General features: G+C 38.8%; 1 protein-coding gene and 1 pseudogene across 5 annotated transcripts; one reads left to right on the forward strand and one right to left on the reverse strand.

Annotated features, from left to right (window-relative positions):
- The first annotated feature begins 42,614 nt into the window (after nt 1–42,614).
- On the forward strand, nt 42,615–110,961 carry Wac (WW domain containing adaptor with coiled-coil). Of its 5 annotated transcripts, none has more exons than XM_075970769.1 (14): nt 42,615–42,757; nt 43,676–43,712; nt 45,187–45,382; nt 82,605–82,711; nt 87,202–87,317; nt 88,033–88,145; nt 92,784–93,092; nt 98,574–98,819; nt 100,046–100,168; nt 101,326–101,474; nt 103,251–103,369; nt 105,006–105,192; nt 105,697–105,824; nt 107,994–110,961. In XM_075970769.1, exons 3-14 carry the CDS (start codon nt 45,244–45,246, stop codon nt 108,061–108,063), a joined length of 1,806 nt encoding a protein of 601 aa, XP_075826884.1. In that variant the 5' UTR covers nt 42,615–42,757; nt 43,676–43,712; nt 45,187–45,243; the 3' UTR covers nt 108,064–110,961. The 5 variants fall into 5 exon arrangements, with proteins under 5 accessions (XP_075826884.1, XP_075826883.1, XP_075826885.1 ...); XM_075970768.1 differs by lacking the exon at nt 42,615–42,757 and adding an exon at nt 42,937–43,327; XM_075970770.1 differs by lacking the exons at nt 42,615–42,757; nt 92,784–93,092 and adding exons at nt 42,937–43,327; nt 61,967–62,007 and having other exon boundaries at nt 43,676–43,711; nt 45,168–45,382; nt 88,035–88,145.
- LOC142848570 (protein FAM13C pseudogene) lies at nt 66,178–70,502 on the reverse strand (annotated as a pseudogene).
- Nucleotides 110,962–144,179: the final 33,218 nt, after the last annotated feature.

Here is a 144,179-nt window from a genome sequence, read left to right on the forward strand (position 1 = left end):
AACTTAAAGATTAAGACAATAAACAACTGTGAAACAAATGAGGACAATGACCTCCAAATATAAACAATGTACAAATATACATTGCAGTAGGTAAATATATATCAATACACAAACATTATATAAGTATCTTAATCAGAGGTAGAAATGTACACAGCAATATGGTAAATATATACAATACAATATATGTCAATACATAAAAATGTTTTAAACAAGGTAGAAACATGCATGCATACAATAGTCAATATAATTTAACTTTGTATCAATATACAAGAATCTATACCAATATATTTGTCTAAAAACAGTAACTCACAATTACAAATCTATTATCCCATCATCCCTCTTTTTTTTTTTTTTTTCAAAATGATCCCTGAGCTTATAAAATTCCTCCCCCAACCCTCAATCGTATACTAATTATAATCAACCCCTAAATGATGTCCCTAAACCCAAGGGCAAACTTTACTGGGAGAGGGGACGTCGTCCTCTAGAATTACTTCCAGCTGTCATGGGGGCGACGTTCTTTCTGGGGGATCCTGTGAAAGTAAAATGATGGTTAAATTTCAAGATCAATGTCTTTTAAAATTGCCAATAGTCTCTGAGTATTTTGTGCAGGTCTGGCCAAAATGTTGTATAAGATGTGCACCATTTCAGCTAACCAAGTTGGAACTGTCTTGTGCAGCTGGTACCCAAAGCAGGTCTTGTTGTAGCGCTATCAGTATCATGACGTCATATCAACCAGGTGGAGTTGTTGTTATGGGGCCCCATCTTCTTCCTGGAAACTTCAAATGTCACTTCAGGAAAAACTCATTGTTCATTATGAGAAACTTAAGCATTAATCATATAGACATATATATATATATTCAATGAAAGACATGATAGATATATTCAATGAAAAGTATGATAGATATGAAGAAAAGCAAAGATGTTTTCTAAACTCATATTTCTTTCTGTCCCACATCATGGCTCTTGACATGAGACAGAAACTCCAGAAACTCTGGGTTTTTCTCTTACTAACAGGCTTGGAATTGGAGAGGGACTGAGCCAGAGTCCAACTTCAAAACCAGCTTTATAAATTTAGAAATATGGTTTAATATTACTTACACAGCCCATTCAGTTTTCTTGATATTTCCTATCGGGCAGGTATTTTTCCATCTGTCAGTATCCAAACATCCAGGGTCCCTTGAATTTCTCAAAGATGAGTGTTTTCCTGTGGAGATAAGAACAGAACCCTGCCCCCATTCTATATGTTTTTCTTACCACCTGTATGAATATCATCATTATGGATGAGTTGTCATTTCTCCTTTCCAAGAGGTTTCTCTTCTTCAAATCGAAACTTTATTAATTTTGATGGTATCCACAATTTTTCTTCTCCTGTGGAAACAAGAGCAAAACCCCTTCCCCAACGTAGCACATCTCCTGGCTTCCACTGAGAGGTCAGCACATCTTTGAAATAAATCGGTTGATTTAGTTCAGCAGACTTTTCCATTATCCAATGTCTCTCTGCTGCTGTCGTTCCTTTCTCATTAGCGTTAAGAAAATTCAAGGTTAATAAAGCATTATGTAATCTATTTCTGGGGGTATTTTCGGTCCCTTTCTGTTTGTTCAGCATATCCTTTATAGTACGATTTGATCTTTCTATAACTGCCTGACCTGTAGGATTATTTGGTATACCTGTAATGTGTTTTATATTATAATAATCAAAAAAGCGTTTCATTTTCTTAGATACATATGCTGGACCATTATCTGTCTTTATTTGCGCAGGTATACCCATGATGGCCATAACTTCCAATAAATGTGTGATTACTGAATCAGCCTTTTCTGAGCTCAGGGCAGTAGCCCATTGAAAACCTGAATACGTGTCTATGGTGTGGTGTACATATTTTAATTTACCAAATTCCATAAAGTGGAACACATCCATCTGCCAGATTTCATTTCTCTTAGTGCCCTTTGGGTTACTCCCTGCAGGCAACGGTGTTTGATTATAGAAAGAACAAGTAGGACATCTCTTTATAATGTCCTTAGCTTGTTGCCAAGTAATGGAAAATTCTTTCTTTAGGCCTTTACTATTGACATGATGCTTCTTATGAAATTCTGAGGCCTGCAACACACTTCCAATCAATAATTGATCAATCTCAGCGTTGCCTTGGGCTAGAGGACCAGGCAGACCTGTATGGGACCGGATGTGTGTTATGTACATCGGACAAAGCCTGTTCCTGATTATGTCTTGTACCTGGATAAACAATGAAGTCAACTCTGTGTCATCTGGTATAAATTCAGCGGTTTCAATATGCAAGATAACTCTTTCTGCATATTGTGAATCTGTAACTATATTAAGAGGTTCTTTAAAATCCCTTAGCACCATAAGAATGGCATATAATTCTGCCTTCTGGACAGAATTATAAGGGCTTTGTTCCACCTTACTCAATTCATCTGACTTGTAACCTGCTTTCCCTGATTTATTTGCATCAGTATAGAACGTACGGGCTCCAGTTATTGGAGCATCACGTACAATTCTAGGAAGAATCCAAGAAGTTCTTTTTATGAGGTTAAGTCTACCACTTTTGGGATAGTTGCTATTAATTTCTCCCAAAAAATTAGCACAAGCTCTTTGCCACGGTTCATTGTCTTCCCATAACTTTTTTATTTCTTCAGTAGTAAAAGGCACTATAATTTCTGCTGGGTCTATACCTGCTAGTTGACGAAGTCTCAGCTTACCTTTTATAATTAATTCAGAGACTTTTTCCACATAAGTTTTTAATTTTTTACTTGGTTTATTAGGTATAAATATCCACTCTAAAATAATATCTTCCCTCTGCATTAGAATCCCTGTAGGAGAAATTCTGGAAGGCAATATGACTAGGATGCAGCTAAGATTTGGGTTCACCCTATCCACATGTGCCTCCTGTAATTTTTCCTCAATCATTGTCAGTTCCTTTTCTGCTTCAGCTGTCAGTTTTCTTGGAGTATTCAAATCTTTATCACCATCTAAGGTTTTGTTTAAATGAACTATTAGATCAGGTGTTATCCCAACAGCTGGTCGTAGACTGGAAATGTCTCCTAACAATCTTTGGAAGTCATTAAGAGTCTTTAACCGGTCTCTCCTAATTTGTGCCTTTTGCGTTTTAATTTTCTCTAACCCTATTCTGTAACCTAGGTAATTAATAGAATTTCCTCTTTGAATCTTTTCAGGGGCAATTTGTAATCCCCACCTAGGCAAGACTTTCTTTACTTCTTCAAACATCCTTTCTAAAGTATCTTTATTTGAATCAGATAACAAGATGTCATCCATGTAATGATAAATAATGGACTTGGGGAATTGTTTACGAATTATTTCCAATGGCTTACTTACAAAATATTGGCACAGTGTAGGACTATTGAGCATACCCTGTGGGAGGACAGTCCATTGATATCTCCTATTGGGCTGAGAATTATTATAAGTAGGCACTGTGAAGGCAAATTTTTCTCTATCCTTTTCTTGTAACGGTATAGTGAAAAAACAATCTTTCAAATCAATAACTATAAGAGGCCATCCTTTTGGTAACAGAGAAGGCAAAGGAATTCCAGATTGTAGTGAGCCCATAGGTTGAATTTCTTTGTTGACAGCTCTTAGATCTGTCACCATTCTCCATTTACCAGATTTCTTTTTTACAACAAACACAGGAGAATTCCAAGGGCTGGTTGATTCTTCAATGTGGTGAGCATCTAGTTGCTCCTGCACCAGCTGTTCCAATGCCTGTAGTTTATCTTCAGCTAGAGGCCACTGTTTGATCCATATTGGCTTCTCAATTAGCCATTTTAAAGGTAGGGCTGTTGGTACCTCTAAAGGTTTGGTATTTGCTGTATGTTCTTGTACAGCCTGAATGGCTGGTGACCTTTTTCCATAATACCTCATCATATACTTCCCAGAATTATGAGTTCCTGGAACTACAGGAATGTTAATCTGGGTATTCCATTGCTGTAGCAGGTCACGGCCCCATAAATTTATGGCAATATTGGCTATATATGGCCTTAGTCTTCCTATTTGCCCTTCGGGCCCTATGCATTCAACCCATCTTGTGCTTTGTTTTACACGAGATAGGGTTCCAATTCCCAGGAACTGAACATCAACCTCTTGAAGAGGCCAATTCGGATGCCAAGATTCTGGGGTAATGATACTTACATCCGCACCTGTGTCTAATAAGCCTTCAATAAAAGTGCCATTTATACAGACTCTTAGCTTTGGTCTTTGATCATTAATAGAAGTCTGCCAAAATATACGTTTACTCTGTCCAACTGGGTTTTTTGACTCATCCTCCACATGGATTTCATCATTTAGACCAGTATTACTTTTTACAGCAGAAATTGGAGCTTTTAATTTTCTTGGTGAGGCACGTTCTCCACTGTGACTGGGAATGACTGGGCCACTGTTGGCTTGGGGGCCTGCGAGAGGCCCCTCAAGGAGTTTCCCGACGGTATCGGGTTGCCTTGTTTGTCTGTTGTTGACCTGCATTCATTGGACCAATGTCGGCCTTTACCGCATCTCCTACATATACCTGAAGGCCTAGGTCTCCTATCTTTGTCATTCCCAGAGGAGATAATATTCCTAGAAATTCTGTGCCTGCAATCCCTTTTCAGATGTCCTAATTTACCACAATTAAAACACCTGGCAGTTTGATGTCTCCTCATTGCTGTAGAAATCGCTTCTCCTACCCAAGATTCATCGTTATAGCTAAACGTCTCAACATTCATCGTATGCTGAATCCATTCATCCATAGGTGCTGATCTAGACTTTAAAGGCCCAATTATCTTTTTGCATTCTATGTTTGCATTCTCAAAAGCTAGAGATTCAAGAAGTATTCGTCTAGCTTCTGGGTCTGTTACCCCTATGTCCAGAGCCTTAATTAATCTTTGCAAAAAGTCAATAAAGGGTTCTCTCTGTCCCTGCCTAATTCTGGTATATGATTCAACCCTTTTTGCTGGATCTTGTATCCTATTCCAAGCATTTAAAGCTGCTTGGTGACATAGACACAGTACTTCATCATCATAAAGAGCTTGGACCTGTGGATCAGCATATTCTCCTGCACCAAGAATTTGGTCTTGGGAAACCTCAATACCTTTTGCTCTTCCTTGCTGTTCCATATGTTTGGATTCTTCTCTAAAATAAATTCCAAACATCAAGGAAGGTCCATTATCTAAAACTGCAGACACTAACTGATGGAAATCATGGGGGGTAGCTCTAGCATTAGAAGCCCAAGTCCTTATCATTTCCTTTACGTATGCAGAGTGCAAGCCAAAATTAACAATAGCTTGCTTAATTTCTTTTAGATCATTCATTGCTATTGGCGTCCATCTAGCTTCTCTGACTCCCTTTGAGCCTTTAGAAGTTGACGCTTTGTCAGAATTAAGTATAGGGTATGCTGCTAAAACCTTTGGTAAGCCAGTTCTAATAGCTGGTGTTGGCATTGTATCCTGTCCTTGTGCCTTATTACTCTGTTCACCAGCTCCAATCATTTCTTCTATCATTTCAAGTCTTTTTATTATTGTCTCTTTTGAATCCTTAATCTCCTGACCTGCATGAGTTTCTAGTAAAGATTGTATGGTTCTTAGGAGTGCCATGATCTTCCTAAATGATAGAATATGCAAAAGAATACTAAAACCTAGTAACCAGTAAATTAAGTTATCCCCATAGTCATATAAACCTTGCATGATATAACCCATTGTATTGGTAACCAGAACAGTAAAATTCGCGTTGGAAAGGGGAACTGCCATATTACCTATTATCCAGCAGGTGGCGCTGTTGCCAAGTCTCGACGAAAACACAGTCCTGTTTCAGAGTCCGCCTAGTATTTGTTAAAAACTGGAAAATGTAAGTTGCTCAACAAAGTAAATGTAATTAAATCAATTCCAGAGATGGAACCAGAAACCAGAATCCAGGGGTAGAGAAGAGCAACCTGGAAGCCGCTTATGCCTCCACGTGACAGAGTCACCCTGAGGGGTTGCAGCTTTCAGCAACCGCGTGCTCTGGTTCGCGCCACTTAAGAGCTGTGCTTGCAAGGGGGATTTAAAAACGACTCAGAAAAGAGCAAACCAGGCGGGCAGAGACTACGTGGGCCTGTGGAGTTTAAATCCACAGGCAGCGGCTGAGGAAGCAAGGGCTCCCGCCAAGCTGAACAAGCGCCCACCAAGCCGAACTTGCGGCCGCCAAGCCGAACTTCCGGCCGCCAAGCCGAACTCGCGGCTGCGAGCCGGGAGAGGTTCTAAAACCAAACGTTGGGCGCCAAATGAAGGCGTAAGTCACAAACAATGCCACACCAGTTTGGAATTATGATTAATAGGGTGGTATTTATTTAAAGGGGAAAAAACTTACAGATCACTGTCAGCCCTCTGCGTAACCAGGAAGGAAGTCAAGTCACCGGCGGAGCAGGAAGTGAAGAAGAGAGAGGAGAGGGAAGTGGCCGCTTTTTTAAAGGGAGAGAGACCACGCCCCAAGGGGCTGGTATCTCAGCGGCAATAGGCTGGAGGAGTGGGAGGACCTCCCGTAACAGTAGGAGTTCTTTGCTGGAGTTTTTGGAGTCGCTTATGTATACTATCATATCATCTGCAAATAGTGAGAGCTTAACTTCTTCTTTTCCGATATGAATCCCCTTGATCCCCTTATGTTGCCTTATTGCTATTGCTAGAACTTCAAGCACTATATTGAAGAGGTATGGAGAGAGTGGACAACCTTGTCGTGTTCCTGATTTTAGTGGGATGGCTTTGAGTTTCTCTCCATTTAATTTGATGTTAGCTGTTGGCTTGCTATAAATGGCTTTTATTATAGTTAGGTATGACCCTTGTATCCCTACTCTCTCTAAGACCTTTATCATAAAGGGATGTTGAATTTTGTCAAATGCTTTTTCAGCAATTAATGAAATGATCATATGGTTTTTTTCTTTCAGTTTATTTATATGATTGATTATATTGATAGATTTGCATATGTTGAATCAGCCCTGCATCCCTGGGATGAAGCCTACTAGATCATAATGGATAATTTTTCTAATGTGTTCTTGGATTCGGTTTGCCAGTATTTTATTGAGGATTTTTGCATCGATGTTCATGAGTGAGATTGGCCTGTAATTCTCCTTGGTTGAGTCTTTGTGTGGATTTGGTATCAGGGTAACTGTAGCTTCATAAAAGTAATTTGGCAATGACTCTTCTGTTTCTATATTGTGAAATACATTAAGGAGTATAGGTATTAGGTCTTCTTGGAAGTTCTGGTAGAATTCTGCATTGAAACCATCTGGACCTGGGCTTTTTTTTGGTAGGGAGGTTTTTTATAACAACTTCTAATTCTATGTGACTAACAGGTCTATTTAGATTGTTCACCTGGTCCTGGTTTAACTTTTGTGTATGGTACTTATCTAAAACGGTGTCCATTTCTTTAACATTTTCCAATTTTGTGGCATATAGGCTTTTGTAGTAAGATCTAATGATTCTCCGAATTTCCTCTGTGTCTGTGGTTATGTCTCCCTTTTCATTTCTGATCTTGTTAATTTGTGTATTCTCTCTCCGCCGTTTGATTAGTTTGGATAGGGGTTTATCAATCTTGTTGATTTTCTCCAAGAACCAGCTTTTAGTTTCATTGATTCTTTGGATTGTTTTCTGTGTTTCTATTTTGTTGATTTCAGCCCTCAGTTTGATTATTTCCAGTCTTCTACTCCTCCTTGGTGAGTCTGCTTCTTTTTTTTCTAGAGCTTTCAGGTGGGCTGTTAAGTCTCCAATATGTGCTTTCTCTGTTTTCTTTAAGTGGGCACTTAGTGCTATGAACTTTCCTCTTAGGACTGCTTTCCTAGTGTCCCATAGGTTTGAGTATGTTGAGTCTTTATTTTCATTGAATTCAAGAAACATTAATTTCTTTTTTTATTTCTTCCTTGATCCAGGTGTGGTTCAGTAGTTGACTGTCCAGTTTCCATGAGTTCGTAGGCTTTCTAGGGGTAGCATTGTTGTTGAATTCTAACTTTAATCCATGGTGATCCGATAAGACACACGTGGTTACTAATATTTTTTTGTATCTGTGGATGTTTCCTTTGTTACTGATTATGTGGTCAATTTTCAAGAAGGTTCCATGAGCTGCAGAGAAGAAGGTATATTCTTTCCTATTTGGGTAGATAATAATATAGATGTCTGTTAAGTCCATTTGATTCATTACCTCCATTACTTCTCTTATTTCTCTGTTAGGTTTCTGTCTGATTGACCTGTCCATTGGAGAGAGAGGAGTGTTGAAATCTCCTATTATTAGTGTGTGTGGTTTGATGACTGCCTTGAGTTTTAGTAATGTTTCTTTTACATAAGTGGGTGCTTTTATATTAGGGGCATAGATATTCAGGATTGAGACTTTGTCCTCATGAACTGTTCCTGTTATGAGTAAAAAAAATGTCCCTCTCTATCTCTTCTGATTAATTTTAGTTTGAAGTCAACTTTGTTAGAAATTAGTATGGCCACACCTGCTTGTTTCTTAGGACCATTTTGCTTAATAACCCTTTTCCCATCGCTTTACTTTGAGTAGATGTCTGTCTATGTGGTTGAGGTGTGTTTCTTGTAAACAGCAGAATGTTGGATCCTGTTTTCGTATCCAATCTTTTAGCCTGTGCCTCTTTATAGATTAGTTGAGTCCATTGATATTAAGTGATATTAATGACCAGTGGTTGTTAACTCCAGTCATGTTTTCTTTTTTTGGTAATAGAGTTTGTGTGTTTCCCTTCTTCGAGTAGTGCTGGTGAAGGGTCATTAGATATGTGAGTTATTGTGCAGATTGTTAAACTCCTTGGGTTGTGATTTTTTTCTATTACTTTCTGTAAGGCTGGATTTGTGGCTACATATTGTTTACATTTGTTTTTATCCTGGAAAATGTTGTTTTCTCCATTTATAGTGAACGAAAGCTTTGCTGGGTATAGTAGTCTGGGCCTGCATCCATGGTCTCTTAGTTTCTGAAGTACATCTATCCAGGACCTTCTGGCTTTCATGGTTTCCATAGAGAAGTCAGGTGTAAGTCTGATAGGTTTACCTTTATAAGTAACTTGGCCTTTTTCCTTTGCTGCTCTTAATATTCTTTCTTTTTTCTGTATGTTTTGTGTTTTGATTATTATATGGCGAGAAGTTTTTTTTTTTTGATCCAGTCTATTCGGTGTTCTGTATGCTTCTTGAACTTTCAAAGGAATATGTTTCTTTAGGTTGGGAAAGTTCTCTTCTATAATTTTATTAAATATATTTTCTGGACCATTTTGCTGTACTTCTTCTCCTTCTTCTACCCCTATAATCCTTAGGTTTGGTCTTTTTATTGTGTCCCAGATTTCCTGAATGTTTTGTGATGAGAATTTGTTGGCTTTGCTGTTTTCTTTGATCAGTGTGTTTATTTTCTCTATGGTATCTTCAGTGTCTGACATTCTTTCTTCTATCTCTTGTAATCTGTTGGTAGTACTTGTCTCTGTAGTTCCTCTTTGTTTACCCAGATTTTCCATCTCCATTCTTCCCTCGGTTTGTGTTTTCTTCATTTCTTCCATTTCATTTTTCAAGTCTTGAACAGTTTCCCTTACCTGTTTGATTGCTTTTTCTTGTTTCTCTTGGCTTTCTTGGGTTCTTTGAGCGATTTATTCATTTCCTCTACCTTTTTGTTTGTAATCTCTAATTGTTTATGGCAGTTTTTCACTTCCTGTTTAAGGTTCTCTATTAATTTCATATAATTCACTTTTGAGTCGATTTCTTCTAATTCTTCTGGAGTAGGGTGTACAATTCTTCTTGTTTCGGGATCCCTGGATTCTGGTGATGTCATGTCACCTTTTAGGTTGTTGGAGGAATTCTTGCATTTCCACCTTCCCATCTCTTCCTTCCAATGGAGCCAGAAGAGGCCTGGTGACTTTGCTGTGACTGACTCTCTGGGTGTATCTCATCAATGTAGAAGCAGGAACCGTTCCAGTCCAGATGAAACTCATCAGCACCGAAACATGGACACCTGGTATTCCAATAACCCGTGGACAAATGGGCTAACTTGGAGGGCAGGGTGGGGTCAAGTAGAAGACAGGAGATGCTGCCGGGCAAGCTAAAGGTGCCCGCGCAACCTTTGGGGGTCCTTGAGGCCTGCCCAGTAGGCAGGCACTCACCTCTCTTTGTGATTAGCTTTAGTCTGGCGTTCCAGCTTTTAAAGGGTCTCCCATGCACGTGGGTCAATTGCCAAGTTCTCCTGCAGAGCCTTTACATGGAACACTAGGTGCTCCTGGGAAATGTAGTTCCCCAGTCGAGCGATGCTCAGGGGCCTTCTGGGGAATAACATTTCCGCCCTTTTTGATTTATTAAAAATCTGGGGAGTTGAGCGCCTTACTGGGTAAGGAATAGGGGCATAGCCCAGTCTCTCATAACTGCTTCCTGCTGACTTTGTGGGCATCAAGGGGTCTGGGGTGTCTGGTGTGTCCTGGTGATCATGTCCTGTTTGCTGGCATCCTGGGATGACTGATTGAAACCGCATCCGCCTGTGTCTTGAAGAGCTGGGTCATCGCATCCGCCTGGGTCTTGAGGGACTTGGGTTATCGCAAGGTGCTGGAAAACAAAAGTCACATTAGGAGAGGGAAAACATTAAAGGGGAGATTTGAAGGGGGGCTTCAGGGTTTGAGGTGAGGAGGCTTTGGGGTTTTCGAGGCCAAGAATGATAAAAAAATTAAATGATACTTATTCCACTTGAGTACTTATTCCTTTCAAGTCCAGTCCGGTCAGGTGGGTCAATTTGAGTACTTATTCCTTTCGAGTCCGGTCTGCTCAGGTGGGTCAAGCTGGCTCCCTGGAGCTTAAAGAAAATGTCTTAAAAGAAATAAATTCTTAACCATGTATGATGTTTTGGGCATTACCTTAACATCCAGGAGACACTGCTGTAATCAGTGGCAAACCTGTTGTGTCAAGGAACTTTGTTAAGAATTTGCTTACCACCTGAACCTTTGGCTCCATATCTGATGATGATTTCTGTAACGACAGCTGAGTGATTATTCAGAAGTTTGGAAAAAGAGGAGAAAGGAAAATATGTTGGCACAAGAGAGTTGAGTGAAGGACAGGACCTCTATTTTCCTTGGGCTGGAGTCCTCTGGAACTTAAGAGAGCAAGGTCCTGTCTGAGTTACCATGTATGAGGGAATGTCTTGAGCTGGAGGAGTAAATGATTTAAGATGTGACAGGTGAATCCAGTGAGGAATTTCCTTGAGCTTAGCAGCTGTGGGAGTCAAGAGAATTACTCTGAGGGGACCCTGCCATTTAGGGGGAAAGGGTGAGGGATGTTGACCTGGGGGGGGGGGATAATACCTGATCTCCTATTTTAATTGGTGGTGGACATGGATTAGCACATGGTTGAGGTCAGTAAAATCCCACAGTAGTGAGCATAGATGGGTTAGTAGTGGCGTGAGCAGGTGATCAGGAAGGGGGGAGGTTTTAGGTGGGAGGCCGGGGGTTAGAATGGGCGGCCCATACATAAGTTCGAAAGGTGAGATAAAAAGGGGACTTTTGGGGAGGGCTCTAAGCCTGAGGAGGGCCAGAGGTAGGAGTCTTACCCAGTCGAGGTGAAGTTCCTTGGACATTTTTACAAGGGCATCTTTTAAAGAACGGTTAGTCCATTCTACCTTACCTGAAGACTGAGGGTAGTATGGGATATGGAAATGCCAGGAAATGTTAAGAGCCTTGGACAGGTTTTGAGAGATCTGGGAAGTGAACTCAGGGCCATTATCTGACTGAAGAGAGGTTGAAATTCCAAACCGGGGAATGATTTCTCAGAGAAAAACATTGGAGACTGTCTGGGCTCTCTTGTTGGTGGTGGGGAAGGCTTCAAACCACCCAGACATTGTATCCACCAAAACCAGGAGATATTTAATTCTTTTGACTATAGGCATATGAGTAAAATCCAGCTGCCAGTCAGTTCCCGGAAGGGAGCCCCTGGCCTGGTGAGTAGGAAAAGGGAAGCTACGATAATTGGTCTTGGGATCTGACTTCTGGCAGATCTGACAGGAGCAGTGGTAGCCTTTAGGAACCTGATATCCTCAGGGGTGGGTTGGAGGTGAGCCCTAACAAAATGAAGTAGAGCTTTGTTATTAGGATGAAAGAGCTGATGTAGGTAGGACAGGATCTGTTGGGTGTCAGGTGTCTGTGAGAGTGTGGGCTGTACTGTAAGAACTCCCCGAGGTGACTGAGATAGATCTGGGCTCTGGAGTGCTGCTGTCTTAGCTGCTCTGTCAGCCTGATTATTTCCCTTGGAAACAATGGAACTGTCAGACTGGTGAGACCGACAATGAATAATTCCTATAGCTTTAGGGAGATGGGAGGCTTTTAACAGGTTCATAATATAATCTGAGTTACTTATGGCTCCTCCTTTTGTTGTAAGAAGCCCGTGCTCCTTCCAGATAGCTGCGAGGGACAGGAGGATATGTAACACATACTTAGAGTCTGTGTAAACATTTAAAGATTGTCCCTCGGCTAGCTGAAAGGCACGGGTGAGAGCTATCAGCTCAGCCTGCTGGTTAGTAGTATGGGCAGGGAGTGCCCCTGCCTTGACTATTTCTGTATCTAATACTATGGCATAGCCTGCTCTATGGGTCCTAGCACATAAAAAGGAGCTGTCATCCGTGTACCAAGTATAAGTGGCCTGGGACAGTTTGCCCTCCTGTATATGTGAGAGGTGGGGCAGTAGATCATCTAAGATCTCTATGCAGGAGAGGGATGGGGAATCATTAACATTAGGTTGAGGTAGAAGATTTGAGATATTAAGGGATGGGCAGCATTGAATGGTGAGACTGGCATCTTCTACCAGTGCCACCTGGAGGGAAAGGACTCGGGAAGGGGGTAAGGTTTGTAAGCATTTGTAAGTTAAAAGGTTGGACAGATTATGGCGAGAGAAGACTATGGTGGGTGCCCCAGAGGTTAGTTTCTTTGACTCACGAATAAGAAGCTCAGCAGCCGCCAAAGCACATATGCAGGGTGCCCAGCCCCGAGTGGTGAGGTCCATCTTCTTTGACAGGTATGCTACAGGTGCAAGAGAAGGTCCCAATTGATGTCCTAAGACCCCAAGGGCATATCCCTCATTTTCTGCTACATAAAGAAAAAAAGGACGAGTTAAATCTGGAAGATAAAGAGCTGGAGCCTGGATAAGGGCCAGTTGGAGTCTCTGGAAGGGTTTGGTAATAGGATGGAGAAGGGGCTCATGCAGGGAGCCAAGAGCTGCTTCGTATAGTGGACAGGCAAAGAGAGAAAAAGAGGGGATCCAGGAACGCAGGAAACTGGCCACTCCCAGGAACAATAAGACCTCTTCTTTGGTGGAAGGAACTGCAAGAGATTGAATTAGTTTTTTTCTGTCCAGAGTGATAGCCTTTTGGGTTGGGGTTATGGCTAATCCCAAACATGTTACCTGAGTGGTGGAAAATTGAGCCTTAGAAGGTGAGACTCTATAGCCCCTTTTGGATAGGAAATTTAATAAGGCTGTGGTGTCTGTCTTGCTGATCTCCGAAGATGGGCTGCATAGGAGAATGTTGTCTACATATTGAATTAGTTTTGATTTATGGAGAGACAGTGAAAGCAGATCAGAGGCCAAAGCATGGCCAAAAAGGTGTGGGCTGTCCCGGAATCCCCAGGGAAGGATGGTCCAGGTGAGCTGTGTGGAAAAATTAGTGTCAGGATCAGTCCAGGTGAAGGCAAAGATGTTTTGAGATTGAGGGCTGAGGGGAATGGAGAAAAAAAGCGCCCTTGAGGTCTAGAACTGAGAAGTGGGAGGTTCCTGGAGGAATGTTAGACAGAAGAGTGAGGGAATTAGGGACAACTGGGTGAAGAGGAACAACAGCAGAGTTAATGAGCCAGAGGTCCTGAACCAGACGATAAGTCCTGTTAGATTTTTTAACAGCCAGTATAGGGGTGTTAAAGGGGGAGGAGGTGGTGCGGAGCAGCCTTTTCCTCAAAAGGTCAGAGATAATAGGTTTAAGTTCTCTAAGACTCTGTGAAGAGAGGGGGTACTGAGCTTGAGCAATATACTTGGTGGGGTTTTGTAACTGAATAACAATGGGGAAATGATGTTTAGTGATGGTGGGATTTTGGGTGTCCCACACAAGAGGATCCACTTGGGAGGCTGGAAGAAAAAAAGATGTGTTAGTGTCAGAAGGTTTGGGGGGCCAGGAGAAGAAGAAGCTGCATCACTGACAAATCTGGAATAAAGCAAATGGGGGTAGTGAAAGAAATGGAGGCTCCAACCTTAGTTAAAAGGTCCCTCTCGATAAGGGGTACTGGACAAGTTGGCATAACTAAGAATGAATGAGTGAGAAAAATACCTCTAAACACACAATTGAGTGGTAGAGTCTGTTGAGGTAAATAAGGCTGTCCCCCTACCCCGGCAATAGGGGAACTTGAAGGAGAGGTTGGGCCCCAGAATTCCCTCAGAACCGAATACGTTGCTCCGGTTTCCAAGAGGAATGAGATGAGCCGTCCTGACACAGTGAGAAATACTCATGGCTCCTGATTGCAGATGACAGTAGCAGTCGGGTCATTAAGGGAGGAGCCCGGGGAACCTTCAGTCATCCAGGGCCAAGCCCAATAGGTCAACTTGGGAATTTTTAGGGTCTAATGCCTCCATGCCACCAAGCACAAGAGGACAATCTACAGACCAGTAACCTTCCCTGGGACACCTTGGACAATGTCCCCTAGGACTTCGATGGGGATTAGGGCATCCTCAGGCCCAGTGACCCATCTTACCACACTTGAAGCACGGACCCAATGGTTCACGCACCCTGGGAGGCAGGGGAGCAGCACGAACGGGACAGAATGAGTAGCCTGTCACCTCAGTCGGTTGAGCAGCCATGGCTATCACGTGGCAGTGATTGTGAGCTTTGTTGTTTCGTGCATGGTACACTTTGAAGGCTGTCTCCAGGACTTCTGCCTGTGGGGTTAAAGGGCCCTTCTCCAAATGCCTGAGCTTGGCCTTGATGTCTGAATAACATTGATTTAAAAAGTAAGTCATCAGTAACTGGGATTCTGGGTCCAAGTTTGTGAACTGCAACAGGGCTTTTGTAAGGCATTCCAAAAATGCAGAAGGATTTTCCTTCATATCCTGGATAATCTCTGAAAGTTCAGAATAATTTACTGGCTTAAGGGCAGGCTTACGGAGGCCTGTCAGGAGACAAGTTAAAAATTGGTCCCTGGCCAAGATCCCACCTGGACTGTTATAGTCCCAGTGTGGTTCTTGGTCTGGGACCACCTCTGCCCCCGGAGGGTGGGAGGCTAGAGTTTGGTGAACTTCGTCCGCGTGTTGTCTGGCCTGCTCCCAGACCCACCTGTGCTCCTCAGGAAGTAAGTTATTAGACAGGATCACAAAAATGTCGTGGAAAGTAAGGTTGTAGGATTGGGTAATATATTGAAATTCTTTTATAAAAGTGGTAGGATTAGATGTATAGGACCCAAGTAATTTGGCTATATGGGAAATTTCCGACAAGGAAAACGGAACATGAACCCTAACCAATCCGTCTGCACCAGCCCCCTCCCGCAGCAGCAGGATGGCAGCAGGCTTGGTTAGGATTAGGCTCCTTGGCGACTCGTGAATGCGTGAGCGGAGGAGTGAAGGAAGGTGCTAGCACTAGACGGCCAGCGCGAGAGGAAGGGAAACTTCTTCTTGGAGATGAAAGGAGGATACAAGACACAACAAAGCCCACGTGGCATGAGGTTTATTGCAGCGTGTGTAACAGTAAAGGAAGAAAAGGGAAAAGGCGTTCCAGCTTTTAAAGGGTCCCCCACGCACATGCGTCAAATACCACGTTCTCCTGCGCAGCCTTTGGATGGAACACTAGGTGCTCCTGGGAAATGTAGTTCCCCAGGTGAGCAATGCTCAGGGGCCTTCTGGGGAATAACAGAGGCAGTTTCTCAATAAAGGGTTCCCAGATGACCCTACCTTGTGTCAAGTGACAAAGGACTAACCACCAGCAACAAATTTATCTTCCAAATAGCAAAAGAATAGCAACCTCAACCTTTACATGTAAGCCTGTTCTTTCATTTCTCTTTAAATCTTGTAAATTTATATTTTAAGTTTGCGTGCAAAAAAGGCATCTTGGAAATTTCATAAGCATGTAAAAAGGCATGTTTTCACAATGTAATCAATCTTTTGTTAGCTATCTCTCTTGTAAGCGTGTAGTCATTTTTTTCTTTCACACTTTTTTCTAGAATTAACATTTGAAAATGCCAGATCCAAACCATTCTATCAAGAAACTGAGATGATACCTGAAGACTTTATTTTGGACTAGAAGATGACACCTCATCCCTGACTACAGTGAAGTTCAAATGTGAATAAAACAAAGTAATGTCTATCATCCTTTAGACGTAACCAAGCCATCTGCAAGTGCAGGTCCTAGCCCTGCCTGCTCGGTCACTACAAGTTTTGTCTACCTCTTGGACACTCATGCTGATGGCAGCTGTGCAGAGACTGTAGATAAATTAGCTCACAGACCAAGAACCAGTAATTCAACCCCAGTTTTTCAGCACATTGCCTTTATTTTTGAGATCCTATCAGGATTACCAGCACTGAGCCTCAATATTAACTCAAGTTCTTTGCTCAGATTATTAGATTTGTTTAAATGTAAATTTTATTTACTGTAAAATGGCCAAAACTTGAAAAGAGCATCTCTATAACCCTTCCAGAATACTCCAGGTGGCAGAAGAAAGTAAAATAGTTATATTATTAGGAAAAATTATGTAAATCTATAGTTATCAGTTTATATTAAATAGGATAATCTGATGTGGAAGGGTCTTCTGTTTTGTGTTGATTTCATTGGTTAATAAAGAAACTGCCTTGGTCATTTGCTAGGCCAACCCTTAGGTGGGTGGAGTAGACGGAACAGAATTCTGGGAGGAAGAGGGAAGTGAGGCAATCTCCATGCCTCTCCTCTCTGGGTGAGATGCCATGGAGCCAGCCACCAGGTCAGACATGCTGAATCTTTCCCAGTAAGCCACTACCTTGTGGTGCTACACAGATTATTAGAAATCAAGATGTGAGAATTAGCCAATAAGAGGCGAAACTAATAGGCCAGGCAATGTTTAAAAGAATACAGTTTCCGTGTAATTATTTTGGGTAAAGCTAGCCGGTGCCCAGGAGCTGGGCAGCAGGAAGTGGCCCGCAGCTCCTACTACAATAATCAAAGTTCAGCTTAATGTACCAGAGGCTTCAAAAAACAACTTACTGGTAGATTATTGCCTAGTGTAAGATACATATTGTGGGAACAAATTCAAGAACACTCAACTGAAAACAGACTACTAAAAGCTGTGGCTTTTGATGAAAACTTTATTCTGTATCAAGACACCTGGAAAATGAAGTTGCATCTGGGGTACATTATAGATGAGAAATGATCCATATATGGTGAACACAAAACTCAATTATAGATTCCTCTCAGCACCAGATACTCCAGTACCAGATACCAATGCCTAAGTGAAAGTGAAGCATGATTTGCCGCTCTGAAAGGCTAGCTATGAGACCTGGCAGAATCGAAACCAGCAGATATTAATGCAGCACCTGAAACCAAATATTGAGGAAGAGTTCTGACCTTAAACACATCTCCTCTGAAATTCAAGCAGGGGAACAGGTCATTTTCTAAGCAGTTTAAATCCATTGTATGAAAAATATGAATGCTATATGAATTCAGTTGTAAAGGGCAGCAGTTATTGGTTAAGACTACAAAATAAACTGGTTTTATTAAAAAAAATTGTGGGGGGGTTAGGGTGAGATTGGTGAGATGGCTCGGTGGTTAAGAAGAACACTTGTTCTTTCAGAAGACTTGGGTTCAGTTTCCAAATCCTACCTAATGGCTCACAACCATTTCTAACTCCAGTTCCAAGGAGTCTGACACCCACTTCTGAAGTCCAAGGGAACCAATCACACAAGTGGTACATATATATATATATATATATATATATATATATATATATATATATATATATATATATACATGCAGGCAAAACACTCATACTCAAAAACACTCTGAACATAAAAATAAATATATCTTTAAACTGTCAGGGGACACATCCTTATTTTCTGGAATTTCTAAAAGTAGAAAATCTTTTTTGTTTGTTTGTTTTTCAAGACAGGATTTCTCTGTAGCTTTGGAGCCTTTCCTGCTCTTGTAGAACAGGGTGGCCTTGAACTCATAGAGATCTGCCTGCCTCTGCCTCCTGAGAGCCGGGATTAAATGTGTGAGCCACCATTGACCAGCAGGTAGTGAGTCTTTTACAGGTTCTTTGCACTTTTTGGGTCATCCTCCACCAACAGCTTCACATGAACCAGTCACTAAAGCTATTGTTCTTTCCCTCTGCTGCTTGCCATGTGTTAAACTACAGTTGAGAATGGGTCTCAATATTAGTTACTGTTCTCATTTCTGTTAAAACAAATACTTGGCAGGCCAAGTGGCAGTGGCACCACCTTGAATCCCAGCACTGGGGAGGCAGAAGCAGACGGATTTCTGTAAGTGCGAGGCTAACCTGGTCTACAAGAGCTAGTTCCAGGACAGCTAGAGCAATTACACAGAGAAACCTTGTCTTGAAAAACAAAAACAATCAAACAAACAAACACCCGACAGAAGCAACTTAAGGAAGGGTTTATTTTGGCTCACAATTGAGAGTTCAGTCTATCATGGTGGGGAAGCCACAGCAGCTGGACCTGGTCACAGTGCTCCTGGAGGTAGGAAGCAGAGAGAGAAATGCTGATGCTTAGCTGCTTTCTCAGTTATCAGCCTGGGACTGCAGCTCATAGAATGGTATGCCCCATGTCCAGGGTAGAGCTTCCTTTTCTGAAAACACCATCTCAGATATACCCAAAGATGTGTTTCCACAGTGATTCTAACTACCACCAAATAGAAAAGATAAATTATCATAGTTCAGTCTTGAACTTTGTTTTGAGATAGAGTCTCACTATGTAGCCCAGGCTGGCCTCAGACTCAGAGATCTGACTGCCTCTGCCTCTTAGTGTTGGGATTAAAGGCGTGCACTTCCAATGAGCTTCACTCTTTATCTTTTTATCTCAGGTTGATAGCCCGATGCAAATAGTCAACTTAAATGTGCCATGTATGAAAACAGATGTGTGCTTTTCATGTAACCTGCTATAATACAATTTTTTAACCTAAATTACTAAGAATCCATCTTACTTCTAAGGGCAATATTGGCTTTGTAATTTTTGTGGGGTGGGGGCAGGTTGTCATGTAATGTAGGCTGGCTTCCAACTTGCTATCTAGCCAAGGATTACCTTAACCTTCAACTCCTGATCTTCCTAGCCTCCACCTCCCTAGCACTGGGGGTTACAATGGTGTGCCGCCACACCCAGTTCTCTTTCATTTTTTTAAGAAAATGTAAAAGAATTACAAAACTTCCTTTTGCTACTTTTTAAAAAATAAAATCACTTTCCACTAAACAAATATTTTCAGATATGCAACAGGTAGCTTTTCTCAGTGTAAAATAATAATAATATACATTTTATAACAAATGTTCTAAGAATACATAAATTTCAAGCTGGGTGGTGGTAGCTCGTGCCTTTAATCCAGCACTCAGGGAGACAGAGGCAGAGGGTCTCTCTGAGTTCAAGGCCAGCCTGGTCTACAGAGTGAGTTCCAGGAAAGTCAGAGATGCACAGAGAAATCTGTTGTGGGAGGTCCTTCCGCTCCTCCAGCCAATAGCCGCTGAGATACCAGCCCATTGGGGCACGGTCTCTCTCACTTTAAAATAGCAGCCACTTCCCTTCTCGCTCTCTCTCACTTCCTGCTCCTCTTCCGGTGACTAGACTCCCTTCCTGATTGCGCAGAGGGCTGTTGTCTGGTACGGTGATCTGTAAGTTTTTCCCCCTTTAAATAAATAACCATTCTATTAATCATAATTCTAAACTGGTGTGGGATTGTTTTTGACTTATGTTTTTGCCTTCATCTGGCACCCAACGTTTGGTTTTAGGACCCATCCTTCCCCCGCTTGGCTGCCTGCCACCAGTTCGGCTTGGTGTGAGCCCTCCCTCCCTCAGCCGCAACCTGTGCCTTGCGGCCTGTGCCTTGTGTGTGGAGCCAGCAGTTTAATATAAATTATCATGCAGTGGCTTTTCTTTCTGCAGTTCTTTATATTTTCCATTTAAATACCTCAGATTGACTTTAAGTCCCTACATACCCTATCGTTTGCCTCCACATGTGGATTTAAACTCCACAGGCCCTCGTAGTCTCTGCCCGTGTGGTTTGCTCTTTTCTGAGTCGTTTTCAAATCTCCCTTGCAAGCGCAGCTCTTAAGCGGCGCGAACCAGAGTACACGGTTGCTGGTTGCCGAAAGCTGCAACCCCTTGGGGCGATTCTGTCATGTGGAGGCATACACGGCTTCCCAGTTACTCTTCTCTACCCCTGGACTCTGGGTTTTTGGTTCCATGTACAGAATTGATTCAATTACATTTACTTTGTTGAGCAACTTGCATTTCCCAGTTTTTAAAAAATACTAGGTGGACACTGAAACAGGACTCTGTTTTCGTCGTGACTTGGCAACAGCGCCACCTGCTGGATAATAGGTAATATGGTGGTTTTCGTTTCCAACACAAATTTCACTGTTTTGTTTACTAATACAATGGGTCAAATCATGTAAGGTTTGTATGACTATAGGGATAACTTAATTTACTGGTTACTATGTTTCAGTATTCTTTTGAATATTCTATCATTTAGGAAGATCATGGCACTCCTAAGAACCATACAATCTTTACTAGAAACTCATGCAGGTCAGGAGATTCAGGATTCAAAAGAGACAATAATAACAAGACTTGAAATGATTGAAGAAATGATTGGAGCTGGTGAACAGAGTAAGAAGGAAGAAGGACAGGATACAATGCCAACACCAGCTATTAGAACTGGCTTACCCAAGGTTTTAGCAATATACCCCGTAATTTATTCTGACAAAGCGTCAACTTCTAAAGGCTCAAAGGAAGTCAGAGAAGCTACATGGATGCCAATAGCAATGAATGATCTAAAAGAAATTAAGCAAGCCATTGTTAATTTTGGCTTGCACTCTGCATATGTTAAGGAAATGATAAGGACTTGGGCTTCTAATGCTAGAGCTACCCCCCATGATTTCCATCAGTTAGTGTCTGCAGTTTTAGATAATGGACCTTCCTTGATGTTTGGAATCTATTTCAGAGAAGAACCCAAGCATATGGAACAGCAAGGAAGAGCAAAAGGTATTGAGGTTTCCCAAGATCAAATTCTTGGTGCAGGAGAATATGCTGATCCACAGGTCCAAGCTCTTTATGACGATGATGTACTGTGTCTATGTCACCAAGTAGCTTTAAATGCTTGGAATAGGATACAAGATCCAGCAAAAAGGGATGAATCATATACCAGAATTAGGCAGGGACAGAGAGAACCCTTTATTGACTTTTTGCAAAGATTAATTAAGGCTCTGGACATAGGGGTAACCGACCCAGAAGCTAGACGAATACTTCTTGAATCTCTAGCTTTTGAGAATGCAAACATAGAATGCAAAAAGATAATTGGGCCTTTAAAGTCTAGATCAGGACCTATGGACGAATGGATTCAGTATATGATGGATGTTGAGACGTTTAGCTATGACGATGAATCTTGGGTAGGAGAAGCGATTTCCAAAGCAATGAGGAGACATCAAACTGCCAGGTGTTTTAATTGTGGTAAATTAGGACATTTGCAGAGGGATTACAGGCAAAGAATTTCTAGGAATAATATCTCCTCTGGAAATGACAAAAATAGGAGACCTCGGCCTTCAGGTATATGTAGGAGATGCAGTAAAAGCCAACATTGGTCCAACGAATGCAGGTCAACAACAGACAGACAATGCCTTGGGATACCATCGGGAAACTCCTTGAGGGGCATCTCGCAGGCCCTTAAGCCAACAGTGGCCCAGTCATTCCCAGTCACAGTGGAGAACGTGCTTTACCAAGAAAATTAAAAGCTCAAATTTCTGCTATAAATGTAATACTGGTCTAAATGATGAATTACGCGTGGAGGATGAGTCAAAAAACCCAGTTGGACAGAGTAAATGTATATTTTGGCAGACTTCTATTAACGATCAAAGACAAAAGCTAAGAGTCTGTGTAAATGGCACTTTTATTGAAGGCTTATTAGACACAGGTGCGGATGTAAGTATCATTACCCCAGAATCTTGGCATCCGAATTGGCCTCTTCAAGAGGTAGATGTTCAGTTCCTGGGAATATGAACCCTATCTCGTGTAAAACAAAGCACAAGATGGGTTGAATGCATAGGGCCCAAAGGGCAAATAGGAAGACTAAGGCCATATATAGCCAATATTGCCATAAATTTATGGGGCCGTGACCTGCTACAGCAATGGAATACCCAGATTAACATTCCTGTAGTTCCAGGAACTCATACTTCTGGGAAAGATATGATGAGGTATTATGGAAAAAGGTCACCAGCAATTCAGGCTGTATAAGAACATATAGTAAATACCAAACCTTTAGAGGTACCTTTAAAATGGCTAACTGTGTTGCAGGCCTCAGAATTTCATAAGAAGCATCATGTCAATAGTAAAGGCCTAAAGAAAGAATTTTCCATTACTTGGCAACAAGCTAAGGATATTATAAAGAGATGTCCTACTTGTTCTTTCTATAATCAAACACCGTTGCCTGCAGGGAGTAATCCAAAGGGTACTAAGAGAAATAAAACCTGGCAGATGGATGTGTTCCACTTTATGGAATTTGGTAAATTAAAATATGTACACACACCATAGACACGTATTCAGGTTTTCAATTGGCTACTGCCCTGAGCTCAGAAAAGGTTGATTCAGTAATCACACATTTATTGGAAGGTATGGCCATCATGGGTATACCTGCACAAATAAAGACAGATAATGGTCCAGCATATGTATCTAAGAAAATGAAACACTTTTTGATTATTATAATATAAAACACATTACAGGTATACCAAATAATCCTACAGGTCAGACAGTTATAGACAGATCAAATCGTATTATAAAGGATATGCTGAACAAACAGAAAGGGACTGAAAATACTCCCAGAAATAGATTGCATAATGCTTTATTAACCTTGAATTTTCTTAACGCTAATGAGAAAGGAACGACAGCAGCAGAAAGACATTGGATAATGGACAAGTCTGCTGAACTAAATCAACCGATTTATTTCAAAGAAGTGCTGACTTCTCAATGGAAGCCAGGAGATATGCTACATTGGGGAAGGGGTTTTGCTCTTGTTTCCACAGGAGAAGAAAAATTGTGGATACCATCAAAATTAATAAAGTTTCGATTTGAAGAGGAGAAACCTCTTGGAAAGGAGAAATGACAACTCATCCACAATGATGATATTCATACAGGTGGTAAGAAAAACATATAGAATGGGTGCAGGGTTCTGTTCTTATCTCCACAGGAAAACACTCATCTTTGAAAAAATTCAGGGACCCTGGATGTTTGGATACTGACCGATGGAAAAATACTTGCCCAATAGGAAATATCAAAAAAACTGAATAGGTTGTGTAAGTAAAATATATTAAACCACATTTCTAAATTTATAGAGCTGGTTTTGAAGTTGGACTCTGGCTCAGTCCCTCTCCAATTCCAAGCCTGTTAGTAAGAGAAAAAAAAAACAGAGTTTCTGTCTCATGTCAAGGGCCATGATATGGGACAGAAAGTAATATGAGTTTAAAAAACATTTTTGTTTTTCTTCATATCTATCATACTTTTCATTGAATATATCAGTCATGCCTTTCATTGAATATATATATATATATATATATATATATATATATATATATATGTCTATATGATTAATGTTTAAATTTTTCACAATAAACAATGAGTTTTTCCTGAAGTGACATTTGAAGTTTCCAGGAAGAAGATGGGGCCCCATAACAACAACTCCACCTGGTTGATATGACATCATGATACTGATAGCGCTACTACAAGACCTGCTTTGGGTACCAGCTGCACAAGACAGTTCCAACTTGGTTAGCTGAAATGGTGCATATTTTATACATTTTGGCCAGAACTTCACAAAATACTCAGAGAGTATTTGCAATTTTAAAAGACATTGATCTTGAAATTTAACCATCATTTTACTTTCACTGGATCCCCCAGAAAGAACGTCGCCCCCATGACAGCTGGAAGTAATTCTAGAGGATGACATCCCCTCTCCCAGTAAAGTTTGCCCCTGGGTTTAGGGACATCATTTAGGGGTTGATTATAATTAGTATACAGTTGAGGGTTGGGGGAGGAATTTTATAAGCTCAGGGATCATTTTGGAAAAAAAAAAGAGGGATGATGGGATAATAGATTTGTAATTGTGAGTTACTGTTTTTAGACAAATATATTGGTATCGATTCTTGTATATTTATACAAAGTTAAATTATAATTACTATTGTATGCATGCATGTTTCTACCTCTGTTAAAACATTTTTTATGTATTGACATATATTGTATTGATATATATTGTATATATTTACTATATTGCAGTGTACATTTCTACCTCTGATTAAGATACTTATATATTGTTTGTGTATTGATATATATTTACCTACTGCAATGTATATTTGTACATTGTTTATATTTGGAGGTCCTTGTCCTCATTTGTTTCACAGTCATTTATTGTCTTAGTCTTTAAGTTAGATAGGTATTGAGAATTATATAGATCAATAGTATTCTAAGTTTGTCATTTATAATCAGACTAATCAGGTTCTTTAGATACATAGAGATTATATTCAGTATAGATACAAAATCTTCAACCTCTTCAAAGAGCTGTAGAAAATGGTCCTTAATCTAACTCGGAGTTTTGTGGTAGTGAGACACAATTGCTCCTGGCAACACTGCTCTATTCCCGAGAGAATGTTGAGCACCAAAGATACTCCACCTGGACCCTTTCTTTTTGGCAGAACTGGCCTTGGGGCAAAGAAATGCCCATACCTCAACCACTGACAAAGATACAGAGCGTGCATCAATGGATAAAACAGGACTGTCATATCCTGCCAAGACAGGGTAAGATAGTTTTGAAAAGTTGCTTGCCTTTGAAAATGGTATGCCAGTTATGTTAGGCCTTAGCCAAAGTTGGTTGCTTCAACGCTGCAAACGTGACTTTGGGTGATTGCCCAGGTAGCTAGTTGTCTCTGTGATTTGTTGCATGTTTCGGAAATTGTTTGATTGCACTTCCTAATTACTCAGGTAACATTATTTCCCTTCTCAGATCTTCGATAAGGTTGAAGACTATATAAATGTAGTTACTTTCCACTCATTACTTGGCCAAGCTATTTATTATACAAGACCTAAGCTAGTTAGAATAGGATATTTGTACTTATTGTATATAATTTCATAGTAGGTTTAGAACTCTCTTACTTAAACAAAAGGGGGAGGTGTTGCAGGAGGTCCTTCTGCTCCTCTGCCAATAGCCGCTGAGATACCAGCCCATTTTGGCGTGGTCTCTTTCCCTTTAAAAAAGCGGCCACTTCCCTTCTTGCTCTCTCTTACTTCCTGCTCCACTTCAGGCGACTAGACTCCCTTCCTAATTGCCCTGAGGGCTGTTGTCTGGGATGGTGATCTGTAAGTTTTTTTTCCCTTTAAATAAATAACCATTCTATTAATCATAATTCTAAACTGGTGTGGGATTGTTTTTGACTTACGCCTTCGCCTTCAGAAATCCTGTCTTGAAAAACCAAAAAAAAAAAAAAAAGGTAAGTTTCTGTTGTAGGAATTGGATCCCAGGGCACTACAGGTTTTAGGGGCAAAGAAGTATAATGATGTAATGATTTTCTCAGAAAATACCTTGCTGACAAGGTGAAATTAAGCAGAGACCACAAAGAGGGCTAATAAGAGCCTGAAGGTAGGTCCCCAGTGCTCCCAAGGCAGAGATGTACTTTTTATTCTGAAGAAGTAGAGGCAACAGTGTGAAGGAAGATTTATCAGCTAGTAAAGAAACCAAATCATCAGATGACTGCCAGAGGCACCATAGATGAGACAGTTTACATAGTATTTGTGTTAGTCCTCCAGCGCTAGCACTGCACATGCTGTGCCATGCAGTCAATTTGGGGCCCAGGGGCCCTCAGATTTTTCTTTCTCCTTTATTTTTTCTTTTCTTTTCTTTTCTTTTCTTTTCTTTTCTTTTCTTTTCTTTTGGTTAGGGTACACATCCCCTTCTCCCTCTCAGAACTCTCACAAAAACTGGGTTCTTATACATCTAATTCTACCTCTTTCATAAAGTAATTCCAATACATGACTCAGTCATATAATCTCACCTTTCATGATATTTATATGATCCTATCTAATAACCTACTTCCTGAGGAGCACAGGCATGTTTGGGAGCAGGCCAGACTACATGAAGATGTGGTTTACCAAACTAATGCAGAGGTGGTCCCTGGGCAGGAACCACACTGGGGTTATAACACCCCAGGTGGAACTTTAGCAAGGCACCAGTTTTTGACTTACCTTCCAGCAGGTCTCCATACGGCTGCCCTCAAGCCAGTAAACTATAATAAGATCTCAGAGGTTGTTTAGGATATGAAGAAAAGTCCTTCTGCATTTTTGGAACACCTCACTAAAGCTCTGTTACAATATACTAACTTATATCCAGAAAGCACAGAAGGCAGACAGTTACTCATGACTCATTTTTTCCCCAGTGCTATCCCGACATTAAGGCTAAACTTAGATGTTTGTAGAAAGGCCCCACAGGCAGAAGTCTTAGAGTTGGCTTTTAAGGTGTGCAAGGAATGATAAAGCCATGATCATCACTGTCACATACTAGCCACTGCCCCCTGACTGGCTGAGATGACAGACCGCCTGATCCCTGCTGTCTGTGCTGCTCTCTTGCCCCCTGGGGCTCAAGAACTGCCAGGCCTGTATTTCAAATGTGGTCAAACTGGTCACTGGGCCTGAGCATGCCCTAATCCTCATCTTGGTCCAGTGAAACCTTGCTCAAGATGTCATAGGGAAGGACGTTGGGCAGTCAATTATCCTTGTGTACATCGTGGCATGGAGACATCAAATCCAGAAAATTCCCAAGTTTATGTTCTAAGTCTGGCCATGGACAAGTGAGGATGTCTGGGTTCCTTTGACCCAACCACAACCATCATCTGCAATAGGGAGCCATGGGTAAACATCATGGTTTCAGGGCAGCCCATTTCCTTTCTCTTGGACACCGGAGCCACATACTTGGCACTGAGGGAATTCTGGGGTCCCACCTCTCTAATTTCCCTATTGTCAGGGTAGGGGGAATCTACCTTTGCAGACCCCACCACTTAACTGTGTTTTTAGGGTTATTTATCTCACTCATTCATTTTTAGTCATGCCAACCTGCCCAGTACCTATTATGGGTAGAGACTTTTTCTTTTTAGCAAAAGTAGGAGCTTCCATCTTATTTGCTCCTTCCATTCACTTTACCTCAGATTTGCCAAGAGTTCCTCTCCTCCTCCTTCCAGCTCCCAGCTCCATTATGTCTTTTCCTCTACCAGCCTCTCAAGTGGGCTCCCAAGTCTGGGACACCCAAAACCTCTTTGTTGCTAAACACCATTCCCCCGTTGTTATTCGATTGCAAGATCCTACTAAGCTCGGTACCCACTATCTGTCCAGAGCCTTAGGGGACCTAAGACTATCATCTCTGACTTTCTAAGAAAAAAGTTACTTCACCCTCCCTTTTAACACCCCTATACTTGCTGTTAAAAAACCTAATGGAACCTATTGCCTGGTTCAAGAGCTCCAGCTCATTAAATCTGCAGTGGTCTTTCTTCATCCTGTAGTGCATAATCCTTACACACTTATTTTCACTATCCCTCCGGGAACCTCCCACTTCTCAGTTCTAGATCTCAAGGAAGCTTTTTCTCTATTCCTCTTAGCTCTCAAGCTCAAAATATCTTTGCCTTCACCTGGACTGACCCTGACACTCACCTGTCCACACAGCTCTCCTGGACCATCCTTCCCCAGAGATTCTGGGACAGCCCACACCTGTTTGGTCAGCTTTAGCTTCTGATCTACTCTGACTGTCTCTCCCTAAGTCTAAACTCATACAGTATGTAGATGATATTTTAATTAGCAGTCCATCCTTGGAGATTAGCAAAACTGATACCTCTACGTTTTTAAATTTCTGTCCAAAAGAGGCTATAGAATCTCAACTTCTAAGGCCCAACTATCTACCTCTTACGTCATTTACTTGGGATTAACTATTATCCCAACCCAAAAAGCAATTATCCTAGACAGAAAAATACTAATTCAGTCTCTTCTACAAAAGAAAAGGTTTTATTATTCCTAGGAATAGCTGGCTTCCTGTGTTCCTGGATTCTCTCTTTTTCACTTCCCCTGCCCCTTATATGAGGCAGCTCTTGGCTTTCTGCATGAGCCCCTTTTCCATCCCATCACTAAACTCTTCCAGAGACTCCTAACAAGTTATTATCCAGGCCCTAGCTCTTCATCTCCCGAAATTAATTTGTCCTTTCTCCCTCTAAGTAACAGAGAAGGAGGGATATGTATGTGAGGTCCTAGGGCATCAAATGGGCCCTTCCTTTGCACCTGTAGCATACCTGTCAAAGAAGCTGAACCTCAGTACCCAGGGTTGGGCACCCTGCATATGCACTTTAGCGGCCACTAAGCTTTTTATTCATGAGTCAGAGAAACTAACTTTTGGGTCACCATCCACTGTCTTCTCCCACCACAATCGGTCCCATCTCTTAACTTATAAAGGTTTACAAACTGTACCCCCTTCCTGAGTTCTTTCCCTCCAGGTGGAACTAGTAGAAGATGCCACATGCACTTTCCAATCCTGCCCACCCCTGGATATCTCAAATCTCCTACCTCAACCTAACATTAATTATTTCCCCATATTATTCCTGCATAGAATACTACTGTTTCACAACTCACATATATGGGAGGGCAAACTGTCCCAGGCTACTTATACCTGGTACATCGATGGCAGCTCCTTTCTATGTCATAGAGCAGGCTATGGCATAGTGTCAGACACTGGGGTGGTAGAAGTACTCCCTTTTCATACCAATAATTAGCAGTTAATTGCCTTTGCCTGTGCCTTCCAGTTAGCAAAGGGGCAATTTTTAAGTTTTTACATCTATTCAAAATATGCCTTTTGTATCCTCTTTTCCCACACAGCTTTCTGGAATGGGCATGGGCTTTTTACAACAAAAGTAGGATCTATAACTAACTCAGGTTACATTATGGACTTGTTAAAAGCATCCCATCTCCCCAAAGCTATAAGAATTATTCACTGTTGGTCTCATTAGAGACTGACATTATTTTCCAAGGGAAATAACTGGGCTGACCAAGAAGCTAGAATAGCAGCATCCCAGAGCCCAAAATTACCTCAGTCACCTGAGGGGGTTTAGATAGTACAGCCCACATTCTTGCAGACACTCCCTGATACCTGGCAAATTTTGTCCTACCTACATCAGCTCATCAGTTCTTTCATCCTAACAGCAAAGCTCTGTTTCATTTTGTTGATGCTCACCTCCAATCCACCCCCAAGGACTTAGAGTTTTTAAAAGCTATAACTACCTCTTGTAAAATCTGTCAAAAGTCAGATCCCAAGACCAAATATTATAGCTTACCGTTTCCCACTCACCAGGCCAGGGGCTCCTTTCCAGGAGTGACCAGCAGCTTGATTTTACTCATATGCCCACAGTCAGCTGAGTTAAATATCTCCTGGTTTTGGTGGAAACCATGTCTGGGTGGATTGAAGCGTTCCCCACCACTAACAAGAGGGCCCAGACAGTTTCCAATGTTCTTCTCTAAGAAATTACCTCTTAGGTTTGGAATCCCAACCTCTCTAAAGTCAGATAATAGCCAAGTTTACCTCCGAGATCTCTCAAACTTTATCTAAGGTTCTTAAAATTCCCTGGCATTTTCATATTCCATACCATTTTCAGTCTTCGAGGAAGGTAGAACAAACTAAACATTCCTTAGAAAATGTTCTTGTGGTGAGTAAACCTGGGACCTCCAAGGGAATAGGAAGAAACCAGAGATCTTAGTGAGGCAAGGCCTGAGTCTGGATCCTCAGAGGGAGTAGGCATGAGCCAGGACCTCTGTGGGAGTAAGTAGGTCTGGGACATCAAAGGGAATAGGCAGGAACCTGGAACCACTGCAAGTCCGAATGTGAGTCTGGGACCTCTGAGGGAGTAAGTAGGTCCTCTGCAGGTCCAGGCGCACCTCATCCTGAAACCTCTGAGGCAGTAGACCAGAGCCAGAAACATTTCCAGGTCGAACAACTCCAACCCAGGGACTTTTTCAGGAGGGGTTCCAGACCAGGATTTACAGAAACAGGGCAAAGCCGGAATCCTAGGCCAAAGTAGGCCTGAGACAGCAAACTTCAAGGAAGCAGAGCAAATCATAGGAACACTGAACTATCTAGAGGAACACAGAGTAACCAATGGGGTAACTAGAACTGTGGCACTGACTGTACCATGAGAAACAGCCATCTGAGCTTTGGATTCACTGGCACCTAGAAGATTATTCAACAGAATCTCAGACAGCCCCAATCACACCTGTTAGAGGAAAAGATGAGTGAAAAGGTAAGAACGCATGCAACACCGCAAAGAGCAACACAACACCAGTAAAACTTAATGACCCTACAACAGCAAGACCTTAAAACCAAATACGGATGTAGCAGAAGAAAACGACCTAAAAAAATAACTTCAAGAGAATGTTTGAAACTCTAAAAGAGGAAATGAGAAATTTTCTTAAAGAAATGGAGGAAAAGACAAACAAATAATTGGAAGATATCAGCAAATCACTTAAAGAAAACCAAGAAATAGAACTCAAACATATAAAGAAACTATTCAGGACTTGAAAATTAAAATAGAGGCAATAAAGAAAACACAAACTGAGGGAATTGTAGAAACAGAAATCATGAAAAAACAATAAGGAACCACAAACACAAGCATGAACAGCAGAATACAAGAGATGGAAGAAAGAACCTCAACTACTGAAGATACAATACAGGAAATAGACTCATCAGTTAAAAAAAACATTGAATCTAACAAGAGCTTAACCCAAAATATCCAGGAAATATGGGACACCATGATAAGGCCAAATCTAAGAATAATAGGAATAGAAGAAGGATAAGATGTTCAACTCTAAAGCACAGAAAATATATTTAACAAAATCATAGAAGAAAACTTTCCCAATCTAAGGAAAAATATACCTATGAAGACACAAGAAGCTTACAGAACACCAAATAGACTAAATCCAAATAAAATGTCCTTTCACTACATAATAATCAAAATACTAAACATACAAAGTAAAGAAAGAATATTAAGAGCTGCAAAGGAAAAAGCTAAGTAACATATAAAAGTAGACCTATCAGAATTACACCTGACTTCTCATTGGAGACAATGAAAGCCAGGGGGTCATGGTCATGTGTTATGAAGACATTAAGAGACCATGGATGCCAGCCTAGACTACTACACCCAGCAAAAATGTCAATCACCATCAAAGGACAAAACAAGATATTCCATGACAAATATAGATTTCACCAATACCCAGCTCTACCCAAAATACTAGAAGGAAAACTCCAACTCAAGGAAGTTGACTACACCAAAATCAAAACAAAACAAAGCAAAACAAAAAACCACAGACAACTGATGGTCTCATAGCAGCAAATCCCAAAGAAGGGAAAACCACACAAATTAACATCACCAATGATGAAAACTAAATTAACAGGTGATAGCAATCACTGGTTATTAATATCCCTTAATGTAAATGGACTCAAAACACCTATGAAAAGGCACAGGCTAACAGACTGGAAACAAAAAAAGAATCCATACTTCTTCTGAATACAGAAAACACATCTCAACCTCAATGACAGACATTGTCGCAGAGAGTAAAGGGTTGGGAAAAAATACCAATCAAATTGACCTAAGAAACAAGCAGATGTAGCTATGCTAATATCTAAAAAAATAGACTTCAAGCTAAAATCAGTCAAAAGAGAGAAGGTCATTTCATATTAGTCACAGGAAAAATCTATCAAGAGGAAATTTCCCCAAATACAAGGGCACCATCATATATCAAAGAAACACTTCTAAAGCTTAAATCATACATTAAACCCCACACACTAATAGTGGAATACTTCAACACTCCCCTCTCACCACTGGACAGGACAATCAGTAAGAAAATGAACAGAGAAATAAGAGAACTAACAGATGTTATGACTCAAATGGACTTAACAGACATCTATAGAAATTTTCATCCAAACAGAAAAGAATATACCTTCTTCTTAGCACCTCATGGAAACTTCTCAAAAATTGACCACATACTGGGTAACAAAACAAACCTCAACAAATACAAAAAACATTTGGAATAACCCAATGTGCCTTATCAGATCACCATGGTCTAAAACTAGAAGTCAACAGCAATACTAATTCTAGAAAACCCACACACACATGGAAATTGAATCATCAATGAGTCAAGGAAGAAATAAAAGGAGAAATTAAAGACTTCCTAAAATTCAATGAAAATGACCACACAACATACCCAAGTTTATGGAACACAATAAAAACAATGTTAAGAGAAAAGTTCATAGCACTAAATGCCTACATAATGAAGCAGGAAAAATCTCACACTAGTGAATTAACAGAACATTTGAAAACTTTAGAACAAAAAGAAACCACCTAAGGGAACTAGACGGCAGGAAATAATCAAATTGAGAGCTAAAATCAACAAAATAGGAAACAAGAAAATGATACAAAAAAATCAATGAGACAAAGAGTTGGTTTTTTGAGAAAATCAACAAAATAGACAAATCTTTATCCAAACTAACCAAAAGGCAGAGAGAGAATATCCAAATTAACAAAATCAAAAATGAAAAGGGGGACATAACAAAAGACATGGAGGAAATATAGAGAATCATCAGGTCATATTTCAAAAACCTGTACTTCACAAAATTGGAAAACTTAAAGGAAATGGACAACTTTCTGGATAAATATCACTTGCCAAAATTAAATCAAGATCAGATAAGCAAATTTAACAGACTTGTCATTGCTGAAGAAATAGAAACATATATCAAAAGCTTCCCAACCAAAAAAAGTAGAGGACCAGGTGGTTTCAGTTCAGAATTATACAAGACTTTCAAAGAAGAACTAATACCAATACTCCTCAAATTATTCCACACAATAGAAACAGAGGGAACATTGCCAAACTCTTTTTATGAGGCTACAATTACCCTGATACCCAAACCACAGAAAGACATTACTAAGAAAGAGAATTACAGACCAATCTCACACATGAACATTTATGCAAAAATATCAAATAAAATACTAGCAAATCAAATCCAAGAACATATCAGAACCATCATCTACCATGATCAAGTCGGCTTCATCCCAGAGATGCAGGGATGGTTCAACATATAAAAATCTGTCAATGTAATCCACCATATAAGCAAGCTGAAAAATAAAACCACATGATCATATCATTAGATGCTTAAAAAAAACTTTTGACAAAATACAACATCTCTTCATGATTAAGGCCTTGGAGAGAGCAGGAATACAATGAACATACCTAAACATAATAAAGGCAATATACAGCAAGCCAACAGCCAAAATCAAATTAAATGGAGAGAAATTCCCAGCGATCCCAATGAAATCAGGAACAAAAAAAGGTTGTCCATTCGCTCCATATCTCTTCAATATAGTTCTTGAGGTCCTAGCTAGAGCAGTAAGATACCAAAAGGAGATCAAGGGGATACAAATTGGAAAAGAAGAAGTCAAACTCCCACTGTTTCCTGATGATATGATAGTTTACATAAGTAATCCAAAAAATTCTACCAAGGAACTTCTACAACTCATAAACACTCCATAATGTAGCAGGATACAATATTAACTCAAAAATATCAGTAGCCCTCCTGTACACAAATGATAAAAGGGTGGGGAAGAAATCAGAGAATTAACACCCTTCACAATAGCCACAAACAGCATAAAATATCTCAGAGTAACTCTACCCAAAAAGTGGAAGACTTGTATGACAAGAACTTTAAATCTTTGAAGAAAGAAATTGAAGAAGACACCAGAAAGTTGAAAGATTGCCCATGCTTTTGGGTAGACAGAATTAACATAGTAAAAATGGTAATCTTACCAAAAGCAATCTACAGATTCAACACAATGCTTATCAAAATCCCAGCAAAATTTTTCAAAGAACTCGAAAGAATGGTACTCAACTTCATATGGAAAAGCAAAAAACCCAGGATAGCCAAAACAATCCTGTACAATAAAAGAACATCTGGAGGCATCACAATCCCTGACTTCAAACTCTACTACAGAGCTACAGTACTTAAAACAGTCTGGTATTGGCATAAGAACAGATAGGAGGACGAATGGACCCAAATAGAAGACCCAGATATCAATTTACACATCTTCCAACACCTGATATTTGATAAAGAAGCAAAAAATATCAAATGGAAAAAAGTGGTGTTGTCATAACTGGATATCAACATGAAGAAGAATGAAAATAGACCCATATCTTTCACCATGCAGAAAACTTAAGTCTAAATGGATCAAAGACCTCAACATAGAGCCAGACACACTGAATCTTATAGAAGAGAAAGTGGGAAATACCCTTGAACACAAGACACCACTTCCTAAATATAACCCTGACAGCACAGACACTGAGAGAAACAATTAATAAATGGGACCTTCTGAAATTGAAAAGCTTCTGTAAAGCAAAGGACATGGTCAACAAGACAAAATGACAGCCTACAGAATGGGAAAAAATTTTAATTAACCCCATATCAGACAGAGTTCTGATCTCCAAATATACAAAGAACTCAAGAAATTGGACACCAAAAGAACAGATAATCAAATAAAAAAGTAGAGTACAGACCTAAACAGGGAACTCTCAAAAGAAGAATCTAAAATGGCTGAAAGATACTTAAGGAAATGTTTAACATTTTTAGTCATCAGAGAAATGCAATTCAAAACAACTCTGAGATTCCATCTTACACCTGTAAGAATAGCCAAGATCAAAAACACTGGTGACAACTTATGCTGGAGAGGTTGTGGGAAAGGGGAACACCTCTGCGTTGCTCGTGGGAATGTAAGCTTGTACAACCCTTTCAGATGTCAGTTTGGCATCTCAGAAAATTAGGAAATTATTCAATACCCAGTAATACTACTTTTGGGTATACATCTAAAGGATGCTCAATGGTGCCACAAGAACATGTGCTCTACTATGTTCATACCAGCATTGTTTGTCATTGCCAGAACCCGTAAACCATCTAAATGCCCCTCCACCAAAGAATGGATAAGGTAAATGTGGTACATTTACATAGTGGAGTTCTACACAGCAGAAAAAATTAATAACAGCTTGAATTTTGTAGGATAATAGATGGAGCTAGAAAACATTATTTAGTGTGAGGTAACCCAGACACAGAAAGATAATTATCACATGTTTTCATTCATTGGTGGTTTTTAAACATAAGAGAAGAAAACCAGCCTAAAAATCACAATCCCAGAGAACTAAGACAACAATGAGGACCCTAAGAGAGACATACATAGATATTATCTACATGTTATGTAGAAAATGTAATGTCTGTCATGCTTATCCTCCTGCCTTTTTATTAAAAAAGAAATGGAAATGTAATGATCTGTTCTGTCTCTTTATGAGACAAGCCACACCCACTCCCAGCTGAGGCAGGCTGATTTTCAGCTTCTAGCCTGTGTTCCTTCTCTTTTCCATCTCACTCTCAAAGAGGCAGCTTCTGTCTCTCCCCACTTCTCCCCTTCCTCCCTGTGTCTCCTCTCCCTTCTCTCTCTCTCTCTCTTTCTTCTTCTTCTTCTTCTTCTTCTTCTTCTTCTTCTTCTTCTTCTTCTTCTTCTTCTTCTTCTTCTTCTTCTTCTTCTTTTTCTCCCCCTTTCCCCTCCCTCCATAACCCACTTAATAAATATCCAACCTCACTCTGCATGGCATGCCTATCCATGTCTCTGTCTCTTGCCCACTGCCATGTGTCTCCCTGCCTGGGACTGGCTGCTCTCAGGGCCTGCTGCCTTATGCCACATGGCCTGCTACCACCGCTTGTGGACCTGCAGCATTTCTGATGCCTGCCACTGCCGGGGATTCTGCAGCATTTTTAATTCTTCCATTACAGAAAGTAGAAAAAGACAAGATCTCCTGAGTTAATTGGGAGCATGGGACAGGGCAGAACCAGGGAGGGGAGCAGAAAAAAATGTTGAGCTCAATAAAAATCAATTTAAAAAATGTTCTTGTTTAAGATGTCACAGGAACTTCACCTCGACTGGTTAAAACTTTTTCCTCTGGCCCTTCTTAGGCTTAGGGCTCTCCCCAAAAGCCCCCTTTTCATCTTGCCCTTTGAACTCATGTATGGGTGGCTTATTTTAACCTCTGATCTCTCACCTAAAACCTCTCCCCTTCCTGATCAATTGCTTACTCCGCTGTTATCCCATCTTTACTCCCTATTATGGGATTTTACTGACCACTCATTACCTCAACCATGTGCCAACCCATGTCCACCACCAATTAAAATAGGAGATCAGGTACTATTCTGTAGGCCCATATTTCTATATGGTATGGCAGTCAGGCTCTAACGCCATAGTCAGTATCTGAAGTGGTCATGTAACCTCCAGACAGGTTGTTGCTAACCCTAATAAAAGGTCAGAATCTGCTGCTCCTTTTCTTTTGTAATTATGTCGATCACCCAAGAAGAGGTGTCAATTCCAAGCTAGTGACATAGCTGTGGATGTGACAAAATAGACATAGAAAGGTGTGGTCAAAGAGGTAAATGTGACTAAAAGCCATTCACCTGGTTACCTAGGAAACAGAATGCTAATGTATTTCCCCCTCAGTTTATGTTTTGATATACAAGGCTGTTTGGAGAATAAATGAGAGGAATTCTTCAGGATGTGAACTCAGGATTTCATGAGGGATCACTGAGAATCTCCCTCCCGGTAAAGCCATGTGAGTTGTGTCTTTATTCCCACGCCTCCATGCTGGTCCAGAGAGAGATAGTTTATGTTGGGGTCTGGTCCAGAGAAATAATTTATGGTCCAGACTAACACTGGACCCTGACACTATTCTCCTCTCCAGACCAATGCCCCTCACCCCTTTCCCCTAAATGGCAGGGCCCCTTTAAAGTAATTCTTGTAACTCCCACAGTTGCCAAGCTCGAGTGACTCTCTCATTGGATTCACCTGTCTCATCTTAAACCTTTTAGTCTTCCAGCTCAATATACTCCCTCGTATACAGTAACTCAAACAGGGCCCTGCTCCCTTAAGTTCCAGCGGACACCAAGATCAGTCACTTTTTCTCCAGTTATAGAAGAATAACATTCTCATCACCATTCTCAACTCTCCTGTGCCAAAAACTCCAATATTCTCCCTCTTCCTCTTTCTCCTATCTGTTTTTACCAACGTCTCTATATCTCCAATGTCATACTTAAATTTCCAGTTAACCACTCAGCTGATATTACATCATTAAACATAGAGCTGGAAGAACAAGGATTGCCAAAAACCCAGGTGGTAAGAAACAATAATGAGATTGGGGACATTCACAGCCCCAGATTCCAAAAAACCTCACAAAACAGACTTTAATATAACAGGTTTATTACTGACTACAGCAGTGTCTCCTGGATGCTAAGGTAACACCATGATGCTAAAGAGAACAAGTGCCTTAAGATTTGCTTCAGGTAAAACATTAAGGGTCTAATAATTCCTCTTTCTAATAATTCCTCCTTCTTTTCTTCCCTCCTCCTCACCGTCTTCTATTCCAACACTACACTATCACAATCATAAGCTTTTAATATGCGTAAAATTTCTTTTCAAACATTTTTCCATAAGCTCCAGGGAACCCATTGGACCTATCTAAATGGACCAGATTCACCCAGATTTATTTAATCATTTAATTTTTCCCTTATCATTCCTGATCTCAGGAACCCCTGGGAAATTCCCTCCTCCACCCCCTAAAAATCTCTCCATCTTCCATCTTGGGATTCTCCTCCCTTAATAACCAGGATCTAAAATTTTTCCTGACATAATTTTCTGCCTTTCCAGCATCTTACGAGGTTCAAGCTGCCAGCCAGCCAGTTCCACAGAGCCCCCCAAAACACAAAAATAACCAGCCATCCCAGGACGTGATCAAGCACCTCAACTCTCTGACACACATAAAATCAGCCAAAAGCAGTCTCCAGAGACCTGATGATGCTCCATTCCCACCCATTAAAGACCCCGACCTCCCCAAATTTTTATAATAAAAGTGTGGAACGTTACAATTTTAGCCATCTTGCAAGACTGGAACTTCCAGGTTCCAGGACCACGCATGTGCGGACAAGCCCTCAGGCAAAAGTACCTAGCTGTCCTGGGGTCCTTAAAAGGCCCTGTGTGACCCCTGTGTGGCATGGTTGCATCACCTAAGTATGATGCGGCTACATAAGACCTTTGTGTGCATGTGTGAGCTCTCTAATCTGCGTATAATGTAGTTACATCATCCCCCTGTGGGCCTGACGTGCCAAGCAGTCTTTAAAAGCTGGCTTTTTTTGTTTGTTTATTTTGTTTTGTTTTTTTCAAGACATGGTTTCTCTGTAGCTTTGGTGCCTGTCCTGGCAGTCCTCTCTCTGCACACCAACTTCACCAGGCCTTTACACATCTCTAATAAACTCTTAAGCGGTTTTGTTGCGTGTTTCATGCTTCCTTCTCACTTGCACCAGGTAATTTTAGTTGGTTTTTGAGATAGGCACACAGTGGTGAGTTTTCAGTTAGGAATGGTACAAAAGTTTTAATTTTTTTTTTTTAAGACAAAGTCTCACTATGAAGCTTATGTTGGTCCAAGAATTTGCCATATTACCTAGGCTAGTCATATATTTGAGATCCTCCTGCCATAGCCTAAGCGCTAGGATTCCAGGATGATATTAACCTTTACAGGGACCACTATGACTACTGTGTGGAATAAAGTAGATCCTGTGGACATGCAAAAGATATAAGGAGGTAGGAGGACATTCTCTTGGTCCAATGCTAAGGTGATGAAGATTGCAAATAGAAATCCTATACTGATTGTATTTGGATTTTATGAGTGGCAGAATTTACTAATGGAACTGAAGTATGAAAGAATCAAGGATGACTCCAAAGTTTTAGCCTTAACTAGAAGATGGACCTATCATTCTATGGGAGATTAGGATTCTTTGTGGGGAGTGTGTATGAGAGGTTTGGTTTTGGATATATTAACTTGTGGTGTGATGTAGACATCTGGGTAACATCGCAGAGTAAGTCTGAGTCTAGTGTTTAAGGATTAGTGTGGATTGGAGATTTAAATGTTAGTATCTAGCTATTTCTGAGTGGTTCACCTAGATTGTGAACAGAAAAGTATCGGTAGTAGAATTTGAATCTTGTGGCACTCCAGGTTTCAGGGGTAAGAAAATGAGGAAGAATGAATAAAGCAAGGAACAGCTGTTCAAGCAGAAAGAGCAGCAAGAGAGGAGAAGGCAGGAGCTTTGCTGGGCAGTGGTTGCGCAAGCAGACAATCTCTATGAGTTAGAGGCCAGCCTGCTCTACAAGGCAAGTTCCAGGATAGCCAGAGCAGTTATACAGAGAAACCCTATCTCAAACGAAGGGATACACACACACACACACACACACACACACACACACACACACACAGAGAGAGAGAGAGAGACAGAGACAGAGACAGAGACAGAGAGACAAAGAGAGAATGGAGAATACTGACAATCTGGAGCAGAGTCCAGGGGTGAGGGAATGGTCTATATGGGTCTAAGAGAAAAATAGAAAATAAATGTGTAAGAGTCCAATAAAGGAATTCAGATAAAAAAGAAAGAGCAAAAGTTAATAAGAGTCTTTAGAGCAGTGCTTCTCTACCTGTGAATCTCGGCCCCACCCATTAACAGGAGTGGTCTAAGTTCATCAGAAAACTCCGATATTTATATTAGGATTCATAACAGTGGCAAAATTACAATTATGAAGTAGCAACGAAAATAATTTTATGGTTGGGGTTCACCATACCATGAGGAGCAGTATCAAAGGGTAGCAGCATTAGGAAGGTTGAGAACCGCTGCTTTAGATGTAAACCAACTGCCAACCTTCCAAAGATGGTAGTTAGTTTAGCACATTTTAAATTGATGCAAGTGATCCAACTGAGGGGGTAAAATAAATCAGACAATTATGTGTTTGTGGCAAGTTTTTGCATAGGATATTTTATAGTTACCAAAGCGTTGTGTCGTATTCAGATGTGAAAAAGTTGGTAGTTTAGGAGTAGGCAGGAATTGTTACTGCTGATTTCTGTTCCTAGGGTAAGAAGCAAGATAATTGCTTTTGAGGTAGTATTGCTCTGTTTAGAAGAAAGATGTTACATAGCTTATTAAGGAGGAAGGATATATGGATTAACAGCCCTAGGGAATTTGCCTGTGTGCACATTGGCAATCAGGAAAATAACTTCATCCTTAGCATGGCCCACTGTTTTTTTTTTTAAGATTTCATTTGATTTATGCGCATCATTATTTTGTCCAAAATCACATCTGCATGAGGGTGTTAGATTCCCTGGAAGGGTAGTTACAGATAGTTGTGAGCTGCCATGTGGGTGTTAGGAATTGAACCCAGGGCGTCTGCTCTGGAAGAACAATCAGTGATCTTACCCACCAAGCCATCTCTCCAGCCTGATTGGCTGGTTTTGTTTGTTTGTTTGTTTTGTGTTTTTCCAGCCAAGTTGAACTGTTCTGTCACAGGTATATACTATAGTGAATGAGCCGGAATTGTATCCTAGGCAGCTAAAAAAAAAAAAACAAAAAAAAAACAAAAAAAAAAACCCAAAAAGGACTGAGAGTATTTTTAGGATTTGTCTAAGGATTATCTAAGTTAGACAACAAATTATTTTTACAGACCTAGGAACTGAACTCAGGCCCTCAGGAAGAAGAGCTAGTACCCTTAACCACTGAGCCTCATTTATCTCTAGCCATAGGCAGTAGATTTTAAAAAATAACCCTAATACTTGATTTGCGTGCTAGGAAACACATGCGACTTTTGTTATCTGTAGTCCTTATTAATAAAGAAATCATGAGCACTGACTACTCCTCTAGTAATAAGTTTAAGTCCTCGTAAACTCCTGGTTCTATTTTCACCTAATTGGCCAATATAATTTTATGTCTTTGTTTGAAGACATATTCTTGAAAATAATTTGTTTGAAGATATATTCTTGAAAATAATTGTAAACATTTACAGGACACTCATGGCCAAAAGCACTAGTGGCAATGTGAATGAAACTAATCTAGCCCTGGTGTTTTTTTCTTTAAGATTTACCAGATTCTTATTGTGTTTAGGATTACCAGACAGCATTTGAGCTAGCCCTGGGGGCACTTAAATAACAAAAGCACAAGAATTGTGAAAACCATAACATTACATATATAGTGTGAAATGAGAGGCAGGGTAGCTTCGTTCAATCCTTGCAGAGAACAGTCGCCAGGTATGTTAACATTCCCAGATCTTTGTAGTTGGATACAGACGTAGGAGCGACAAATGAATTTTATTGCATAACTAAATTTGGAAATATGGAATAATGAGTATCAGTGGTACATCTGGAACATTTCTTCCATAGTTCATTCCTGTGTTACTTCGTCAAAAGGAAAGGAATGGTGATATTAGCAGGGAGGTGGTGGTGCATGCCTTTAATTCCAGCTGTCAGGAGGCAGAGGTAGGTGGATCTAAGAGTTCGAGACCAGCCTGGTCTACAGAGTGACTTCCAGGATGGCCAAGACCACACAGAGAAAACCTATTGACGCCAGTCTTCAAGATTTCTGTGCAAGATATGTAATACCTTTGTCCTCTTCGTTACTGATAGCTTCAGTAAGCACTTTTTAAAAACTATTTCTTATAATAATCTTAACATTTGATATGTAGATCTGACAAGCCCACATTATCATTATTTAAAAATTTTTTCAGTTATAATTGCAAGGTTTCTTCCCACATTACACTAATTAGACTTGATACAAAACTTTTTGGATACCAAATTATCTTCTTGGTGCTTTATTATTATTTTTTCTTTGAAGGGGTATTGTTTTTTCTGATGTGCATATTACTCTCCTCTGTTTACTGCAATTCTTTCTGTTAAACCCATCTTCAGTACAAAAACAAACCAGTAGACTATCGCCAAGAAGAGGCTGTTGTTGATGTTTCTCCTCCCCGTGTATCCCAAATAATTTATATCAACCTCACTCAGCACACCGCACCGCTTTCTTTACCGCGGCATTCTCCAAAGGATTTTCTCCCAGGGAGAGGAAGAACGTCGCGGTGGGAAGGCTCCGTACCACCTTTCGGCAGGGAACTTAGATCTGCAGCGCCAAGGACTGCGCCCTAGCCGGGCAGCTGACTGCACCCGGCCGCGCTTCCGGGTTCCAGTGGCCGGTTGAGGGCGACTTCCGCCGCGGCCCACCGAGCCTCCGCGGCGACCGTCCGGGCCGCCCAATTAGGGGCTTTCCGACCCCAACGCGGAGCCCGAGGGGCGGGGGCCGCGGCCGACTCGAGGAGGGCACCCCGCCCCCGCCGCCGTTGCGCCTCTGGGCGCACGCGCAGCTGCCGCGGCTCCGCATTTAGTTCGCTATGGCGTCCCTCGCGCCCCACGGTTCTCCTCCCGAAGGCGGCTCCCACCCAGCACAGCCCGGAGGCCCCGGGGCCCGTCTCTCGCAGGCCCCCGAGCACGACTACCCCTAAGGTGGAACGGGAGTGGCCAGATTCGAGAGTGAGGAAAGCAGCAACCGGAAAGGGCTTGCCGGGTCGCCGGACGACGAGCCCAGGCCTCAGAGGAAGAAAGAGGAGGGCGGGAGCTAGCCGAGGTTTGCCGAAGGCGGCGTTCTCAAGCCGCGCGGGGTGGGTAGGAGGGGGGTGTGGCGGAAACTGCCGAGCTTTTCCGAAGGCGGCCACGGCCGAGTTGCCCGGATGTAGTTGGTGGAGCGGCGGCGGCGGTAGCAGCGGCAGCGGCAGGAGGCGGCGAGCTTTAAGGACCCGGCGGCGGCGGCGGGGGGAGGAGGGCAGGCGGTGGCGGAGCCGGAGGAGGGGAAGGTGCTGGAGGTGCTCGCTGTCTGCGCGGGACCAGAACACGGCCTCTCGCCCCCTCCCCCCGGCTCGCGCTGCCGCGGTTTAGTTGGTGCCACTGCCCCGGCCGACCCTAAGCGGTGGTGACGGAGGGAGATGGCCCGGGAGCGCGGGCGCCAGTAACGGGGAGGTGCGGCGAGCCGCCGAGGGCGCGCCGAGTCCTGGTGCCGGGGCTGCCCGCTGCCCGCCCGCCTCCCGCGCGCGCGCCCGCCCGCCCGCCTCGCGGCCGCTCTCCCCCTCCCCGACACACACACACACAGCCGGGCATTGATGGTAATGTATGCGAGGAAACAGCAGAGACTCAGTGATGGGTAAATCGTCTTTTCGTTTCGGGCCGCGGCGGAGGGCGGGCGGGCGGGCGTCCTTAGCAGGAGCTGGCCGCGCCGCCATTTTTGTTGTTAACCCCGATCGGGATCGGGCGGAGGAGGCGGCGAGCCGGGTCGGGAGGACAGGCGGCCACCCTGGGGGGCCTGGCGGGCGCGGCGAGCGGGCTGCGGACCAGATACCGGCCTGGGCCTCTGAGCCCGGGGATTGTCCGCGGCGCGAATCCGCTCCGGTACGTTTGGTCGGCGGCCCGCGGGCAGGGGCGGCCGGGGAGACCCGCTTTCTTCGTTTCCCGCGATGTCTAACGCCACGGTCCCCTTCTTACTGTTTTTCAGCTGTCACGACCGGAGGGGGGACTCTCAGCCTTTCCAGGTACCAGCCGATCCCGGGGTGGAGGGATTGGAAGGGGCCGGAGGGGGAAGGGAGGGACTGCTACTCGAGCGCAGGCTTCAGAAGTCGCTACAGGCCTTTCGGTGCAACAGATCCGAAAGTAGCACGACTGACCTGCTTAAAATTTGGTATTGTGTTCCATTAGTACTCTCCAAACTCGTCTAAGGACTTAGCTTGAAAGGTGGCTAGAGGAAGTTCAGGGTTTTTCTTTTTTCTTAAAGAAAAAATACAGCCAGGAAGACCTAGTTTGGTTTGAGTGGGAAGGAATCGCCGGGGTGTAGCCAGAGGTGACTTCAGAGACACATTTACTTACTTGTTTTGGGGAGCCAAAAGATAAATGGGAAGGTTTTAAAAGTAGTTGAAAAGGAGAAGTACTTAAGTGAGTTACTGCTGTAAACTACCCTCTTACCATTTTAATTTCTAGTTCAAGTTAGCCCCTTTCAAGGGAAAGGTTTTGCTTTTGAGTTAGTTTAAATTTTTTATTACGTGGGCGCTTCATACTAATAGAAATGACTCTGGGTGTCTGTTCTTACGAAAGTGTTTGCATGGAAAGTTTTAAAGATTTTGCTGAAGTGTCTTTCAAAACAGTAGCTGTCTGATGACAACAGAAGTAAATACTTAATGCCTCTGATCACGTTTAAAAGATGAAAAAATAGGAACAAGTCTGTCTCAAGGTTCTGTAGGCCAGACTGGCTTCCAGTTTTACTCCTGTCTTAATCTTGTGAGTGCTGGGTTACACGTGGGAGCCTCTAGGCTGGCCAGAGAGCAAGCAGGTTTCTAGCCTGATGCTTGTGTTGTCTAGGAGCTTGCCAGATGTCAAGAATATTTGCATGTGTCAAAGATTGACCCTTCCCCCATGAACTACTCCTGGTGAAGAACTGATACATTGTGTTCATCTTAAGACACTGGCGGAGTAAAACCATTGTTTTAAGGGCATTTAAAATTGCCCTTCTTTAGAAGAATTTCTCAGGTATCAGTTTGTTTTGTCAAATATTCTTATAGTTTAGAGAGTATTTTATCGCTGAAAGAGCTTGTAAATTAAGATTAGTGCTAGTGCTCTTTCTGAATCAAATGAAAAAACTTGTCTTTTTTTAAAAATTATAATCTTAAAACTTGCATTTTTATTGATGTGCCTGAATGCATTAGCTGCAGAGAATAAACGAATTGTAGTATAAGCTTTCAAAAATGATTTTAGTTTCAAAGTGTGCCAAGATACTTGTTTTTTAAAGTTTACACAGTAGGGCACGCCTTTGTGTATTCTTGTTAGATTTGTATCACAAGTTGCATAGTAACTCTTGAACATGTAGATTTTCACTGAATGAGGGAAGTATTGAAAATGGAAATAAGTGAGTTTTGATACAAGTGAAGTTAACACATCAAAATTTGTAATTTAAATAGGTAATTGAGTTTAAAGTTTCAACACTTTCTCTTTCATTGGGGGGGTGATGTTTTACAGGCACTTAAGTATTCGTCAAAGAGTCACCCCAGTAGTGGTGATCACAGACATGAAAAGATGCGAGACGCCGCAGATCCTTCACCACCAAATAAAATGTTGCGGAGATCTGACAGTCCTGAAAACAAATACAGTGACAGCACAGGTCACAATAAGGCCAAAAATGTGCATACTCAAAGAGTTAGAGAAAGGGAAGGTGGTAAGTAGCTTTCTGGCCCAAACTGTCATGTCTATTTACTTTTAGGATTAAAGGAACAGTGGCGCATTTAGCATGTCCAGTTTAAGGAAGTTTCTGTGTGCTGATGTTACCAAGTTTAGATCCATTTTGTTAAATTCAGCAGTCATTGTAGGAAAATGGTATTGGCATGCTCATAGACTCTAGTGTTTGATGATAAAGAGTCCATTTGCAAATACAATCTTCTAAATGTTCACTAATGACAACAGAGTCCATGAACAGTTTTCCAGGAAAGGAACTTTGAGTTCTTAAGGATTTCAGTTTAGTTTGAAGTCTTTGGTGCTTCAACTTATTTCCTAAAATGTTCAAGTTTTTTTTAAGTTATGCATTTAAAGAGGAGGCTTCTCAAGGTGGCTTTTTTGTGATTCAGGAAATTTGTTTTTGTTGTAACTCTTTAACACCCCCCCCCCCCCACAGGGTTTCTCGTTAGCTCTGCAGCCAGCCTGTCCTTGAACTAGCTCTTGTAGACCAGGCTGTCCTCAAACTCAGAGATGTGTCTGCCTCTGTCTCCGGAGTGCTGGGATTAAAGATGTGAGCCACCACTGCCCATCTGTAACCATTTAAAATTTTCTAGCCTGTTTTTCCCCTAGCGTCCTGTTAAAGTTTAATTGAACTACTCAGCTTTAAAAATAGTCCTTTTTAGAAATTTTTATTTTACCTTTTGAGATAGGGCTTCATATAGTGAGGCTGACTTCAAGTGAGTTATTTAGCTAAGGATGATTAAGTTAGCCATATTTCTTCTGATACCTTCTTGTTACCTTCTCAGACTGGTGAGAACTGGAAATAATAAGTACATTTGTAGACTGACTTTGCTCACAGTTTATAAATGTAGCCATTTGCTTCTAAAGACCACTTTGGTGGGATAAAATAATTTCACTAAAGTCATTAAAAGCCATATATTTTTCTTTCATAATAAGGCCTTATTACTTTAATAGATATTATTTAAAATGGTATTAGTTGAAAACTGGAGAAGGTCCACAGTAGTATACCATGGGCTTTTTATTTTACTTTTGACTAGTTCTTAATGCCTTTAATTACTTTCAGAAAATATTTTGCATCTTCTAGTGTACTCTTATTTTTTGTTTGTTTGCCTTTTGCCTTTTAGGGTAGAATCAGCTACACTCATTGTGATTATGTATTGAGAAATATTGGCCTCTGCATAATTATTGGGTTGAGGAATTATTAATAGTCAGAAGATTGCTTTAGGATGGAGTAATTGCATGGGAGGAAGATAGTTGCGTGTAGTATAACTATAGTTTTATGCAGATAAACTACATTTTAAAGTGGCAAGTTAGCAAGTGTTTGAAAATCTTGGGTACCAAAATGATGATTATCAGTTTTATGGATACATTTTCTGTAATATTCCATGCATCCATGGGTAGTTCTATTGATCACTCTCACTCTTTAGTGCTCATTTTACATATTAACTTTTGGAAGGCAAGAGTAATTGTACTTTTACTATACTTTTTGGTAATTGACACAAAAGGATATGCTACTTCATCTGATAGACTCTCAAGTTGTTTTTTTTTGTAACAACTGATCCCAATTATGCATTCATTGCAAAATCCAGTAAGAAATTAATTTTACACACTCAAGAAAACACCTATAAATAATTTTATGTACTTATACTGAGGCAATAAGTTCCTTTAGAGTTGAAATAATTCTCACTAAATTCTGTTGTTTATATGGATGTGAATCATGTGCTAAGCGTTGTGTGATGGTCTTAGACGTCAGGTTTATGATGTGATCCTTTGCCTGGAAGTATTCCAGATTTTGAGTTTTTGACTTGACACTTAGGCCTAGTGGTGGTTTAGTTGCTTGCCTTTTCTGTATTTGTTTTCTGCATTTTGATTTTCATTCACCTTTGTAAATGAACTCATACTTGTTGGCTCTTGTTTCCTATTTTATCTGGGGTGATTAGTTCCATTTGCAAGCAGTTTGTTAGTCATTTTAATCTCTAGTCATTTGCTAAATTATACCTCACTTTGTAATTCACTTTCATCATTTTTGTCTTCTCGAGGCTAACAGATAGTATGACTCCATTTATCTTAGTCCAGGATAAAATAATCTTGTGGTTTTGTTATTTGCTTGTTTTTTTAATGTTTTTGTTTGTTTGTTTGTTTGTTTTGAGAGGGTCATAGGGTCTCACTGTAGAGCTGGCTAGGTTGGAACTTAATATATTAACGGGCCACAATGTACCCATCTGCCTCTCATAAAGCCAATCTTTAGAATTCCAAATATACCTTTGAAGTCCATTTTACATGTATATTTAATGTATATTCTTTTGGGGGGGGGCAGGGATGTATATTTAATGTGTATTCTTTTGGAGGGGACAACAGGGTTTTACTATGTGATTACCCTACTGCCTCTGCCTCCTGAGTTCTGGGATTAGAGGAGTGAACCAGAGTTCTGAATCTTTTTATTTTCATTGTGTTCAAAAACAAGACAAAAGCAAGTCTTGAGGATTCTGAGTATTAAATAATTTAAACAAGAAATTTAATGGTAAAAATAATTTAGGGTGTGATGTCTTTGTACGGAGGGATTCCATGGAACTTGTTCATAGAACTTCGTCTTGGGATATTCTTTCCTATCCTCCTCGAATTAGTGTGAAAAAGTATATTTGGAGGACTCGATAGATACTTTTTCTTTTTTTCTGAGAGATGTCTCAACTGAATATGTGTTGATTCATGAAATTGTGGGAATTTAGTAAAATTACACATTTTGTTACTTAAAGTTGGATATTTTGTTGTTGTTTTCTTTTTCTTTTTCTTTTTTTTTTTTGAGACAGGGTTTCTCTGTAGCTTTGGAGCCTGTCCTGGAACTAACTCGTTTTGTTTTGTTTTGTTTTGTTTTTTGAGACAGGGTTTCACTGTGGCTTTGGAGCCTATCCTGGAACTAGCTCTGTAGACCAGGCTGGCCTCAAACTCACAGAGATCCGCCTGCCTCTGCCTCCCGAGTGCTGGGATTAAAGGCGTGCACCACCATTGCCTGGCCCTGGAACTAACTCTTGTTTAACAAGGTGGCCTTGAACTCCAGACGACTGCCTGCCACTGCTTGAAATTGTTTTTAATGAAAGGAAAACTGCATGTATTGGAGAGTCAGTATTGCACCTGGGGATTTGAGGTTTCTTAGGTGTGTGTATGTATGTATGTATATATATATATATATATATATATTATCCCGTCAGTTCTAGAAATCTTACATTCACTTTGCTTATTATTAAGCATACCTCACTAGAAAATCCGAAATGTTGTCAAAATGTTTAATTGAAAAGCCTTTTGGATAATATCTGTACAGCTGGTGAAGTCTATAAAGAGATATCCCAAACCTCAAAAGGTACTGAACATTTTTGTGTAATACATTAACATCTTGAAGATTCTCAATTCTGATCATTAGAAATAATTTAAATTTAATAGATAGTATTTAGTGTAGCCTTGTGCTCATTTTAAACAGGATTTTGAATTAACAGTAGAAGCCACTGAGATACACTTGACCCTCATGTTAACATTGGAAATAGCACACAGGTAATATCTATTTTCACAATTTTACGGAGAGGGAAATACAATGGAAAACTAGTGTTAGGGGTGATTCTGGAAATTCTATGCTGGTAAGTTCTAAACTCAGAAGTGAGACAGACTAAATACTTGTTTGGTAGTGTTTAATATGGGATACATTATTTAAAGACTTGTCTTTGATCCTTAATAACTTCAGCTTCCATTAATGATAAGTTTTATACCTAATTTGTAATATATCAAAGTTAGGATAGTGGACATTATAGCACAGTATACATGTATAGCTTTAGGTCAAGTTGTTCTATACTAGTGCTTTCTATTTTAAAAGATGTTTCATCTTTAAGTCATACCACAAGTTTTTCTAGGAAGAAGCTATACTCTCCCACCAGAGGATAAAGCTTTTTTTTTTTAATCTATTTCATTTTATAAAATGAGTTGTTACTTTGGTACAGAATTTAATACACAATTTGCATTTTAATAAATTGATTGTTAATGTAATTTTGGTCTAATAAAAATAGTTTCTTTAAGAAATCATTTTTTTATAATATACAGAATTACATTACTCTTGGGCGAGTAAAAAACGGGAAATATTTTATGATCAACAGAGCAAGATTGAAAGAAAGATGAGCAGTCTAATATTTGTTGTTTTGTTGTTGTTGTTGTTGCAGGGTTTCACTGTAGTAGCTTTACCCAGTTTTGATCCTCCTGCCTCAGCATGCTTGATGTGTTTTATTTTTAATTACATATTTATGTGTATGGGCGTATGTGGAGGTCAGAAGTTCTCTTTTAATGGTGTGGTGCCTGGGGATCAAACTAGGCCCTCTGCCCTCTGAGCCTTCTCGTCCCTAAAATGCTTTCATTTTTTTGATCTTTTTGAAACAGTGGCCCATACTGGCCTTGAATTCCTGATTCTCTTGACTACATCTTTGATGTGCTGGAGCATATCAGCAATCTTAATTTGCTAGTGATTCAACTCTGGGACTTTTTCCTTAATCTTAGAAAGCACAGGCTCCCCTATGGTCTAAGAATGTGTGCTTGTAAATTTTGGTAATTATAACAAGTCATTTGTCTTAGAGCTTTTTGTCATGTCATTATTTTTACATTTCTGGTTTGCTCTTGAGAAATTGCGTTGTTGAGTTGTTTTTATTGCATTTCTATTTGGTTAGTCCACTTTGCCTCTTTAAGACAGTCTTAAAGACCTGATTTCTACTTAGCTGGATTAAAAACAAAAATGGGTATGACAAAAAAAAATTGGAGTAACATGCCTAGGACTTCTGCTCTATAAGGTACAAGAAAGTTATGATTGTATTTGCTGAAAACATTACTAGTGTGTGTATGCAATGTGGCTTTGGGGTAGCATTTCAGTTGACTGATGAAACAGTGAAGATGACACCGAATTGGTGCCCTTGAGACATTGTAGCATGTGGTGTGACACTAATTCCCAATCATTCCAGACCCTGGTATTTCAGGTTTTTATATGTATATAAAATAGTGTGTGTGTGAGTTGTGTATATGTCTGTCTGCGTGCCTGCCTGTCTGTCTGTCCCCACCCATGTCCATCCAGTCTCTTATTGTGGCAAAGTCCCTTTGTATTCTCATCTGTTCACAAAGCTGCCCTTTGAAATCAGTTCATACCTTGTACTGGTCTACTGATGAAATTGATCAAAACCCTGTTGCCAGTTGTTGAAAGTAGCAAGCCAAGTCTTCCCTGCATATGAAACTTTATTTCTGCGCTCAGATTATACATCCTAGTACTTAGATAAGGATGCTTTTGTGTGCACTGCCACCCTCTATGGTGATATGGTGATTCTATGAAAGACCCTGAGTGTTTTTTTTTTTTTTAAGTTTTTCAAATTTTTGCTACATAGTTTTTTTTTTCCCCATACAAGAACTAGAGTGACTAAATTAAGGTGTTTGACAGCTCATGTCACTCTGAGGTTTAAGGGTTTTTCAATGACTTCAAATTCTTATCATGAATGAATTGTTTTGTTTGTTTTGAAGATGGGGTCTTATACTGTAGCCCAGGCTGGCCTTCAATTCATGGCAGTTTTCCTGCCAGCTTCTGAGTGCTGGGGTTATATGCCATGTACTCCAGAATAGTTAAAATTTAGTGTCAGATCCGACTAGCTAGGCTTACTGTTTCATCTAGAGTTAGAAAGGAAAAAGGTGGATAGTTCAGTAAAGAAGAGCTACATAACAGGCTGAAGGAATTAGCTCCTATCCAAATTTTGGGTTGGGGGTGATACGGGGTTTAAAGGCAAAAAGAAGTGTGGAATAATGGTAACCAGATTTGGCTGCTTGTCAGGATTGTGAGAAGAACTTGCTGTGGCTTATTCTATAATATCTGAATCACTCTGAATCATAGTGGTTAGTTGATGGAATCTTAAATTGGTACAAATATATATGTTACAAAAAATACAAATATAATAATATGTACTCACTCATAAGTGACTTTTAGACCTAAAGCAAAGAAAAACCAGCCTTCAATTCACAATTCGAGAGAACCTAGTCAACAAAGAGGACCCTAAGAGAGACATACCTGAATCTAATCTCCATGGGAAGGAGAAAAAGACAAGATCTCTTGAGTAAATTGGGAGCATGGGTACCATGGGAGAGGGTTGAAGGGGAGGGGAGGGAAAGGGATGGGAGCCGAGAAAAATTTATAGCTCAGTAAAAACAAAAAACCTGGTTTAATGTAGGTGTTTGTAATTTGCAGCTTTAGAGAGTTTTCAGCTCTCACCTTGACATCATGAGGAGTCTTCACAGTAGAGTGATTATTTACTAAAATGTGTATTCTGTATTTTTTTAAAAAACTTTTAAAGAACTTTCATATCACCTTCCTGTACTAATAGATAGTATTATTTGTATGTATCTTAAATAGCGAACTTAATGTCTTGTGGCACAGGTATCTAACCGATGTTAGCAACTGCATAGACCACTGGAAATAATGAATTTTGGTAATCATAGCCACTGTTTTAGATAAAATTAAGCACTAAAATCTCCCAGCTCATGAAGTTGGCCTAGGATGGTTCAGTAGTAAACTTGAGGTCTTTTATGTTTGAAAATCAGTCACTCAAGTTGGTGTATTTATAGTAACTTTAAGTGCCACCTATTATTTTCTAAAATTTGAGATGATTTATGAGATCAAAGCACTTTGCTGTACAAGTGCTAAAGAACTTGATCCTCTTGGGAGTCATGGTAGAGCCTAGTCCTGAAAGTTGTCTATTGACCATTACACTTAACAGTGTAATGTAGCATGTACCTGGATGAACATATCAAACGCACACACAACACACTTTCAGAAACAATATTTAAAGGATAAAACAATATTTATTTTAGGCTGATAAATTAACATATGCCTAGATATTTTAAAAAATTATTCTATTCTTTTTTTTGGATTTTTGGAGACGGTTTCTCCATAGCTTTTGGTTCCTGTCCTGGAACTAGCTCTTGTAGACCAGGCTGGCCTCGAATTCACAGAGATCTGCCTGCCTCTGCCTCCCGAGTATGACAACATGTTCCGAAAAGTTCTGACCTACTTTATCTTCATAACTAGTTTATTCTGGTAACTATAAAAGCAATATTTATAAAGTATGATACTTGGACTGTTCCTACTATGAGGAGAGGATGCATAAAACATTTTTATTTAATATTTCTGATTTATAAGAATAATTTTGAATATTAATATATAAAAGACTGTGCCTGTTGGAGATACTTGAATTGTAAAGACCCTTGAGGGTTGAGTAATAAAGAACATTAATATTTTGATGTAATGATAATGCACATCTTTTTGTTTTGTTTGAATTTGGAGACTCTCTACGTAGCCCTGGCTGTTCTCAAATTGCATTGTAGACCAAGCTGGCCTTGAACTTACAGACAGATCCTGACTCTGCTACCCAATTTGGGAATGAAAATTTATTACCACCATGCCTACTCATGTTTAAGTTTTTCGAGACAGAGTCTCAATATGTTTCCTTGGTTGGCTTGGAAATTGCTGGCTTCTGATTCCAGTGTATGGGATTAAAGGTGTATGCCTCCATACCTGGCTGAGATCGTTTTTTCAAATGACCAGTGTTGGTTGTGCTTTGAAAAAGTAGAATAACATACGTGAGTTAAGAAATTTGGGCCGGACTTACTTTTTGAGACCTTTTCTTTAGTAGGCTAGGGTGGCCTTGAATTTCATATTCTCCCAAGAGTAGCCTTGTCTTGATCTACTTACCCCACAGAAGCCACCTTCCTGCTTATTACTGAAACCTGTAAAATTTAAAATGTTGCTCCTTTGTTCCTATCTTAGAGGTTTTGATTAGAGTTCAAGAGTCATGTTGTTTTTCATTTAGACCTGTGTGATTTCAGTTTGCATTTTGGCCCTTGTCCACATGAACTAGTTTTATTTGTCCTTTTTGGCCCATGTCTACATGAATTAGTTCTAAATCACCATTACTTTTTAGTTTTCTTTTTGTTACGTTTTACTGGCTTTTGCAGGTATGACTCTTTGCATATTTTAGATTTCCCATTATCCTAGATAATTTTTATGTTGGAACTGACACCCAAGGCAGGGCTTCATGCTAGGCAGTTGCTGTACCACTGAGCTTTTTCCTTCCTTAGAAATATTTGTTTGATTTTTGGAAATAGTTTTTCCTTAGTATGTTATCAGCAAATAGATTTGCTTAATAGGTCTTTTTAATTAATTTTTACTTGATCTGTGCTTTTCCACAGTGATAATAATGTAAATTTCATTTCTTGGTTTTTAAGGCCTATTTTGATATGTGTATTCTATTTTTGAGTAATGACTCAAGCTTTTGGTTTTTTGAGACAGGGTTTATCTGTAGCTTTTTGGAGCCTGACCTGAAACTTGCTCTGAAGGCCAGGCTGGCCTTGAACTCACAGAGATATCACCTACCTCTGCCTCCCAAGTGTTGGGATTAAAGGCTAGCACCACCACCACCCAGTTGACTCAAGTTTTTTTGTGGATAGTAACAAGACTGCGTATAAGGAAATGTTTTGTCATCAAGCCTAAAAAATGTTTGGATAAATTATATTTACCCTATTCTTAAATTTTAAATTAATGAATTAATTGATATTTTTGAGCCAGTTTTGCTGGGCTGCTTTCCTGGAACTCATCTATGTAGACCAGGCTGGTCTCACACTTGGGATAATCCTGTTGCCTTCCAAGAGCTGGGATTACAGGTGTGTTCTCAGTAAAATACCAGTTATCTACCAGTTATTTTCTCCCCTAATGTTTACATTAGTGATTGTGTTACAGCAAATGTGGCATCTGCTACCAAATGTAGTTCTTCTTACTAGTAGATAGTCATTGGGATGGATGTTTTCTACTCTTCAGTTGAAAGTTTGGATTCTTGGGTTCAGGTTACTTAAATGCAGGATACAGTTTTAGTTCAATGTAAGTCTCTAGACCTTATGTGTGTTTGTATTAGCTGACGTTATGATTACTTTTCTACAACAGTAACTGTGTGTCAGGAAGTTGTAGACAAATACAAATTAAGGAATGGAGTTTTCATATTCCCATAGTCCCAGACTATGTCCTTTTAGGCTACTGAGAAGAGATTGTGCTCCTTGTAAGAACATTCAGTGCCTCACTTTGTCACAGCTCTAGACCTGCTTAGCCAGGTTGGCTTTTAATATCAACTTGGTGTTTGCTGTGAATGTAAGGGGCCTGGGTTAAGAATGAGATCAGCAAGAGATTGAGCATAGCCAAAATCCAAGAGTGTCCTCAGGAGTTGTGTTCCACTGTAATGTGGCTCCCACTGCTTTTGCTTTCCAAATGTTCCTTCTCAGTCACCCTTCCCTTTGTTTCTATTCAGCCAAGTAAAACTGCCTTCCTAGTGCTGTTTTTATACTATTGTCTCTTTATGTTTATAGCCCAAACTGTTGTGTTGCTGCTCCAGCCTCACCTATTTCTTGGCTAGTCTTTTACTAGAAAATAGTAGTTCTCTTCTCCTCCCAGCCCTTTTTCTTTGCCCGTGTGTATGTTTGTGTACCACTTGCATAACTGGTGTTGCAAAAGAGGAAGACAGAAGAGGATGTTAGATTCTCTTCAATTGGATTTAAAGATGGTTGTAAGCTACTATGTGAGTGCTGGGAATCAAGCCTAGATCCCAAGCTAGTGCTCCTAACTTTTGAGTCATTGCTCCACACCTTAGTGTTTTGTCCCCATTTTAGAAAACCTGTTCTGATCCTGTCTCTGTTTTACATTATAGTTGGTTTTTTTGTTTGTTTTAATATTTTGAGACAGGCTGTCAGGTAGCCCAGGCTGTCCTTGACCTCACTGTGAATCCTTAAAATTCTGATCCATTGTCTCATGGAGTGCTGGAATGACATAAGGTGCACCACTGCCACAGCTGTTATACATGTTGCTGGTAACATGACTATATGGCTTTATTTATGCTAGGCAAACTCTGTACCACCTAGGTGAACTCATCCCCAGCCTCTATTGTAGTGCCTTTATGGTGATTTGTGATTTACATATGTGACTTATATTCTACACTATAGATTTCTGGTAGTTAGAAATTGTTGCTGTTATTTTTGTCTATCCCTAAAAATGTTGACACATTTTGCTCTATAATCTTCATTATTGAGAATTACTATTCTAATTTAAACTAGTGATTTATTGTGTTGGGATTTTATTTCTGAAGTGACTAATGTTAACTGAAAGTGCCTTTGTAAGTGAGAATACCAGTACTACACAGGTAGAATTTCATATTTTTAAAATAAATTGACTTTTGAAAAATAAATCCATTGAAAGCAAAAAGGTATCCTCATTAGGATTGTGTCAGTGTTTTAAAAGTCTTAGAGATTGATTTTTACTGATTTATGTTTCAAAGTCAGTTGGCAGGTAAGTTGATATTACATTGGAATTTTCACCTGAAACATGGTAAACCAAATTGCCTTCTGTATCACAGTATTTTCATTGAATTCATTCTTTTCAGTAGCTATACCTGTTCTCAGGGATAACTGAGTCAGGTTATATTTGAGTGAATGTTACAGGCTCTGAATTGGTTGGGGTGCTTTTGGCTGTTTTTTGATGGAGTTGGAATGGATAGATAGTTATAGTTTTTCATTGTTATGATAAAAGGTAAAATAGATATAAATATTATTGCTTATCAACTGTTTTGTTATATGTAATTTTACTGTGTTAAAGTTGAAGCCTTTTTGTTTAAACAGAAGAAGGGGAATTGATGTAACAGGGTCTTCTATCTGTTGTTTTCATTGGTTAATTAATAAAGAAAACTGCTTGGCCTGATAGGTCAGAACATAGGTAGGCGGAGTAGATTGAACAGAATACTGGAAGAAAGAAAGCAGAGTCAGGCAGACGCCATGCCTCTACCCAAGATGGACTGTGGTTAGAATCTCGGTAAGCCACCACTTCGTGGTGCTACACAGATTATTAGAAATGGGTTTATCAAGATGTGAGAGTTAGCCAGTAGGAGGCTAGAGCTAATGGGCCAGGCAGTGAATACAATTTGTGTGTTGTTATTTCGGGTGTAAAGCTAGCTGTGCGGGAGCTGAAAAGCAGGCCTGCTCGCCTCATCACTACAATAGGTTATCCCAGGACGCCTATGACCTAGCCAGCTGTTGATGGGGGACTGTCATATATCAATCTGTTGATTTCATTGGTTAAGCAATAAAGAAACTGCTAGGCCCATTTGATAGGCCCACCCTTAGGTGGGAGGAGTAAACAGAACAGAACGCTGGGAGGAAGAGGAAGTGAGGTCAGACTCGACAGCTCTCCTCTCGGTAGCAGACGCTTCAGAGAGACGCCATGCCCCAGCTCCGACCCAGGATGGACTTAGGCTAGAATCTTCCCGGTAAGACCGGTGCTCACAGATTATTAGAGATGGGTTGATCGGGATGTGAGAATTAGCCTAGAAGAGGCTAGATAGGAATGGGCCAAAGCAGTGTTTAAAAGAATACAGTGTCTGTGTAATTATTTCGGGGCATAAGCTAGCCGGGCAGGCGGCTGGGGTTTTGGGGACGTAGCCCCGTCGCCGCCCATATTACAACAAGCTGTTGTTTTTGTTTTGTTCCCTGTTTATGGGTGTGGGTACCAAGTTAACCCTCTCAAGTATGAGTTCAGTCCTGCATAGTAAGGAGACCTTTAATCATTCAGAAAATAGTTGGTTCGTTCCATAATATTTGGGCGAATGTTGCACCAGTGGGCATATCAATATGCCCAGTTAGTCATTACATTATTGTACAGGGGCCATGCTCATTAAATATTTCCCTCTTCAGCATACAATGAGCAAGCCAGTAGATATGAAGATTCCATGTTGGTCCTGGCTTGGTTTTTCCATGTCCCGTGACTGACTCTCTGGTGTCAGCAATAGGGAGTCTCAGAAGTGATGTTTGGAGGGGCAAAAGAGGGATGCTTCTTGTGGATTCCACTGACTGAACAACTCAAAAAAGGTAACCCTTACCTGTCGCTGGTTTTTTAAATTTATGGGCTATATTTGGGGGGAAGGCAGTGTCATCAATTATACCCCAGGTGAGAGTGAACAGCATGCAGTGTCTGTCTTTCTGGTTCTGGGTTACCACCCTCAGAATGATAATTACTACCCATTTACATGGAAATTTCATATTCTTCATATTTCATATTTTTCTAGGTGAATGATCCGTTTTGTATGGAAACGTGTGTGTGCATATATATATATGTACGTATGTGTATGTAAATATTTTAGGAAGCTTCTATAGTTATTCCATAAGGCATTTTCAAATGTCTTGAGTGTCTTTCCCATTTCATACTATCCTGTGTAGTACTCTGTGCCCCTTTCCTTTTTTGCCTCTTGTCCCCCATGATGTCCTGCCTTCTGGTATTTCGGCTTACACACACAAGGTTAGCTAGCCTCTGCATATGAGCGAGAACCTGCATTGTTTTTCTCAGACCCTCAAAATGGTATTTTCTAGTACCATCCATTTACTTGGAAATTTCATTTATCTTTTCTAGGTGAATAATATAATATTCCATTGTGTATGTAAACTGTATTTTCATTGCTCATCAGTTGGATGAACATCTAGGTTTCCATTTTCTATCTGTTGTGAATAGAGCAGCCATGAACACAAATTAGCAATATCTGTAACAGGAGTGGTATAGCTGAATCATGTGGTAAATCGATTTTTAGAGTCTTTGTGAGATGTAGAGCTGGTAGTGTCATTTGCCCCCTTCCATTTTGTGAGCTGAATCCTTTATTTATGGAGGTCTTTTAGTTTCATGGAGTCTCTTTTATCCATTGTTGATTTTAATATTGGCACTACTGGTGTTTTGTTAAAAGTCCTTGTGATGAAAATTGAAGCACATTCCACATTTTCTATGAGTTTTAGACTATCAGGACTACATGTCATGCTTTTAAGAGTGGAGTTTTATGCTGACTGGAGAGATAGCTCAGCAGTTAAGAGCACAGCTTCATGCATGCTTTAGCATTGCCAGGGCATAAATTTCATTTTTTTCATTTATGCAGAAGCCCTGCATCTTTGATCTGTTAGATATTTTAGCTCTTGATTCAGTATCATTTCTGTTGAAGTCAGTAGAAGACAGGAAGCATATGGAGTACTCTAATAGTCTTTGGGTCTTTAATAGTCAGAATATTGTGGTTAGGGATGGCCTGTGAAGAAGAAACTGTTGAAGCGCTGAGGATTTAACTCAGTGAGAGAGTGCTTGCCTGATACTCTGTTTACAGTGTTGGGAGTGGGGACATTGACTCATACTGTATCTTTGTGTACTGACTGGATTCTAACATCTGTGAGACATATCCTTTTGAATCTGTCAATGTGTGTGGAGGTGAAGAATACCAAGTGGAAAGAATACTAGGTATATCTCAGTTAAAATTTGGAGGTTAAAGCTTTCCTAGTTTTTAACATTCTGATTAAAAATATAAAAACGACTTGATTACTATTTAAAAGAGAGCCATATTGAAATTTATTATCACTAAACTCCTTTTCAGATAAATGGCTTCAAGGTTGTATAGGACAAACTTGTGACTTTTGCTTTTATTTCTGCTTTGCAGAGATTTGCTATATATCCTGCAAACACATGCTAACTAAGGTTCCCAGTTCAGAAGGGTAGTGAAGGAATCTTTGTTTCTTTTGATTATGTGGAAATGTTCATGTAGTGTTTTTATTTAGTAGGTAGTGGAGAACAACAGACAGTAAAAGAGCCACCTTTGGTGTTTAACTTGAGGAAGACTTAAAAATGTCAAGAATATTTAGAACTCATTTGTGAGCAATATTACTTTTATTGCTTTAATTAGTTCTTTCCGTGTGCCTTCTAGTTTGTCTAAAGTTGTCTTTTAAATATGCTATTCATTTTCAAGAACAAAATTTTCTCATAAAGAAATAGAAAACTAGATCCAACTGCAGTTCCACGCCTGGGCATATATCCAAAAGGATTCTATTCTACTGCAGGGATTGTTTTTAAATTTGCAATTTTAAAAAATTAAAATATAATTGAATTATCTCCCCTTCAACCCACTGTTTCCTTTAATCCTTCATATATTATCCACTCCTGACCCCAGCTCAAATTCATGTCCTCTTTTTTCTGAATTATTATGTGTGTGGTTGTGCGCATATGTGCACATGTATGTGTGACTTGGGGAATCCATTTAGTGTTGCTTGTTTGTATGTTTACAAGACTTGATGTTGGATTAAGGGGTTTATATCTACATCTCCCGCTCTCAGGAGAGATCATGTACTCTAGGGGTGGGACCCATGAGATTTTAGCATGTCTGTTTGTGTTGTCCATGCTCAGGTCTTGTTAGGTAACTGTCTTGCTGAGGCTTGGGTGTAACTTCCCTGTGAGTTCTAGGAAATACAATCGTGATCACAGCAGACTTCCTGGTCCCAAGTCTTACAGTCTTTTCTGTCCTCCTTTTCTGGATGTTTCTATAGTCTTAGTGCATATATCTAACTTCATGCCATTTGGGGCTGGGTACCCCGTGGTCAGTTGTTCTCTACCCCTGCAAAGAGCTTTGATGAAAGCTATATTACCACTTCTATTTAGAAGTATGGCAATGGAAGGTTAGCTATTGTACATCATTGGATAGGTGATAAAATGTGGTTCATGTGCATAATGTAGTTTTATTCAGTCATAAAGAAAAATGAAATTTAGAAGAAAATGGATGAATGTGGAAAAACTTAATGAAATAACCCAGACTCAGGAAATGAAATAACTGTATGTTCTCTTTCATAAATGAAACTAAGGGAGAGAGGGAAAATAGGTCTCCAGAATGAGATTGGGATGGACATGAAAAGTGCCTGTGACATGAAAACAGAAAAAGTCTATGAGGATGGAAAGGTGTAAGAGAGAGAATGTGGGGGGAAGATCTTCAAAAAACAAGTTGTATTTTTAAAATACCATAAAGAAGCCAGACAATGGTGACACACGCCTTTAATCCCAGCACTCGGGAGGTAGAGGCAGGCGGATCTCTGTGAGTTGGAGGCCAGCCTGGTCTACAAGAGCTCGTTCCAGGACAGGCTCCAAAGCTACAAAGAAACTCTGTTTCAAAAAACCAAAATAATAATACCACCATAAAGAAACCTAACACTTGGTGTGCTAATTAAAAAGAAATACTTAACCTCAGAAAGAGTAGTTTTTGACCCTCAAATTCTTGCTATTAATACTAATTTTTGTTTCTGGTGGGTTTAATTTTAAGCTGAAAATACACAACTAGTAGTATGTTTCAGAGAGTGAAGACAGCTTGCCTCTAAACTTGATGACCTGAGTTCAGTTTCAAGGGTATTTATTGTGAAAAGGGGGAATCTGACTCACAAGTTGTCTTCTGGAATCCACATGTACATATTAAAAAATATAAAAAGGCATTACACAATTTTTATAAATTATTTTATTTGAGAATTTATGCATAAGAATGCTGTACTTCATTGTTTCCATGGCTACCTCTTCTAGCTCTTTCAATCTCTATATTTTTTTTAATTTTTATATTATATGTATAAGTGTTTTGCTTGTGCTTGTATCTGTGTGCACCACAGACATGCCACATTGGTGCTGGTAATCAAATGCATGTCCTCAGCAAGAACAGTAAGTGGTCTTATTCTCTGAGCCATCTCTTGGCCCTACTCTTTATAAGTTTATTAAAATTATTTGAGGATGCTATACATGAGTACACTGGATTTGCATATTTCTACGTCATTCCAGTTCATTTTGTATTTCTCAACCACACCTTCTAGAATTCATGATTTATTCTGTTTTCTTTGCTTTATACACAGTAAGATACACACAGTGCCTTACTGAGTTCAGTTATGTTTCCCTTATTTGCATGTGTTTAGGGTTGATCACTTAGGATTGAGATCAGTATCCTCCCAGTAAACAGATTAACTTGTTCTTGAATTAGCAGCTTTTGACAATTTGAACCTCTCTGTCTCTGTTATTCAGTTTCAAAGTGCCATTTAAGATTGAGTGATGAAAAGCTGTGTTAACTTTCTAGGTTTAATAGAATGCAAATGTGGTGTGAATATTGAAACCTAAATTTTAGCTGGGTAGGGTAGTGGTGGCAGAGGCAGGTGGATCTCTTGAATTCAAGGCCAGCCTGAAGGTACAGAGCAAGTTCCAGAACATGCTCCAAAAAGGTATAGAGAAACCCTGTCTTGAAAAACAAAACAACAACAAAAAAAAGGCAAGAAAGAAAAAAACCTAAATTTCATGAAATGGAATTTTCAAGTACCTAGAATTAGTATAAATTTTAGGCCTTTGTAAACTTCAGCTGAGAGTCTTAAGATTTAATGACTTAATTATCTTGCTTTTTCTTCATTTATTTTTGCTTAGCTAGCTCAAACTGGCTTCGTAGCTGAGGTTAGCCTTCAATTCCTGAACCACTTGCCTGTACCTCATCAGTTTATGGATTACAGCCATACACCACCACATCTAGTTTAAAAGATCTTGACTTTGATATCTTTATCTTTGTCTGTAGCATCCGAGTCCCACTGACCTATTTGAAGCACCTTTTCCATGCTTGACAATATTTCTAGACTGGAATTAGATAATTAACATACGCTTCTCCCTCTCTCTCAGGTTTTTCTGAACACTCCAGCCACTATCACTGTGTAGATCAGGTTGGCCTCAGTCACTTTTTATGAAAAGCATGTTTGTAATTTATGTAAAAATCTTTCAGTACCTTCCTGTTGGCCTTGAAATAAAGAACAAACATTTCAAGGAATAGCTAGCTATAGCCTTTCTAACTTTGCTAGCTTGAGATTTTTGTTCTTGGTAAATGTCCTATCTTCAGTGTATTAGATGTTATTGCCTCTTCTGGCCCCTTTTACATATTTATGTGATGTTTTACTCCTTTGACTTTGACTTTTTTTTTTTTTTTTTTTTTTTTTTTTGGCTTTTGGGAGACCCACCACTCAGCTCTTAAATCAGACATGGAACCTTATGAATGCCTGACCTTACCTTGCTTTTTGGCAACTTAAATTATCCGCACTACCTTTTGCCTCTGGCCCTTTTCCTTTTCTTACTTCTATATATCTTACTTTTGCTCTATGGTTGGCTGAGTGGCTGGGTGGCTGGTCCCTGATGTCCTCCCCCCTGTTCTCTCCTTGCATTTCTCCTTGGATTTATTCTCTTCACGCCTGCTAACCCTGCCTGTCCTTGTTCTGTCTCGTTATTGGCCATTCAGCTCTTTGTTAGGGTCATTGGTGTTTTCAGGCAAAGAATCACAGCTTCACAGCATAAACAAGTCACATGCTGTTGATGAACTGTGGGCTGGGTTCTGCCACCCCAGCTCCCAGCCGCCCGCACGGCTAGCATTACCCGAAATAATTACACGGAAACTGTATTCTTTAAACACTGCTTGGCCCATTAGTTTTAACCTCTTATTGGCTAGCTCTTACATATTGATCTAACCCATTTCTAATAATCTGTAGCCCACGAGGTGGCTTACCAGGGAAGATCTTAACCTACGTCTGTCTGGAGTGGGAGAATCATGGCGACTGTCTGACTCAGCTTCTTTCTCCCAGCATTCTGTTCTGTTTACTACACCTATCTAAATTCTACCCTATCAGAGGGCCAAGCAGTTTCTTTATTAATTAACCAATGAAAGCAATAGATAGACAGATGACCCACCTCCATCAACATGCCTTAATTTTTTTTTTAATGGGCATTGGTGTTTTTCCATGGGTATCAGGTCCCCTGGATAGTTGTGAACTGCTATCTGCGTACTGGGAATTGAACCTACATCCTATGAAGAAAAGTCAGTGCTCTTAATCCCGGAGCCATCTCTCCAGTCCCCATATTTGTACTTCTAATTTCTCTAACCAGTTAACATCTAGCCTAGGGATTAATCAACATGTTCATTGTGCCATATATCTTGTCTGTGGTAAATATTGTGCTGGATATACTGTGAATATGTTGTAATGTTTAAATTTGGCTGCTGCTTTTCCTGTCCCATTCATGCTAATGATGAAAGGAATTTTCTATTTTCAGGCCTGTGATACTTGTTTTCTCATTTGCATCTTTATTTAACTCTTTCACATAATACTAGCAGATTGTTACCTTGTATAAAAAATGTTCTTGATTGTCTTTATGACTACCCTCAAGACTTAGCTTTGGTCTTCCCCCTATTACTTTTGTCTCTGGAGTTGTACATTTTCAGGTTCAGCCACTGTTAGAGAGTAGTAACAATTTACTGAAATGTAGTGATCAGAAGGGTTACAGTGAGTGATGTTTTAATCACATTTTGTATTCATGACAGGAACAGAAAGGTCAAGCCCTTGGTTTCCCTAGAATCTTTCTTTACAAGGCCCTTAAGCATATTTCTCCTCTTCTCTCCAGAGGATTTAACATATACAGCTAGTGGTTTTAAATTATGTCAGTTTTTCAGTGTACATTTTTGTTCACCCAGTTTCACAGAGGCAGAACCATGCTTTTCATTTTCTGGCATGGCTAGTATCATTGTACTATTTTTCAAAGTTTGGTTTATGATTGCTTGAGGTATATAGGAATGCCACTAGTCTCACATAATATATGTGAATATGAAGTACAATATCCTGTAAGTAGTTGCTGTGCTGGGCCGTTGAAGAAATGTTAGCAAAAAAAAAAAAAAGTCTGCATCCATGTTCAGTGTGATTCTCCCAAGTTTTAAAAACTTTTGTATGTGATTGGAGTACTGTGGTGTGTACATGTGGCATCCAGGATTTACCTTTGAATTCTTAGTGACATTTTGTCTCTTGAATCATAAGAGAACCTTGGGATTGCACTTTGATTCAAATGACAGAAAGGTGCATATGGTATTGTAAAGATTGTTATAAACTCTACTCTTGAGTACTTGATTACATTAGGAGCTTTCATGTCAGTGATTCTGAACTGTTTACATTAGCACTCTGTTTCTAGCCTAGATGTAGATTGTATTAATTCATATTTATATTCCTGAAAAGACTGCTAAGTTAATATTTTTATAACTTGGGTGACAAACTTCCTAGATTTGAAATGTTTCTGTTTAGTCAAAAGATTAGACATATTAGACATATAGTAATAGCTGTCAGTGATTTTGTTTGTTTGTTTTTTTTGTTTTTGTTTTTCTTTTTGAGGCAAGGTTTCACTGTGGTTTTGGAACCTGTCCTGGAACTAGCTCTTGTAGACCAGGCTGGCCTCGAACTCACAGAGATCCTCCTGCCTCTGCCTCCTGAGTGCTGGAATTAAAGGTGTGTGCCACCACCACCAGGCTGGTTTTTAAATATTTAATTGACCAAGGTTGTTTTTCAAGTATCCACAGTGATGATTTAATAATGATATATTGTATAATTGGCAAATTAATACATTTACCACTGTGCTTTTGCATTAAACCCTTAGAATTTGTTACTGTGTTCAAAAGAAAAATTTGTGTCCTTTACCAACATTTTCCAATGGGGCCCAAGTCCTATTATTATTCTATGAGTTCAACTAAAGCTTCCACATAGAGGTGATATTTTATACAGTGTTTTTCTGTCTTATTGTTCTGCAAGTTCATCTTTGTGGTACAAATGGCAAGATAATCTTTTGTGTGTGTGTACACCATACTTTTTAATAATATCAAGATATTTGTATGTTGTATAAATATTTACAAACATAAAATATAGCTACATTTTAATATCAATTGTATACATTTCATTAAACCATTTCCCTTATCAAATATATAATTTGTAAACCTTAAATAATTGTGTATCTGTCCTCTTACAAGCAGATGACTTCAATTAAATTTATGAAGGCCATTACTCTGATTCATAAAAGTTTTAAGACATCAGATGCATACAGAGAAAACAATGTGCTTCTGATGTGGTCTGCTTCTGGAATCAATATTTTCTTTTCTGCCCAAGCAATATGAAAATCTGAGTTTCTTCAACACCATGCTTAAAAATTACAGGAAACAGAAATAGGAACAAAGTTGAAAATGTCTGTTATTTGATCTTACAAAAGCCAAAGCTAATAAATGTGTTTTAAATGAATGGAGAAAAAAGATACACTAAAAAGCAAATCAAAGGTGTCTTGGTGATATCCAAGCTTTTCACCCTGCGCAGAATGTTTAACTTTATAAAGTACAGACTTTGGAACATTAAGAAAGATGGATATTCCCAGTGGAAAAATAGTTGTATAATCTTAGTGTAGGAAACAAGAAACAAGAAAATTGCGTTATTACACTACACACATTTGTCAGTTATAGACTAAGATAATTAACAAAGTACATGCCATCCAAATGAACTTTAGTAACCAGAAATGTAAATTTTCAAATAACAGATCAGATAATGTACTATTTTCATGTAGAAATTAGTGACACAGTTGGGTGTATTATTTTATAGTGTTTAAAACACTCACGGACATACAGGACAAATTACCTTCAGCAGAAGTTTTCCTTGTCTCACCAGTTAATTTTTTAATTTAAACCCTGCTCTTTTTCATATATCAATGAAGTCAATCTTTGGGCATTAATAAGCCTTTTCTAGCAGGTAGTCTGCCTATGTGTTATTTTAGGTTTGACAAGATTAGATTTTTATTTTTTGGAGACAATTACATTTTACTGGGGATTTCATTTTGGTGTTTAGTAGGTTGAATGTTTTTTTGCCAATCTCTATTACCTATTATTTCCCTATTTAAATCCCTTTTCGTATATAATTACACTAGCTCTGCCTTTGTAAAAACAGCTAATACTATCTCTAAAGTGCTCAGTTTTCAGTACATTAAAACTGCTTAGAACAGTAGAGGAAAATAAACTTGACTTTATCTTGGGTGGAACTGATCAGAGCCAAACCTCAAATAATTTTGGCCACATCCTGATTGCTGATGAGGACGTCTAGCAGGCTCAGTTTGGCTTTTATGTGCTTGTATTCTGCCATTAACATCCTGTCTTCCTTCTGTGGACTTCTTCCCATCTGTTTGAAAAACTGTTTATCAAATTCTCTCAGGACTTTTTGTAGCCTCTTCTTGTCAGCCCTAGTTTCTGGGAGATGGTCAAGAAGGACTGGCATAGTGGCTTCGTGTAAGTAGACATGGAGAGCTGGTTACTTCCCTTCTTTCTTTTCATCTGGTAGCAGTCTTCATAGGCTCTGTCTCAGAGTAGGTGAGGTGATCAACAGGAAGGCTGGACACTGGGATCTGGTAAAGAAGGTTGTTTCTCTGTGGACAGTCTTCATCAGAGTCATCTTCCGTAATTGTTAGAATCAGGGATGGTGTTGACAAGACTGTTTGGTGATTCTCCATCAGTCATAAAAAGGCTTAATGAGGTTATTGTGTTGCTTAGTTACTTTCACATCATCCTGGGTCTGGTCTCCTTCATCACCACAGTATCTGAAGTCTCTTCTGCAGCAGAGCTTGGCTTAGGACTCACAGCTTCTAACTCGCCATTATCTCTGGGCACTAAAGGCTGTTCTTCAGGGTAGGTTTCTCTGGGGTATTTGTGAGTACTCCCTTTTTCTTCCAACAGCTTCAGCTTTAGTTCTTTGAGCTGCGTCCCTTAGCCAAATCATTCATCTGTTTCAGAACCTCAGGATTCGAAGTCTTGTCCTATGTGAAGGCTAATATTTCTTTTTTTGTTGAAATTTTTCTTCAGACTTCTGAATCTTCCTCTTGAGGCTCTGAATCTGCTTTGTGAGCTGTGTAATGGTCTGGGGCTCCTTGCCATCTCCACCACTGCATGGAGAAGAGCTTCGTGGCATCATAAACTGCTGACTGCTGGGCGGCGACTGGGTTGATTTAGGGTCTTAGGGTCCAGGTTGAACCTCTGACAAAAGATGGAGCCGCGTGGTAATAGCGATAGATTGTCACCGTTGGTGATGTGATAGAGTAGCCTGCTGGTGCCTGTAGACTGAAGTTCTTCTGGTCTGTGGCATCTTTATGAGTTGGCATGGGGTCTTTACCTCAAAGTGGCGATCCTGCCTCCAGGAATCTCAGAATGAGACTATGCACTATATTGTATTTAGTGACTACTTAGGTCCACATATCTTGGCTCTTGCAAGTTTAGTGAACATGAAGTGAGTGTTAGATGATGAGAAAACATTCTGTGGGGCTGCAGAGGTGACTCAGCAGTTAAGAACACTGGCATTTCTTCCAGAGGACCCAATCAGCCAGTAGCCATGTGGCAGTTCACAACTGTCTGTAACTCTAGGTCCAGGGGACATGACATCTTTACACAGACATGCATTCAGATGAGACAGCAATGCATGTAAAATAAAAATAAATCTTTAAATTGTTTTTGGAAAAAAAACACATTCTGTCTCATTCCTTATGGTTTTTCTTTTTTAAATCTTTTAGAGTTTCATACATGAGTACTGTAACATAGGGCTTGCTTGTTGGGGTTTCTGTCCTGCCCGGTTCCTGCATCTGTTAAACCCCAAAGAAATCACACAGAGTCTGCATTACTTATAAACTGATTGGCTCATTAGCTCAGGCTTCTTGTTAAGTCTTATAACTTATATTAGCCCATTATTCTTATCTATGTTAGCCACATGGCTCAGTACCTTTCTCAGCCAGGCAGATTACATCTTGCTTCTTCCCTGGTCTGGGCAGGACTGGGAGAAATGGGCTTCCTCCTTCCCAGAATTCTCCTGTTCTCATCACCCCTCCTCTACTTCCTGTCTGGTTGACCTGCCTATACTTCCTCTGTGGCCAATCAGCGTCTATACATGATTGACAGAATACAGACAATTCTCCCATACCAGAGTACTTGTTCATTTCCACCCCCCCCCCAATGCTTCCCTTATCCCCTACTTCCTGTCAAATTCACGACCTTTTTGTTTTACACACACACACACACACACACACACACAAGAGTATATATGTTCTGTCCATTTAGTATTATTTGTATGTAGTGTGTCAAGGACTGCTCATTTGGGATTGGATAGCTTCTAACATGAGGCTTGTCCCTGGAGAAGACTCTAATCAGTCATTAATTGCTTGTAGCTCTTCAAATAGGGGTGAATCCTTGTGAGATTTCTCCCATCCATAGTGGTATGTTATCTGGTGTTGTGCTGGTCTTGTTTAGTTAGGTGTCTTATGTTGAGGTTTTATGAATGAAACTTCCTGTCAAGTCTAGAAAACACATTCTTTGTAGTGGTTCCCTGGAACTCTGGCTGTGGAAGTCTTTTCTCCTACCTCCTCTGTATTGTTCTGTGTCGTATGTAGAGACTGTGTTATAGATGTACTGATATGTGTTGGGGACCTCACAAATAGTTCTCTGCATTTTGATCACTTATTGACTCTGTAATAGTCTCTGTCTGTTGCCAAAAGAAGCTGCTTTGCTGAGTGATGAGGGCTACACTTACCTGTAGGCATATGGAAAAATATTTAGATATAAGTATTTAATTTAAATATGCTGGTTTAATAAAATGGTACTGTAGATTTCTTGCAGTCTGTAAAGTCACCACAGGGTAGTGGCCTGGATTTATACTACAGTTTATAAATCCTTAAATCCAGATAGACAGCTATGGGTTACCCCAACATATACTTGCTACTATTTCACCTTGGGGGATATCTTGCCTTTATGATCATTGTTGTGGTTCATTGGCATCCTGATTGGTAGGAGTGTTGCTTACTTTTCTTCCTGGGCAGTTTGGATAGCACCTCTGGATTGTGTCATCAGACAGGAGGCTTCCAGGTCAGTTACAGCTTGGTTCCTTTAAGTGTGTGGTGTCTTCAGTAAAGGACTTAGTTCTAGGTTCTGAGAGGTAACCAAGGACAAGGGTAAATTGTTTTGCTAGTCTCCTCAAACCTTCTGACCAACAATTTGAAGGGAGGCTTTTCATGCCTGGCACTGTGTCTTATTATTTATGGCTTTTTGAGCATATCATTTATCACCTCACGTGGGGTAGCTTTTTTTCAAAGTTTGCATACACTAACAAATATATTTTTAAGTAAGATGTCCTTAAGTCTTTTTTAAACTTAGTTATTTCACCCTCATTCTTCTCCCTTTAAATTTCCTTGCTATCCATGTGTGCAGTTAAAGGTGTCACATCCAGTTTTCCTGTTTTCCCCTTCATAGAACTTGTGTCCTGTCATCCCAGTCTCTAACATTCCTTCTAGCCCACCCTTACCCGTGTCTTCACTTCCCACATACTCACTCCTATAAAGATTGTAGGCTGCAAACATTCAGTGTTCTTCTGGTCTGGATTACTTGATTCATATACTTCAGGTATTTGGACATTAAGAGGAATTCAGATTTAAAGCATTTTCTATCATTCTATAGGGTAGCATTTGCTGCTACTGCTTCTGCATAGAGGGTTTTTGTGCTGTGAGCCACTTATTTTTTATTTTGTTGTTTGTGTCTGATATCATACTCAAAATTATTACCAACACCAGTGTCAGTGAGAGTCATTCATATATTTTTAGAAGTTTTGAACAGTTTTACAAAGAATTTTCATACAAATATTTAAGCTTTTTTTGTATGTGTTATAAATGGCTGTTTCCTTCTGTTTGAGGGAGATAATTATTTAGGTTTTCTGCTGTTTACTGTTCGTTCCTTATAATCTATTCTTGGTAGCACTGTCCGTGAATCTATGTGCGTTTGTTTTTGTATATGTCTTAGTAGCAGAGCATATTAGTTGGATTACTATGCCTATTTAATATAGTTTTAAAATTGAGAGTATGATAATTTGAAATTTCTTTTTCTTTCTCAAAATGGTTGTATTTTATGGATGTATCCACATTTTCAAAGGTTTTTGGGATTTTTTTTGTGTGTGTGTGTGTATGTTGAGTGTTAGTCAAGTTGAAATGGCCTTTGTCTAATAAACACAGGTAGTTTTTGCTTGAATAATATATGAAAATGCTTATGTAATCAATTACAATAATCAATTATAAATAGCTTTAAAACAGATATATAGCAGATAGATAATTTCGACTACTCTTTTTAGGGTTTTTATGTTAGCACATGTCTGTGTCATTACCCCTCCCAGTCCTTTAGACTGATTCCCAGAACTAATGAATGGTTACAGTCCGTAGTCAGACTTTCAGCTCCTGATTAATGACACGGAGGCTTATTAACTATGAAACTATGGCCTTAGTTTAGGGTTGTTCCCAACTAGCTCTTATAAATTAACCAGTTTATATTAATCTATATCTACATGGCTGCTTACCTCTCCTCCATACTGTGCATCCAACTGCCCCCACATCTACTTGGAGAATCCCTTGCTTCTCAGATTCTTCCCAGAATTCTTATCTCTGCCTGGAAGTCCTGCCTATTCTCTCTTGGCTAGCTATTGGCCATTCAGCTCTTTATTAAACCAACCAGAAGGCACTTTAAGCAGGTGAGATAAAACAGTGATACATCTTCACACAGTATGATCAAATGTCCTTCAACAAGAGTCATCATCAATCAAGCCCAAGTCCTTGTGTTATAGTGGCAGATTCTTCAGTGGCCCTCCAGTATGATTTACCCACTCCTTCTCTCCCCTTTCCACCTCTAGGTCTCTGCTCCCAGATCACCTGCCACATTTTCTAGTGTCAAGCAAGTTATCACAGCTCATTCTGGGGCCTGATGTTCTCAGGAATGTACTCTAGTGTCATCCTGGGGCTGCAGAATTCCATCTAAGAGCACTGTGTCCTATTTTATTTTCTGGATTCCCTTCTGATAACTACCCTGTTCTGACTCTATTACATGGAACCTATGCCATCTTTTCTGTCAGGAGCTACATTTATATAATTAACTGATGAGCCTTTAGGCCATAACTTAATGTGTTTCCAATGCCAATACTATGACAATATAGTAGCAGTAGTATAAAACTAGTGACATACAGTGTTGCCATTATTTGTATGAAAGATAAATTTTCATTTTAAGCAACCCAAATAAAATAACTAAAGGAATAACTTTAAAATGATCTGGGATTCAATAAAATGTTATTTTGGCATATTTTCACCTTCTTGTTTACTCCCTTAACTCATTCTGAAGAGTGGGAGATGTAGTTGAGAGAAGTGGGTTACTCTAAGAGACTTTGAGTCCAAAATGAGAAACTGATGTGGTGCATGGTTTGATAGAACTTGAATGATTAACCTGGTGTGGGAGGTCCTTCTTTCTATGTGTTGCTTGTACTGATTAATGAATAAAGAAATTGCCTTGGCCAGATAGGAGCAGAACTTAGGTAGGCGGTTAAAACAGAACTGAGTTCTGGGGGAAGAAAGCAGAGTCGGAGAGACACCATGGATCCTGAGACAGATACTGGTTAGAATCTTTATTGGTAAGCCACTGCCACGTGGCGATACGCAGATTAATAGAAATGGGTTAAATCAAGATGTGAGAGTTAGCCAATAAGAGGCTAAAGATAATGGCCCAAGCAGTGATTTAATTAGAACAATTTCTGTGTGGTTATTTCAGGGCTAAGCTAGCTGGGCAGCCAGGAAGAACAAGCGGGCCCTCTCCCTACAGCAATTAACCTATTTTTGAAAAAGTCACCTGAAACAAGTGTGAAGAATAGCTCTTAGAATTTGAACCTTAGCATGTATGCTGCATTCAGAGTGTTGGAAGAAACAGAAATCAAGGTGGTGTTTGTCTTATAATAGAGTGTTTGGATTAATAATCAAACAAGCATCTAAAAATTATTTGCTTTCTTATATACCAAGGCATCACCTGCCCAGGGATGGTGATGTACTGTAATTGAAGTCAGATAACTCTAGCTTATGTCATGTTAACAAAAAGTGATGACAAGGACTCTGAGTTTAGAGCCAATTGGGCTATGGAGTAAGACCCTATCCCAAAATAAAATCAGGAAAAGTAACCCTCTCATAATTAGTTTATCTTTTAGCATTGTTCTTTTCAAATAGTTTGTCTTTCCTAGGACTTTGGAAGTTTTGGTTATAAAAAGCTAGTATTTTTTGAAGTTTGGCTTAATAACCAAGCTTGATGATTTTGTTCAGAGGTATAAAACAAGAAGGTTTGGAAGTGGTAGGGCCTGCTATAGACATCATATACACTGCTCTTTAGTATTAAAGCAAATTTCAGGATGGTGTCTGAAGTATGACACCCAAAGTTGTCCTCTGGCTCCCTCATGAACATTGCACACATTGTACACACGTGTGTACCTTCATATGAATACACATGCACAATACAAATAAAAATTAAAAGTTTAAGAGTAGTGAAAAATGCCTTGGTGTTCATTAATATGACTGATTTTTTTTTTTTAATCTAGAGAGCAAATTGAATTTGGGTACCTAAATGACCTTAGTCAAGTCTTGGAGAGAGAATAAAATTCAGATGAGCTATTAAGAGAGTTAGTAGGCCGGCCGTGGTGGTGCACACCTTTAATCCCAGCAGAGGTGGGTGGATCTCTGAGTTCGAGGCCATCTTGGTCTATAGAGCTAGGGTCAGGATAGGCTCCAAAGCTACACAGAGAAGCCCTGTCTTGCAAAAACGAAAAATAAAAAAAAAGAGTAGGAATGCATGAGTGTAAATTGGTGGAGCAGAAGTAGTGTCTGTAGGGTCCTATCATTAGGGGAATGAAAGAACAAAAGCACACTACTTGTCTTGTTAATGTAGACGTATGTCCTTAATGTTCTGCTGCTTTTATCTAGTTCATTTGTTTCTTTTCCAGAGGACAGATAAAGGGGATGTGTTCTTTCCTCCTAACGTGTGGGTTCTGTGGCATGAACTAGGTTTTAGCTTTGGTTGCAGTTGCCTTTACTGGCTGAGGCAACTCCTTAGCCTTCTTTCTTCTTATCATATTTATTTATTGGGTATGAGTATTAAGGTGGAAATGTCAGGAATAATTTACATGTGAGTCTAAGGATCTTACTTAGATGGTTTGACTTAGTTGTCCTCAAGCATTAAGCATATGTAGGTTTGCCTGCCATCCCAAGTTCAGCATAACTTTCATTCAGTTCCACAGTATAAAATTATGTAGATGGCTTTTTTTGTTGTTTCTTTGATTGATTTTTACGAGGCAGGGTTTCTCTGTGTATCAGCCCTGGCTGTCCTGGAACTAGCTCTTGTAAACCAGGCTTGTTTCGAACTCACAAAGATTTGCCTGCCTCCCGAGTGCTGGGATTAAAGGTGTGTGCCACTACTGCCCAGCCCTGTAGATTGCTAATATTTTATCTATTAGCAGTTTTATCAATTAGCAATTGTGATACTCATGTACAAATGTCTTGGTGATCATATATAGATACAAACAACATATTCTCAATGTTATCAGAGTCAAGTTGTTTTATAATTACTAAAGACCTAATTTTCCTGTTTTTGTTCTCTAATCACATTGTCATTATGCAGATACTTAACCGCTTTTCAAGGAAAGGAATTAGAATACCAGTGCAGCAATATTTGTTTTTAGTGTGGAATAACATTAGGTGGACCACATTTGCTTTTCATTTTGCTTGTAAAATCTCAGCATCTCTTTCTGGATAATATGCATTTTAATGTTTGATTATTATATACTATAGAAAAATTATTGTACATAAACAGACTAATGGCAATTTCTAATTTTTAATTTCTAAGGCTCTTGAGCTACCATTTTCAGAGGTTCATATTGTTGCTGTTCTATATTTTGTGATAAAATGAAAGTAAAACATAGAAAGTAGTGTCTGATATTTATAGCCAAGTGTATACCTAGACCATCACTGTTATTCCAGAAATAAGAATACAATACAGCTCTGGGTTTTAGTCTGCCTGTTAGGATATTCTGTGGACTTGAAATACACCCGTTAGTATGTTTTATAGTTACAGGAGACCTGGCTGTCAGAATGAGCTAAGCAGTTCAATACAGATTCAAAAGGCCCCAGATTATCAAGAGCCTCACCTAATTGTGTTTTGGAAATTAGACAGAATCATATTGAGTGAGATATGTCTTTTACTGTTGGTTTCTTATAGGAGCTTCAACACATAATAAGTTACCAAAGATTAAATGATTGTTACATAAGAATAGTGTTCGTGTTAGGCATGTGCTTGCTCTTACACGTGGAGGTGTGCAGAGTGAGTCAGATGTGACTAATAATATATAACAATGAAAATTTATAATGAGTATATTATAGAGTAAATTAATACATGGCTCTATAGTGTCTGTCATTTGCCATAAACGAAAGCAGTAATCAATCAAAACAAGCAGTTGTTGATCCCATTGACTAAGCTGATATGTTTAGTTGGGTTTGACATTCTCTACTACTCCCCTCAGAGCTGGCAGTTCTGCAGATTATGTCTTTGAATTTTCTTTTTTCTTCTTTTGTCCAAATTATAATTGCTTTAATTTTGAAATCTTGTCTGGCCTTGAGCATGCAGAAGTCTGTTTGCCCCTTTCCCTGATCCTACCTCCTGACCATTGGGATTAAGCATATTTGCCCATTTGTCTGTATAAATGCTTTGTGATTTCTTGATCATATGCTTCTTAGGAGTGACATTGCTTTGAGTGGTGTTCATTCATTCCTTCCCTCTGTCTCTTGCCCCTCCATCAATTAACTAATTCCTTGACATTTTCATACGTGTATTCAATGCTTGACTATTATCCACCCTCAACCCCCACTCCCATATTACCCATGAACCTGTCTTCCACATGTCCTCTTCCCACTTCAGGCACACACACGTCCACACACTTGAGCGTGTAACTCCCGAAGTCCAGTTAGTACTGCCTGCTGTAGTATTGATTGATCTTGTTGGCTTGATCTTTTGCAGGTATCCATGACTGTAGTGAGTTCAGTAGTGCAGTCACCGTGTTCTATCCCAAAGACAGCATTCACAGTGCTCCACCCCATCACCTTGTTCTTGCATTCTTGCTTTCCCATGTTCAGCAATGCTTCATGAGCCTGGGGTAGTTGGTACAGATGTCCCATTTGGAACAGAGCACTTAACAATCACTTGTTCTGGGTACTTAGATCAGGTTTGTGGTTTTGCATTGTCCAGTGCTCACTACACAGAGATGTTTCTTTGAATAAGGTTGAGAACATCACTAACTCTGTAAGTAGAAACATGAATACTTGAAGGGTGTTTTGCAGCATCCATTTTGCTGAACAGCTTTAGTGTTTAGATGTGTCTTCTTGGCACTCTGATCTTCCAAACTGTGGGCTTTTGACCTAGTTTATAATACCCAGTGTGAGTTCCTCCTGTGGATGCAGGCCCCAGTCAAATCTAGAAGTGGTTGCTTTCCCACACTTTTTCTGTGTCTGAGAAGCAATGACAATTCTTATTTCATTCCTTCGTTCGTTCGTTCGTTCCATGGTTTTTTCAAGGCAGGGTTTCTCTTCAGCTTTGGACCCTGTCCTGGAACTCTCTCTTTGTAGACAGGCTGGTTTGAACTCACAGAGATCCGCCTACCTCTGCCTCCCAGCTGTTGGGATTAAAGGCATGTGCCACCACCGACCCAGCAACAATTTTTATTTTTATGCTGTTTTTTGAAACCAGAATAGAAACAGTCTATCACTAACTTTTATTTCTTAGCCATCTTTGATTATTTCGGTTGTACTGTTTCTTTGATTGTGACATAAAGTTGTGGAGGAAAAACTATTCCTCAAGATTGCTTTGAAAAGTGGTTTCTTGACCAGTTTATTTTGTATACTCCTTTGGTCTTTGCGTATTGGTTGTCTTTGGTTCTTATTAAAGTTTGTTTTTTTGTAATTGTTAGTAATCTTGTATACAAATACTACCTTGTATATAAATACAGACAGAAGTATGATAAATTTATTGGAGGGAAGTGCCAGGTGTTGCCTCTGAAGTTTCCGGTATTAATGAGTTGTCTTCTCTGGCAAAGACCTAGGTTTTCTTCTGGTTCAGGAAGCTCTTCCCTTACTAGATAGACATAAGAACTGTCTCCAAAGGCTGCTTTTATTTTTGTTTTTATCTTCAACTTTGGTTTTGGGTATATCTTGGGTCTGTCATTCAGCAGCCATGTGCTTTTTTTGTGTATCTTTAAAGTTTTTTTAAAAAATTTAATGTATATGGATGTTTTGTATGCCATGTGTGTGCCTGGTACCATAGGAAGCCAGAAAAGGATGTTGGACTCCTTGGGTCTGGATTTGCAGATGGTTGTGAGCTGCCATATGGATGCTAGACATAAACTCCAGGTCCTCTAAAGAGCATCAAATGTTCTTAACTTCTGAGGCAGCTTTCCGGGCTTTATTTCCCTTGATTTTCATGTTGGGCTTTTTTTTTTTTTTTTTTAAAGAAAAACAAGATGTAAAATTTCTCATTATCACAGCAGATCAAAGTCGTTTTCAGATACTGGTTATGATTGTATGATTGTAGAAGATGTCATATTTATCCTTCTTACCTAAATCCCGATACTCAAGTTCCTTTCTATAAAAATGTTTGCATATGACCTACATTCATCTTCCTGGTGCTTCCGACCATTTTCTGTTTTACTTACTACTACAGTTCAAATGCTATGCATTTAAAATAGTTTTGCTATATATTGTTGAATTACATATATTTCAATAATTGATATGAGAAATGACTAATATTTTGCATTCTTTTGATCATTGAATTCCAGTGTAAATACTATATATATGATAAAGCTCAATTCATGATCTTTGTTTCAAGTGTTGAGTAACTTTCTGGTTGCTACCATTAAAATTATCATTGATCTAAAGTTGATGACTGACTATCAAGTGCAGTCCCTTTGTATTTTATCTTCTAATTTTATTTGTTCTCCTCATTTAAGGGACATTGTCTGTTTCAGTGTCAGTAAATTGCAGTATAACCCACAGTAAACTTAGTTTTATTTCAAGGCAGGGAGGATAAGAATAGCAGAAGTATAGTATAGTATATATAGTAGAAGTATAGAAGAACAGTAAAGCACAAAGGCCATCAGTCTGCTACTGAACATTCAAGAAGTTTAGCCTGAAAGTAGTACAGATTCATACTCTATTTTATGCTTCTTGGGATAAATATTGAAGAGGGTGGAGCCTTTAGTTTATTTAGAATACAAAGGTAAATGTCACAAAACCCACCCCTATCATTGCCCTTTAAAAAAGACCTTGGTTTGTTTTTTTTTTTTGTTTTTTTTTTCCGAGACAGGGTTTCTCTGTAGCTTTGGTGCCTGTCCCTGAACTAGCTCTTGTAGACCAGGCTGGCCTCCAACTCTCAGAGATCCGCCTGCCTCTGCCTCCCGAGTGCTGGGATTAAAGGCGAATGCCACCACCGCCCGGCTAAAAGAGACCTTTAATTAAGGTGCTTATTCCAACTTTTTGGTTTAAACTTGAGTCTCTAAAAACTAGTCTTATCTTACTAAAGCTGTACTGGGGAATATTTCAATAATGCTGAAGTTTTATTAGTAATGTTCCAACAGCATAGAGAGGACACTAAACCATAACTTAGTTTCTGTTTGCTGAATTGGATGAAACAATGTTGAGATTATTTCAGCACATATATGTTATCTGTTACTGTTCATATGAAAGATCACCAAGTTTCTGTGTGTAACTAAGTTGAATTGTGATGGTTCTCAATCTTGTTATTTCCCCAAATGCTCATTCTTTATGTTTGCCTTAGTTGTTTGTTACAGTAAGAAAAGATAGTTTTTTTTTTCCTTCTCACTCTTAAAATATCATGGGGTTGATACAGAAGTAAATATGAGATTAAAACATTAGGCTTCATAAAAATTGTGCTTGGCACTATTTTTGGGTAGGATTCAAGCTTTAACCATCACTGCTACCGTTACCCTGATCTTGGGAAGTTTGCTCCTCTGCTTGTTATATTGCTTAAGTTTAGAGAGGACAGTATGCAGAAGGTAAACCTCAAATAATGTTCCCTCCAAATGCTTTGCTAAATTATGGCTTTTACTGGTTACCTTTGTAAAGCTTATGTTTTAGTCCAGTGGATGTTGATGCTTAAGGTGTTTAATTTTGACATTCCATCTGAAGATCTGTATTACTTGACCTAAAAGCTAACTGATAAACTTCTGTCAGCTATGAAAGCTTACGGTTTTTAAGGGAAGAAGCTTATCAATTAGTCAATGTTTGCCGATATTTTAGTTTCATTGATTTTTGCATCCTAACTTTTTGAGAGACCAGGTAGACCCTACCCACAAAATACTATGTAAATAGAGTAAATCATTGTGTCTTTAGCAAACCTCTTCTTTGATCACCCGTAGATTTAAACACAGCTTTTTAAGAAAATTAGCAAATAAATGTCAGAGTAGAATTCTAATCCAGCCTTCATTAGTAGATTATTCTGGTGTCCATTTCAGACAGCAGCAGTGGTTTTTCTTATCATTATAGTATAGTCATAGTTGTATGAAAATCTATGGAAGCAACAACTTAAATAGTGAATAAAGACATTCTAGTGGCTCATATTTTATATATCTGCAAGATGGAAATTTTAGCATATATGTCTTTAATTTGGTATAATAGTTGTTTATGATAATTGTAATAATAGCCTTAGGGCAGTGGTTCTCAGCCTGTGGGGTGCTATCTAACACTTTGGAGATTTAAACACCCTTTCGTAGCAGTGGCCTAAGACCATTGGAAAGCATATCTTTTTTTTTTTTTTTAATGATTTCAATTGAGCTCTACAGTTTTCTCTACTCAACCCCCTTTTAACCCTCTCCCAAGGTCCCCATGCTCCCAATTTACTTCTAGATTATTATTATTATTATTATTATTAGATTAGAAGTCAGATGTACTGGTTATACTAAGAAAATAAGATCCTCAACAATAGATAGAGACGTATAGGAAGAGTCAGGATACATCGACGAAGAGTCAGGATACATCGACGAAGAGTCAGTATGCTGCTGCTTAAAGCCAAAGTGATGTTTGGATGCAAAGTGAAATTTTAGTTGTCAATAATGTCATAATGAGAAAGGTAAATCTGATGATTACGTGTAGTCTGTGGAAGCCTGTTGCTATGAAAATATGTTGACCCATAGATTTCGTTAGAGATAGAGAATAAGGTTTCCAAATATTATGAGGTTTGTAGGATGGTAAAGTAAACTTCTAGTAAGATTGTGATTATTAGGGCTTGATTTATGCTATTACGTTTTTCCTCTGTCAGGCTGTGGTGAGCTCATGTAATTGACACTTCTGATGCTAGTAGGCCTGATGTGTTCAGAAGAGTAACTTTTAGGGAGTTTAGTGGAGTAATTCCTGTTGGTGGCCAGCAGCTCCCTAGGTCATGCATAGGTAGTAGGCTTGAGTGATAAAAGGCTCAGAAAAATACTTCAGATACAATAAATAGGATTATTCCATAGTGTAGGCCTTTTTGAACAATAGGTGCATGGTGGCCTTGGTATGTGCCTTCTTGGATTACATCGCGTCATCATTGGTATATTGTGATCGGTAGCCCTCCTATACACAGATGATAAATGGGCTGAGAAAGAAATCAGAGAAACATCACCCTTCACAGTAGCCACAAATAGCATAAAATATCTTGGAGTAACTCTAACCAAACAAGTGGAAGACCTGTATAACAAGAACTTTAAATCTCTGAGGAAAGAAATTGAAGAAGACATCAGAAAGTGGAAAGATTTCCCATGCTCTTAGGTAGGTAGAATTAACAGTAAAAATGACAGTCTTACCAAAAACAATCTACAGATTCAATGCAATGCTCATCAAAATCCCAGCAAAATTTTTAGCAGACCCCAAAAAACGGTACTCAACTTCATATGGAAAAGCAACATCAGCAACAAAAAAATCCCAGAATAATGAAAACAATCCTGTACAATAATAGAATTTCTGGAGGCATCACAATCTCTGACTTAACTCTACTCCAGAGCTACAGTACTGAAAACAGTCTGATATTGGCATTAAAAACAGACGGGAGGACCAATGGAACTGAATCCAAGACCTGGATATTAATCCACACACTTTCAAAGACCTGGTTTTTGACAAAGGCGAAAAAAATCAAATGAAAAAAGGAAAACACATCTTAATGTTTACATTAAGTCTCAAAACAGTAAATTTTTAGTTATGAACTAGTAACAAAAATAATTTTATGGTTGGGGGTCACCATAATATGCGGAACTGTGTTAAAAGGTTTCCACATTCGGAAGGTTGAGAACCACTATCTTGAGGCCCTTAATACCATCCGATTGTCATTGATTTGTTTTGAAGCTTCAGGGTCTAATTTGTAGTCCTTAATCATGATGTTGATTTTCTAGAGTAGAGAAAGATGCACATGGTGCAACATGGATGAATCCAGTACCATGCTACCTAGTGTCTTCTACCTAGTAGCCTATGAACAATACCTATCATTCCTCCAGCATCAGATTTTGATGGTAACTCTGGAATGCTATCTCTTGGAAGCTCAAATTAAATTTAAAATTAGCTTGATGTAGTTTTACCCCTACCAACTGCCTAGGACATAGAAAATTTAGACTCTCAGTGGGAAACTGATGTTCAACACAAGCTGCATTTTGTGCACATAGCTTAGATAATGGTGAGCTTAGTGGTGAGTAGCTCTTATTAGGAAATTTTTCTGGAATTTAAGGTTCCCTCATTAATATGAGCTGTTGAGATAAACTGGTGTGAAACTTGGAGATCTGCCTGCCTTTGTCCTGCTTTGGCCTAATTTTGATTGGTTTCAGATTTTATTGTGTTGTTGGATTTACTATATCTAGAAAAATGATTTGTTAACGTATAAGATTATAACTGTAATTTAAGTAGATGCAAGTCTTTAGGTTTTGCCACTGTTAGACATTTGTGTGAATTTCTTTTATTGAATTGCCCACATTGGTGCTAGATTACTTTGTTAACCATTCTAATGGTTAATCCTCTTTGTCTTTTGTGACATCAATAGTTTTTTTTTTTTTGAACATTTGAGTCTATTTGTAGCTTCACTTATAAAAGGACCCATAACCAAAATTTAATCTTGGCTGTAGCTGTCACTGATTACTATTTGTTTGTCCGATGTTTGTGTATTACCACGCCAAATTCATCTGCTTTTGGGGAATTGGCAGTCTACATTCAAATACTTGCTCCTCTCTGTTCTGGTTTTTAATAGATCAGCTGACAATTTCTGTTTGGATCTCTTGAGTCTCAGTAGTCATTCCCATCTCTCTCAGTTCATCTTTCTTTCTTGGTAATTCATGGACCACAGGATCATTACCTTAACCCATATGAAACACACTACTCTTAGTCTTTATTCATTAATAGTTACCATTCATACTGTCTCCAGTACTTTCCTTTAAAATGCCAGTTATGGCCTGGAAGTGGTGAATCACCTTAAATCCCAACACTGGGGAGGCAGAAGCAGGATGATGTGAGTTTGAGGCCAACCTGCCCTACAGAGTTCCAAGATAGCCTCCACAAAGAAACCTTCTTTTGAAAAACCAAACAAACAATAAATGAAATGTCAGTTTTATTGTCTCTTGCCTGAAAAACTGAAATGACATGGAAACATTAACAGACATTTGTTGATTCTTTACACCATTTATTGATGAGTTTTTGTTCATATTTAGATTTATGCTCCTAGGCTTTTATTTTATTTTCCTGGTGTCTTTTGTGTTGATGTGACAGACAGTACTCCATGTTGAGCTATGTTTCAAGCCCTCTACATTGACTTTCCCTAAAACAGTAGTGGAGAAACTGTTACCCCTGGTGTCTTTGGGATGTGAATTAGTAAGACTTGGGTCATTGTTAAGAATGTTTAGGTAGAGTTGGCCCTGTCAGGAGCAAGCTTTTTATGTCATATTTACCAGTTTGAGTAGGTTCCTCTCTTAGATTTTAAACTCTTAAAAAAAAAAAAAAAACTTGATGTTATTTTACTTAGGAATTTTTCAAAACTATTAAAAGAGCAAGTTTAGGGATTATTTTTTAAAATCAGCTTTCTAAAATACTGAAAACAGCAAGTTTTCTGTAATCTCTTGTCCTTAATCATTTGGGTTTTCACACTCCATTCAAAAGTTGTCATTGTGGTTCCCTTCTTCGTTGTTTTTTGTTTGGTTTGGTTTTAGAAAGTCCACAATAGTCCTGGCTGTCCTGGAACTCACTATGTAGAAAAGGATGGCCTCAAACTCACAGAGATCCTACTCTGCCTATAGAGTTTTAGGATTAAAGATGTGTACCATCATGTTCAACTATGCAGTCTTATTTTTAAGCATGATCAGACTTTTTTTTTTGTAGTATAAAAAGCATGACTTGAGCTCGGTGTTATAGCATACACCTATGATTTCAACATTGATGCTAGGATATATGAATTCAATGCTCGTTTGAACTAAAGGGTAACATGGGTTTTCTTTTTTTTTTTTTGATGTCCCTAGGATATGATAGTCAAATAATATTTACAGTGACATGTCTTAAAAAAATCTATGACAATTATGGTTATTCTTTGTTCTTCCTCTTTAAGGGACCAGTTACTCGCCACAAGAAAATTCACACAACCACAGTGCTCTTCATAGTTCAAATTCACATTCTTCTAATCCAAGCAATAATCCAAGCAAAACTTCAGATGCAGTAAGTATTAAAACAATATTCAGTTGGTTAAAAGGCTATCTGTCGAAATGAAAAAGAATACTACAAATCTTCTTAGACGTTGTCTTTTAATTTTTAAAATGGTTCAACTGGATATGAGCTTAATGTATTTTTGGGTGTATTGCTCATATAACAAGAAACATTGCCTTTGTTATATATGAAGCACAATAGCAACTTTTCTAAAGTTATTTAAGGTTTGTTTTCTTTTAGTGATAAATAAGTTGCTTGTTTCTTCTCTGCTCTGAACTTTGTACTTTGCCAGAGAGTGAAAACAATATCCTGGTCCTAAAAGGCATAAAACAAACATTAACAAACAAACAAACAAAAAAAAGCTCATAATTTTAAATACGTTGTCAAACATTGGTTAATGAAATTACTGGCTATTTCAATGTGGGTCCAAATGTATTCGTTTAGCAGAAGAATACTTTAATTTGTAGCTCATTTTCATGGAACTTGATTGTGTGTGGTGTTGGTGACAGAACTGGTAGCAGCAGTTCAGAATGTTGGGAAAGCTGATTTGGGATTCTTAAGAAGACCTCCCTATCTCTCCCAACAAGTTGTGTATAACTTAGCCAGTTTAAGATATTGTTAGGTTTTTGTTTCTTTGTTTTTGTTTTCGAGAAAACAGGGACAGGGAAGCTGTCCTGGAACTAGCTCTGTGGACCAAGCTGGTCTGGAACTCACAGAGATGCCTGCCTCTGTCTCCTGAGTGCTGGGATTAAAGGCGTGCACCACCACTACCTGGCTCATTGTTTAGTCTTAAGGATGACAACAACAGTTAAAAGGACTGAGATGTGTAAAAATTGATGGAAAAGATGGCATATGCCAATAATATCAGAACTTGGGAGGCTGCTACAAGAGACAAAACTGAGGGAACTAGCAAAAACTTGTCTTTTAAAAGAAAATAAACATGACAAGAATATTTGATAATTTAGGGGAAGGGAAGAAACTGACCACAGACTAAAACATCAGACCTAAATCATAAAGAAAGTGAATTTCATAGAAAAGCAGTGGAGAACCAATGAAATATGTAATGCAAAGCAACTGTAGATTTGCAGTTTTAAAAGTTATCACTATTAGGACTATCAAATACAGGAAAGAGTTAACAGCAAAGCATTTGGAGAGATGATTTAGAGATTAAGAACACTTGCTGCTCTTCCAGATTGCCCAAATTCAGGTCCTAGTAGCACCACTTTGATAGCTCACAACAAACTGTAACTCCAGTTCAGGGTATATGACTCTGCTTTTTTGCCTTGGTGGGCATTTGCTCTGCATATATCGTACATATATACATGCAGACAAAAACATAAAGATTCTCTGAGAATTTTATATAACTCAATAAATTTTACCTTAGATATTTTGGATGATTATTATGTCTTATTTGGTGTTGAAAGGCAGATCTTAGCATTGTATTTTCTTTTGTCGAGTTGGGTGGGACTATACATTCCTGTAGGAGACTGGGATGTTAAGAGTAATATTTAGTTGAATATCAAATTTTTAAAATGTAGAGTAGTTTAAGATACTGTAAGGATGTCTGCATAGTATGCCTGGAGGCCAGGCGAGGGCACCAGATCTCATTATGCTCATTACAGATGGTTGTGAGCCACCATGTAGTTGCTGGGAATTGAATTCAGGACTGCTGGAAGAGCAGTCAGTGCTCTTAACCTCTGAGCCATCTCTCCAGCCCCAAGTATGTAGACTTTGAAACAAGGGCTCTCTGACTCATTTAGGGGGGAAAAATGTGCTCGAAGGTCAGACTTACAACCAAAAAGGTAGAAAAAATTTACTCCTGTTTAGAAACAACACGTAGGATAGGGCTGGAGGGGAGGCTCAGAAGGAAAGGGAAAAGACAACTACTTCACAGTACCCTTCTGACCTCCGCATTGTGGCTTTCTTACCTCCTCCATCGCGCACAAGTTTGTGTATATGTATGCACATAAGTCCAATTGAAAACAAAAGTGGAACACTAATGGAATCCCTCTGTCTTCTAAGTATGCTACCCTAATTTTGAGTAGCTGAAAAGTGCTTTTAGCTCAAACTTTACATTCATGTAACCCTCTTGTTATCAGCTAAGTGGCTATTGATATTTTAGAGTTCATCTGAGTATACCATATTTTTGCAGACCTTTCTTTGGAGGCAGGGTTTCAACTGTAGCTCCACTTGGCCTGCTACCCGTTATGTAGAGCAGGCAGACCTAGAACTCAGATCCACACGACTTTGCTTCCTCCTGAGTGCTGGAATTGTCACATGCATAGCTCTGCAGCCAGTTTTGCCTGGAGACATTCTCCTTAATTTACTAAAAGACTTATCAAAGAATTATTAGGACTTCATGAAATTTTTTGTTAATAGGGAAGGCCAGCTTAATTTAATGATCTATTAGTAACTTATAAGTTAATATCACATTTCTGTAATGTTAGGAAAATTGATAGTATCAACAGTTGAGAAAGCGGAGATAACTTTTTTGAAGAAGAAACAGCCACATTCATGTAAGAGATCTAGAAGATTTGAATTTAAGGAGAGAGTAGATAGGTGTCTTGGTAGAAGTTCCTTTTGTGGGAGGGTTTAGATATGGTTTCACTATGTAATCTTGGTTGGTCTGGAATTTGCTTTGCAGACCAGGCTGGCTGCAAAGCCTTAGAGATCTGTCTTTTAAAGTCATGCGTTCATATGCTTTTCTTACTCAATTTATATAAACTTGATGTTTACTATATTGAAGATAAAAAATATTTTAATGCTCAATTTAAAATGCCAGCCAAGCCAAGTGTGTTAATATGTGTAACATTTTAATAGAAGATAACCATAGATGTTTTCTATCCAGCTTGCTTGCTTGCTTGCTTGCTTATTTATTTATTTATTTATTTATTTATTTTGGGGCGTGCCTTCATTCACAAGTCCTCCATAGCTTCTGAGTAAATGCTCCTCTGATTAAGATAGATTGAAGAGGGAAAGGAGGGTAGTCATATGGAAGAAACTCGTGCTTTTCCTCAAGTATTCGTAATGTTACCTAGAGTCTGTGGCTGCATGTTAAGTGTAATTTAGAAAATGTGAACTGTATGCAGGGCTATAGTTTGTTAATTTCAGATACTTTTTGTAAAGTCAGGAATGTTGACTCCTGCCATTACACATTGGTATTTTTAAATTATACCATTGTTTAAGGGATTTTTATACTTGGCTCCTTAATAGAAATGGTGTTGAGATGATGTTCATTGGTTTGCGCTTGGGAAAGTAACTTGCATCTTACTTTGTACAGTAAGATATTCCACTTGTACAAGCTGAGATTTGATGCTAGTGTTGTAGACCCTTAAATTTTAAGGCTGTGACTGTTGTGTGGTGGAAGACAGGGTTTTACTGGATTACATGTTCTGTGAACTTTTGAGGTTGTTTGGGGTTTTTTTGTTTTTATTTTTTTTAGATTGCTTAAATGTAAACCAGTGCTCTAAAATGAACACTGTTGTTTAGCATCTCTCCTTCCTTATCCCTACCCCATGCACCTTCCAGAACAGGCCTTCTGGTAAAAGAAGCACTGAGCCTATATATTCTGATACAGAATGTTGATTCCCTTGAGACAGCAGACATACTGCAGACTATTACTTTGAAAAGCACTGGTGGTTTAGAGCCTAGTATCTGTCTATTCCGCTGAGTGTCTGTTTATTATTAGCCTTAATCTTAGTATGTTTTTCTGACCAGTCTCTCAACTGTTTATCACTTCTTGGCTATTGTTAATCTCTTGAGCAAACATTTAAAGGAGAACAGCTAAAACAAAAATACTTGACAGTTTCTGGATAGCTTGGGGTTGATGAACCAAGTACTTGGGTTTGTCTGCCTTTTTTTTTTTTTTTTTAAATCTTAGGTACCAGTTCCATGTAACCACTTTCCAAATTTCTCTAATTTCATCATGATTTCACACGGCCTATCTAGTATCTACACAGAATCAACTGAGAATTTTGAAAATTAGTTAAGAACTATACTGCTACCGTGTGTTCTCCATTAGACAAGATTCTTCTTAGTACTTAGCCTATGCCATGGATTTTAAAGGCAAACAAAATTCTCAACATTTTGTTTGTCTTGAAAAACCTTTGGTTTCTTGTTCACTAAGTAACAGCACATAATGGTTGGCTGTCCTTTATAACACTGTGTGCTTGCCATTTTCCTTCTGAGTTTAGAAGTAATGATTTCATGCCTTCATGCCAGTTGAGAACAGCATTACCCCTTCCCGTGTCACTGGTTTTGTAGATAATGCTACTTAACCTTCTAAATTCAAGATATTAATAATCTCGTGCTCTTCCCAAGCCTAATAAAGTAATACAATTATCTTTCTAAATATAAAGGTTTTAGTAGACACAGTATTCTAAAATATGTATGTGTGTGTGTGTGTGTGTGTGTGTGTGTGTGGTATAAAACTCATTGAAGTTTTTACTATTTCATATCAAATGATTAAATGACATTTTGTAATTTTTAAAATTATTTTTAAGCCTTATGATTCTGCAGATGACTGGTCTGAGCATATTAGCTCTTCTGGAAAAAAATATTACTACAATTGTCGCACAGAAGTTTCACAGTGGGAAAAACCAAAAGAGTGGCTTGAAAGGTATTTGCTTTTTAATCTGGTAGTACTCTTTTTCTGAAGGTCAGCATACTGTGGCATTAAACAATTTCTTTAGGTTCTACATAGTAAAACCATTTATTTCTTTAGTTTTGGTCATGGTCCCATTTCTGTGTTTTCTCTTCATGTAAAAAAATTTCTTGAACATACAGGCAACCATCTATGAAGGCCTGTGAACGCTCAGTATATTTGATAAAATACTTAGTAATGTGTCATTTGACATTGAAATAGAGGTTTTTTATTAATTTTACTTGTTTGTTTAGAGGCAAAATTTGGTACTTAGGCTGGTCTAGAATTCTCTTGATTTGAAATCCTAATACTCCTGCCTTTATCTACCACACTTTCCTTCTGGACCCCCCCCCACTTCCCCCCCTCCCCCCACACACACTGGGTTTCTCTGTGTGCCTTTGTGCCTTTGGCTGTCCTGGAACTTGCTCTGTAGCCAGACTGGCTTCGAACCCACAGGTCTGCTTCTGCCTCCCAAGTGCTGGGTTTAAGATATGTGACAACATCTTTATATTTTAATAGAAGTCTTTATGTGAAAACTTTACTACAGTTTTTAGTAGAAGTATTTTCAGGAATTTAGACTGGAGTTTAAATGTACTGTTTTATCAAACATTTGGTAAGAAAAGTTACTACAGAAACTCAAGTACTTCATGTCATTTTATTCATAAACTGATGCTTGATCTTTTCCTTCTAGAGAACAGAGACAAAAAGAAGCAAATAAGTTGGCAGTTAATAGTTTCCCAAAAGATAGGGATTACAGAAGAGAGGTGATGCAAGCAACAGCCACTAGTGGGTTCACCAGTGGGAGTAAGTGTTCTTTTGTTGTCTTTCTAACAGTATTTTTGATTTGTTGCTATTGTTTGTTTTAATCTACCAGTGCCATCTGCATGTAAATTGCCATGAAAATATATGTGATTTCTGTTATCAACTTCTTTGATTATTTCCTGGAAAGGGAAACAGGTTCAGGGTGAATAGTGGTATATGTGGTTCTCATTAATACAGAATTGGAAAAGAGCAAGATTTTACTTTTCAAAGTAATAATAATTGAGTTCTAGCCATACAGATTGATACCAGTGCACTACTGACATTTTGTTACCAATGAGAAGTTATCAATATGTTAGATGGGCACAAATTTGGATTTTGTTTGACATAACAGTAATGCAAAAGCAAATTTTAAAACTTTTGTCATTTTCACTATAATGTTAGAAAATCACATCAGATAGTAACACTTGCCTGACTGCGTGCTGAGTGCACATGTAGTCTAGGCTATACTCTTGTTTATTTCAGTAGCTCATGTGTTTTCGGTTTATCCCTGATTTAGAATAATATTCCTGGGATCTAACTTCATTTTCTGTGTTTAGAAGTTAGTTCCAGTGTGTTTAGAGATCTGTATAAATTGTGATCTGTGGCTTTACAGAAACATTAATATTTATTACAGAAACTGTTCTTCAACCTGTATTTAAGGTACTTTGTATACAACTAATTTTCAATAAGGGGTATTTATTCTTTGATAGGAAAATTAGTTAGGGTTAACTTTTTAGTATAGCTACATTAAATCTTCAAAATATGAATAAAAGAACTAATTTAAAGTATTAAGTTAGAGAATTACAGTACATTTCATTTTGAGACATAAATCGTAGGTTTTAATCTTGAGTTGCTCTTTGTCTGAAACTGAACAAAAAGGAAGCTAAGTTTTTATCTTGGTTAATTAAATAGCATATAGTTTGTTGTCTCATGCAATTGATAGCCTGTCAGGGGGAGGGGGGTCGTGTAGGAGTGACACATGTGGACTAGAAAAGAACTTTTAAAATCAAGACTTAAGGAAAATCTATTGTGCTTGTGAAATAAATCCTAGAATTAGAAGGTACTGAATTGGACCAACTGATTGTAACTACTTTTAGGCTGGTAGTTCTCAAAAAGGAAAGGCTATGTCTCCATTTCTGGCTGATTCTTATATGTGCCTTAACTGAGTCTGTGTCCATGGGTCTGTAGCTAAAGTTGTGGTAGTATATTTTGTTTTCTTATTTTTAAAGTTTGAAAGGTCTTTCTTCTCCAGGCTTGGAGTTTATAAATAAAGGTAAATTGGCTTGGACTGCATGGTTGCTTTTGCTGCTTGCATTTTAATATTGCAGAACACACTTCTCCAGCACCTTCTTACTTTCATTTTTAATGATTTTCATTATTAATGCCTTTCCCTTTGGGAAATTTTGTGTTGGCTTTGGTAAAGAATAAAAATGTACAATGATAGCCTATTTAAACAAAAGTAATTCTTTGGGAAGAAAAAATCCTTGTCACCACAGAACCAGAAATTCCATTGTGCCCTACTAACTACACCAAGAACAGGAAAGTTGGAGATTTACTAGACACCTGATTCCAGGGATGAAAGGCCTACAATTCAGATCTTGAGCTTGAAGCCATTAGTGGCAAGAATTCAGTTAATAGATGTAGAGAAATAAGAATGGTACCGTATATTAAGAAAAGAGTAGTTTATTAGGGCCTTCCCTTTTGGGAATGTTATGAGGAAAACAGGCCCGTAACATATAGTATAGTGTCTGCTTCCCATAATTCTTTCCCACTAACCCCCAAGGTCAGGCATCTGGACAAGGTCTCCATTCCCTTGGGGACTTGAGGAAAGTTCCAGCTTTGTAGAAGTCATTTTTCTCTCTGGCAAGAGGAACTTAGGGCCTTTTGTCAAGGTCAAGGCTAGCTTTCTCAACCCCTGATCTCAAGCCTCACCTCAGCTCGCAAGTCCCTTGTCTTATGTCTAATCCTATGCACAATTATACAAAGCGTAGTCTAGCTGGGCTGTGGTGGCACTTTAATCCCAGCAGTTGGAAGGCAAAGGCAGGAGTATCTCTGAGTTAGAAGCCAGCCTGGTCTACAGAGTTTCAGGAAGGCTCCAAAGCTACAGAGAAACCTTGTCTAGAAAACAAACATAAAACAAAAACGTATAGGTTTTTTTTTTTTTCAATTAAATGTGCTGACAGCCAATCCGATTTACCCTCAGATCGTGTCCGTCCCATCACCACTCCCTCCACACTTCCTCTTTGGTATTTGAACACCCTCCCTCCCCCTGCAGAGCAGGTCCTTGGTTATTTTTTGTGTATGTATGGTTTTTTGTTTTTTGGTTTTTTTTTTTTGGTAGCAGAGGGTGGTTTCGATCCATGTATGTATGTTTTTATATGCTGGCTTCTTATTCATGATTTCAAAATAAGGCATGCTTATAATTTTAAAAGTTAGAAAGACTTTATATGGTGGTGCACAACTTTTAATCACTATACTAGGGAGACAGACACAGGTAGATCTGTATAAAAAAAACGTAGGATGTTAAACGTTTAGTCTCTTGACATAGGAATATTTTTGAGATACATGCTTTGTTTACTATTTTTTAAACTTTTAATTAGTGGTTGAGAAAGAACTTCAGCTATATTAGGTTTCATTTTTTCCTGTTTAATTTTTCCACTAAGTTATATAAGGTGCTGTAGTAATAAAATCAGTATTCCGTCATTGTTCTATGTGTGCATGTGTGTGTGTGTGTTTGACATTTGAATAGACTAGTGCTTAGAATGTGTTCCTTTCAAGAGATGAAAGGAGTGGAAAGATTGTTACATGCAGAGAGGTAGTAGAGTTTTTACCACAATCTGATTATTGAAAATTGGACTTCTGCACTTCTCTTCTTCTGGATTATTTCTTTCTGTACTTAATAGTATGATTTCTGTAAATTTAGAGCAACCTCAATTGAGATTTCTTACTGCTCTTGGGGGTATTTTGGATCTGGCCATTCTTTGTTAGAGAGATTGCCCTGTATTATAAATCAATACTTGTTAGATTAGCTAGTCACACACCTTTCATCACGGTATTCAGAAAAGTCTGGAGAGCAGTGGTACTGATAGAGGCACTTCTGTAAATGCCTGCTGTCTTGTGATGGATAGGAGGAAGCAGTTGGTGCTCCATTTTCTTCAGCTCCTGTACTTGCTGTCTTTTTGAATTTTCTTTTTAACATTTTGACCTTTGTATGTTTTGCTTTTAGTTACATAGAACTAAAAGGGTTTTTTTTTTTTTTGGTAAAGAAAAATAAAAGTTACAGGTAATTAATGTTAATTTCTGATGAACATGTCTCTGAGAGTTTCTGTTAGATGCATTTTTTAAAGAAGAAACTAGAGTAAGATTCAAATAGTATTTTGTTAGTACAAGATTGTAATTTACTGGGGGGTGTGTGTGTGCGCGCATGCATTATTTTTTATACCACTGTCATAAGTTCATCGGTTTGTTTCTGTTATTAGTGAGTTGTGTAACATACTGAATCTATATATTCAATAACTACAGAGTTGTTTTTTTTTTTTTGTGATATAATTGAGGACCTTGAGTGTACTGTGGTAGTTTTATAGTGACAGTTTAAAATTGACTTGGGCTTGAGTTTTTTTGTTGTTTTTTTTTTTGTTTTGTTTTGTTTTGTACCTTCTTGATCTGAAGATTTAGAAGAGCTCTAGATTAGGAACAAAAAACATATTCAACATTGGGCATCCTTTATGCAACTGTCAAAACCTGTCCCATCCTTTTAATCTTAGGGTGTTTCTTTTTTTGGATGTTTCTTTCTGATATTAGAGTTTTTTTGCTTTAATTAATGATCTTTGTCTACATGCTTTTTAAAAATTTCCTCCTTTTGTATTTTGTGGGAGCACCATATCAGAATTTAAATTATTGGCAGAGTTTGAACTATTTCTTATACTTTGTGAGCTTAAATGCTTCTGGTATAGTTTCTGGTGATAAGCACATTTTTCTGATTATGCTTATGTTATATATGTTGGACTTCAGAATAACATGTGAATGTGAAATGTGGTAACTTTACCCTTGTCGGTGTTATTAAAATATTTTACTGATTTATCTACCTATTGTGTAACATACACAATTCAGTGTATGTTAAACCATCTTAAATCATTGGAAGCCCTGAATAAAACACTTTAGAGTCCACATTAATAGCTTAAGTATTCCAAAAAAAAAAAAAACCTGATATTATTGATGCCAATGTTCTCTTCTAATTTAACCACTGGATAATTCTGTTAATTATATGAATCTACGATCCATTTTTTTTAAAAAAAAAAAAAAGCTCTTGCCTTTTTATTTTTGGAAACAGTTTTTTGAGTAAAATGTTGTAACTGTTTTAAAAGTTTTTGAAATAGTTTAACTTAAAAGAATCCATTAAACAATTTGACCTATTGATTCTGAGTATGGATTAATACTTTACAGTAGTTAAAACTTGCTGTATTGATATTTATGCCATTGTTAAAACTGCAGATACTAACTGGGCTTGCAGTTTTATGAAAAGGAACATAATTGCAGTTATGTTGATCAATTAGCTGATGTTCATAACACAGGATTCTAACAGCATGTTTTTCTTCCCCCTTCTGTCATTCCAACATCTCTTTTTCGAACTGTGAACTACAGTGGAAGACAAGCATTCCAGCGATGCCAGTAGTTTGCTCCCACAGAATATTTTGTCTCAAACAAGCAGACACAATGACAAAGACTACAGACTGCCAAGAGCAGAGACTCACAGTAGCTCTACGCCAGTACAGCACCCCATCAAACCAGTGGTTCATCCAACTGCTACCCCAAGCACTGTTCCTTCTAGTCCATTTACGCTTCAGTCTGATCACCAGCCAAAGAAATCATTTGATGCCAATGGAGCATCTACTTTATCAAAACTGCCTACACCCACAGCTTCTGTCCCTGCACAGAAAACAGAGAGAAAAGGTATGCTGTTATTACTAGATACTGCATGTTGAATTATAGTTTGTAATATTCTTTCCTTTGGCTCGAGTAAGATCTTAATTATAAATTCTTTTTCAGTCTTTTAGAGTGTTACTAGGCAGACTTAGGTCTAAAAATAGTTGTTTGGCTTTTCTTTTAATAATTCTCAAGACTCATTTTTTTTTGTCTTTGATACCCAAACCAAGTATTGAGTTAGTAGCAGTTAGCAGTCAGTGGTTTTAATAACATGTGGAATTCAGATGGCACAGTGCATTCCTTTTGCATTTAATATTTTTCAGGTTTTGTGGCTATTAACTAGTTAGTTTGTGAAATATCTGTTTTCTCTTAAAGATATTTTAAAGCATGATTTTCCACTTCAAGGAGATACTGGCCTAGCAAACTATAGCATGAAGCAGAAAATAAAATGAATTAAACCTCACTACTATTAGACCTCAGATCTAAGAATTGGAAGGAAACATTGTAACCCAAACTGCCATCCTTATTGTAATATCCTTAGCATGCTCAAAAGTTAAAGTTGTGGCAAGAGCTACTTGGGGGTGGTAGACACTACAAGCATTGTTAAAATGTCCCCTTTTATAAGGCTTTCGTAATTCAAGCTTGCAGATCAGGATATGGTTTTCACCCTCAGGGTAGTTGAAAGGAATCTGTAACCAATCCCAATTATCTGTGTACTAGAAATTGTTGATTCAGATCAGGTTGATGTGTTTGTCTTTGTTAGTGTGCTATAGTAAATGATGTATAAGCAGGATCTTTGGTTTACTGATCTTTGGTGATGCTCTGGGCCTGGGCAAACAGTAAGACATTTGTGGTTTGTTGTATAAGGTAGGAAGTGGACACCTGAAATAGTGGTGATAAATATGGTAGAGTTGGAGAAACACCTGCACCGGCCACTGTTTTAAAATGTACTTGTAAAAAGAGAGGAGTGTGTGTGTGCATCTAATTAAAGAATCTCACAGTGGGTATAGATCTGTTTAATGGAGAACTAGCAGTTTGTGTTTGCTTGAGGGACAGAAGAATGGGGAAACCTGAGAAACTCCTCAATTTTGCAGGAAATAATGGTGTTACAGTGAACCAGTGTTCCAGTGTTTTCTCTTGTACCTGTTTAGATAGGTGACTGTGACCATTTCTTGGTTAGCTTGTCTTATCATACAAACAAACAAGAAGGAATAGACAAACGTTAGATATTCCAGCATATCATATTTATCATGTAGCACCCAATGACCTTTCTTCTAGTTGTCCTTTCTAGAATTGCGAAATCACAAAACAAGCAATGGACGTGAGTCCTTATACATTACTCTGGTCAAGGAAGCCTATATTAGATAAATTTCAATTAGCAAGTTTTTAATTTAGTAATTTAAAGGAATGACTTGTTTTAAGTTATTTTGCTAAGACAAAACAGGTATGGAAGCAGACCTGCTTGCCAGCTCATAGCACATTTAAGTCACATAGCTGGTTGAGAATGGAGCAAGTAGTCATTTATTAATATGCAGGGTGAGTTACTTAGTCTAAAATTCCTTATTTTGTTCTAGATGGCCCCAGAGTAAGTAAAATATGACAGAGCCCCCTAGACTTTGTTTAGTCATGAATGGCCTTTTGTTGTTGACATAAAATGGACATTAATTGACTAATGTGGACCAACCTCAGCCCCCTATTCCGTGTTTTAAAGTTCCTTTAAGGTTATGATCTTCATTAAAAAAAGGGGGTTAGAAAGAGATAAACTGTTGAATATATACTAGGTAATTTGGTAAAGTATGTTTTTTGTAATCAGTTTAAATTTGTTTGCAAAATTTTGAAGTATGTTTAACTTGTACATTTTTGGTGACATTTTTAAAAAGTGTAACAAAAACAGATTTGTAAAAAGAATAATAGAAGATAATTGCTCATAATGTGAGCATTGAATATTCCAAAAATGCTTGTTTACCTTTGCACAAATTGGTAAATTTCACTGTAGACATTTAATACAACTCTGTGACACATGCAAAAAAACAAGATTGAGAGATAAATATCAAATTAGAATAATGTATTTATAGAGAATGTTGCAAATGTGTGAGTTTGTTCTTTTAGTGTGTCAATTTAAGAATACCTTTTTTAACTTCCCTCATTTTGGGGGGGCTTTGCCAGGAATTGAAGGGGGGAACTCACACAATAAACACTCTCTCTACCACTGAGCTATATTGACAGACATACTTTTAACTTACCTGCAGATTTTCTCAATTGAATGAAAATAAAAATCGCAAACTATTTGTGTATGGTTATACACATGTAGAAAAAGATATGTCCATGTGTATGTGTGTTGACAGCAGGTGCTGTTGTTACCTTACTGTTTTGTTTTTCTGCTATATATTGGTTTATGAAACAAACCCTTGTGCAAAATAAGAATATGATTCTTCATTGGATATAGCAGTACTTTGGAGTTCCATGTGTCTGTTCTCTATTGTCAGAACACCACAGAGAATTAATTAGTATTACCTAATTCTTACAACCTTACTATATGCCAGAAGGGAGTTAGTTGTCAGACTAGAAATGGAATACGTTCTGACTAGCTTTTTCCTCCCAAGGGTTATTAGTAGAACTCTTTTCACGTTTAAATGTAGGTAAGTTCCTCCCTCTTCTGACAAAAATTGGAAGTACAAGTCAACAATTTACAAGTAAAAGCATAAATAAACTTTCTTGTAGAAATATATTTTAAAAGTGGAGCATGCCCTGCTTTATATTATAGTATATGTTATGTAACTTAAGCAGTTATGATAAGCAGTCTATTAAGTAAGAGCACTCAGAAGCAAACTTGTTTTTGCACCTGTTTTTGTTTGTTTTCAAGATAGGGCTTTTCTGTGTAGCCTTGACTGTCCCTGGCCTAGGCTTTGTATACCAGGCTGGCCTTGAACTCAGATTTACCTGCCTCTGCTTTCTGAGTGCTGGGAGTAAAGGCCTGCCTAGCTTTCTCTCTCTCTCTCTCTCTCTCTCTCTCTCTCTCTCTCTCTCTCTCTCTCTCTCTCTCTCTCTCTCTCTTTTGCATTTATCAATCAGTCATCTATTTATTTATTTATTGGGCTACTCAGTCACTGGCTGCCCTACAATTTTCTTTGTCCGCCAGCCTACCCTAAAACTCAGATCCACCTGACTCAGTTTCCTGGGATTAAGGATGTTCTCTACTCCTGTACTACATTCCACTTTATTTCTTTATGGTGATACGTACTAGTGTCATTTTTTTTCTGAGTTTCATTTATTTGGTGTAAGGAATAATACTGCAGAATTTTTAAGTTGTTACATTTGAAAGCTCTTGAGTAGACACAGCAGCATCAGAACACAACTGAAAACTTTCTACCTTTACCAACATTAACCTGCCTTTCAAGGGAGCAAACTCTACAGTGAAAGGAGAAAATAATGCCATAGGAATGTAAGTACTGATTTGATAATTCGTGTAGTAAATAAAATAGCATTTTTTTTCTCTCTGAAGAAAGTAAAAGAATGCTTTTTAAGGGACAGTATCTTAAAAAGTCTTAATTATAATTTGTACAAATAAATTTTAATGAATACAAATAAGTAATAGGTGTCCTAAATTAAACCACAGTATGTGACAACAGATTTTTCTAAAAATAAATTGTTATCATTTCAATAACATTTATTTGTCTATGAACCCAAGCCAGCAAAACTGGGAAGTAGGCAGTCTGCTAAACTTAGGGTTTGAAAAATTATTTAAGGGCTTCTGAGCTGATAAGTTTATTAGCCTGTCACTGGGAAAGTAGCTGTGAAATCCATATATTAGAATGGTATTATTCCTAGTTCTTTGACCATCGAATTGGTGTTGTGAAAAGACTGATACTCAGCAAGCTTATGGTAATTGAAAGCGCCCTGTTTAGTGCCTAGAATTAAATACAGGTGTTTAAGATCATGTTAGTTAACAGTGCGATTCTTACGCAGTGGTTCTTGACTCTATAAACGTTTGACTTTATTTATGCAGCCTTATCAATTATAATATGTATATGATTTTTAAGTGTATACATAAAGTGATGCTTTAACAAACGTTCATAGTCTGTTGATTGATTGGGGTGTCTATTGATTGATTTGGGGGTGGGGCGGGGGTTCTAAACCCAAGACAGGGTTTCTCCGTAGCTTTGAAGCCTGTCCTAGAACTAACTTTTGTAGACCAGCCTGGCCTCAAACTACAGAGATCTGCTTGTCTCTCCCTCTGGAGTGCTGGGATTAAAGGTGTGCACCACCACTATTGGACTTATTTGATTTTTGAGACAGGGTTTCTCTGTATAGCCCTGGCTGCCCTGGAACTCTTACTCTGTAGAACAGGGTGGCCTTGAACTCAGAATCACTTGCCTTTGTCTCAAGTGCTGGGACTAAAGGTGTGCACTACCACTGCCCAGCTCACTTACCGGTTTTGAACTAAAATAAAGAGCAGTGCTTAGTTACTGTGTGTGTGTGTGTGTGTGTGTGTGTGTGTGTGTGTGTGTGTGTGTGTGTGTGTGTGTGTGTGTTATGGTTTCTCTGAAGGCACATATCTGAGAGCAGTTGCAGGCCATGAAGAAAGTTTATCTTCACCTTTTCTAGATGTTATGAATTATATTCAGTGTGGCCAAGTTTTGTCTCCTTCAGTATTGTTAATGTTTCCGTTACTCTGTAAGTATCTAGTATATTGTTAGAATTAAGTTTTACCATGTGATGTGTCTTGTTTTTCTGAATTGTTCCCCCTTTTTTTGGTCTATTTAATAAAATCTAGTGGTATTTAGAAATTCTTTAAATCATATTCTGGTTTGCTATTACTATGAAACCAGATCTCACTAATGTTGCCCATGCTGGCATGACCTTGGAATGTTTCTTCTGCTTCATGTTCCCACTGAACATAGCCACACAAGTTAAATTGGACTAGTATTTGTCAGGCAGGGGGTATCTTGCCGGCTGTGTTCTTTTTCTCCAGGAATTGATAAAATCTTTATATTTCCAGTTTGTTAAGTCCTATAAAAAAATATGCTATTGGTGCTTTGTTTTCAGGTGCATTGAATATACACATAGATAGAGATGGCGGCTTTCCAAACACGTTCATCTATCTTTTATTTTCAAATACTAGGTAATGGATAAATGATAGTAATATAAAAATTTCTACCTCAGTTGGGCGGTGGTGGCGCACGCCTTTAATCTCAGCACTTGGGAGGCAGAGGCAGGTGGATCTCAGGTGGATCTCTTGTGAGTTTTGAGGCCAGCCTGGTCTCCAAGAGCAAGTTCCAGGACAGCGGGGCTGTTTATACAGAGAAACCCAGGAGAGAGAGAGAGAGAGAGAGAGAGAGAGAGAGAGAGAGAGAGAGATATTGAGATTCTACCTCAGTATATTATATATAATTTCCTGAGAATGAAATGCATCTTGTACTAAGTATGTAGCACGTGGAAGATGATGCTATGATTGTGTTTAATTTCTGATGTTGACAATGTTTTGAACCTCATCTCCCTTTTATTTAGAATCTGCTCCAGGAGACAAATCAGTATCACATTCTTGCACAACTCCTTCCACATCTTCAGCCTCTGGCCAGAACCCCACATCTGCACCTCCAACTTCGTCTTCAACAGTACCTGTTTCTCCTGTGCCACAATCACCAATACCTCCTTTACTTCAGGACCCAAATCTTCTTAGACAGTTGCTTCCTGCTTTACAAGCCACGCTACAGCTTAATAATTCCAATGTGGATATATCCAAAATAAATGAAGGTAAGGAGTCATAGTAACAATTTTGAACATTAATATCTATATTATGCAAAGTTATTTATAAACTCAGCAATTTATTATTTATTCTCAACACAACAGTGATATTTGTTTTCTTTTCAAAATGTTAGGATATGCTGCTTTAGTATTGATACCTCCAATGCCTTTGGTTGCAGTTAGCAGTGTTTGTGTACAATTTTCAAGTCTCCTAATACAACGGGCTTAGAAATTCTGAGAGAGGGGTTAGAAGTACTTGTATTTGTTTTTATTAGTGTTTCTGTTTGTTGGATTACATTCATTTTAATCTGATTTTTCACTGTTTCTTAAGTATTTGGACCATCTCATAGAAGTCTGAGCATAAAAGAAACTAGTTTAAATTTGAAAATACTAAAACTGAAATGTTAAATTATAAAAATATAAGTTTAATCGGTGTCTATTTGTGCATTTTCTTTTGACAGTAGTGTTAAGTGATTTATATCTTATATATATATAAGGTAGATAAGTTTCACACTGGTTGGTTTTCTTGTTACTCTCAACTTCTTGATTTTTTTTTTTTTTTTTGATTTATCCTGTAGGATACATGCTATTCTTTTTTTTTTTCTTTTTTTTTTTTTTTCTTCTTTTGGTTTTTCAAGACAGTTTTTCTCTGTAGCTTTTGAGCCTGTCTTGGAACTAGCTCTGTGTAGACTAGTCTGGCCTTGAGCTCACAGATATCCACCTGCCTCTGCCTCCTGAGTGCTGGGATTAAAGGTGTGCACCGTCATCACCTGGCATGATACATACTATTCTTTAGTTTTGTGGATAAAAAGCATTCTTAGGCATTAAAAGTACATAGTGTTCCTAAATGCCAGCTGTTTTGGTATCCAATTTTAAAACATGGTGACTATTGTTATGCAGGACTTGTTAGGTCAGCTTGTAGAAAAAAAATAAGTCATGTGAAATAGCCATTTCTTCAATTGATTGCCAATAATGCATGAAACACTAACTTACATAGGCTCCTACTGTTCTTGGCAGCTGAGTTGAGGTGACTGACTTACCTTTATTGTTTCCTGTTTTCTTCCTCCCATCATTTCAAGTCCTTATGCTCATATTTTTATGTGTGCCAGGCTTTTGTTTTGAATATTTATGAAACCAGTTTGTCTTTTTTACTATTCTAGCATTTTCAAGTTTCAGTTCAGCCACTAATGGCATATAAACTTCTTTATTTTGATGGGATTTTGAATATTTTTAAGTTCTTACAGCAGCTGTGACACAAGCTTCCCTGCAGTCTATCATCCACAAGTTTCTTACTGCTGGACCATCTGCCTTTAACATCACCTCTCTGATTTCTCAAGCTGCCCAGCTTTCTACACAAGGTATTCTTTATTTCTCTTAGGTCATTTATAAAATTCTTTCCATTTTGTTTTGTTTTGAAATTAAGGAAAAGTTGTAGTAATAAGGGCGGCGGGGCTGCGTCCCCAACACCCCAGCCGCCTGCTCGGCTAGCTTATGCCCCCAAAATAATTAGACGGACACTGTATTCTTTTAATCACTGCTTGGCCCTTTAGCTCTAGCCCTTACTGGCTAATTCTGATATCCCGATCAACCCATCTCTAATAATCGGTGAGCACCGGTCTTACTGGGAAGATTCTAGGTCGGAGCTTCATGGCGTGTGTCTGCCCTGGAGTGGGGCATGGCGTCTCTCTGAGTCTTCTGCTCCCGAGAGGAGAGCTGTGGAGTCTGAGCTCACTTCCTCTTCCTCCCAGCGTTTTGTTCTGTTTACTACTCCCACCTATCTTCTAACCAATGAAATGGGCCAAGGCAGTTCCTTTATTAGCCTTCCTCCATCAGAAAGTTTGTTTTTGGTTTGAGAAAATACCAGTTAGAATTATGGTTTTGCTTTATTTTTGATAATGGGCTTGCTCCCAGCTATGTTTGTTTCCTTTTGTTTTATTTTTGGTCTTTACTTGTATTAATGTGTTCGTAATATACCAAATATGTAAGTTAAAATATAAATTATTTCTAATACATTTTACTTAAAAAGAAAGCTATACTATACCCTCAGTCTTTTCTAAAGTGTCTCACATACTTGAGGACTTGGAAGTTTGCCCTGAGTTGTTAGACAATTTTTGACTAGAGGATGCAGAAACCACTTTTGCGTTTGAGTTAGTTTGTGTCTCCTCGCCTCAAATGTATCCAAAAGGGAGATCCTGCAGCACAATGATGTCTGTCACAACGTCCACAAAGCAAGACACAGCATGTTGAGAAATAGTAGAAGTCCACTTGGCTAGACAGGGTATTATTGACACTTCCTGAGCCTAAGTGGAGAATAATTATTAAGTAAGCATGATAAGGAGGCTGCTGTGTGAGAATAGGTTCAGGCTTAGCTTTCCACGATGAGAAGGAAGGGACTTTGCCCTCTAGTGAGGCTTTGTTCCTTCAGTGAGGATATAAGATTCTGATATTCACTTGTGTCTTTGCAAAGAAAAGGTTGTTTGGGGTGATTGATATTAATTACTCTATTCTCTCACAGCCCAGCCATCTAATCAGTCTCCAATGTCTCTAACGTCTGATGCTTCATCCCCAAGATCCTATGTGTCTCCAAGAGTAAGCACACCTCAGACTAACACAGTCCCTATCAAACCTTTGATTAGTACTCCACCTGTTTCATCACAGCCAAAGGTAGGAATTATGGAAATGGTTGACTTGTAGAAATTCAAATTTTAGAATCTACATTTCAGGAAATGGCCCTATGAGAATGAGTTAGTCATGGAATGAATAACTAGTAGGTGACATTAGATGGGTCATGCTGATGAGACGACTTGAGTCTGAATTGTACTATGTGATTTATTTCTGATTATGTTGGTGATTATGACATGGAATTCAGGTATGCAGGGTCTTTGGGAGAATCTTTAGCATTTATCAAATTTCTTTAGACTCTTTTTGTTGTTGTTGGGTTTTGGGTTTTTTGTTGGTGTTTTTTTTTTTTCCTCCCAAAATTTCCTAAAAGTGAACCACCTTATAAGAATTTGACAATGTTTAGCTTTTGCCAGAGAATCACATGTTGTTTTCTTCATTTAATAAAATTAAATATTTGTGTAAGTCTAGTTTTTGTGGTGGAGTTAGAATTGAAAGTGAAGGTCCTTCTAAATACACAGAGCATTTTTTCCTAACATCACTGGCTGTATTTAGGTACCAAAAGCGTTCCATAAATACCTGCTTAGAACACAGTTTTAAAATATAACTGGAGTATAACTGGATTTTACTAATGTTACACTTATTTTGCTACTTAACCACTCACATATTTGAATCTTGACCACAATTCATAAGTCACTGCCAGTTCTTCTGACTCTGGTTTTGTTTGGGTTTTTTGTTTGTTTTTTTGTTTTGTTTTTTGTTTCTCTTTATGTATTTATGTGTAGAGGCTTGTTTATACACACATGGAATCATCTTCAATTGTTCACCTAATTATTGTCTTTTAGTTGAACTTAGAGATTATGACTAAGGCTAATGAGACTAGCCAATTTGATGAGGGAATCCTGCCTCTGCCTTTTGAGTGCTGGTTTTCTAGGTTGGCTTCTGTGCTAGGCTGACATTTGCAAAGTTCTGGGGCTGTTAGTTTTGTATTGATATTTCTATAGCAAGGCCTTTCTCCACTGAGTCATCTCTCAACTTTTTTAGGTACCCTGTCAGTTAGGGTTAGAGCTTTCTGTGTGTAAAAGTTGTGGGCTCATCTTTTTTATTTTTCTTCATTTAAAAGGGAAGAAATTTTCAGAGAGAATTATTAAAACTTCATTTTCTTTGACCATGACATGTGAATATATATATATTCTATCTATAGGGTAACATCTTTTGAACATTTCTTAAATTGAGTGCACACACACACTATCAATGTATATTTTTAAATACATTTTGATAATCAGAATATCTGTATTCCATTAATAAAATGCTTAATTTTTTAAGTGTCATAAAGAGAAATGCTATTGTATACTAGAAAATTACTGAATAATAGTTTTTTCTGTTGGGTTAATAATGTGCTCTGGTGATTTTTACTATAGAATGTTTTATAAAACAAACGATTCAAATTTTAATATTGGGAGCAAACTGATGACTAAGTTGTGAAAGAGTTATTGTTACTGAAGAGAGGTGGAAGTTTGGATCCTAGCGCTCAGTATGGGTCGCTCCCAGACATCTAGCACCAGCTCTAAAAATATCTGACCTACATGGGCAAATACACATACAATTTTAATTTGACTTTGTAGAAATAGCTAATTTTAGCTTGTTGACTTGATGTGGGTGTAAATGTATTATTAAAAGCCAAACAAGCATCACCAATATTAATGTAGTGAACCAATGTTGTGACAACTCTGTTAACTATTTTGTTTTGCTTATCTTTTTTTTTTTTTACTATTTGCCTGGGTTGGTTAAAGCCTGTCTTAACAATTTTGACATTTCTAGGTTAGTACTCCAGTAGTTAAGCAAGGACCAGTGTCACAATTGGCCACACAGCAGCCTGTAACTGCTGACAAGCAGCAGGGTCATGAGCCTGTCTCTCCTCGAAGTCTTCAGCGCTTAAGGTTAGTTGGGTTTTTTTAATGTGACATTTTTGTGGTGTTTGAGCAAGATGTACATGATCAGACTTCACAGAAGAACTTATTGACAGGGTGGCTTTACTGAAAGAGTTAAACCATCTACATAAAGACTGTACAGCAGTTATAATTGGATTATTTGAAGAAAATGGCTCTTTTAAAATTTATTTTGTGGAACTAAAATATGTGATACTTAATGCATGGAAAGCACACAACTTCATGTTTGGTACTATATTTGCTTTATAGCCCACTCAAGGTTTGAGAGTGTTGATGAAGTAACAAACGAAAGCCCTCACTTCCAAAGTTGGTGTGTTGCTCTTTCCTAATATCTTCAAATCTGACCTTATACAAATCATGTTTGATATTATTATATAGGATTGTATTATGTTTGCTCTTTTCTGTGTTTATTACAATACAGTTTCAAAGTGAAATGTATTTAAATGTTTTTTACTTGATTTTTACTGTTTTTATTTCTTGCTGTGAAGTGGCAAAATAATTGTACTTTTTTGGTTTTGGTTTTTTGAGACAGGATTTCTCTATTTAACAGCCCTGGCTGTCCTGGAACTCTCTTTGTAGCCCAGGCTGGTTTTGTACTCACAGAGATCTGCCTGCCTCTGCCTCTCAAGTGGTGGGAGAAAAGGTTAGCACCACTAGTCCCCAGCTTTAACTGGTTATATATATATGTTCTAAGCAAGCATTTAAGAATTTATACATTCAAGCCGGGCGGTGGTGGTGCACGCCTTTAATCCCAGCACTCGGGAGGCAGAGCCAGGTGGGTCTATGTGGGTCTACAAGAGCTAGTTCCAGGACAGGAACCAAAAGCTAAGGAGAAACCCTGTCTCGAAAAATCAAAACAAACAAACAAAAAGTTTATACATTCAAATGAGACTTGTTCTCTTCAATGTAATTGCCTTTGGAAGCTGGCTACTTTAGTAATGTTCCCATTGGGAGAGTGTTGGGCAGCTCTCTTTAAACAACCTTAAAGGATACATACAGTGTTATTTTAAATTTACCTTCAGTGATGAAAAATCTTTTTTGGGAGATTTACGTTTTGGAAATAGCTGAAATCCATTCAACACCAAGTTGTCTGGTGCAGCAGATAGGAAATTATCTTGAGTGACTGAAATTTGGGTTTTCACCCATGTGTGCCTAAGCCTTTCAGTTTTAAAGGAAAACAACTAATCTTAATGTGTGGCTTTTTTGGTCTCATTTTTATCAGTGTGCTCACTTGGAGTTCTTAATGAAATGGCCGTGTTTTGCTTGATTTTTATTTCACCCTCTGATTGAAGAATATTTTTATATTGAACAGATATACCTCACTTTAACTAGAAATTTATGAAGTATTTGCACGTGCCTTACATTTGTGACTATTGAAAGTTTGATATTTGCTTTGTTTGTTGTATCTGAAGTCAACTATTCTGTTTGCAACTTGAATTTTAAATTTTATATAAACAGTAATGTTCCAAAGACTATTTTTTTTACTTTATCTTGGATCAGCATAGTTAAAAAGAAAAAAACAAATTTTTATAAGAATTTGGACTTTTTTAAAATTAATACACGTTGTTTCCTAGTATTTAGAAATTACTTTGAAGCCAGCTAGGCATTCAGTTGTATTCTCTTGCAGCAGCCAGAGAAGTCCATCACCTGGTCCAAATCATACTTCCAGTAGTAATGCATCAAATGCAGCAGTTGTACCACAGAATACATCTGCTCGGCCTGCGTGTTCATTAACACCTACACTAGCAGCACACTTCAATGATAATCTCATAAAACATGTTCAAGGGTGGCCTGCGGACCATGCAGAGAAACAGGTATGTCTCTCCCTTTCCTGTCTTCCTTCCTCCCCTCTTTGCTGTTTTTTCACTTCTCATTTTTTTCTTCTGTGTGATGCTGGTCTGAAATTTACTATGTAAATGCAAAGCTTGCTTGGAACTTAATATCATCACTTATCTGGTAAGTGCTAGGATAATATGGATAGACTAAAACCATACCTAATCTGACTAAAACTATATATTTTTATTTTATTTTGGTTTTTCAAGACAGGGTTTCTCTGTACCTTTGGAGCCTGTCATGGAACTAGCTCTTATAGACCAGGTTGGCCTCGAACTCACAGAGATCCCTTTGCCTCTGCCTCCCGAGTGCTGGGATTAAAGGCATGTGCTAACCACTGCCCGGTTTAAACTATATATTTTTAAGTACCCCAAAGGAAAAGCTAAAACACTTTGCACCACTGAAAAAACTTTGTGTTTATCACTTTGCACTTTTAGTATTAAGTTCTTAAATTTTTTTGTGCATGTTCATTCCTTTAACTATAGGCATCAAGATTGCGTGAAGAAGCCCATAATATGGGAAGTGTTCACATGTCAGAAATATGTACTGAATTAAAAAATTTGAGATCTTTAGTTCGGGTATGTGAAATTCAAGCAACTTTGCGAGAGCAGAGGTAAGTTCTTTGCTGGTGCATGTGCGTTTGTGTTTGCATGTGTATTTTCCCATATGATGAATCACCTGCAATGGCTTGAATGAGTTAAATAAGCATATTGTAGCAAAAGTAAAAGAGGAAAGCCAAAGATATGTCGATAAGAAGAAATCAGGCAATGAGTTCCTGATTGAGAGATTTTCAGGCATTTCACTCCCATGAGATAAACTAAAGTCACCTCCCTACCAACTGTTCTTTGTTTTCCATTTTTTCTGGTCAGTGGGTTGAAATAAACATGTTGATAGTTTAAACAGCACATGACAGCCAATATGTTTGTTGATGTGTGTGCGTGTTACCACACAGTTGCTTGCCACCTTGTATTTTTGAGGCAGTGTCTCCTAGACCTTATAGGCAAGCTGGCCAGCAAACTCCAGAGATCCCCTCTTTCTGCAGTGCCAGTACTGGGGTCACAGACACATGCTGCCACACCTGACTTTTTAACATGCATTCAGGGAATACAGACTAAGATTCTCATATTTATGCAGCGAGTGCTTCTTTAACTGAATAATTTTTCTAGCCCCTGAAATAATTGTCCTTGCAAGAATTATATATAGTGGTTTTTCTTCTGCCTGTATCTGCTGGAAGTAAAGACCCCACATCAGATGTCTAAAACTAATTAGGAGCAAATCCTGTAATTTTATTGGGACAGTAGTATCTGGGCAGGTTTTAATTTCATTCATGGCTTCTCAGGTTTGAATTACAATAATAGAATCAGCATGAATAATTTATCTACTATAATTTCATAGAAAATTCTTTCTAAAGTTTGGTAACTCCAGCTTCTAATTTTTTAACACTTGTTAAGCTTCACCTTTTCACTTACTTAAGAAAGCATTTAGTAAATTGCCAATGTTATGTGGGAGGTTGCAGGATCTCTGTGTAATGGGACTGCCAGCATCATGCCTATGTTGTATTATTTAGTAAATAATGGCTTCTTTAATACAACCATTGCAATAACGAAAAGTCAGTCTGATACTTAAGAAAGGGACAAAGTGATTAAATAGTTGGGGTATAGATACCATGTGCAGCTTGTTTATACTGTACAAGATGATGCTTCGCATCCTAGGGCAGGAGAGGACAAGAAGGACACACTCATTCAGCTAACAAGAATGCAGTTTAACCTAAGGAATCGTTCATTTTCTGAGCTTTTCAAATTTAAGATGAACACAGCAGAAAGGCCTGGGTATTTGCTGTTGCTTGACTAAGGCGACGGCGTCCTTGTTGGTGTCTGTAACCCTAAGTAAAGGGTAGCTGGTGAGTGTAGAATGACCTAAATGAGGAAGAAACACACCATTGTCTATTTTAGGAGGTTGAGGTTTACGTGGTTTTAGGTCAGACATAGGCATTATAGAAATCAAATTGAGATCTTTATGATCTGTAATTGTATCATTTTCTAGAAGCATTTTTAATATTTAGTCTACCTGCTGAGTACTATGGTGCTTCATGGTCTCTTTATTTGGAGTTTTTTCTCTTAGGTTTATAACTGATTTCTTGGTTTAAAACTGCTTCAGAAGGAATCATTACATTAAAAATGAGATGTTTATGGCAGCTAATAGAAATGTCCCTCTTGATTTAAGGTTAGCTGTAGATTGCATGGTTAAGTTGACTCAGTTAAAATCTGAGGTTGCTGTTTATATTTTTAGATCCGTTGGGAATAAAGACATATTTTCTAGCCAAGATACAGTGTTTTTGCAAACTTAGAACTTTCCCCTGTGCTTATACTACTTATCTGATATTTCATGTAGATAAAATTAGGTAGTATGGGTATATTTGAAATGATAGATTTTATATTTGGCATACGTTTTATCTACATCTGTTAGTAATTATTATAGACTTGTTGTCTGTTTAGTTCTAACCTTAATAATAATATGAGCAAGAGTAAATGAAATACAGCTTTATATCAATTACTACCTACCTGTTTGTTTGTCCTACATAAATTTCAAATCATTCTGTGTATTTGAAGTAAATATTGAAATTAATGCTAGGAAATTAAGAAAATTTCCAGCTTACGTTTCCATTATTTTAATGTATGATTTGTTAAGTGCTCTTAACTGTAAGCTAAGACTTTAATCATTCAATGTTAGTATTTTATAGTTTTCTGTAACATACAGATCTTAATATGTTTTTATATTTCAGGATACTGTTTCTGAGACAACAAATAAAGGAACTTGAAAAGCTAAAAAATCAGAATTCCTTCATGGTTTGAAGATGTGAATAATTGCACATGATATCCTGTAGGAACTGTAAATCTCTTGCCCAGTCATAACGTTTTGAGCTGCATTAAGTGGACCGTTAAGCTGGGCAAATGAAATAACAAGGGGACGGGGATATGTGAGAGTCAATTCAGGGGAAAGATACAAGATTGATTTGTAAAACCCTTGAAATGTAGATTTCTTGTAGATGTATCTTCACATTGTAAATATGTTTTGTAGAGTGAAGCCATGGGAAGCCATGTGTAACAGAGCTTAGACATCCAAAACTAATCAATGCTGAGGTGGCTAAATACCTAGCCTTTTACATGAGAACCTGTCTGCAAAATTAGCTTTTTTAAAAAAAAGAAAAAATCTGGGGGGTTAATTTATCATTTAGAAATCTTGCATTTTCAAAAATCCAGTGCAAGCGCCAGGCGATCTGTGTCTAAGGATACAATTTTGAGCAGTGTACAAATATCATGAGACAGCTGTTCCACACTTGGACCTGATCAGGAGCAGTGCTGCTCATTTGTTTTGCAAAGAAATGTTTTCGTTTCCTGTATGTTCCATTCCCTCTGAAGTTCTTGGCCTGATTTTATCCATTTTTTAAGGTGCCCCTTCTCTTTTCTTAGGGCACTGTTGCTGTGGCACTTTTCTATAACCTTCTCATTCCTGTGTACAGTAGCTGGAAGTTGCAGTGATTGAGCATAACCCACATGTTTGTATAAATTATTGAAATCCATTTGCACCCTGTAAGAATGGACTTAAAAGTACTGCTGGGCAAGTGTGCTGAAAGTACATTGACGGCTCAAATATAAGGAAGTGGCCCAATGAACGTGGTTGTGGGAGGGGAAAAGGAAGCAAACTAGTCAGATGTGAATTGTATCTGTTGTAATAAACATGTTTAAACAAATAAATTTTGTTACTTTCTTTTCCTTCGGTCAGTGCATATTAGAATTTGGACTACATGGGGAACCTTTATCATAACTATTCTTGTTGAATATTTATATCTTAATACAGTTATTCCTAAAAGGGAGGTTTTGTTTAAATCATATTAACAATAAATTGTGGAAAATGTTTAATGAATGTGAAATTCAACAAGAATGATGAAGTCACTTCCCAAGTGGTATCATTTGTTCAAGCTGGTTTACTGTCTTGCTATTATGACATTTCATTTTGAAGGATGTTTGCATTGTAGTTAATTCTTCCAAGTCTGGTGCTGACTGCTTTTTCTTAGCCATCACAAAATGCTCAGTTTGTATAATTGGAGTTTCCTGCTTGTTACACAGAAATGGTGGGAAAGCTCAGCTTTGTATATTGTTTCCTAAAGTATTTTAAAATAAAAAAAAGAAACCTTTGCTACTATAAAACTACCTTGCCCCCCCCGTTTGCTTAAAAATGTTAGTCACATGGCCTTAGCATGACACTGCCAGTGTTGTTATACCAAATCGCAGAAGCTTTTGTATTCAAACAAGTCTTTTAAACTCAAAATTGTAACTTCTGACTTAAGAGGGTTTTCTGTTTGTTTGCCATTGTTGGTATGCTGTGTGCTTCCAGATCTATAATCACCAAGGGCTGAATTTTGATTTGCTCCAAAATCAATGTTGACTTTCTGAAATACTTCTAAAAATTACTTTTGTGCTTTGACTAGATTCATTTAATTATATTTAAGCTACGGGAAGTAATATTGAAACTCTAACTTTACCAGCAAATCTTTAAAGTATTGGTGTTTGCTAACAAACATGCTATGGTGTGGTGGAGAGGAGGGATACTTTACCTTAGAAGCTAACTTCCTCTTGTTACAAGTACTTTTTAAATACCAAGAAGAGAGCATTCATTGTCAGGAGTTACAATGAAATGTTCATACCTGTGGAGTTTTTACCATCTGCTGAATTGTGCGCATATGTGTAAATAGAATCCTGAAGAACTATGTCAAGCTGAGACCCAGAATTTGCTTTTGTGGTCAGGTATAGCTTAACTTGTGAGTTGCATAAATGATTTTTGTTTTCAATACTCCCCTTATTATGTCACTTTATTCCTGTTTGTTTTAAAATTTACAGCCTTTAGTGGGTTAGTAAAGTATATTAGAAAAAATGCTTAATTTTCGGTTTCTTGTAGAAATACTTTGTAATTGTTCCAATTGCATTTTTGTAATAAAATATTGAACTTTAATACACATGCTTTGCCTGGCTCCTTCTGAGGTGACTAAGGCATAGCTGTTAGAGCAGGTGCAGTATATCCCAGGTTATCCTTAGTTGCCATCAATTTGAATATGTAACCTGGTCTAAAGAATTTGAAAACTAGAAATTCTGGATAGCTCTAGAAGACATTCCTCCTCCCCCTACCACCCATTTAAAAAGTAAATATTTAAACTTTGTAGCTACTGTCACCACATAGATGATGATAAAGCTGTTAGAAAATCATCCTCTGAAGAGAATGGCATCTCTGCTTACTTTTTTTTTTCTATTTAGTCTTACCTTGGTTTCAAAACTTGGGGCTGTAAATTTAAAAGTAATATGTAAGCACACAGAATACTCCATACTCATTTTTTTAAAGGAAGATGATTTTTTTTTTAAAGAGTCCCTAAATGGGTGACTTTTGTTTGTTTCATGCTTGTTTGTAAAATAATCTTAGGGAAGAGAGGCTTTTCAAAAAAAAAAAAAAGCAAATGAGTTTGCTTTTTCTATTCCATGTTGTGTTTATCAATACCTTAGCTCCATGGGGACATGCAGGAAAGACTATTTACTCTGCCTACCAGAGTCTTGCAGTTCCTACTTCAAGCTACTGTAATTAGGTGCTGGGTTTAAGTATCCAGATTTCTTTTCAACACCTGTAAATATGGCTTTATTCTTGTATTTGTACAGAAGTATACAAAATGATGCTAAAAAGTAATAAAAAATGTTTTGACTCTATTGTGCAGTTATTTCAGAAATGTGTGAAAACACTCTTCAGGGTAAAATCGTGTTTTTTAGGAAACTGAACATACTTGTACTAGGTAGCTACTTAAAATGTTAGTAGTTGTATTTCAGTGCTCTTTCAATGATCTGAGTGAAAATTCCAAGAGATCTAGGTATTCCGGTCTGGACCTGTGTTCACACTGTGTGTGTGAGTCCCAAGACTCAGATCAACCCCCTCTCCCAAAAGTGCAAATCTGGGTTGATTTTTGACATTCAGGCCCTGATGTGCTTTGCTGTCTGCTCCTGATTCCTGAACTTTGGTTGGGTAGGGGTGGGGGTTTCTACATGCGGCTTGCCTAGATGATCTCTTGAATGGAGAGACTCAATACATTCAGATTTCCTTTGCACTGAACTGAGTTCCTGGTGACGGTCAGTGTCTACATTTGCCTTGATGAGGTGAGTACCTGGAAAAGACTTGTTCTTTAGGTTTTTTTTCTCTGTGGTTGTTGAAGACTCGAGTCTTATCGTTTTGTTCCTTGCCATGCATAGCCTACCCTCCAGCTTTTTGCCTTTCAAAATGTATTTGATGCCACTCAGAAGTGACCACAACAATCTACTCTGCTGCCATATACGAGTACATCCTAACCTTTCTGCTTTAGGTTCTCATAGCTGCTACTCATTCTATGCCCACATACATCACACTGCCTGTTAATCTGTACCTTTGCCTGGCTGGGAGGTAAACTACACCGTTTGTGTAGAGAATCTGACAGACCTACTGCTCAGTTTAGTCTGAAGCATTGTGTCTGGATTTCTCAAGCTTTGGAAGAACTCAATTCCCCACTTCCACATTGCAGGCCATACTACCCACTATAAGTAGGAAATCTTGCTGCCTGTTTATTGACTTGACTTCCAAAGAGCACTGCATACAATATGTCTTAAGTACTTAATATTTCCTTAATGCTGAGCTGTCACAAGGCTTTGGAGGGAACCAGAATTTAAAACTTACAAAGGTTCCTTAAATTGTTTCTTTTATGCTTTCATTTTGAGCACTTGTGATGTGGCAGGAAAAGAACAGCAAAAAAAGAGGACATGGGAGGAGAGGATGGCTACAGGTTTCTCTAGATGTCTCCAATAGACCATACACCTTTGCTTATGCTATTTCTCATTTACCCAACTAGATACTTCCAACATTTTAGCACAAAAACAGTGCCCATTTTAAAAATGTACCACCATACATTTACTAGCAAATGCTTGCAATGTGAGAATTACCCAACCTTGGAGTAGGTCTGAATGATTGATTGGGTACCTGATGTAGACTGAGAACTGATTCTTATTTGTCAGAAACTTCGTGTGTGTGTGTGTGTGCGCGCGCGCACGCAGGATATAAGCGTTCATTGTTTCCATTCTCTGGAGGAACATGAATGCTAAACAAACGCCTTGAGGGTGAAGTGAGTCTTTGAAATGTTTTCCCTATAGTGCTCAATGTTTTCTGAAATATTTAAAATTCATTCTTAGGGCAAACCACATCATGGACAGTTCTTCCACAAAGGATGTTTAAAAGTGCCACCTTTGACAATATTTTTGCAACAGCTATTTGAAATAATTCATAGTTTATCCACTCTATAATTTATTTTTCAATGAATGAAATCTTAGTGGCTTAGACACAGATACCTTAGAAAAAAATATTTGATGAAGAGAATTTTAACTTGTTGGGGATTATGAGTTGCTCCTGAAAAATTATAAAGTGAAGATTCTATTAATTACATAGGATATAAGATAAATGTTACAGAAAGTTCAACCAAAGAAAGTACAAATCAGGAGAAATCAATTACAAACTCAGTATTTTCAAAAATTGCTAGAAGAGATTAAATGGCTATGGCCCAAAATTGGGTTAACTACTCAAGAGCTAAGTAATTTATTTTAAACCTTTCAAGGTAATAAAGATTTAAGTAGCCCGAGAAAATAAACAGCTGAGGGTAAGAGAGAATTGGCTCTCGTAGTAAAGAAATAAGATGCACATCTGAATTGGTTGGATCCAGACCTTGACTGTATCCCAGTTGCTCTTCTACTCATTCTACAGGAATTCTTAGCAGAGAGAAGATAATATCTTTGAATAAATTTTTAAAGCCACACAAACAGGAAGAATATTAAAAACCTATTTAGAAAAAAGATTCTGAATTGATTCTAAAAGGAATCAGCAGAAACTGTAGCACCATTTACTAATGCTGAAATTGCCTCATTATGAGCAGAGTATGAGCGCTGGCAAAGAGTTTAAAGTAATTTTTTAGGGAAAGATTAGCAACAAATATCCCCAAAGCAGGAGACTTAAGTTTATAAAAAGAACTAATTGGATTCTCTATCATATTGTGAAAGGAGCACCAATTTTTTACATTCTGTACTGATAAAAAATCAGGAAAGACGGGTTATTAAGTAAAATGACTGAAAGCCCTTTGATTCATTTCAAAAATTAGAACTATATGCTATTCTCATGGTACTATTAAATTTTCCAGAACATACACACTTAATCTCAATATGCAGTTATTTTACATATTAAAACTACTAAACTTATTCCAAATGATTCAGAATTAACTTTGTTTATTCATTTACAATAAATAATTAGAAGTAGAAATGACCCCTTGTATATAACTTCACAAAGAAATCTACCAGGCCTGCTAGCACAAGGCAATAATTAAATTGATCAGCTATTGGTAAAAAGTGTACTAGAAGTCTCAGAATTTCATAAGAAAAACTATGTTAGTAGCAAGGGTTTGAGGAAAGGTTTTTTTCTGTCACTTTGCAACAAGCCAAATAAATTTTTAAAAAATGTCATAATTGTGCTTTGTACAATTATCCAAATGTAACCCAAAAGGTACTCAAATGAAATTTGAAAGATATATGTACTTCATTTTGAAATTTGGAAAATAAAGTCTGTGCACCGTACCATAGGCACATACTCAGAATTTCAATGAGCAACTGCTTTAGTTCTGAAAAGGATAATTCTTTAATCATACAATAATTAGAAGCTATGGACATTATGGGGCTATCTGTACAAATTGAGACTGACGGTGTTCCACCAATGTCTCTAGTAAAATGAAATAGTTTTTGTGTATTACATAAAGCATATTACAGGTATACTACACAATCCTACTGGATAGGCAGTTATAGAAAGATCTAATCTCACTTTAAAAGATAGCCTTAATAAACAAATGGGTAATAAGGACCCCGATATAGATTACACAGTGCTTTATTGACTTTAAATTTTGTAAATGATAATGAGAAAGGTCAGCTGCAGGGAGGCATTGGGTAGTAGAAAAAATGCTGAATTAAAAGTCTGCATATTTTTAAGATGTATTAACCTCAGAATGGAAACCCAGGATTTGTGTTATGTAGGGAAAGAAGTTTTACTTTTGTTTTTACAGGAGAAAAACAGCTATGGATACTATCGAGATTGATGATTCAAACAAGAGAGCCCCCTTGATTAAGGAGAGGTACTAGTTCATTAAACAGCCTGGCCATTCAATCCAATTAACTTATAATGCCTTTGTTCAGGTATGAAAATAATTTATTAAGAGACAATACTTTCATGTTGCCAAACAAAAAAACAAAAAGCATTTTGCCTTAAAAATATTACCTGCCAAAAAAAGCAACACCCCAAAGTTAAGGTAGGGACAGCATTTTGGTTTGTTTGTTTGTTTGTTTGTTTGTTTTTTCTTCAGGAGATTAAAAGCATACAACTGAGATATCTGGAGTCTATTGGACAAATGAGACATTTGAAGAAGGTTGAATCATCAAGAGAAAATGCCACATGCAAATGAGTAAATTGGCTTAATGATATAGCACACCTAAAAGGATAGAATTTCATAAATCTTCCCAACTGCTTATTATTATTGTTCTGTACAAACAAAAAACAAATGGTCTTATTTTAGCTCCAGTTTAATTAAAAAGTAAAGCTGACTTTAAAGTTGGAGTGTGACTCTCTTCTTTTCTAAAGCCAAGGATGCTTGTTAAAGAAAAATACAAGATCTCTGTGTCATGTCAGAAGGTCTACCTCATATGGAACAGAAGAAAAACCAAAATTAAGGGACTGTTCTATTGCCATTAATAGCATAATCTTTTGGCTTACTTTGACTCTAGAACTTTTCTGTAGGTAAAATTACCTGGCGCAAGTGAAAAGAAACAACAGAACACTCAATAAACCCACATAGGAGTTTATTAGAGGGGGTGTATACAGGCCTGGGGAAGTCAGTGTGCAGAGAGACATAAAGGAAGATGGCACATTCAGCTTTAAAAGCTGCCTAGCACATGTGCACAGGTGGTTGATGTGGGTACGTCATATTCAAATGACGGCACACGAATGCGCTCAAAGGCTTAGCTGAGTCATACATGGATGATGTAATCCATGCCACACCTGGGTCATACGTGGCCCTTTAACCTCCCTTGGGGCCATTAGGCACTTCTGCCTGAGGCATGTCTGCACAGGTATGGCCCCTAGAATTGCATTACATTCCACCTTTTTTTTTTTTTTTTTTTTGGTTTTTCGAGACAGGGTTTATCTGTGGCTTTGGAGCCTGTCCTGGAACTAGCTCTGTAGACCAGGCTGGTCTCGAACTCACAGAGATCCGCCTGCCTCTGCCTCCCGAGTGCTGGGATTAAAGGCGTGCGCCACCATCGCCCGGCTTACATTCCACCTTTTTTATAAAATTTGGCTGCTTGGACCTCGCAAGATGCTGGAAAGGCAGAAAATTATGTCTGGAAAAAAAGTAGATCTCGGTGATTAAGGAAGGAGAGTCCCAAGATGGAAGATAGAGGGTTTTTTTTTTGGGGGGGGGGTGGAGGAGGGAATTTCCCAGGGGTTCTCGAGACCAGGAATGATAAGGGAAGAATTAAATGAAACTTATTTTGCATGAGTCTGGTCTGTTTAGATAGGTCCAATTGGCTCCTTGGAGCTTATGAAAAAATATTTGAAAATAAATCAATTTTAGACATTTAAAACATGATTATGATGGAATAAAAGATGGTGGGAAGAAAGGGGAATTATTAGACCCTTTAATGTTTTACCTGAAGCAAATCTTAAGGCACTTCTCTTTAGCATCATGGTATTACCTTAACATCCAAGAGACACTGCTGCAGTCAGTGATAAACCTGTTATATTAAAAGTCTTTTGTGAGTTTTTGGAGTTTGGGGCTGTAAATGTCCCCAAACTCGTTGTTTCTTATCACCTGGGCTTTTGGCAATCCTTGTACCTCCGGCTCTGTGTTTAATGATGGTCCCTGTAATAACAGCTGAGTGGTTAACTGGAAATTTAAGCATGACATTGGAGATATAGAGAAGTTCGTAAAACAGAAGAAAGAGGAAAAGGGAGAGTAATGGCAAATTTTTGGCACAGAAAAATTGGGTACAATCATGAGACTTCTATTTTTCTGGAACTGGAGAAAAAGTGACTGATCTTTTTGTCCTCTGGGACTTAAGGGAGCAGAACCCTGTTTTAGTTATCATATACGAGGGATTATCTTGAGCTGGAAGAGTAAAAGGTTTAAGGTGAGACAAGTGGATCCAATAAGAGAGTCCCTCGAGCTTCAATTTTGTAGGAGTTACAAGAATTACTTTAAAGGGGCCCTGCCATTTAGGGGAAAGGAGTGAGGGGCATTGGTCTGGGAGAGAGAATAGTACCTGATCTCATATTTTAATCAGCAGTGGACATGGATTGGCATATAAGAGGTACTGGGCAGGTTGGCATGACTAAAAATGAATGAGTGAGATAAGTACCCCTAAACCCACAGTTAAGTGGTGGAGTCTGCTTAGGTAGATAAGGCTGTCCCCATACCCCAACAGCAGGAGAGGTAGGCCCCCAGAATTCCCTCAGTACTGAGTATGTGGCTCCAGCATCCAAGAGAAAGGAGATGGGCTGTCCTGATATTGTGATGTTTACCCATGGCTCCCAGTTACAGATGACAGTTGTGGTCAGGTCAAAGGAGCTCAGTCAGCCTCTCTTGTCCATGGCCAGACCTAGAAGGTCAACTTGGGAATTTTCTGGGTTTGACATCTCTATGTCACTATGTGCACAAAGACAATGCCCAAATTCCTTCCCTATGGCAACTTGGACAAGGTTTTGTGGGATCAAGATGAAGATTAGGGCATGCTTGGGCCCAGTGACCAGTTCTACCACATTTGAAACATGGGCATGGCCATTCTTGCGCCCTGGGGGCAAAAGAGCAGCACAAACAGCACGGATCAGGTGGTCTGTCATGGTGTCTAGCACATGACAATGATTATGGGCTTTGTAATTCCTGGCATGACACACCTTAAAGCCAACTCTGAGACTTCTGCCTGGAGGTCAAGGGGCCTTTTTCTAAATGTCTAAGTTTAGCCTTAATGTCAGGCTAGCACTGAGGAAAAAAATGAGTCATGCCTTCCATGCTTTCTGGATCTAAGTTAGTATATTGTAACAGGGCTTTAGTGAGGTGTTTCAAAAATGCAGGAGTTTTCTTATATCTTGAATGACCTCTGAGAGCTTATTATAGTTTACTGGCTTGAGGGCAGCTTTATGGAGATCTGCCAGGAGGCAAGTCAAAAACCAGTCCCTAGCTAAAATCCCAACTGTAGTGTAATAGTCCCAGTGAAGTTCTTGCTCGGGGACCATCTCTGACCCCGAAGGGTGTGTTGCATGCTTGGTGAATATCATCTGCATGTAGTCTGGTCTTCTCACAAACACGCCTGCACCCTTCAGGAAGTAGATTATTAGATAGGATCATGTAGATATTATGAAAAGTGGGATTATAAGACTGGGTAATATATTGGTACTGCTTCATAAATGTGGTAGAATTAGACATATAGGACCACATTTTTTTCTATATGGGAGAGTTCTGAGAGGGAGGAAAGAACATGTACCCTAATCAGTCTATCTACGCTGGCCACCTCTCGCAATGGGAGAACTGCAGCCAACTTGGCTTGGTCAAGATTGGGTTCCATAGCAACATGTGAGTGTGTGAGAGGTGTAAAGTGGGTGTCAGAACTGGGCAGCTGCCAGGCACTGGAGAGGAAGAATGATCCATTGGGGCTAATAGAGTAGTTAATAGAGGGAGAGAGAGCTGAAGAGTGAGAGGAGGGAAGTGGCAAGGGGTAGGAGCTGATGGGATGGTGGTAGAAGCTAAAGGAATAGGGGTAGGAGCTAAAAAAAACAGGGGTAGGGACTGGAGGAATGGGGGTAAGAGTTGAAGGAACAGAGGTAGCTATCCCCTGAGGTTGGAAATGCAGGGGTTTGTTAGCTGGGTCCAGAGCAGAAGTGGAGATTCTTCCAGTTCAGATGGCATAGCCAGGAACATGTGAGCAGGTGAGAAACTCAAAAGGACAGAGGGTTTAGGCTTAGATCTTAGATAGCAAACAGCTTGGATGTAAGGAAACTCCTTTTATTTGCCTGTGTGCTGACAGTAGTTAGAAAGCTCCTGTAAAATATTGTGATAAAAAGTGCCATTAGGGGCCATTTTAGATTGTTATCAAATTGTAATAAGGCCATTTTTTAAAAACAAAGATGGACAAGTGTGCGAATCTGTAAGTAGGGCATTAAGTCCTGGGGTTTTAGGGCCTCTAAAAGGCATCCCAGGGGGGAAGCTGAATTGATAGTCTTTGATGGCTGAAACCTTAAAAACAGTGATACCACAAGGCCTACAGGGAGGTGTCTCCCCTCTATAGGCAGGGTGTAAAACAGTGATGAACACTGCAGGACATGTAGGAGAGCTTTCTCTGGCTATAAGTGGGGTGACTGGCTTCAGTCAGGGCGACTCAGAATTTAGGGAGGCCAGAGGTCGCTCCCAGCAGCCTTTCATGGCTGGGGTGGGGGGAAGGAAAGAAAAAGAAAAATAGAGGAACCTTGGGCCCCCAGTCACAGGAGGACTGACTCCGGGTTGTCCAAACACAATTTAACTAAAGGAAGCAATCCAGAGATGAATGTCAACAAAGGACTCAACAATAACCATAAAGATGGTGGTTGAAGGCTGTCTCCTTCCATTTCTAGGAACACCAGAAGATTGCTGGGTGCTCAATGGTCAAGTCCTTGGGTTCAGAGAAATGGTTAAGCTGACCAGAATGGGAGAAACTCACCAATTGAAACCAGTGGTGTACATAGAAATTGTGCTTAGGCAAATGAAACACGTGGTTGTTGTGGAAAAATTACCCAGTTCTGGATCTTGACCCTGGGAGAGCTTGGGGCAGCGGAGCCTCCCAAGTCACACAGCACCAATGAAATTACTTGATATGAGTGAGAAGGAAACATGGAACACACAACAAACCCACTTAGTAGTTTATTAGAGAGGATGTGTACGGGCCTGGGGAAGTCAGTGTGCAGAGAAAGAGAAGACGATGGTACGTCCAGCTTTTAAAATCTGCCTAGCACATGCACACAGGGGGTTGACATGGCTACATCATACAAAGATGACAGATTCACTCATGCAAGCAAGGGCTTAGCTGAGTCATACGTGGATGTTGTAACCATGCAAGTGTGCAAGGGCTTAGCTGAGTCATACATGGATGGTGCAACCACACATTGCACACAAGGGCTTAACTTAACTGAGTCATACTTGGATGATGTAATCCACACAGCATGTGGGTCACATGGGGCCCTTTAATATCCCTGGGGGCTATTAAACACTCCTGCGTGAGGGCTTGTCTGCACATGTATGGCCCCTAGAACCCAGGAGATCAGCTTTATGTGGCTAAAATCATTACAGAAAGTATAAATATTATCTCAAAATCTGTGAGATTATTATGTATATATAATTAAACTTTCTATTATGATATTAGTGGTGTAGAAATAAGCTTTATTTAGTTTCCTGTACCTGATTTCATATTTGAGTTTGATGCAGGGAACTAGTAACTAAGTCTGTGTAACTTGGGTATGCTTAAAATATTGTGGTCCCATTATCTTTTGTATATACACTACTCATAGGGTTTAAAATAGATTTGTTTTATGCAGTGAACTGAGACCATTCCTAGCAGTGGCTTTTAAGGTCTCCAAGAAGATGATAGGGTCCTGCAATAAATAATCCCACTAGATTGTTCTAATACCACTAAACTGACAAACAAACCACACATGCAGATCATGTTTGAACTGCAAAATGTTCCAGAGAATTCCAAAACTGCTAGTTGTGAGGGTCCAGACTTCTTCAGCCAGGACTTCAGATGAGCCCTGCACTTTCCCATCACACACAGAATGGACAACAAATGATACAGCTACATATTTTAGGACTTGACCATTACCCCAATTTTTCAGGGTCACTTAAAGAGGTTGTCAGACAACAGCAAATAATTTTAAGATTATGATACACACATTCCCAAGAGATAGTTGGGTGGATTTTGTCATTCAGTGGTTTGTGGATGCTTGTCATCATTTAGGGTGGTTAGAAATGCAAGTTGTTACTGGTTATAGTCAAAGAGGAAATTAAACCAGGTAGTTAGGTTCAAGAATCTTTCTGAAATGAAAAAAAGGAGGAGATATGGGAATGATAGCATCAAAAGGTAGATTATTGAATCTATTCTTTTTTTTCTTTTTTGTTTGTTTATTTATTAAAAATTTCCAGTTCCTCCCCACCTCACATTTCCCTCCAACTCCCCCCATCTCTCCTCCCCTGTCCTTCTCCAATCCTAAGAAAAGTCAGGGTGCCCTGCCCTGTGGGAAGTCCAAGGCCCTTCCCCCTCCATCCATTCTAGGAAGGTGAGCATCCAAACAAACCAGGCTCCCACAAATCCAGTACATGCAATAGAATCAAAACCCAGTGCCATTGTCCTTGGCTTCTCAGTCAGCTCTCACTGACAGCCACATTCAGAGAGTCTGGTTTGATCACATGCTCCATCAGTCCCAGTCCAGCTGGCCTTGCTGAGCTCCCATTAGATCAGTCCCACCATCTCAGTGGGTGGACACACCCCTCACGGTACTGACTTTTTTACTCATGTTCTCCCTCCTTCTGCTCCTCATTTGGACCTTGGGAGCTCAGTTCAGTGCTCCAATATGGGTCTCTGTCTTTATCTCCTTCCATTGCCGGATGAAGGTTCTATGGTGATGTGCAAGATATTTATCAGTGTGGCTATGGGAGAAGGCCAGTTCAGGCACCCTCTCATCTGCTGCCCAAGGAACAAACTGGGGACATCTCCTTGGACGTCAGAACCCATCTAGAGTCAAGTCTCTTGCCAAGCCTAAAATGGCTCCCTTAATTTAGATATATACTCCACTGCCCCCATATCCACCCTTCCTCCATCCCAACCATCCCATTCCCCCAAGCTCTTCCCAAACCTCCCCTTTTCCCTTCTCTCTCCCCATCTCCCCTTACACTCACCCAACTCCCACCCCCATGCACCCAACTTTTGCCTGGCGATATTGTCTACTTCCAATATCCGGGAGGATAACTATATGTTTTGTTTGTGTTCACCTTCTTATTTAGCTTCTAAAGGATCATGAATTTTAGGCTCAATGTCATATATTTTTGGCTAGAATCCACTTATGATTGAATGCATACCATATTCATCTCTTTGGATCTGATTTATCTCACTCAGTAAAGTGCTCTATATGTCCATCCATTTGCATGCAAAATTCAAGATGTCATTGTTTTTTTTACCGCTGAGTAGAACTCTAAAGTGTATATGTGCCACACCTTCTTTATCCATTCTTCTATTGAGGGGCACTTAGGTCGTTTCCAGGTTATGAACATAGTTAAACAAATGATTTTGTAGTATGATTGGGCATCTCTTGAATATATAACCAAAAGTGGAATTGCGGGATCCTGAGGTAGGTTGACTCCCAGTTTCCTGAGAAACCACCACACTGATTTCCAAAGTGGTTACACAAGTTTGCATTCCCACCAACAATGGATGAGTGTTCCCCTTACTCCACAGCCTCTCCAGCATAGGCTATCATTGGTGTTTTTGATTGTAGCCATTCCAACAGGTGTAAGATGGTATCTCAAAGTTGTTTTGATTTGCATTTCCCTGATCACTAAGGAGGTTGAGCATGACCTTAAGTGTCTTTTGGCCATTTGAACTTCATCTGATCAGAATTCTCTGTTCAGTTCAGTACCCCATTTTTTAATTGGGTTAATTAGAGTTTAAATGTCTAGTTTCTTGAGTTCTTTATATATTTTGGAGATCAAACCTTTGTCTGATGCGCGGTTGGTAAAGATCTTCTCCCAATTAGTAGGTTGCCTTTTTGTCTTAATGAGAGTGTCATTTGCATTACAGAAGCTTGTCAGTTTGAGGAGGTCCCATTTATTCCTTGTTGCTCTTATCATCTATTCTGCTGGGGTTATACGTAGGAAGTAGTCTCCTGTGCCCATGTGCTGCAGACTACTTCCCACTTACTCTTCTATCAGGTTCAGTGTGGTCAGATTAATATTGAGGTCCATTTTGGACTTGAGTTTTATACATGGTGATAGATATGCATCCATTTCATTATTCTACAGGGTGACATCTAGTTACGCAAGCACCATTTGTTAAAGATGCTTTCTTTCTTCCATTGTATAATTTTAGCTCCTTTGTCGAAGATCAGGTGTTCATAGGTTTGTAGCTTAATATCCGAATCTTCGATTTGATTCCATTGGTCAACATTTTTTTTATGCCAATACCAAGTTGTTTTCATTACTGTAGCTCTCCATTTAATTTGATGTTAGCTGTCGGCTTGCTGTATGCTGCTTTTATTATATTTAGGTATGAACCTTGTATCCCTAATCTCTCCAATACCTTTATCATAAAGGGGTGTTGGATTAAATGCTTTTTCAGCATCTAATAAAATAATCATATGTTTTTTTTCTTTCAGTATATTTATATGATGGATTACATTGATAGATTTTTGTATGATGATCCAGCCCTGCATCTCTGGGATAAAGCCTACTTGACCATAATGGATTATTTTTTGATGTGTTCTTGGATTCGGTTTGCCAGTATTTTACTGAGAATTTTTGCATTGATGTTCATGAGCAAAATTGGTCTGTAATTCTCTTTCTTGGTTTAGTGTTTGTGTGGTTTTCATATCAGGGTAACTGTAGCTTCATAAAAGAAGTTTGGCAATGACTCTTCTGTTTCTATTTTGTAAAACCCAACAAGGAGTATAGGTATCAGCTCTTCTTGGAATTTCTAGTAGAATTCTGCATTGAAACCATCTGGTCTTGGGCTTTTTTTGGTAGGGATGTTTTTGATGACAGCTTGTAATTCTTCGCGACTAACAGGTCTATTTATTGTTCACCTGGTCTTGATTTAATTTTGGTATATGGTGCTTATCTAAAAAGAATTCCATTTCTTTAACATTTTCCAATTTGTGGCATACTGGCTTTTGTAGTAAGATCTAAAGACCCTCAATTTCCTATGTGTCTTGTCGATTGCCTTTGGCGGGCTACTTAGTCTAGGGTTAGTAGCCCGCCTGGCAGTTCAGTTATTCCAGGGTCATGGAGAGGCACTACCTGGAAGATAATGGGCTAAGAAAGAGGAAGAAGGCTATGCAAAGTTTGTCAAAGCCTCCGTTTATTAGGGACGAGATACAACCTTTTATAGGGCAAGGAGTTGGGGGATGGGCACAGGGTTCTGGGCTCTTGCCGCGTGGTTCACGTTGGTCACATGGTCCTCGTTGGTCACGTAGGCAGGAGGTTATCTTCGGTCAGGTCACTGTAGGCCAAGAAGTCGCAACTAGGAGATGACACACCTAGTTCTCGAAATAGTTTGGAATGTGGGATGGGTTCCGCTAACAGATAGCTCTCATTAACAGCCAATTTGGGTGTGGGGTAGGCTCTGTCAATAGAACCATTCTTAACACAATTAGGGGTGTGGGGTTCTCTGCAGACTCCCCAGGGTGATGGTTCCTGTAATGATTTTAGGAGGAAATTGGCTCCTGACAGTGTCTGTGGTCATATTCCTCTTTTCATTTCTGATCTTGTTAATTGGTGTGTTCTCTCTCTGCTGTTTGATTAGTTTGGATACAGGTTTGTCAATCCTGTTGATTTTCTCAAAGAACCAGCTCTTTGCTTCATTGATTCTTTGCATTGTTTTCCATGTTTCTATTTTGTTGATTTCAGCCCTCCATTTGATTTTTTCCAGTCTTCTACTCCTCCTGGGTGAGTCTGCTTCTTTTTTTTTCTGGAGCTTTCAGATAGGCTGTTACGTCTCTAATGTGAGCTTTCTCCATTTTTTTTTAATGTGGGCATTTAGTGCTATGAACTTTCCTCTTAGCACTGCTTTCATAGTGTCCCATAGGTTTGGGTATGTTATGTCTTTATTTTTGTTTAATTCAAGAAAGACTTTAATTTCTTTTTTAAATTTTTTTCCTTTACCCAGGGGTGGTTCAGTAGTTGACTGTTCAGTTTCCATGAGTTTGTAGGCTTTCTGGGAGTTGAATTGTTATTCCATGGTGATCTGATAGTCTACAGGCAGTTACTACAATTTCTTTGTATCTGTGGATGTTTCCTTTGTTACTGATTATGTGATCAATATTTGAGAAGGTTGCGTGAGGTGCTGAGAAGAATGTATATTCTTTTCTGTTTGGGTGGCATGTTCTATAGATGTCTGTTAAGTCCATTTGGTTCATTACATCTATTGGTTCTCTTATTTCTCTGTTAAGTTTCTGTCTGGTTGACCTGTTCATTGGTGAGAGAGGCGTGTTAATATCTCCTATTATTAGAGTGTGGGGTTTGATCTATGCTTTGAATTTTAGTAATCTTTCTTTTACATATGTGGGTGCTTTTATATTAGGGATGTAGATATTCAGGATTGAGACTTCCTCCTGATGAATTGTTCCTGTTATGAGTATAAAGTGTTCTTTTACATCTCTTCTGATTGACATTAGTTTGAAATCAATTTTGTTAGATATAAGTATTGCCACACTCGCTTGTTTCTTTGGTCCATTTGATTACAAAACCTTTTCCCAACCCTTTACTCTGAGGTAGTGTCTGTCTTTGAGGTTGAGGTGTGCTTCTTGTAAACAGCAGAATGTGTGATCCTGTTTTTGTATCCATTCTCTTAACCTGTGCCTTTTTATAGGTGAATTGAGTCCACTGTTATTAAGTGATATTAATGACCATTGGGTGTTAACACCAGTTATTTTTTATGGTGGTAGTGTGTAAGTATCATTACCCCAGAATCTTGGCATCCCTATTGGCCTCTTCAGAATGGAAATGTTCAGCTCCTGGGAATTGGAACCCTATCTCGAGTAAGGCAGAGCATGAAATTGGTTGAATGTATAGGGCCAGAGGGACAAATAGGAAAATTAAGGCCATATGTAGCCAATATCGCAATGAATTTATGGGGTCGTGACCTATTAAAACCGGTCTAAACCGGTTTAATCAGGTATGAACCTGTTTGATCCGGTCTGATCCAGTTGGATACAGTTTTGAACTAGTCTACATTGGTAGGATCCAATTTGAATGAGTTTGATCTGGTCTTATCCAAATTGATCCGGTTTGATTTTGGATAAGCTGGTTCGATGCGTTTTGATTCGATTTGGTGGACCTGTAACAATCTAATAGAGATTATGCAGGCTCAATCTGTTTGAACCAGTTTGATCCAGTTCTGAACCAGTCTACACTGGTTTAATCCAGTTTGATCTGGTGTGATCCAAATTGATAGAGTTTTGAACCAGTCGAGACTGGTGTGATCCAGTTTGATCCGGTCTGATCCAGTTTGATCCTGTTTTAAGTGATCTAAGCTGGTTTGATGCAGTTTGAGCCAGCCTAAATCGGTTTGATTTGGTTCAAACCAGGTTGATCTTGTCGGGAACCGTTGTAAACTGGTTTGAACCAGGTTTGATCCAGTTTGAGATGGTCTAAACCAGTATTGTCTAGATTGAAACAGTTTGATCCGATTTTGAACTAGTCGAATCCAGTTTGATCTGGTATGAATCAGTTTGATCCGGTATGATCTACTTGATCTGGTTTGAACCGGTCTAAAATGGTTTGATCTGGTATGATTCGGTCTAAATGGGTTTGAACCAGTCTAAACCGGTTTTATATGGATTGAACCAGTTTCATCCTCGTTTGGACTGGTCTAAACAGGTTTAATCTGTTATGAACCAGTTTGATTCGGTCTGATCCAGTTTTGAACCAGTCTACACTGGTGTGATCCAGTTTGAGCCAGTTTGATCTGGACTTATTCAGATTGATCCGGTTTGATCCTGGCTAAGCTGGTTTGATCCGTTTTGAGCTGGCCAAAACTGGTTTAAACTGGTATAAACTGGTTTGATTCGCTTTGGCGGACCTGCAACAATCTAATCCAGATTATGCAGGCTCAATCTGCTTTGAACCAGTTTGATCCAGTTCTGAACCAGGCTACACGGGTTTAATCCAGTTTAATCTGGTATGATCCAAATTGATAGAGTTTTGAACCAGTCGAGACTGGTGTGATCCAGTTTGATCCGCTCTGATCCAGTTTGATCCTGTTTTAACTGAACTAAGCTGGTTTGACCCAGTTTGAGCTGGCCTAAATCGGTTTGATTTGGTTCAAACCAGGTGGACCTGCTTTGAACCAGGTTTGATCCTGTTTGAGACTGTCTAAACCAGTATTGTCTAGATTGAAACAGTTTGATCCGATTTTGAACTAGTCGAATCCGGTTTGATCTGGTATGAATCAGTTTGATCTGGTATGATCAACTTGATCCGGTTTGAACCGGTCTAAAATGGTTTGATCTGGTTTGAGACGGTCTAAACTGGTTTGAACTGGTCTAAACCAGCTTTATCTGGATTGAACCAGTTTCATCCTATTTTGGACTGGTCTAAAAGGGTTTAATCTGTTATGAACAAGTTTGATCTGGTCTGATACAGTTTGATCCAGTTTTGAACCAGTCTACACTGGTTTAATCCAGTTTGATCTGTTGTGATCCAAATTGATAGAGTTTTGAAAAAGTTGAGACTGGTGTGAACCAGTTTGATCCTGTCTGATCCAGTTTGATCCTGTTTTAACTGAACTAAGAGGGTTTGATCCAGTTTGAGCCAGCCTAAATCGATGTGATTTGGTTCAAACCAGGTTGATCTTGTTTAGAACAGTTTTAAACCACTTTGAACCATGTTTGATCTGGTTTGAGATGGTCTAAACCAGTATTGTCTAGATTGAACCAGTTTGATCCGGTTTTTGACTGGTCTTAACCGGTTTGATCCGGTATGAATCATTATGATCCGGTATGATCTCCTTGATCTGGTTTGAACTGGTCTAAACTGGTTGGATCTTGTTTTAAATGGTCTAAATCGGTTTTACCTGGATTAAACCAGTTTCATCCTATCTTGGACTGGTCTAAACCGGTTTAATCCGGTATGAACCAGTGTAATCAGGTCTGATCCAGTTTGATCGAGTTTTGGACCAGTCTACACTGGTATGATTGGGTTTGAACCAGTTTGATCTGGTCTTATCCAGTTTGATCCAGGCTAAGCTGGTTTGATCCATTTTGAGCTGGACAAAAGCGGTTTAAACTGGTCTAAACTGGTTTGATTCGGTTTGTCGGACTGGTAACAATCTAATCCAGATTATGCAGGTTCAAGCCGCTTTGAACCAGTTTGATCCAATTCTGAACCAGTCTACACTGGTTTGATCCAGTTTGATCTGGTGTGAATTTAATTGATAGAGTTTTGAACCCGACAACACTGGTGTGAACCAGTTTGATCCGGTATCATCCAGTTTGATCCTGTTTTAACTCAACTAAGCTGGTTTGATCCACTTTGAGCTGGCCTAAATCGGTTTCATTTGGTTCAAACCAGGTTGATCTTGTTTGGAACCGTTGTAAACCGCTTTGAACCAGGTTTGATCTGGTTTGAGATGGTCAAAACCAGTATTGTCTAGATTGAACCAGTTTGATCCGGTTTTTGACTGGTCTTAACCGGTTTAATCTGGTATGAATCAGTTTGATCGGGTATGATCTACTTGATCTGGTTTGAACCATTCTAAACTGGTTTCATCTGGTTTCAGACAGTCTAAATTGGTTTAAATCGGTCTAAACCAGTTTTACCTGGATTGAACCAATTTCATCCTATTTTGGACTGCTTTAAACTGGTTTAATCCGGAAAGAACCTGTTTGATCCGGTCTGATCCAGTTTGATTAAATTTTGAACCTGTCTACACTGGTATGATCCAGTTTGAACCAGTTTGATCTGGTCTTATCCAGTTTGATCCTGGCTAAGCTGGTTTGATGCATTTTGAGCTGGCCAAAACTGGTTTAAACCAGTCTAAACTGGTTTAATTCGGTTTGGCAGACCTGTAACAATGCAATCATGATTATGCAGGTTCAATCCACTTTGAACCAGTTCAATCAAGTTCTGAACCAGTCTACACTGATTTGATCCAGTTTGATTTGGTGTCATCCAATTTGATAGAGTTTTGAACCAGTCGACACTGGTGTGATCCAGTTTGATCTGGTCTGATCCAGTTTGATCCTGTTTTCACTGAACTAAGCTGATTTGATCCAGTTTGAGCCGGTCTAAATCGGTTTGATTTGGTTCAAACCAGTTTGATCTTTTTAGGAACTATTGTAAACTGCTTTTAACCAGGATTGATCGGGTTTGAGACGGTCTAAACCAGTATTGTCTAGATTGAATCAGTTTGACCCGATTTTGGACTGGTCTAAACCCGTATGATCCGGTATCAATCAATTTGATCCAGTATGATCTACTTGATCTGGTTTGAACCGGTCTAAACTGGTTTGATCTGGTTTGAGACAGTCTAAAGCAGTTTGAACTGGTCTAAACTGGTTTTATATGGATTGACCCAGTTGCATCCTATTTTGGACTGGTCTAAACTGGTTTCATCCGATATGAATCAGTTTGATTCGGTATGATGTTCTTGATCCAGTTTGAACCGGTCTACAATTGGTTTTATCCATTTTGAGCTGACCAAAACCGGTTTAAAACAGTCTAAACTGGTTTGATTTGGTTTGTCGGACCTGTAACTATCTAATTCAGATTATGCAGGTTCAATCCACTTTGAACCAGTTTGATCCAGTTCTGAAATAATCTTCACTGGATTGATCCAGTTTGATCTGGTGTGATCCAAATTGATAGAGTTTTGAACCAGTCGAGACTGGTGTGATCCAGTTTGATCTGGTCAGATCCAGTTTGATCCTGTCTTAACTGAACTAAGCTGGTTTGCTCAGGTTTGAGCCAGCCTAAATCGGTTTGATTTGGTTCAAACCAGGTTGATCTGGGTAGAAACCCTTGTACACCGCTTTGAACCAGGTTTGATCCGGTTTGAGACGGTCTAAACCTGTATTGTCTATATTGAACCAGTTTGATCCGATTTTGGACTGTTCTAAACCGGTTTGTTCTGGTATGAATCAGCTTGATCCGGATTGATCTACTTGAACTGGGTTGAACCGGTCTAAACTGGTTTGATCTGGTTTGAGACGGTCTAAACTGGTTTGAACTGGTCTAAACCGGCTTTATCTGGATTGACCCAGTTTCATCCTACTTTGGACTGGTCTACACCGGATTAATCCCATATGAACCAGTTTGATCCGTTCTGATCCAGTTTGATCCAGTTTTGAAACTGTCTACAATGGTATGATCCAGTTTCAACCAGTTTGATCTCTTCTTATCCAGTTTGATCCGGTTTGATCCTGGCTAGGCTGGTTTGATGCGTTTTGAGCTGGACAAAAGTGGTTTAAAACGGTCTAAACTGGTTTGATTCGGTTTGTCGGACCTGTAACAACCTAATCCAGATTATGCAGGTTCAATCCGCTTTGAACCAGTTTGATCCAGTTCTGAACCAGTCTACACTGGTTTGATACAGTTTGATCTGGCGTGATCCAAACTGATACAGTTCTGAGCAGGTCAAGACTGGTGTGATCCAGTTTGATCTGGTCTGATCCAGTTTGATTCTGTTTTGACTGAACTAAGCTTGTTTGATCCAGTTTGAGCTGGCCTAAATTGGTTTGTTTTGGTTCAAACCGGGTTGACCTTTTTTGGAACCATTGTAAACCGCTTTTAACCAGGTTTGATCCGGTTTGAGATGGTCTAAACCAGTATTATCTAGATTGAACCAGTTTGACCTGATTTTGGACTGATCGAATCCGGTTTGATCTGGTATGAATCAGTTTGATCCGGTTTGAACCAGTCTAAACTGGTTTGATCTGGTTTGAGATGGTCTAAATCGGTTTGAACTGGTCAAAAACGGTTTTATCTGTATTGAACCAGTTTCATCCTATCTTGGACTGGTCTAAACCGGTTTAATCCGGTATGAACCTGTTTGATCTGGTCTGATCCAGTTTCATCCAGTTTTGAACCAGTCTGCACTGGTATGATCCAGTTTGAACCTGTTTGATCTGATCTTATAGAGTTAGATCTGGTTTGATCCTGGCTAAGCTGGTTTGATGCGTTTTGAGCTGGACAAAACCGGTTTAAACCGGTCTAAACTGATTAGATTCATTTTGTAGACCTGTAACTATCTAATCCAGATTACGCAGGTTCAATCCACTTTGAACCAGTTTGATCGAGTTCTGAACCAATCTTCACTGGTTTGATCCAGTTTGATGGGGTGTCATCCAAATTGATACAGTTTTGAAGCAGTCGACACTGGTGTGATCCAGTTTGATCCGGTCTGATCCAGTTTGATCCTGTTTTAACTGAACTAAGCTGGTTTGATCCAGTTTGAGCCAGCCTAAATTTGTGTGGTTTGGTTCAAACCAGGTTGTTCTTGTTTGGATACATTGTACATCGCTTTGAACCAGCTTTTTTTTTATCCGGTTTGAATCGGTCCAAACCAGTTTTACCTGGATTAAACCAGTTTCATCCTATTTTGGACTGGTCTATACCGGTTTCATCCGATATGAATCAGTTTGATCTGGTATGATCTCCTTGATCTGGTTTGAACAGGTCTAAACTAGTTTGAGATGGTCTAAATCGGTTTGAATTGGTCTGACCAGTTTTACCTGGATTAAACCAGTTTCATCCTATTTTGGACTAGTCTAAACTGGTTTAATCCGGTATGAACCTTTTTGATCCAGTCTAATCCAGTCTGATTAAATTTTGAACCAGTCTACACTGGTATGATCCAGTTTGAACCAGTTTGATCTGTTCTTATCCAGTTTGATCCTTTTTGATCCTGGCTAAGCTGGTTTGAAGCATTTTGAGCTGGCCAAAACCGGTTGAAACCGGTCTAAACTGGTTTGATTAGTTTTGTGGACCTGTAACTATCTAATTCAGATTATGCAGGTTCAATCTGCTTTGAACCAGTTTGATCCAGTTTTGAACCAGTCTTCACTGGTTTGATCCAGTTTGATGGGGTGTGATCCAAATTGATACAGTTTTGAACCAGTTGACACTGGTGTGATCCAGTTTGATCCTGTTTTAACTGAACTAAGCTTGTTTGATCCAGTTTGAGCCAGCCTATATAGGTTTAATTTGTTTCAAACAAGTTTGATCTTGTTTGGAACCGTTGTAAACCGCTTTGAACCAGGTTTGATCCAGTTTGAGACAGTCTAAACCAGTACTGTCTAGACTGAGCCAGTTTGATCCGATTTTGCACTGGTCTAAACCGGTTTGATCTGGTATGGATAAGTTAGATCCGGTATGATCAACTTGATCCAGTTTGAACCGGTCTAAACTGGTTTTATCTTGTTAGAGACTGTCTAAATGGGTTTGCACCAGTATAAACAGGTTTTATCTGGATTGAACCAGTTTCATCCTATTTTGGACTGGTCTAAACCGGTTTAATCCGGTATGAACCAGTTTGTTCTGTTCTGATCCAGTTTGATCCAGTTTGATCCAGTTTTGAAACAGTCTACACTGGTATGATCCAGTTAGAAACAGTTTGATCTGGTCTCATCCAGTTTGATCTGGTTTGATCCTGGCTAAACTGGTTTGATCCGTTTTGAGCTGGCCAAAACTGGTTGAAACAGGTCTAAACTTGTTTGTTTAGGTTTGGCGGACCTGAAACAATCTAATCCAGAATATGCAGGCTCAATCCTCTTTGAACCAGTTTAATCCAGTTCTGAACCAGTCTATATTGGTTTGATCCAGTTTGATTTGGTGTCATCCAAATTCATACACTTTTGAACCAGTCGACACTGCTGTGATCCAGTTTGATCCTGTTTTCACTGAACTAAGCTGGTTTGATCCAGTTTGAGCCAGCCTAAATCGGTTTGATTTGTTTCACACTAGTTTGATCTTGTTTGGAACCGTTGTAAACCGCTTTGATCCAGGATTGATCGGGTTTGAGATGGTCTAATCCAGTATTGTCTAGATTGAACCAGTTTGATCCGACTTTGGACTGGTCTAAACCGGTTTGATCCGGTATGAATCAGTTTGATCCAGTATGATCAACTTGATCAGGTTTGAACCACTCTAAACTGGTGTAAACTGGTTTGAGACGGTCTAAATTGGTTTGAACCGGTCTAAACCGGTTTTATCTGGATTGAACCAGTTACATCTTATTTTGCACTGTTATAAACCGGTTTAATCAGATATGAACCTGTTTGATCCGGTCTGATTCTGTTTTGTACCAGTCTACACTGGTATGATTCAGTTTGAAACAGTTTGATCTGGTCTTATCCAGTTTTATCCGTTGTGATCCTGGCTAAGCTGTTTTGATGCGTTTTGAGCTGGCCAAAACTGGTTGAAACAAGTCTAAACTGGTTTAATTCAGTTTGGCGGACCTGTAACAATCTAATCCAGATTATGCAGGTTCAATCTGCTTTGAACCAGTTTGATCCATTTCTGAACCAATCTTCACTGGTTTTATACAGTTTGATCTGTTGTGATCCAAATTCATACAGTTTTGAAACAGTCGACACTCGTATGATCCAGTTTTGTTCGATTAGATCCAGTTTAATCCTGTTTTAAGTGAACCAAGCTGGTTTGATCCAGTTTGAGCCGGCCTATATCGGTTTGATTTGGTTCAAACCAAATTGATTTGCTTGGAACCGTTTTACACTGCTTTGAACCAGGTTTGATCCGGTTTGAGACGGTCTAAACCAGTATTGTCTAGATTGAACCATTTTGATCCGGTTTTGGACTGGTCTTACCTGGTTTGATCTAGTATCAATCATTTTGATCCAGTATGATCTCCTTGATCCAGTTTGAACCTGTCTAAACTGGTTTGATCTGGATTGAGATGGTCTAAACCAGTTTGTACTGTTCTAAAAGAGTTTTATCTGGATTGAAACAGTTTCATCCTATTTTGGACTGGTCGAAACCGGTTTAATCCAGTATGAACCTGTTTGATCCTGTCTGATCCAGTTTTGAACCAATCTACACTGGTATGATCCAGTTAGAACCAGTTTGATCTGGTCTTATCCAGTCAGATTATGCAGGTTCAATCTGTTTTAAACCAGTTTGATCCAGTTCTGAACCAGTCTACACTGGTTTGATCCATTTTGATCTGGCGTGATCCAAATTCATACAGTTTTGAACCAGTCGACACTGGTGTGGTCCAGTGTGATCTGGTCTGATCCAGTTTGATCCTGTTTAAACTGAACTAAGCTGGTAGATCCAGTTTGATCCAGCCTAAATCAGTTTGATTTGGTTCAAACCATGTTGATCTTGGTTGGAACCATTGTAAACTGCTTTGAACCAGGTTTGATCCGGTTTGAGATGGTCTAAACCAGTATTGTCTAGATTGAACCAGTTTGATCAGATTTTGCACTGGTCTAAACTGGTTTGATCTGGTATGAATCATTTTGATCTGGTTTCATCTACTTGATCCGGTTTGAACTGATCTAAACTAGTTTAATCTCGTTTGAGATGGTCTAAACTGGTTTGAACCAGTCTAAACTGGTTTTATCTGGATTGACCCAGTTTCATCTTATCTTGGACTGGTCTAAACCGATTTAATCTAGTATGAACCTGTTTGATCCGGTCTGATCCAGTTTCATCCAGTTTTGAACCAGTCTACACTGGTATGATCCAGTTTGAACCTGTTTGATCTGATCTTATAAAGTTATATTCGGTTTGATTCTGACTAAGCTGGGTTGATCCGTTTTGAGCTGGCCAAAACCCGTTTTAACTGGTCTAAACTGGTTTGATTTGGTTTGGCGGACCTGTAACAATCTAATCCAGATTATGCATGCTCAATCTGCTTTGAACCAGTTTGATCCAGTTCTGAACCAGTCTACACTGGTTTGATCCAGTTTGATCTGGTGTGATCCAAATTCATGCAGTTTTGAACCAGTCGACACTGGTGTGATCCAGTTTGATCCTGTTTTAACTGACCTAAGCTGCTTTGATCCAGTTTGAGCCAGCCTAAATCGGTTTGATATGTTTCGAACTAGTTTGATCTTGTTTGGAACCGTTGTAAACCGCTTTGAACCAGGTTTGATGCGGTTTGAGATTGTCTACTCCAGTATTGTCTAGATTGAACCAGTTTGATCCGATTTTGGACAGGTCTAAACTGGTTTGATCCGTTATGAAACAGTTTGATCCGGTATGATCAACTTGATCAGGTTTGAACTGGTCTAAACTGGTTTGATATGGTTTGAGAAGGTCTAAACCAGTATTGTCTAGATTGAATCAGTTTGATCCGATTTTGCACTGCTCTAAACTGGTTTAATCCGGTATGAATCAGTTTGATCCGGTATGATCTACTTGATCCTCTTTGAACCGGCCCAAACTGGTTTGAACTGGTATGAGACGGTCTAAAGTGGTTTGAACTGGTCTAAACTGGTTTTATCTGGATTGAACCAGTTACATCTAATTTTGCACTGCTATAAAACGGTTTAATCAGGTATGAACCTGTTTGATCCGGTCTGATCCAGTTTGATCCAGTTTTGAACCAGTCTACACTGGTATGATCCAGTTTGAAACAGTTTGATCTGGTCTTATCCAGTTTTATCCGTTGTGATCCTGGCTAAGCTGGTTTGATGCGTTTTGAGCTGGCCCAAACCGGTTGAAACCTGTCTAAACTGGTTTGATTCGGTTTGGTGGACTTGTAACAATCTAATCCAGATTATGCAGGTTCAATCTGCTTTGAACCAGTTTGATCCATTTCTGAACCAATCTTCACTGGTTTGATCCAGTTTGATCTGTTGTGATCCAAATTCATACAGTTTTGAAACAGTCGACACTCGTGTGATCCAGTTTTATTCGGTTAGATCCAGTTTGATCCTGTTTTAAGTGAACTAAGCTGGTTTGATCCAGTTTGAGCCGGCCTATATCGGTTTGATTAGATTCAAACCAGATTGATCTTGCTTTGAACCATTGTACACTTCTTTGAACCAGGTTTGATCTGGTTTGAGACGGTCTAAACCATTATTGTCTAGATTGAACCAGTTTGATCCGGTTTTGGACTTGTCTTACCTGGTTTGATCCTGTATGAATCATTTTGATCCAGTATGATCTCCTTGATCCAGTTTGACCCGGTCTAAACTGGTTTGATCTGGATTGAGATGGTCTAAACCAGTTTGTACTGGTCTAAAGTGGTTTTATCTGGATTGAACCAGTTTCATCCTATCTTGGACTGCTCTACACAGATTTAAGCCGGTATGATCCTGTTTGACTGGTCTGATCCAGTTTCATCCAGTTTTAAACCATCTACACTGGTATGATCCCGTTTTAACCTGTTTGATCTGGTCTTATCCAGTTTTATCTGTTGTGATCCTGGCTAAGCTGGTTTGATGCATTTTGAGCCTGCCAAAACCCGTTTAAACCCGTCTAAACTGGTTTGATTTAGTTTGATGGACCTGTAACAATCTAATCCAGATTATGCAGACTCAATCTACTTTGAACCAGTTTGATCCAGTTCTGAACCAGTCTACACTGGTTTGATCCAGTTTGATCTGGTGTGATCCAAATTGATAGTTTTGAATCAGTCGAGATTGGTGTGATCCAGTTTGATCCAGTTTTGTCTGAACTAAGGTGGTTTGATCCAGTTTGAGCGAGCCTAAATCGTTTTGATTTGGATCAAACCACGTTTGATCTTGCTTGGAAATGTTGTAAATCATTTTGAACCCGGTTTGATATGGTTTAAGATGGTCTAAACCAGTATTGTCTAGATTGACGCAGTTTGATCCGATTTTGCACTGGTCTAATCCGGTTTGATCCGGTATGTATCAGTTTCATCCGGTATGATGTACTTGATCTGGTTTGAACCAGTCTAAACTGGTTTGATCTGGTTTGAGACGGTCTAAAGCGGTTTTAACTGGTCTAAATGGATTTTATATAGATTGAAACAGTTTCATACTATTTTGGACTGGTCTAAACCGGTTTAATCCGGTACTAACCAGTTTGATCCTGTCTGATCCAGTTTGATCCAGTTTTGAACCAGTCTACACTGGTATGATCCAGTTTGAAACAGTTTGATCTGGTCTTATCCAGTTTTATCCGTTGTGATCCTGGCTAAGCTGGTTTGATGCATTTTGAGCTGGCCAAAACTGGTTTAAACCAGTCTAAACTGGTTTAATTCGGTTGGCGGACCTGTAACAATCTAATCCAGATTATGCAGGTTCAATCTGCTTTGAACCAGTTTGATCCATTTCTGAACCAATCTTCACTGGTTTGATCCAGTTTGATCTGTTGTGATCCAAATTCATACAGTTTTGAAACAGTCGACACTCGTGTGATCCAGTTTTATTCGGTTAGATCCAGTTTGATCCCGTTTTAAGTGAACCAGGCTGGTTCGATCCAGTTTGAGCCGGCCTAAATCGGTTTGATTAGATTCAAACCAGATTGATCTTGCTTGGAACCATTGTACACTGCTTTGAACCAGGTTTGATCCAGTTTGAGACGGTCTAAACCAGTATTGTCTAGATTGAACCAGTTTGATCCGGTTTTGGACTTGTCTTACCTGGTTTGATCCTGTATGAATCATTTTGATCCAGTATGATCTCCTTGATCCAGTTTGACCCGGTCTAAACTGGTTTGATCTGGATTGAGATGGTCTAAACCAGTTTGTACGGGTCTAAAGCGGTTTTATCTGGATTGAACCAGTTTCATCCTATCTTGGACTGGTCTAAACCGATTTAATCCAGTATGAACCTGTTTTATCCAGTCTGATCCAGTTTCATCCAGTTTTGAACCAGTCTGACCTGTAACAATGTAATCATGATTATGCAGGTTCAATCCGTTTTGAACCAGTTTGATCCAGTTCTCAACCAGTCTACACTGGTTTGATCCATTTTGATATGGTGTTATCCAAATTGATACAGTTTTGAACCAGTCGACACTGTTGTGATCCAGTTTGATAGGGTCTTATCCAGTTCGATCCTGTTTTAACTGAACTAAGCTGGTTTGATCCACTTTGAGCCGGCCTAAATAGGTTTGATTTGGTTCAAACCAGTTTGATCTTGTTTGGAACTGTTGAAAACCACTTTGAACCAGGTTTGATCCGGTTTGAAAAGGTCTAAACCTGTATTGTCTAGATTGAACCAGTTTGATCAGATTTTGCACTTGTCTAAACTGGTTTTACTTGGTATGAATCAGTTTGATCCGGTAGGATCTACATGATCCCGTTTGAACCGGTCTAAACTGGTTTTATCTGGTTTGAGATGGTCTAACCTGGTTTGAACCAGTCTAAACCGTTTTTATCTGGATTGAACCAGTTTCATCCTATCTTGGACTGGTCTAAACCTATTTAAACTGGTATGAACCTGTTTTATCCAGTCTGATCCAGTTTCATCCAGTTTTGAACCGGTCTACACTGGTATGATCCAGTTTGAACCTGTTTGATCTGATCTTATAGAGTTAGATCCGGTTTGATCTGACTAAGCTGGTTTGATGCGTTTTGAGCTGGCCAAAACCCGTTTTAACCTGTCTAAACTGGTTTGATTCGTTTTGGCGGACCTGTAACAATCTAATCCAGATTATGCATGCTCAACTGCTTTGAACCAGTTTGATCCAGTTCTGAACCAGTCTACACTGGTTTGATCCATTTTGATCTGGTGTGATCCAAATTGATAGAGTTTTGAACCATTCGAGACTAGTTTGATCCAGTTTGATCCGGTCTGATCCAGTTTCATCCTGTTTTAAGTGAACTAAGCTGGTTTGTTCCAGTTTGAGCCAGCCTAAATCGGTTTGATTTTGTTCAAACTAGGTTGATCTTGTCCGTAACCGTTGTAAACTGCTTTGAACCAGGTTTCATCCTATTTGAGACGGTCTAAACCTGTATTGTCTAGATTGAACCAGTTTTATCCCATTTTGCACTGGTCTAAACCAGTTTGATCCGGTATGAAACAGTTTCATCCGGTATGATATACTTGATCCTGTTTGAACCGGTCTAAACTGGTTTGATCTCATTTGAGACGGTCTAAACCGGTTTGAACTGTTCTTAACCGATTTTATCTGGATTGAACCAGTTTCATCCTATTTTGGACCTGTCTAAACCGGTTTAATCCGGTATGAACCAGTTTGATCTGGTCTGATCCAGTTTGATCCAATTTTGAAACAGTCTACACTTGTATGATCCAGTTTGAACCAGTTTGATCTGGTCTTATCGAGTTAGATCCAATTTGATCCTGGCTAAGCTGGTTTGATGCGTTTTGAGTTGGCCAAAACCAGTTTAAACCCGTCTAAACTGGTTTGATTTGGTTTGGCGGACCTGTAACAATCTAATCCAGATTATGCAGGCTCAATCCACTTTGAACCAGTTTGATCCAGTTCTGAACCAGTCTACACTGGTTTGATCCAGTTTGGTCTGGTGTGATCCAAATTGATAGTTTTTAATCAGTCGAGATTGGTGTGATCCAGTTTTGACTGAACTAAGGTGGTTTGATCCAGTTTGAGCCAGCCTAAATCGTTTTGATTTGGTTCAAACCACGTTGATCTTGCTTGGAAACGTTGTAAACCACTTTGAACCCGGTTTGATATGGTTTAAGACAGTCTAAACCAGTATTGTCTAGATTGACCCAGTTTGATCCGATTTTGCACTGGTCTAATCTGGATTGATCCGGTATGAATCAGTTTCATCCGGTATGATGTACTTGATCTGGTTTGAACCAGTCTAAACTGGTTTGACCTGGTTTGAGATGGTATAAACCGGTTTGAAACGGTCTAAACTGGTTTTATCTGGATTGAACCAGTTTCATCCTACTTTGCACTGGTCTAAAATGGTTTAATCCGGTATGAACCCATTTGATCCGTTATGATCCAGTTTTGAACCAGTCTACACTGGTATGATCCAGTTTGAACCAGTTTGATCTGGTCTTATCCAGTTTGATTTTGGCTAAGCTGGTTTGATCCATTTTGAGCTGGCCAAAACCAGTTTTAACCGGTCTAAACTGGTTGGATTCACTTTGGCAGACCTGTAACAATGTAATCCAGATTATGCAGGTTCAATCTGCTTTGAACCAGTTTGATCCAGTTCTGAACCAGTCTACACTGTTTTGATCCAGTTTGATCTGTTGTGATCCAATTTCATACAGTTTGAAATAGTAGACACTGGTGTAATCCAGTTTGATCCGGTCTGATCCAGTTTGATCTCATTTTAACTGAACTAAGCTGGTTTGATCCAGTTTGATCCAGCCTACATCGGTTTGATTTGGTTCAAACCAGGTTGATCTTGTTTGGAACCGTGACGACCATTTTACCTGTCATCAGGGATGGACTTGGTCTAGCAGGATGTCCCTGGCCTCAAAGGTTGGGCTCCTTCCTCCTGCCTGCCCACTGCTCCTTGGGACTACATCTCCCATGATTCCTCCTGGCGGCCATTTTGCCTGTCGTCAGGCATGGGCTCAGTTTAGCAGGATAAATTGAAAATATATAAAATTAGAATATTGTACACATAATAAACATGAAATTAGAATATTGTATACATAATAAATAAATATAAAATTAGAATATTGCATACTTCATAAATAAATATAAAAAATAGAATATTGTGTACATAATAAAAGAATATAAAAATTAGAATATTGTATACGTAATAAATAAATATAAAATTAGAATAATGTATACATAATAAATAAATATAAAAATTAGAATATTGTATACATAATAAATAAGTATTTAAAAAAAAGAAAAGAAAAGAATGGAGAAAAATTTGCTTTCCCAGCACCTACACATAATAACGCTCACCATAATGGGAGATAAAATTCGACTGCACTCCCACAGGGAATGCTGAACAGCACCAGCACTGGTCGATACGTTGTAAAGGAACCCTTGGAAATAATACATAATTCGATAAATCTATAAAATACGATTCCACGGATGGCATTTTGTTATTTGACTCAAAAAAACCATTTTAATAATTATTTAATAATAAAAAAATAATAATGATGAAAAATACGCCAAACAGGTTTTCTTTATTTCTCACAAAACTTTATTGACACGTGAACCCGAGTGCTAGAGTTTGCAGGTTTTACTTTAGAAAGATTGCTTGAGTCAGCAAAGATATTTTTTGCTTAGATGGGGATCCCAAACGGCTCCTGAAATTAATTAATTAAATTAATTAATCCGTTCATTACCCGGGTGACAGAATGGGTTTAAAGAAAATTAGGGGCACGGAAAGGAAAAAATTGAGGAGAGACAGGGTAGGGACGCTTAACGATTTCCAAAAAAATTCATTTAAACAAAAATTTAAATAGTGACAAATATTTGCAGAGTCCCAGAGAGTTAACAGTGGAAGCGGAAAAGGAAAGGACAATGGTTCAGGAAAAAATTATAGGAAAAACATGTAAATAGGGTGGATCCAAATCTTAGTGTTATTCTATTCGTATTGCTTTCCTGAATTTCTCCTACAGGAATTTTAATTTTAATAATTTAAATTTTAAATTTTAATTTAATACAGAGGGGGATTTTAATTTTAAATTTAAATTTAATACATAGGGAGATTTTGATTTTAATTTAAATTTTAAATTTAATTCAATGCAGAGGGAAGATTCTCTTTTAGAAGGAATCTTCTTAACACACAAACCAAGTAAAAAAAAATGGATCAGACCGGATGTAACTGGATCAAATCAGTGTAGACTGGTTCAAAACCGGATCAAACTGGATCAGACCGGATCAAACTGGTTCAAACTGGATCAAAAAAATCAAAACTCATATAGAAAAGATCTCTGGATTAATTATAAAAGGCAAATGGAGACTTCGTCAATGAGCAGGTAGAGACCCAGCAGGAATTATTATATTTATATTTCAATATCGATGAAATAAATAATTTTTTGAGAGGAGTTAATAGCAATTTTTTGAGCGAAATTCATAGCAACTATGGAATAACAGTTAGAAAAATAAAAAAAAAGAAAACTTCTTGAATTCTTATTCAAATTTTACGTGATGCTCCAGTAACTGGAGCCTGTAGATTATGATGCGGATGCTGATAAATCTGGGAAAAGTGGTTAAAAATGAGATAAATGGAGCAAGGTGGAACCAAGCACATATACGTCTGTCCAGAAGGCAGAATTATATACCAAAAGACATAATCAATGCAGAAATGGGTCAGTTATCAATCGGAAGCATGCTGCGGGCTTCAGAGTTTCATAAAAAAAACCACAACGTCCATGGCGAAGGTTTAAAGAGTTTTCCAATCCATGGCAAAGAGATTATATACGATATATTATTATATTTATATCAATCCACGGCAAGGAGATTATATACGATATATTATTATATTTATATCAATCCACGGCAAGGATTTATATATGATATATTATTATATTTATATCAATCCATGCCAAGGAGATTATATACAATATATTATTATATTATTATATCCACAGCAAGATAATATATGATATATTATTATATTTATATCAATCTACGGCAAGATAATATATGATATATTATTATATTTATATCAATCCACGGAAACGAGATTGCATATGATATTTTATTATATTTATATCAATCCATGGAAGCGAGATTATATATGATATATTATTATATTTATATCAATCCACAGCAAAATTATATATGATATATTATTATATTTATATCAATAAACGGCAAGATTTTTATATATGATATATTATTGTATTTATATCATCAAACACCACAAGCTGCAGGAACGAAACCTATGGGGTGGGCGGGGCTAGAAATGGACGTGGCTAGGGTTAGGGTGGGGCCAGGGCTGCGTCTTGGCTATGGGGTGGGCGGTGCTAGGATTGGGCATGGCTGGGGTTAGGGCGGTGCTATGCAGTGGGTGGTGCTAGGTTTTGGGCCCGGGCAAGGAAGGGTGTGGCTAAGAGTGGGCGTGGCTGGGGCTTGGGGCGGTTCTAGGAGTGGGCGTGGCTTGGGTTGGGGGCAGGGCCAGGGGTGGGTGGTGCTAGGAGTGGGCGGTGCTAGGAGTGGGCGTGGCTAAGGTTGGGGCAGGGCCAGGGGTTCGGCATTGCTATGGGGTAGTGGAGCTAGGAGTGGGCGTGGCTGGTGTTGGGGCTGGGGCCAAAGGTACGGCATTGCTATTGGGTGGGCAGTGGTAGGAGTGGGGCGTGGTCGGTGTTTGGGGCGGGGCCAGGGGTGTGGCATTGCTATGGGGTGGGTGGTGCTAGGAGTGGGCGGTGCTAGGAGTGGGCGAAGCTAGGGTTTGGGGCAGGGCCAGGAGTGTGCAGTGATAGGAGTGGGCATGGCTGGTTGCGGGCGTGGCCAGGGGTGGGCAGTGCAAGAGGTGGGCATGGCTAGGGTTGGGGTAGGGGCCAGGGTTGAGGTATGGCTTTTGGGTGGGTGTGCCTAGGAGTGGGCGTGGCTGGGGTTGGGGTGGGGCCAGAAGTGCGGCATTGCTATGGGGTAGCGGAGCTTGGAGTGGGCGTGGCTAGGGGTGGGGTGGGGTGTGGGCAGCAGCCCCACTGCTCCGCGGGAATACATCTCCCATGATTCCCCATGGCAGCCATTTTGCCTGTCGTCAGGGATGGTCTCAGTCTAGCAGGATATCCCTGGCCTCAAAAGCCAGGCTCCTTCCTTCCTGCCTGCCCACTGCTCCGCGGGACTACATCTCCCATGATTCCCCTTGGCGGCCAATCCCCCCCCACACACCACCCTGCTCTGCATCAACCTCCATGGCTTGTGGAGCCACCTGCAGGGTTTGGATAAGATTTAATTAAATGTCGCTCTTTATCGTAAACGGCTTCCGTATTCAATCATCTGCCTATTTCATTGATGTTAATTAGATTCATATTTAATACTAGTTAATATCATGGACGATTAATTATGTTGAATAATAAATAGATCGTTTCTATTCAATCAGTGCAGGGCAGGGGGGAGGGGTCGGAGCTCAGTGTCCCCACGGAGCCGCATCTGCTTCCCGCCAGGAAAATTAGAATATTGTACAGATAATAAATAAATATAAAAATTAGAATATTGCATAAATAATAAATAAATATAAAATTAGAATATTGTATACATAATAAATAAATATAAAATTAGAATATTGTATACATAATAAATATAAAATTACAATAATGCATGCATAAAAATAAATATAAAATTAGAATATTGTATGCATAATAAATATAAAATTAAAATATTGTATGCATAATAAGTAAATATAAAATTATAATATTGTATACCTAATAAATAAATAAATACAAAAATTAGAATATTGTATACATAATAAATAAATATAAAAATTAGAATATTGTATACATCATAAATAAATAAACATTTTTTAAAAAGAAATAAAAATAAAAAATAAACACCTCTTCCATACACAAAGGATAGAGAAGCAGAGGGAGAAACAAGAGAAACTTCGTATTTCACAACAGTGACAAACAGCATAAAGTATTTTGGGGTCACCATAACCATAATGAAAAATCCATTTGATAAGACTTTAAGGCTTTGAAGAAAACCTGAAAAGGACCCAAAATATTGAAAAATCTCCCAAGGTCTTGGAGGAATAGGATCAACAAATGTGGGAGCTACAGCAATGGCGATCAATAAATTTGATACATTACCCTTGAAAACGTAAAATAATTTTTTACAGACCTTGAGAAAACAATATTCAACTTTATAAAAAAAAACAAAAAAATTCTTTTTTTTTTGATAAACAGGGGAAAATACACACAGTGCATTTGGGGGGTGGGGAATGTGTGCGTCGTATTCCTGGATAATTCCTACTGGTTGGAGGCATGGATCATCTTATAAGGACCCGAAGAAAATTTAGAATTATTTCCTTTGAAACTCAGGATGAACCCACAGCCTCTTGTTTTCAGAAGCAAAGTCTCTTCTCCAGAGTAACATTGCTTTTGAATTTCATTCAAAAATATTTATCTTGAATTAAGTAATTCATTAATAAACAAATATCCTTTCTCGCCACGGTTGCCACTCCTCACGACTCAAACCATGAAAAGATAACATGATAGCATAGAGTGTCACGATTCTCCATGTATCTGGATTTTTGTACTTGATTTTAATTTACTTTTAATTGACTCATGGAGA

The sequence above is a fragment of the Microtus pennsylvanicus genome, chromosome 4, assembly GCF_037038515.1.
Source record: "Microtus pennsylvanicus isolate mMicPen1 chromosome 4, mMicPen1.hap1, whole genome shotgun sequence".
NCBI classification, from domain to species: domain Eukaryota; kingdom Metazoa; phylum Chordata; class Mammalia; order Rodentia; family Cricetidae; genus Microtus; species Microtus pennsylvanicus.

Bases quoted from the DNA above. Each gene is read 5' to 3' on its own strand.
- Wac (XM_075970768.1), top strand. From the start codon at position 43,287: ATGGTAATGTATGCGAGGAAACAGCAGAGACTCAGTGATGG. The intron at 43,713-45,186 runs GTACCAGCCGAT...GATGTTTTACAG, and splicing joins GGGACTCTCAGCCTTTCCAG to GCACTTAAGTATTCGTCAAA. The intron at 93,093-98,573 runs GTATGCTGTTAT...CCTTTTATTTAG, and splicing joins ACAGAAAACAGAGAGAAAAG to AATCTGCTCCAGGAGACAAA.